The sequence below is a fragment of the Podarcis filfolensis genome (assembly GCF_964270895.1).
Source record: "Podarcis filfolensis genome assembly, chromosome: 5".
In the NCBI taxonomy this organism is placed as follows: Eukaryota; Metazoa; Chordata; class Lepidosauria; order Squamata; family Lacertidae; genus Podarcis; species Podarcis filfolensis.
Window position 1 is genome coordinate 97,589,376 of NC_139608.1, and position 115,526 is coordinate 97,704,901.

Here is a 115,526-nt window from a genome sequence, read left to right on the forward strand (position 1 = left end):
ATTTTGAAGTCAAAAATGTTGTCTTGGTCACATGCTCAAAGCTTAAGCAAAGAAACTCCAGGGAAGTATAGAGATCCTATTACCATAGCAATATAAAATAGGAAATCAACACACATCAGCTTCTTTAACTTGATTCAGAAGACAAATGAGAGGAAAGAGGAACTGCGGACCTGTGTTGTACAAAGGCCGTGCCAGGATGTGGCAGGAGCAATATGTTCATCAAGTTCCTAGCTTGGTCCTGGGACCACTCCTTGTTTAGGCTCATGCTGGAGTCACTTTGAATCATGGATCTGGGAGCGTTGTATCAGTGTAATTAAACTGTAGCAAAAGTATTATTATTTTTTGAAAAAAATATCTTATTCCGTATTCTGAGGAAAAACAAGAGGATTTTTTGTTTTGCTTATCAGTCATTTTCCTCTCACACCTCTAGGTCAGGCATGTCCAACCAGAAGTAGAGTGTGATGTATGATCCAATATTAAAACTGGCAGTGATCTACCACCCAAGGATGGGAGCAGGGTGGGCAGGCGATGCCAATCCTGCCTTCTCCCACTGCCTCCCTCCACCCCTGCGCAGGCAATGCTCTTGCTGGTCCTGATCCCGCCTTCCCTCGTCAGCATGGGAGCACCAATGACTCACACTTCCTCTTCCAGTTTACTGTACAATGTTTCCTCAGATAACTAGCAAAAATGTGCATGTTCCAGATAAGTGTGGAATTTGAAAATCTCGTTGCAGAGGAAGGTGTGCCATTCCCTTCATCAACATACCGCCCGGAAGTAAGAAAGAAATTTCCACAAACTAATGTGGAAAATGTTGCAAAATGCAATCCTGGCCCTCCTGAAGATCTGGATGGACGGTTCTTATAATGCAGGGGTCCCCAAACTACGGTCCGCAGGCCAAGTCCGGCCCGCCAGGCTCATAAATCCAGCCCGCCAGCCAAAACGCCCTGCCGGGTTTACCTCAGTGTGCGGGGACTGACTTAGCGGGCGGTGAGAACCTTCTGCTCATGAGTGAATGTGATGCCATTTCTTCTTTCATCGCGGCCTTTTCCACATTCTGCATAATCTAAATAGGATCATTTGTTTGTATAGTTAGGTTACTTCCTAAAGAGATAGAGAGAGAGGTTGCATTGGAAGTAAGCAAGGGCACCGCAGGGACTTGAACCCCGTCCTGGAAACCAGGAGTGCCAACCACCAGTGCCTTTTGCTCTCTTTTTTGGCAATGCAACAAGGTGAAAAGCAAAACCTGAGAGAACACTCTGAATACAGAATGTTCTCTCAGGGGGGAAAACCCTTAAATGTTATGAAGTTGCAGATAGAACACAATCAAGGATTTATCCCTTGCCAAGCAAGGGATATTCATCTAGATGTGTTTAAGTCACAGAGTGTCATTCATTTGCAGGACACAACAGAGAGACTGGTTCCAGTCTTCAAACGCTGCCTTTAAGCTCACCTTTTTCTTTGTCCCTCTGAAGTGTGAATTCATAGGTCTGGAAGTTCCTTCTGCTGGTCTGTGAAAAGCAATTGGGACTCATTAGTTTGTCCCCGGCCCTTTCCCGCCAATTCCAGAGAAATGTTTTTGGAACACAGCTGTTCTTACTGACCTGACTTCTGCAGGAAGAGCTGGCTTCACCTGAGTGTGGTGGGCTCTTGGACAGAACTGTGAAGAGATCAAGCGGGGGAAATGAAGAAGCCAGCACTAAAGGATTGTACTGAAAAAGATCACTGAATTGTGGAGTGTGAAGTTCACTTGCCGTTAAGTTTCCTGAAGGCTTGCAAAATTCTATTTCTTGCGTCACTGAGATGCACCTGGAAGAGACTAAGGTCTTCAGCAGCCCTCCCCTCCAGACACAGGAGCAAAAACAGCCGGTTACCTAAAGCAGCGAAGTCAATCTCACACTGCGGATGTTCACTTGATGTATCAAGAGTTCTGACACTGCCTCTTAAATCATTCTATTCCAAGAAACATGGGATGAGGAAGAGATTACCATAGACGGCTTTGATCTTCTAACACTTCCGGCCTCCCCTTCTTTGAAAGGTGGTCGCCCCAAAGGGGGCCTTTTGATTGGGATTTCACTCCAACTTCGCGCCAAATTCACTCTGGTACGGGCTTCCCCGCCTTTTGCTCTATCTGGACTGATCACAGAAGGGAAGTCCTCATTACTAATTACTAATGTTTATCTCCCCCCCCCCGAAGGCTCAGCGCCTGATCTTGATTGGAGATGGGAATCATTTGAAAATCACCTACTGTCATGTCATACTAAATGCCCTAACTCGTACTCCTTAATTGGGGGAGACTTTAATGCTCGTATTGCCACAAATTGGGACTTACTAACCAAGTCCAAATGGTGGACTCCCCCATGTTTGGACAATTTTGACTTGGAACATGCCAGAATTAGAACTTCAAAGGACAACAGAGTAAACAAAGCAGGAGTGACCCTTTACCAAATGGCCATTCGCCTGAATCTAGTATTTTTGAACGGCTCCTTCCCCCCCGATATACCGGGGGAGTTCACTCACCTGGGACTAACATCTAACAGTGTTATCGATTACCTCCTGATCTCCGCAAATCTGGCCGTTAATGTACTTTCCTTTCAAGTTGAAAACCAACATTTCAGTGATCACCTCCCAATAGTGACCACTCTGTCATTGTTCCGGTGCCAGAATGACAATAAACACTCAGTCCTTCTGGAAACCTCATCATCGATCAAAATAAGAGGGATCAAATGGTCGGAGGCTGTGGCCCAAAAATACCAGGTTTTCTTCCATAGGGAAATCAACGCCTACTTACCTCAAATAACTACTGACTTACAAGATTCCAATTCGGTTTTGAAACTTTTTAACCTTCTTATAACAAACCTTACCACTTTTGCTACATCACCTCCTCAAAAGGCGAAAGTGGCGCATTGCAGTGCTGGGGCCCCTTGGTTTAACACCTCTTGCAAACAAGCAAGATCCCTTCTTCGTTCCATCTATAATGAATACAAAAACTCTAATGCTCAGGCTCTACCATCTTCCTATTTACAAGCCAAAAGAGCATACAAACAGACTTTAAAGCTGGCCAAACGCGAGTGGTATCAAAAACGTTGGCGAGCCTTGATTGCGGCCTCGAGATCCCGCAGACCACAGGAATTTTGGGCTCTGATAAACAAAAGAGCAAGGAAGTACCCACTGACGATTATCCCTGCGCCCACATGGGAACAATTCTTGAGTAAATATTTCTCCTTGGCAGAGGAATCCAACTCATCCACGGAACTCCGAGCCGACCATCTACCTTTGTGGCCCTCCACTGACCCAGACCTGATAATGGACTTGATATTAGATCTGAAAACGGGCAAAGCCCCCGGGCCGGATCTAGTCCCTGCTGAGGCTATTGTTGCGCAACCGAGGTGGTGGGCTGAAATTCTGGCCAAAGTCTTTGATGCAATTAATTCTACGGGGCTTATCCCTAGGTCATGGAAGGAGGCCGTGATCGTGCCAGTCCATAAAAAGGGTCCCCCTGCTGACCCGGAGAACTATCGGAACATCAGCCTTTTGTCTATCATCGGGAAAATTTATGCAAAATTTTTGCTGTCCAAGCTGTCCCATTGGGCAAACGACTCAAATTTGATTGGCCATGAGCAAGCGGGTTTTAGGAACAATTACTCGACCTCTGACCATATGGTAATCATGTATCATCTTGCCAGAAAATATTCTGCCCCGAGTCGGGGGCGCCTATGTGTCGCTTTTATAGACCTAAAGGCTGCCTTCGACAGTATCCCAAGAAATTGCCTATGGAAGAAATTAGAGAGATGGGGCATAGATAGAAGGCTGTTATGGCTTATAACCCAATTACACCATGGGTCGTCGGCTAGAGTGAGACTCACACCGACGGGAAACCTATCCAACGAGGTCCCAATAAATAGAGGTGTGCGCCAAGGCTGCATTTTGGCCCCACTCCTCTTCAACCTGTTTATTAGCGATATGAAGCTCTTTCTGAACGAGTCTCAAGCCAACATTCATGCCCCCCGCCTAGCTGATTTTCGCTGCCCTTTGCTCCTATATGCCGACGATGCAGCGATCCTTTCCTACTCTAGAGTTGGTTTATGCAGAGCTCTAAAGATTTTTGCGGCTTATTGCAAACTTAACCATCTGACAATTAATCATGGGAAATCTAAAGTCCTGGTCTTTTCCAGGTCTCGGAAAACTTACAGCTGGAAGTTAGATGGAGTCCAATTAGAACAGGTTTTCAAATTTAAATACCTGGGAGTCTTTTTTCATTACAATCTAAGCTGGAAGCCACAGATACAGTATTTACTAAACAAAGGGAAAACAATACTTTATACTCTACTCCAATTTCTTGCGGCCGACGGAGCCTCTCACATCCCTTCTGCATTGAAGGTATACCACGCAAAAGTGGTTTCCACCCTCTGTTATGCTGCCCCGCTCTGGGCCCCAGGGTCCAATTTAACATCACTGGGGACATTGCAGAATCAGTTTCTCCGTCGCCTTCTGAAACTCCCCATGTGTGTGAGCAATGCAGCCATACGTCTGGAGTTAAGGATTGCATCATTGGAGACTGTCATCTGGAAGCGAGTCTTTGGCTATTGGCTGTCCAGCTGGCATAGGCTTCCCGACCATTACCTTTTTCAGTGCCTCTGGCGGGACGTCTTTGTCAATCCGTGGGTAGGAAAAATCCATGCCAAACTTCTGAGCATCGGAATTTCCCCAGCGGACTCCTTAAAGATGAACTTACGCTCAGCCAAAAGCCTTATTGAGCAAAGATTAGCGGACATTGAAAATCAACACAACCTCGCCAGGGGTGGGGGTGTCTGCTCCCCCAGGTATCACGGAATAACCCCACCACTTGGCCTTCCATCATACATGTCATCTCTTTCATCAGTACCACACCGACGTGCATTTATTCGTGCAAGGTTCAATGTCTTTCCATCAAACCTGCTGAACCACAGATTTTCCAATGGTTTGGTGTCTCCGCTATGCGTGTGTGACGGGGAAACTGTTGAATCTCTTTCACATATAATGTTCAACTGTCCCCTACATAGCATAGCCAGGGCTAAATTCCTGGGCCCTGCTTTACTGCGCTTGGTTGTCAGGCCTGTTGAGTCACACGCCGCACTGCTTTTGCAGGATACAGATCCTTCTGTAACTCTGCAGGTGGCGAGATTTCTGAATGCGGTTATCTCACACTCAAAAACCACCAAAAAAAAAACTGCCTCTTACTTGTCAATGGAGCAGATCTGCTTCTGGCACAGGTAGGTCTGTGAGGTCTGTAAAAAAAGAGCTGGAACAAAACAAGGCTGGCTGTCCCACCAAAAGGTGTACCTTATTGTGTGCTGATGGCACAGGAAATGGCGCAGTGGTGTCCCGACAAGAGAAGTCCCTCCTGCTGGAAGCACCGAGACAGACTGCATGGGCTTTTGAGTTCACAGCTCTTCTGAAAAAGTGATTGGATAACCAACATTGGTCATTACAAGCTCTTTGGAATACATAGTTTGCATATTTAATGTATTATTCAATTTAGAGCCTACCTTTTCTCCAATGGGCTCACGGTATTTGAATGGTCCCCCTCACTGCGACCTGAAAGAATCTTTGTACAAAGAGTTGCAAGCAGAACACAAGAGAGATTTTCTCTTTAGCCAAGCAAAAGGCTGCTACAATTACAATGGAGCATTTAGAGACCAGTGGCTAGTTATGAGTGCCTATAGCCTCCTCTGAGAATTCAGAGGAAGCAGCCAGCCCCCACCCGCCCACCATGCACCCCCACCCCCCCAGGGATCCTTCCAGCCCCCAGCCCCCAACCTCCACCCACCCCTGCCCCCCCCCAGGAAAGAAGCCAGCCTCCACCCTACCACACTGCCCCCATCACCACCCCCCAGGGAACAAATCAGCCCCCATCCGCCCACCCTGCACCCCCCTGGAAGGCAGCCCCCACCCAAACACCCCTGCCCCCCAGGGAAGAAGCCCCCCCAGGAAAGAAGCCAGCCCCCACCCAAACACCCCTGCCCCCCAGGGAAGAAGCCCCCCAGGAAAGAAGCCAGCCCCCACCCAAACACCCCTGCCCCCCAGGGAAGAAAAGAGCCCCAGGAAAGTAGCCAGCCCCCACCCAAACACCCCAGCCCCCCCCAGGAAAGAAAAGAGCCCCCCAGGAAAGAAGCCAGCCCCCACTCAACCACCCTGCCCCCAGGAAAGGAGCCCCCCAGGAAGGAAGAGAGACCCCACCCAACCACCCTGCACCCACCCCTGCCCCTCCCAGGAAAGAAGCCCCCCAGCGAAGAAGCCAGCCCCCACCCAAACACCACTGTCCCCCCAGGAAAGAAAAGAGCCCCCCATGAAAGAAGCCAGCCCCCACCCAAACACCCCTGCCCCCCAGGGAAGAAGCCCCCCAGGAAAGAAGCCAGCCCCCACCCAAACACCCCTGCCCCCCAGGAAAGAAAAGAGCCCCAGGAAAGAAGCCAGCCCCCACTCAAACACCCCTGCCCCCCAGGGAAGAAGCCCCCCAGGAAAGAAGCCAGCCCCCACCCAAACACTCCTGCCCCCCAGGAAAGAAAAGAGCCCCAGGAAAGAAGCCAGCCCCCACCCAAACACCCCTGCCCCCCCAGGAAAGAAAAGAGCCCCAGGAAAGAAGCCAGCCCCCACCCAAACACCCCTGCCCCCCCAGGAAAGAAAAGAGCCCCAGGAAAGAAGCCAGCCCCCACCCAAACACCCCTGCCCCCCAGGAAAGAAAAGAGCCCCCTAGGAAAGAAGAGAGACCCCAACCAACCACCCTGCACCCACCCCTGCCCCTCCCAGGAAAGAAGCCCCCCAGCGAAGAAGCCAGCCCCCACCCAAACACCACTGTCCCCCCAGGAAAGAAAAGAGCCCCAGGAAAGAAGCCAGCCCCCACCCAAACACCACTGTCTCCCCAGGAAAGAAGCCAGCCCCCACCCAAACACCACTGTCTCCCCAGGAAAGAAGCCAGCACCCACCCAAACACCACTGTCTCCCCAGGAAAGAAGCCAGCCCCCACCCAAACACCACTGTCTCCCCAGGAAAAAAAGCCAGCACCCACCCAAACACCCCTGCCCACCCGGAAAGAAGCAAGCCCCCCAGGAAAGAAGAGAGACCCCACCAAAACACCCTGCACCCACCCCTGCCCCCCAGGGAAGAAGCCAGCCCCCACCCAAACACCCCTGCCCCCCAGGGAAAGAAAAGAGCCCCCCAGGAAAGAAGAGAGACCCCAACCAACCACCCTGCACCCACCCCTGCCCCTCCCAGGAAAGAAGCCCCCCAGCGAAGAAGCCAGCCCCCACCCAAACACCACTGTCCCCCCAGGAAAGAAGCAAGCCCCCCAGGAAAGAAGCCAGCCCCCACCCAAACACCACTGTCTCCCCAGGAAAAAAAGCCAGCCCCCACCCAAACACCACTGTCTCCCCAGGAAAGAAGCCAGCCCCCACCCAAACACCACTGTCTCCCCAGGAAAAAAAGCCAGCACCCACCCAAACACCCCTGCCCACCCGGAAAGAAGCAAGCCCCCCAGGAAAGAAGAGAGACCCCACCAAAACACCCTGCACCCACCCCTGCCCCCCAGGGAAGAAGCCAGCACCCACCCAAACACCCCTGCCCCCCCAGGAAAGAAGAGAGCCCCCACCCCTGCCCCCCCAGGAAAGAAGCCCCCCAGGAAAGAAGAGAGCCCACCCCCAACCACCCTGCCCCCACCCCTGCCCCCCCCAGGGAAGGAGCCCCCATTTAAGAAGCCAGCCCCCCCAACCTTCCTGCCCCCCCCCCCGCTGCCTCCAGGTGGGAGATCACTGCCAGTTTTTATCTTGGATTGTGGATCACGCCCTACTTCTGGTTGGAGATGCCTGTTCTACTCCTTGGGAGCCACATTATACATTGAAGTTCTGCCCATTAGGAAAGGAGCTTATCTGTAGTCCCCAAAAAGCATCCCACGTTGGCTGCAACCTGAGCTAACATGAAATTAAATGGAACTATGTTGTCTTCTGCACCTCTGCTTTGCTCTTTATCACATGCGCAGCTTTCTTTCCCCCTGGATCCCCCTGGATCCCCCTGGACCCTTCTCACTTTCAAGTCGTACCTCTGTTAAAATCTCCCCAATCGTGGTTTTTCTAACTTTGGCAACAGAACCCCCTTCCTGTTCTTTTTACGAAATGGCTTCTCCAGTTGTCTTTTAAATGAAAAGCCTTCTATTTTCTATATTTATTCTTCATGCTGCTTGAAGCCAACTTCATATCCTTCAACCCTTGACTGGGCTTCTTTTTACATCCAAAGACTTGTTGGTTGAAAAGTAAAGAAACTTGATTTTGCCCCTGACATTATTTAATTTCTCTTAATTTTCCCTTGGCTTTTGTAGTCATCAGGTGTCTTTGTTTATCTTGATTCTCTTCATCTTGGTATCTTCATGTTGGTATTTTTATGTTTTCAGTTTAAATTTTGCTTTTGGGGCCTTTCTCAAAGTCTACCATCTGTCCACAATGTATTCTCCCTGTTTTATTAGGATTAATCATTTGATAGTCTTCTATTTTCTTTCAGTTTCCTTTAATTTAAAATGTTTTGCCTCTCCTAACACTTTTTCCGGAGTTACTGAAATAAGATATCTATCTATCTATCTGTCTATCTATCTATCTATCTGTCTATCTACAAGCAATACTTAAAATTGTCAACTATGAAAGTGCAAATTCGTTGTATCTTTTTAAAATTGTAAATAATATTTTTCCATGCCGTACAATTCCTTTGTTTTTTGAAAAGAAATCTAACCTAAGCTGGTTTGAGTTTCCACTTCTTCCCCCAGCCTCCCTCTCCTTCTCCAGTCAGCTCTGACCAGTGAAAGGGTTAAACCAGAACTGTAGCCAGGGACAGTCTCACTCACTAGAATCTGGCTCGCTCCTTCCACCACCTATTGCTCAGTAGGACACATAAAAAAGTCCCTTGGCGCATTAATACAGTGGATACAAATGTGTTTGTTTTCAACATGGGATCACCGCGCATGGGTGAGAAATTAGTACCGGCCCAACTCCCTAACAACAGGGTTGCTGGGATGCCAACTTGAATAAAATATAGGGTGGGGGGCAGTAAGCCCCACCCTACATAATCAATCACATGACATGGCACACCCCCCCATTTGAATGGCAATACCCATCAACTTTTGGGGGGAGTCCCAGCCCCCTCAAATATTTGGGGGGGCTTAAGAGGAGTTAGCTCCTAAACTGGGGTATATGTCATTCCTGGATCAGTGTCTTTGCTTGCTTGGCAATGTGTAGCACCTGCTGTGCCTTTGAATGGCATTTTGCCCATGTATCACACTGATGGGAGCATTAAAGATTTGGGTAGACACTGCAGTCTGAGTTTGAATTTTTCATTGAGTGGGAGCCAGGAAACTCTCCTCCACTGTGTGCTTTTCTGAAGGTTCTCCTGACCCTCCCATGGCCAGTTTTTTGGGGGGATCTATGCTCATCCCTTTCCCTATAACAAGATGTTCTGGTTCCTCCAATAATTTCTAGCCAGTTGTAATTGAAAGTGGCATCATGAACAAACATATCCTAGGTTATCCAACCCCCATTAAACATGAATGTGCTACACAAATGTGTAACCTGATAAAGTTTTTTGAAGTACACTCTTTACTACTGGTTTGAAGCAGGGGGGCCAACTTGAATAAAATATTGGGGGGCCATGTAAGTCCCACCCCTCATAATTGACAAGCCATGGCGAACACATACCATTTGAATAGCAATGTCCATCACCCTTAGAGGGGCATCCCCCTCAAATATTTTGTAGGCAAAAGGACCTCAGCCCCTAGGGGTTGTCTCTGAAAGTTTGGAGTGTCCTATGGTACATTTGTGAGGGACGCGGGTGGCGCTGTGGGTTAAACCACAGAGTCTAGGACTTGCTGATCAGAAGGTTGGCAGTTCGAATCCCCGCCACGGGCTGAGCTCCCATTGCTCGGTCCCTGCTCCTGCCAACCTAGCAGTTTGAAAGCACGTCAAAGTGCAAGTAGATAAATAGGTACCACTCTGGCGGGAAGGTAAACGGCGTTTCCGTGCACTGCTCTGGTTCGCCAGAAGCGGCTTAGTCATGCTGGCCACATGACCCGGAAGCTGTACGCCGGCTTCCTCGGCCAAGAAAGCGAGATGAGCGCCGCAACCCCAGAGTCAGGCATGACTGGACCTAATGGTCAGGGGTCCCTTTACCTTTACCTTTATGGTAATTTGTGGACTTGTGGAAGGAAATGTAAAATAATTATATGGACTATGAGCATCTAGTGAAATCTGATGGTGCAATTTTAATTCTCCTAGTTTCTACCTGTTACCCTTTTGAAATCATTCAGATCTTCTGAATGAAAAGCTGTATGTATCAAAAGTTGTTTTTGCTTTAAAAGCTGCAACTGACCGTTTTCTGCTTTTATTTTAGACAAATTATGAATGTAATCCATGTTTTGTAGGTGGCAACAGATGTTATTTATGAAACAGTTTCTTTTTTGGGTTTCCCAGTGCTTTTCTTCACTTAGGAACAGATGGAGTTTGATTTTCAAAATTACTATAATCTCGGAACAAAATGTCATTTTTATCCAGCAAGGCAATGACACAAGCAATGAAGACCCCATGTCATCTGGATCCTGAGGTGCAAGAATATTGCTTCTGTATAGGAGATTTTAACATGGTCATGGATTAGGCTGTTGTCAGAGCCAGAATTTTTCTATACCTTTATAAAATGCATGCAGGTATGGCACAATTTAGCATTGTTTCATGATAAACAGGTTTTTTTCTAGCAGGCTTGCTAAGGAACGAGTTTCTCAAATGCGTATCAGAGGAAGAACACAAGTTTTGCACCCCAAAGTCTCCTGGAGAGGAAAAGGGGAAACCTGGACATTCCAGAATCAAATCAGAAACCAGGGCGGCTTCTGTAATTCAGGGACTGTCCCTGGAAAATAGGGACACTTGGAGGGCATGCTGCTGCCATTCTGCCACAAGGATTATTGTGGGCATGTTTAGCAGAAGAGAACACTAGGGAAAAGAGAAACAACCCCTGGCGGCTAACTGTACAAAACCACTGTCAAGAAAGTGTGGGGATAATGTTGGCCACTATCTCCCCTTTTGTTGCAATATGCCCTTCGCGAAGTTAGGAACACTGAAGTCAGTTGGGTTTGCTTTTGAGCAGACATGGGCTGCCTGTCTTCTTGAATGCGACTACGATGCAGGTAGCGTTTGCACCATCAAGCCCAGGCCTGAGTCCATACACGAGCAAGTCTAAAACTGCAACACCAGAAGGATCTGGTTATGACTCAGACTACAGAGGCTTCTGAAGTTCATTGTTCATTCAGAAGACAGATTTGTGCAGTCCATAATGCTCAGCTGCGTTATGCAGTGTCACTTCCCCATTCAATTATACAGCCTGACCAGGCTACATGGCAGACTAACGTGCAAAAGTTATTTTCAATGAAACTCATAAGAAAACTCTTGCTGATCACAGTTGTTGCAGGAACCGCCCCCCCTCCAATCGTTCGGTTTGTACAAACACTACACACACACAACATACGCGACGTTTCTGTTATAAATTCATAGTAAATCAACCATACGTCGGATTTACACCAGTCCACTTTTATTTTACTCCATGAAGGAAGGACTATCAAAGGGGGGTGGTTTGATACAGGACAGCCATAATCCCTTAACCATACCAGCACATACACAGGAGCCCTACCCAGTTGGGATGACAACCTTGATGGTCCCAGACAGAAGACCATCAAGGTCACAAAGGACTTGCATATGGGAGTGGATTCAACATGGACTGGACAAAGGACAATGATCAGATCTTCCCTCTAGGGGCAGGAAACTGCCAGCTCCCCTTTGCCTCCTGGAAGTGACTCATGGGGAGGGGGAAAGGAGGAACTAGCCAGGTGACAAGACACTTAGACAAGACACTCCACAACTCCTCCCTCAACCCCTTTTTTGTGATGTGTCAATGATGTAGTTGTGATGTAGTTCTAGGGGTGCAGTTTGGGGGATTAGTAACTAATAAAAGTTGGGGTCTTCTTTTGTTCTGGGCTTCCATTTTGTTTCACCTGGTGGCAGGTGAGAGTCCTGTCGCGACAATCTTCAATAAAGACCAGGCCTACTGGCTGCTGTTTTGCTCTGGTATTCCTGGCTGGTGTTCTTGTTTTTTGTCCAAGGGAGCCCTCGGATTTCTCCGTTAACACAGTAAAACTGCATAACCTGCAAAGCCAACTGATTTGTTGATGTTTGCACAGTTCTAGAGTGGTGAGGATGACTTCAAATCTGCAAAACCAGTTTGGCACGTTCTTCACCTTTTATTTTTATTTTTTTAAGAAATATTTATTAAGATTTTACAAAGAAAAATATACAAAAACACATAATAATAAAAAAATAAAAAATAAAAAATAAAAAATAAGTAAAACATACAGAAAAAACAAGAAAAATTAAAAACAATTATTTTTCATAACTTAAAAACTCATTTGCTTGTTTCTTTGACTTCCTCACACCTCCCCTTCTTGTATTCCCATTTAAATAATCAAATCAGCAAATCCTTACCCTCTTTCATTTATCTTATCTCTATAACTTAACATTTTATAACTCAGTATTTTCATCCATTATCAACTCATTTTTGCATATTCTTATTAACTTCAATACCACTTATTTCCAATCCAACACCATTTTAGTTATTTTTTTTACCTATTTATACCCTTCTTCCATATTCTTAAAGCATTACACTGGAAACCACTTAATTTCTATCCAACATCATTCTAACATTCATTAATTTTGCAATATTTCTGTAGATAGTCTTTAAATTTCTTCCAATCTTCTTCCACCGTCTCTTCTCCCTGGTCCCGGATTCTGCCAGTCATTTCTGCCAGTCCCATATAGTCCATCATCTTCATCTGCCATTCTTCCAAAGTGGGTAAATCTTGTGTCTTCCAATACTTTGCAATAAGTATTCTTGCTGCTGTTGTAGCGTACATAAAAAAAGTTCTGTCCTTCTTTGGCACCAATTGGCCGACAATGCCCAGAAGGAAGGCCTCTGGTTTCTTCAGGAAGGTATATTTAAATACCTTTTTCATTTCATTATAAATCATTTCCCAGAAAGCCTTAATCCTTGGGCACGTCCACCAAAGGTGAAAGAATGTACCTTCAGTTTCTTTACATTTCCAACATTTATTATCGGGCAAGTGATATATTTTTGCAAGCTTGACTGGGGTCATGTACCACCTGTATATCATTTTCATAATATTCTCTCTTAAGGCATTACATGCCGTAAATTTCATACCGGTGGTCCACAACTGTTCCCAGTCAGCACACATAATGTTATGTCCAACATCTTGTGCCCATTTAATCATAGCAGATTTCACCGTTTCATCCTGAGTATTCCATTTCAACAGCAAGTTATACATCCTTGACAAAATCTTAGTTTTGGGTTCTAACAGTTCTGTTTCTAATTTTGATTTTTCCACCTGGAAGCCAATTTTCTTGTCCAAATTATATGCCTCCATTATCTGATAGTAATGAAGCCAATCTCGCACTTTGTTTTTTAGTTTCTCAAAACTCTGCAATTTTAGTCTATCTCCCTCTTGTTCCAAAATTTCCCAATATTTCGGCCATTTGGCCTCCATATTGAGCTTTTTCTGAGCTTTTGCTTCCATTGGTGACAGCCACCTTGGTGTTTTATTTTCCAATAAATCCTTATATCTTGCCCAAACATTGAACAAAGCTTTCCTGACAATATGGTTCTTAAATGCTTTATGTGCTTTAACCTTGTCGTACCACAAATATGCATGCCACCCGAAAACATTGTTAAAACCTTCTAAATCCAAAATGACTGTGTTCTCAAGAAGTAGCCAGTCTTTCAGCCAGCAAAATGCTGCTGATTCATAGTAAAGTTTAAAGTCTGGCAGGGCAAATCTACCCCTTTCCTTTGCATCAGTCAATATCTTAAATTTTATTCTAGGCTTCTTGCCCTGCCAGACAAATCTAGAGATATCTTTCTGCCACTTCTTGAAAGTTCTTCACCTTTTAAACTGGGGAGAGTGGAGTTCCCTTTTACTCTTAACAATTGGACAATCAGCATAAGTTTGTTTGCAAATGATTTTGGCTATATGCAAACAGCAGACTGGGAAAGTGCTTTTTAAAAAAGGCACTTTCAGAAAAATAAATCTGTACTGCACCTCTACTCCCCTCAAAATGTTTCCTTTGTATCATTTATTAAATCTCAGCATGGCTTTTTGGAGTGAGCTTCTTATTTTCTGACTTAGAACAAGGAAAAGCTGCACCTGAAGTAATCTGCCCTGAGTTAGAGACCACCAATTGAAACCAAAGTTTTTCTGCTGTCCTGTTGTGATAGCTGATGAAAATAGTGTGAGTAGTAACCTTTTCAATGTAAATAGAATGTGCCTTCTAGTGGCAGCTCTGCATTACCTTTTCCATTCCTCTTTATGTCCCTTGATTCCCTGCAGAGACAAAGCTATAATCTTTACATTCTCTATTTAGATGGAAGGTGGTGCTGGATGCAACTCCAGGTTCCTAAATCAAACTAAACCAGCACTTTTGAGGGATGATGAAAACTCCTGGCCTGTGAAGACGCTCTGGAAGATGGGTTTGCCTTTGGCATGCGTCGCCATACGCCATACCAAACCTCACAGTAGGATTCAGTACTGTTAGATGAATCATCTCTGAAGTATATCATTTAATCACACACACACACACACAAAAGTGCATCCAGATTCGCAAAAATTTGCATGGACTATATTAAAGCTCTCAGTATTGTGGGGGGAGGTTCAAGGAAAAACAACAACAAAGGCAAAATGTTATTTGGTATAGTCAAATGTAAAGCAACAGTATTTGATTTCCAAAACTGCAGTGGTTTTCCCAACTCAAAAATAACTATGCATGTCAACACAATATGACGCATATCGCCTCGTTAACTATTTGTATGTTAGCATGAGATTTAATTTTATCTACTCCTGTAATTTTTTTATATTTATTGTAACCAGCTTCTGTTTATATTATGTTATTCCAGTGTATGTCGGTGTTGCACCGTAAACAGTGCCTGATAAAAAAATTTAAAATTTATGAACCAAACATTATAGTTTCAAGAAACTGAATCTTTAGCTATTCATTACCTGTGACAACCTTTGCAGAAGATTTTTGCCATATAGTAACCATGAATGTTTCATCTCAGTGCAACTACAGGTGAAACTCGGAAAATTACAGTATCGTGGAAAAGTTCATTTATTTCAGTAATTCAACTTAAAAGGTGAAACTAATATATGAGATGGACTCATGACATGCAAAGCGAGGTATATCAAGCCTTTATTTGTTTTAATTGTGATGATCATGGCGTACGGCTAGAAAAATCTAGATTTCAAAAAGAAATTTTGAATAATGATGTTAAAATTCTATCTAAAATGTATAAATTATTACTTGAGTGGCATACAAAGGATGAAGAGGTTAAAGTGGCAATGATTCAGTGGGCCAAAGATTTTGGTTATAATATTCAATTTGATGATTGGATAAGATTGTGGAAAGAAGGAATGAAATTTACTGCATGTACTACAATAAAAGAAAATGTTATGAAAATGCTATATAGATGGTATGTAACAACAGTAAAACTTGGAAAGATGTATAAAGTTAGTAATAAATGTTGGAAATGTCAGGAGAAAGAAGGAACATTTTATCATATGTGGTGGGAATGTAAAAAAAATGAAAGGTTTCTGGGAAATGATCTACAATGAATTGAAAAAAATATTGGACCTCTGAGAAATAGAAGCATGCATATGTACTCAGTACTTGGTTTGGGCCCCTTTTGCATCAATTACTGCCTCAATGCGGCGTGGCATGGATGCTATCAGCCTGTGGCACTGCTGAGGTGTTATGGAAGAGTGTAGCCGTCTACCAGGAGATTTTGGAACACTTCATGCTTCCTTCTGTAGACGAGCTTTATGGGGATGCTGACTTCATTTTCCAGCAGGACTTTGGCACCTGCCCACACTGCCAAAAGTACCAAAACCTGGTTCAATGCCCATGGGATTACTGTGCTTGATTGGCCAGCAGACTTGCCTGACCTGAACCCCATAGAGAATCAGTGGGGCATTGCCAAGAGAAAGATGAGAGACATGAGACCGAACAATGCAGAAGAGCTGAAGGCTGCTATTGAAGCATCCTGGTCTTCCATAACACCTGCATGGTTTTCATCAGCTGTACGCCATAAACATCACAATTATAACAAATAAAGGCTAGACGTATTTCGCTTTGCATGTCATGAGTCTATCTCATATATTAGTTTCACCTTTTAAGTTGAATAACTGAAATAAAAGAACTATGGATGGAGGCTCACAACATTATACAGGAGGCAGCAACAAAAACCATCCCAATGAAAAGGAAATGCAAGAAAGCAAAGTGTCTGTCCAACGAGACCTTACAAATAGCGGGGGAGAGAAGGCAAGCAAAATGCGAGGGAGATAGTGAAAGATACAGGAAATTGAATGCAGATTTCCAAAAAATAGCAAGGAGAGACAAGAAGGCCTTCTTAAACGAGCAATGCAAAGAAATAGAGGAAAACAACAGAATGGGAAGAACCAGAGATCTGTTCAAGAAAGAAAGATAGTTCCAGAAAGATATCTTCTTCTGCTTCATTGACTAGGCAAAAGCCTTTGACTGTGTCGACCACAGCAAACTATGGCAAGTTCTTAAAGAAATGGGAGTGCCTGATCACTTCATGCCTCCTGAGAAATTTCTATGAGGGACAAGAAGCTACAATTAGAACTGTATATGGAACAACTGATTGGTTCAAAATTGGGAAAGGAGTATGACAAGGCTGTATATTGTCTCCCTGCTTATTTAACTTATATGCAGAATTCATCATGCGAAAGGCTGGGCTGGATGAATCCCTAGCCGGAATGAAGATTGCCAGAAGAAATATCAACAACCTCAGATATGCAGATGACACAACCTTGATGGAAGAAAGTGAGGAGGAATTAAAGAACCTTTTAAAGAGGGTAAAAGAGGAAAACGCAAAATATGGTCTGAAGCTCAACATCAAAAAAACTAAGATCATAGCCACTGGGCCCATCACCTCCTGGCAAATAGAAGGGGAAGAAATGGAGGCAGTGAGAGATTTCACTTTCTGGGGCTCCATGATCACTGCAGATGGTGACAGCAGCCATGAAAATAAAAGACGCCTGCCTCTTGGGAGAAAAGCGATGACAAACCTAGACAGCATCTTAAAAAGCAGAGACATCACCTTGCCAACAAAGGTCCGTATAGTTAAAGCTATGGTTTTTCCAGTAGTGATGTATGGAAGTGAGAGCTGGACCATAAAGAAGGCTGATCACCGAAGAATTGATGCTTTTGAATTCTGGTGCTGGAGGAGACTCTTGAGAGTCTGATGGACTGCAAGAAGATCAAACCTCTCCATTCTTAAGGAAATCAGCCCTGAGTGCTCACTGGAAGGACAGAGACTGAAGCTGAGGCTCCAAGACTTTGGCCACCTCATGAGAAGAGAAAACTCCCTGGAAAAGACCCTGATGTTGGGAAAGATGGAGGGCACAAGGAGAAGGGGACGACAGAGGACGAGATGGTGGGACAGTGTTCTCAAAGCTACAAACATGAGCCTGACCAAACTGCGGGAGGCAGTGGAAGACAGAAGTGCCTGGCGTGCTCTGGTCCAGGGGGTCACGACTAAAAGACTAAACAACAACACTGAAATAAATGAACTTTTCCACGATATTCTAATTTTCCGAGTTTCACCTGTATACCTCAGTGAAGATCATATAGCCATCAGTTAAATATCATTGGGTGATGCATAACTTCATTCCTATTACCTTGCAACCAGAAAATCCATGAAGTTAGTTAGAATGCTATCTTATCTCTGCTTATATCTGACTTTAATGTGAGTTTTGTTTGTTATGCAGGGAGGGGGTCACCAATTTTGGTATTTTCCCATTATTTCTCCCTTCTCCTCCCAGCTTAAGCAGGCCTTGGATACAGCAGTAATTCTCCTTATGTATCTCTCACAGTGTAACTATAGGATTGCTCCGTCCATTTAACTAAAGTTTTAAAAGTAATGTTTTAACAGATTCATTGATTTTGGGAGATGCTTTCAGATGAGAGTTTATTGCTGAATCGGTTCTGCTCACGGGCAAAACTATTTCTGTAGATTCTACGCATCATCATCAAAATGTCAGCCCAAATGTCCTTTACATTTTCATGTACCACGAGAAACCTGGTAAGTGAAATATATCCCTTTTCAACACCAGAGTGAATAGGAGTAGTCCTCGAAAGAAGCGCGGAACTTCAGGGAGAAAGAAGAGCGGCGGCGTCTGGCGGCGGAGCAGTGCTGCGGCAGGACGGAGAGCCGAGGCGCGCGGCTGCGGAGGAACACTCCGCCCCCTCGCAGGTGGGCGGGGCAAGGGCGGGCGAGCGAGCGAGCCGGAAGCGGAAGTGGTGTGGCGGCCGCGCTTTCTGCTTGCGCGCGCGCGCCCGCCCGGCTTCCCGCCTTCCTCTCCGCCCGCGGCGCCATCAGGTAACAGCCCCGCAGCGAACGCTGCTAGTGGGGCGGCGGGGGGAGCGGGGCGGCTTCCCCGGGAAATGGCCCGGGATAGCGCAGCGGGCCCTTCCCCCCCCCCCAGGCGCGCGGCGGGGCGGGCGGAAGTCCGCTCCCGAGGCAGCCGTTAGGCGCGCGCGGCTGACAGCTCCTTCCGGCTTCGCTGGGGCGGGAGGCGGAGGAGGAGGCGGCGCCGCGCGGGTTCCTAGACCGGCCTGCCGCTCTAGGGCGCGCGGCCGGCTCCCTCTCCAGTTTCCGCCGCCGAGGGAGCCTCGAGGCAGCCGCCGCGTCGCGGGAGGAAGGTGAGGGGCGGCGGGGGCGAGGCGAGGGAGGAGAGAGGGAACGCGGCATGTTCGTTGGTTCGTTTGTTTGCTTTTGCTCCCCGCAGAAAAGCAGCCCTGTTGTTTCTGTGCGTGGAATTTGCATGCCGAGTCTTCATCCCTAGATCTCAGGAGGGTTCGCATCATGAAATAAGAGCACAAGAACACACGGCGGAGCAAAAGCAAAGCCGCAACCCACAGGCACCTTGAAGAGCCGCAGGATGTTAACAGGCCAGACGCCCCGGGGAGCAGGACGGGGGTTTTCTGCCTGGCTCCTCAGGGGAGAGCACAGTCCCCGAGGCCTCTGGAAAAGAGGCAGGGAGCGCCTCCCCCGCTGACGGAGGGTTTGAACCCTGGCCTCTCCCAGGCCTCAAGGCAAACACTCTGGCCACCATCCTCATCATTATTCATATTCTTTATTACATTTCTATACCCCCTTTTGTCTGAGAATCACAGGGCTGTTTACCATATTAAAAAACAACGATACATATTAACAAACAAAACAATGACCCAGCCATCACCACACACACACACACACACACACACACACAGGGTTTTAAAGGCCATAGCTTGTTTAATTAGCCAAAGGAGAGGAGAAGAATTAGTCTGGGGGAAGAGGAATGTTTTTGCCTGGCACCTATGGCACACCGGCTCTGATTTTGGGGCTTGGATTGCCACCTCCTGTTTTTCTGGTGTTGCCTATGTTCTATCAGCAGCAGCCTAAGCACAAAAGCACAGAGAAAGTTCAAGGTGGTGAAGCTTTTCTTTTTTTCTTTGGCATGGAGTTGGGTGGCAAGTAAAACATTTCTTCCTGCTGAACTCTTCTGAGTGTTATGGTCCTGTTTAAAATACAGGGGCACAGCCTGTTTTTAAATCTTGACAACAGTGAATCCTTGCAGCTTGCCATAGTCCTACCTTGATATTTGTTTTTATTTACCACCTACAGCACATTCCTCCTGTGAAGATGTGTGTGTATACTGCATAAGAGCTGCTTAATTTGTGTGGTGCCTGGGTTTCAAAGGTATGTGTGAGTGGTTGGTCACGGGGGCCAGATTTGGAACAAATGTGAACTTTTAATGCCCTTTTTAAAGAAGTGGTTAAAATTAGGTAGAGTGACTGCTTTTTGTCAGTCCTAGGCAGGGCAAGAGTTTGATTTCTAAAAGAAAAGAGAGTTGTCAGTAAACACTTCAGCTGCTTAATGTCTGTAAGTTAGGCAGCTCTTAGAGACACCAGGAGCAGGGGCCAGTTAAGAGAGAGAAAATGGGACTCATAGATGGGCTCCAGCTAGCTGGCCAGTCAACTCTCAAGCTTCAGAATTATTCCTTATTATCCTAAATGTGGTGAGGGCAGTTACTTAGTAGTGTGGGAAATATAGTTTATGCATGTTTAGAAATACTGTTGTATTGATTTCTTCATCTGATCAGATTGGAGGCCTGATGTTGGGAAAGAGGTTCTGGGTCAGATTAAGCCTTCATATGCACCACAATGGTTGAAAAGCTAGAGTGTTTGGTTTGCATCTAAGAGATGTGAGCTCATGTCTGTTTTCAGACATGATTATACAGTGTTGCATTGGGCAAGTGGCTTTCTCTCAGTTTTCTGTTTATACCAACCTATCTTACAGGGCTTTTGTTGGGAAAACAGACTATGAATAACAACCCTTGCTACTATCCCAGAAGCTAGAAGATGCTCTCCTCTTTGCCGCCACTGCATTATGACATCATCAACCATATATAGGAGCTGCTGCTTGCTTTCTTTGAAACATAGCTTCATCTTCCAGCATTCTGAAAGCATTAGGAGATAGATCAGGAACTTCTGGTTTGTGGTGGTACAAGTGGGAAGCTTATAATGATTATGTACTATAAGTAAACATGAATTGATGGTGCTTGAATGTTTTGACAAGTGGGAGGCACAGGCTCACTTCTCATATCATTCCAAGTTATATGCCTCTATCCTACTGAGGCAGACCAGTCTTGCCCCCCACCCACCCACCCAAGTTTCTCCGTTTGGCCCCCCAGACCACTTTGGGCATACTTTCCAGCTGTACACCTGACATCACACAGGCAAAGCCCCTTTGCTCAGCTTCCAGAGCACCCAACAACCAGCTGCTTGCCAGGAACACCTGACAAGTGTCTGTGCAAAACAGGATTAAACTTATCAGCTGATGCAAAGGAAGGGCGATCCTGCTTGGCCCAGGTATGTAAGAGAGCTCCCTGCAGAAAACCTGCCTCGTTTGGCTGTGCCTTCAAAGCAGAGATGTGATACATATGTGCCCTGAAATGTAAGAGGTTGCACCCTATGATATTTCTACGCTGAACTTAGATATGTGCAAGGTAGGTGCAGTGACAGTTCACAACACCACTTGATAATGCATTCTTCGTTGACTTGCTATGCTAAGGTAGTAGCCGTTTTGCTGTCTTATCAGCACAGTCTGTTTCTTTGGGGCTTAATCAGGCTCAAGAATTTACTCAAGTTACTTCCCAGTACCTGAGTAAATTTAAATTTCCAAAGCAAGGAATAATTGCTACCAACAGTTATTACTGTTGTGAATGGTCACTGTACACACTTGCATATTGCATTTTGCATCTCATGCTCGTCTCGTGCTACTGTTAACATTGGGTGATAAGCAGCTATGAATTGCTGCTTGTGCAACTGACTTATTGCACAGTTTAGATTTCCTTGTCTACCCAAAAATCTTTTACAGAGGATCAAGGGACACTCTGGAGCAGATGGTATCACAGGGGACTTTGAGGGACGGCAGGTGAAGGGGACATTCTGTTGCATCCACCTGCCTATTATTGAATGTTGCCTATTCTTTCCCCCCATGCATCTTTTTCAGTCAACTGACACACTAAATGCTTCAGCTGACTAATTCTTGATTGTTAGTCTGCTGTTAGAGAAACCAGGAAAAGGCCCCCAAAAAAGTAGACAGCTATAGGCTTTTGCTGACTTAAAGCACATTTCATGAGCCTAATTTCATAAAGGCCTAATTTGAATGATTGTTTGAGGCATCTCAAACAGTTGGCTGTTCAAGACCTTTATGTAGCTGAAGAAGTGGGTGTTTAATTCCACCAAAGTTTATGCCATGATAAGGTGCCACAAAACTTGGGGTTGTAATTAACACAGTGCTAAAGAGATAGTATTGTCAGCAGAAGTATTTCTTCTTGCCTGATGGATCTCCTCTCTCTTCCCCCTGCATGCTGCTATGGGGATTTTCCTGATCCTCCAGAGCATCTTTGGGAAGTATTTCCTTAGTATCTGATAAGCAGGGAAGATAAAAGTAAATATGTTGTAGGTGTTAATAATTCAGTCCATAAAAATAATGGAAAATATTCCTGAATGATACTAAACATTATTATTCTATATGGGATGAAAGTGGGATGACTCCTTTCTAGTGTTGAACTAGATCCGTGATGGCTAACCAAGAAGAGTCCAAGAAGTAAATTCTAATTTGTGAAAAGTACCATGTAAGCATAAAATTGAGTACATATACAGTAGCTACCTTCTCCCAATGACTTGCTGTGCATTTGCTTCAAATATGCTGAACCAGGGGACAAGTGGGAGTATAAATCTAATGCATTCATAGCTGGACCACTACGTGTCTCCAAGTGTGCCACAAACATCCCTTTTCCAAACCCAAAATACTATGTAAAGGAGGAAGTAGTATTTCCACAATGTGATGTTCTCATATACCATCAAAAGTACCAAGTGATTGAAACTGTAAATTTGTTTTAATTCTATATTGAAACTCTTAATGAACTATTTCTGTGGGAAATGTTGGTGCCTGTGTAGGTTCAACAGATAAGGAAACAGACAGGCAACTGGAGAACACCTTGAGATACATAAAACTACATTCTTTTATTGATGAAATGGTTTACATTTGTCAGAATCTGATTACTCTTTTTGTGACTTACTTAATTTTAACACTAAGGCATTACATAATGAACCATTTAGTGCATTTTAGTTTTTTTTAAAATCCATCACAAGTCACGGAATTATTACGTAGTGTCTGGTAATGCAGGTTGCTTGCCACCTATTTAAAACCACTAGATGTGAAGCATGGCTGATTACTCTTTTGTTTTATTTGTTCTAATACAGTAGTTCTGTACAATGGCTAAGAGAGTAGCAGAAAAGGAGCTGACTGACAGGAACTGGGATCAAGAAGAAGAAACTGAAGAGGTAAGGAAGGTTAGATGCTTTTATTAGAAATAAAATTGAAATAGTTGCTAGAATCAATAGGAAGATCATGGAAAACTGAATGATTGCATTTTATTACTATGTTGGCACTGTATCGCAAGCTAAACATAAAAACAACAGATTACACCAGGTAAGCGGATTCTCCCTTGTAACTTTCATAGATCTATGGGCAACAATTAATTGCAATCACATTCATATAGCTAGTATCGGGGCTGGCTCATTCACGAGGCGAGTGATCCACAGGCTGCAATGGCTGCAGCACACCTCATGGAGGCTGGATCTGCTGCCTTCTTGGCAGCTCCCCCACCCCCACCCTGCAGTGCTATCTCTACAGCAATGTCTCAACAGATAGGAGGCACTGCTTTTCTCCTCTCAACCCTAGGGAGGAAATGGCAGGAGCTGCCTTCTGGGGTCACCATCTCCCCCTTTACATCCTTTGATTCCCACTTCAGCTCTCAAGTAAGGTTGATTTGTTCCTGATGTAGATCTGCATTCACTCCTTCTTCTCTGGTGGGGAGGGGCACTATTTCACGGTTTGCCTCAGGTGCCAAAATGTATTGGGCAGGCCCTGGATGGTTTTGTCAGTTACATGCAACGGATGTGTTTTGCCTAAGAGTTGCAGTGTCAAGATTACATTTTGTGTAGTGAAAATCAAGGCTGTTATTCTAGTCCTTTGTCAAATGAGTTCAACAGGAAAAAAGCTTAGAGGTCCTGGGGTGTTTGTGGTGCTAGGCTTTTCAGTAATGGCCCATCTCAGAGCATCATTAAACCTTTTCACATCTTTGCAAATGGAATGCACTTCCTGAAATCATTCAAAATGCCAATAACCAGAGCTGTTTCTAGTCTTCCTTAGCAGCTACTACCTACATTTCCATAATTCTGTTTTATTGAATTGGAAAACTTGCAATCATCTCGAAGGCCATAAGTGAAACCTAATGCCATTAAAATTAGTTCAGATTTTTTCCTTTGACCTTAACTGTACATGAGTTGTGTCATATGTTGTATCAGCAACCTAATAACTTCATGAATGTATTCATCTTTGGCTTCTTGTTTCCGGTGCTCCAGGAATGGAGTTTCTCCCAACACTGTGTGAGAGAGACAGATGGAGATAATCAGATAATGATGGGGGAATTTCATTATCTGTTTTCCACTTTGGCTGGAAGAGGGACCAAGCTCTCACCCGCAGTTTGCCTGGCGGTCTGGCACTTGCTTCCCCATGGAATGCAAGGGCAGGCAAAGGCACTGGGTGCATGGAGTACTCTGGCTGCCACGAACCCCTCCCATTCCATTCCTAGTTATCCTGTTAATTGGGCTTTAATTGGAGCAAACTACAGGCCAGAGACGATGAGATAAGAAACTGAAAACAACCCAGGTACAAAGATGTAAAAGGTTTGGACTGAGAGCGGAGGCAAAGGGCCTTCTCGGTAGTAGTGCGTGCCCTGTGGAACTCCCTCCCAGCTGCCCAGAGTGGCTGGGGAAACCCAGCCAAATGGGTGGGGTATAAATAAATTATTATTATTATTATTATTATTATTATTATTATTATTATTATTAGATACCCTAAATCAGTTAGGATCCAATTTGGCATGTTCTGACATACTTAATGTGTCAATTTTACTTAGTTTTACTTATTTCACAAGTTTTCCTAATATCCCATAGTAGTTGCAATGAAAAATTTCATTAAGAAAAAAAAGCATTGAAGCACACAATATATTTTAAATGCTATATTCAAACAGAAACCTGTTAAGTATATTGACATAATTTTTTATGTTATAAAAGGGTAATTATTTGACTTGCTATTGACGCAACTTTGGGAATGTTTCTTGATAAAGCAGGGTTTACAGAGTCTAAATATTTTTGTAGCAGTCAAGTGATAAACCCTTTATCGACAAAAGATTCACAAGTAGTTTTTGTAAAATGCTATTATTAAAACTGAATATACAATGTCTATTTGTTTATTATAAAATGTTGAGCCTTATAGTGTTAAAAGTGAACGTGTATTTTGAAATTAGGGTTTTGTAATACAAGGGAATCAAGAGGCAATTTTCTGTGTGCAAGTGGAACCTTGTTTGTTCTAAGAATATAATATTCCTTGCAGGTGGGAACGTTCTCAGTGGCCAGTGAAGAGGTTTTAAAGAACAGAGCAATTAAGAAGGCAAAGCGTAGAAATGTGGGGTTTGAGGTACATAAATGCACTAATTTTATAATAAATGTCTGATTCTTGGTCCAACCATTTGTATTGCCAAAAATGCACAGGTAATTGTTTCTTATGTGGAAAGTACTGTAAATAATGATGCACAAATTCAGCCAAGTATTGGAATGACTGAAGGTTGTTTTGACGAAATATAACATTTCCTGTTTGAAGTGAACTGCATCTAGGAAATTCATATTGTGTGAAAGGGCCCCAAAGGAGAGCAGAATGTTGAAAACAGTTGGAGGAAGACAAGAGTGATAGAATACTACTCCTATTTATTTCACCACTCTTTCTAGGAGCCAGACAGAGAGATAAATCTTCTGTCCTCTGCGCAGCAACCCAGTTGCCATGCCACATTTCTAAAGTGAAAGTAGCCATTGCTTGCTCGGATTTTGCATCCCTGTTCTTGATGGTAGCTGTAGTGTGTAAAAATAATAATCTGTTAAATGTTTTTGATTCTGTCCCTGTCACATCCCACTGCCCAAATACATTCACAGTCTGTTTGAAAATAGGTTTGCTTTTAGTATCATTATTTTAAACTTCTTGCTAATTTGAAATCTTTCTCTTTCTCAGTCATATTCTTCTAAACAGATCTCCAGGGATTTGTTCAATTTTTTTGAAAAACCAGAAGCAAAACCAATGTTCTTGGAGTTGCAGATGTTTGCAGTTTTCAGTTTGTCTGTTAAAAGCGATTTTATTCCTGGTGAATTCCATACTGATTGCATTCACATGACACAACAAGCCAAACTGTGACTTACCAGGATCTCACAAATGTACAGGCTCCCAGAAAGGAGCCCGCAGCCACGTTGTTCCTCCATGGACTTTTTACTGCCACACTGAGCTAAGCCAGAGTTTGGCTTAGTTTGTCATGTGAACCAGGACTCATGATTAAGGTCTCGCCTTGCAGGCGAAGCCAAGCCTTTGTTTGTTCATGTGTGTGTTACTGTTGATTGCTCTCTATATTGAAGGGTGGGGGCAGCCCTTCAGCTGGCTCAGGAGTGAGTGATTACTCTGAGCGCTCAGGTTTTGTCCACATGGGTTGGGTTTTCTTTAATCAGAAGATACCATTTGTCTTGTGATAGTGAATCTAATTTCACAATGGCTCAACATATATTGGCTGGTCCACAAATACATGTACACTTCATTGATACCCATGGGTTAAAGGCAAGTCAAATGTCTGAACCATCTTCATGGAAAATATACTTAATGTTTGGTGATAAGAACATTCCATACTTAGTTTCCAGTGATGTCTGGAATGATACATTTCATCATTTGATGAATGTGTGTGTGAGAATCAGACAGGGACCAAATATAATACGTCCTGTAGAATATTTACCTTGAATAGGGAAGCAAAGATTTTGTATGGGTGGACATTAACATAATCATACTGAGGGAACTTTGTGGGGATACAGTTAAAAAGTGAGATAACTGTTTTACATCTCTTTCAGGCTGAGAGTGGTGGAGCTTTTAAAGGTTTTAAAGGTTTCGTTTTGCCGTCTGGAGGTGGAGGATTTTCTGGCTTTGGCAATGGCACCGGAACAAAGCCTTTAGGGGGGCTGTCCAATGGCGGCGGCAGCATTGCAAATAGCTCATCGTTCACCAATTTAAAGACAGCTGCTGAAACAACTACTACATTTAGTAAGTTCACCAGTAAAAGTTTCTCATCAGACGATACTTGTAAAAATGTTTTTAATGATATTAAGGGAGTTGAAAGGTTTGTGTAAGTATGTGTCACATCCAGCCCTCATATCAACAAGCATATAGATGGAGGTGATGATCCACTTGGCATTGTGTGCTTCAAAAAGCTGTTGGGCAAAAAAAAAAAAAAAATCACATATCCATGCATGGTTAAAATGGTTAAATATGACCCAAACATTCTGGATGTTCAGTATATAAATCACTTACATAAGCTGATTATTTACCTATTGTTCATTTATCACATCTTTAAAGTTGCACTATTTCCCCCCACATTCCCCCCCCCAAGAGATCTGCACATATATGAACATACCAATTACTACATATTTTTGTTTCTGTCCCCAAGGCTATTTAGGTTGTGTTAGAAAGTAGTTAAGTGTTCATAGGCATCTATATCTGGATATATTGTATATATTTTATTATACACACATATACTCATTATTTATATTTTACCATTATTAAGTTAAATTATAATATATTATTGTAATAGCACATTATAGTATGGAGCATATAAATTTTTCTTGTTATATGTTGCCTAGGAGCATGTAAGGATTTATAGTGTCATTCATTTTTTCATTTCAATAAGTTATGAAGAGGGCTGGTCTGTCCTATCCTGAATACATTGCTCATTTAGACCATTTGTGCAGTGTCCAAGTTCCTTATGAGCCAGTCTTCCACCTTTGGTATCTCTTGACTTTTTCCATGCTTGCTCTGCTATCATAGTGCTGCAATAAATGAATTATAATTTCTTCGTCTTCTTGAACAACTACTTCCTTCACATATAAAATCTATACATTTATATCAAATGACCCATTAAAAGTACTAAGTTGGGCAAAATATTTTAATTTCACCTATTTGCTCTTGGAGCCTGAACTGACTCTGGCTGGTTGGCAATGAGACCTTGGGGTCATAGTGGATACATTAACAAATATATTGACCCCAATATCATGACGGAACAGAGCTCTGGTTCCCAGTCTCACAATGGTACAGCTATCCATACAGATAGAAAGATAGATAGAGATAGATATATAGATATATACCGGTATGTAGATATATTTCAAAAATTGGCATTACCTGGAACAAATCAGTAGAACAAATTCAGTAAATAGAATGGGGGGATGCATTCTAGAAATGGGTTCAGGTCAGGTTTATGTATGCATACAGCATTGTAAAGAAAGTTCATAAAATGCTCTTCTTTCTAATAGGTTCTGTGGTGTCCCGTGGTTCAGTGAATAATACTGTAACTGAGAAAAAGCCTGTAAGTGTGGAAGCAAATGGTGAGAGCCAGCAGCCATTGTCCTCTGGATTCACTGAGAACAAAGCATGCAGCCCTGATGCTTATCATAAACAGTTAGCCGCTCTAAATTGTTCGGTGCGTGACTGGATAGTAAAACATGTAAATGCCAATCCACTCTGTGACCTGTCGCCGATTTTCCGAGACTATGAGAAATATTTAGCTGAGATAGAGCAACGCGGAATGAGTAGTGACAGCGGTTCTGAAAGTGACAGTAACAAGACGGTTGGAACTCAGCCTGGGTCTGCATTTGGGAGTCCGAATCTTCAGCAGAGTTCAACGTTTTTCTTCAATAACAACAAATCAGAGAATGCACCAGGAAAGAAAACAGAAATGGAAAAGAAAACGGAACCAAAACTAGGGTCTATGTCAACTGTCTCCTTTACTTTTAGCAAGAGCGTAGACAACTCTGGTCTGAATTCTGGTGCATTACCTAGTTTCTCATTCTCTCCTGGAAGTGCAAGTTTATTTGGAAAAGATACAAGCCAAGGCAAGGTTGTTTCTTCATTTTCCAGCAAAGCACTAGATATTCAGACAGAAAGTGGTGGCGGTGAAGATAAAGGTAAACATTTATTGTTTTAGAAGTTGAGAAATGGGATTCAGTCCCATGTTTCATTGAAATCTGGTGAGCTTCCTGCTGATGTGCAGAATTGGACCCCCTAGAAATCTGTTTCTCATGCCAGAGGACTCTAGGATAGGGTGTCACTGAGGATTACAAATAATAGCTGGCTGCCCAGGCCAGCGAAAACTTATGGACCCCTGCAGGAATGCCTTTTAGTATTGGGTGACTTTGAATAGAATTTGGTGCTTTACTAGCAATCTGCGCTGCTTTTTTCTACTTTGAAACTTCCATAACAAATGTTTGTAGGTGAAATTATTGAAAGCCCTGCTTTGGTTCCCCTTCCATTTAAATAACCTTAACTATAGATTGGGTTAAGCAGGGGTTGGGGGATAGGAAAAGGGTAAGAGCACCTCCACTGCCCTGTCACATGATGATGATGGTAATTTTAATTAAAAAAATTAAAAATTAAATAAATAATTGATAATAATAATTGATAATAATTATTATTTATACCCCGCCCATCTGGCTGGATTTCCCAAGCCACTCTGTGTGGCTTCCTACAGAATATTAAAAATACAATAATAAAAAAATCAGACATTAAAAACTTCCCTAAACAGGCTGCCTTCAGATGTCTTCTAAAAGTCAGATAGTTGTTTAACCCAGGGTTGGTGTGTTATTTATTACAAAGAATCTCTCTCTCTCTCTAAATATATATATATAAACCTTTTTGTTATTTACTTTATGGCAATTAGGAAAAAATAAAATAAGCTTTTACAGTTACAGTTCAAGTAGATAATTTTAATCAAGAGTGTTCTTTATGAAATGTAGAAAGCTTATAAGCCATATTTTAATGTTCAAGGCTTATAAATGTAAGAGTTGAAGTAGAAGTTGAGTGTGAAATGCAGCAGTGTTAGTGCTAATCAGCACAGCTTAAAATATATTCTAATATCCAGGGGTTGGCAAGGAAGGTTTACCTCCCCTGAGCCAGTTCACTCCAGCGGAGGTCCCTCCGTGGGCCAGATTGTGTGAGCACGTGCGCCCACAATTTCCGGCGTCTGCGCATGCACAGACGCGATTTCCGGTGCCGCGGAAGCAAGTCCCTGCACCGGTTTAGTGCAGTGCGCAGGGACTCGCCGAGCAGGTGGCTCGGTTCAGGGGCAGCTCGTGGGCCAGTTAAACGACCCTTGTGGGCCGCTTGTGGCCGATGGGCCTTAGGTTGCCGACCCCTGCTAATATCTGTAACTTCTTTCTCTCTAGCACATTGTTTGAAGATTGTTTAGAAATATATTTTATACTGATGACCCTACCTTTTTAGACATACTGTGATCTTGCTCACATGCAACCAGAAGCTGAGCTGTGGTTTGGCTTAGTGTTATGGCCGAACCTTGAGCTCATGGTTTGTTTTCCCCAAACAAGCAATGGTGAGTGGTAAGCCACAAACAAACCTTGGTTTCAGGTCACAGCTGTCTGGGGCAAGGCCAGCCATGAGCCCAGGTTTGGATGCAATGCCAAGCCAAGCCATGGTTTAGCTGCTGGTAGTGGAGCAACGAAGGAAAAGTAAAGCAGTTGTGAGTTGCTTCTTGTCAAGCCATAGTTTGGCTTACTATGCCATGTGAACCAGGTAACTGTATCTGATATCTAATATCCCCATGTTTTTTTCAAACATCAAAAGACTTTTATGTACTGCAATGTCTTTTCTTGTATATACGTAACACTTACCTGAAATTATTCTTCCTACAGGGGGTGATGAAGAAGATGAGGAGCCACCAAAAGCAGTAGTGAATGAAATAAAGGAAGATGATGCCTTCTACTCGAAGAAGTGAGTTGTGTTCTTTGATACTATTACCACGATCATGCTCAGAGTTCAGTATGCTTTTTTCCCTAATTTTGTGTCTGTGAGTGAAAGTCTTTAGCAGTTTATAGTGCATTACAACTACAAAGTAAAGGAAATTTCTTTTGCCGAAGCTATTTTGTATCTCTTTATACTACTGGAGTTCAAACTTTGATAATTCCAGGGGGTACAAGTTACAGGTTGCCTCTATTTTGGCACGGAGTGACTCAAAGAACTGCTTAGCCTTTGTCTCATCCAAAGACCCACAGTCTTTTTGTCAGCAGCTGATTTTAAAACACTTTAAAGTTTAAAGGCAGTTTTATGTGCAGCTGGGGGGGGGCTGCTGTTTCTCAGAGTAAATCTGAGGCCCCCTTGAGCTCTTGGTTCTTTAAACCATCTTGGCCATTATTTTCAGTATACTCTGGAAGATTCTAACAAATAGTTTTATCATGTTCCAAAGACTTATTTTCTGGAAGGACTATTTATATAACTGTTAGTCTGGCTAGTTCCAGCCTGAGTTTAAATGTATTATTTGTTTCTATGCTGGTGTTTGCCACATACAAGCTATTTGGAGGCTTTTATTCACCTTTCACATTCATGCACATTCTGTAAAATGAATCTTGTCTATGTTTCTTTTTTTCAGGTGCAAAGTTTTTTACAAGAAAGATAATGAATTTAAAGAAAAAGGTATAGGAACACTACACTTAAAACATGCAGGAAATCAGAAGATTCAGCTATTAGTACGGGCAGATACCAACTTAGGTACGTTATTATTATTATTAGTTCAGTAAACTTCCAAGCCACTGCTAAGTCAAAGGCTTCTGGCTTCTTTCAAATAATTAAGGTATTTATGATGGTCCTTTTTTGCTCTCATGCCTACAGCTGTGTAGAATTTTACACATAAGTAAACAACAGGCACATCTAGCAGTGGCTGTGATTTGTGTCCCAAGTTGGATGTATGCAGTTGCTAGCACATAGTTGATGCAAACCAGCACTGACAGCCATTACTGCAAGTTTGGCTTATCAACCATGTAGTGTTTGGCCACTGGATCTCAGGAATTCGTTTTTCTTTTTTAATTGCTAAGTATTAACACAATGAGATCTTGCCCATTTTTAGGAATACAGTGGTGCCTCGCAAGACGAAAAGAATCCGTTCCGCAAGTCTCTTCGTCTTGCGGTTTTTTCGTCTTGCGAAGCAAGCCCATTAGCGGATTAGCGCTATTAGCGGCTTAGCGGGCTTAGCGGATCAGCTGATAAGCAGCTTAGCGGCTTGGGAAAAAGGGAGGGGAAAGGAAAAAAAACCCCGCAGGAACTCGCAAGACATTTTCGTCTTGCGAAGCAAGCCCATAGGAAATTTGTTTTGCGAAGCACCTCCAAAACGGAAAACCCTTTCGTCTAGCGGGTTTTCCGTCTTGCGAGGCATTCGTCTTGCGGGGCACCACTGTAGTAGCTAATGTGATGAGGAAATGAGTTGAGGAAAGAATGGAGGCTTGTAAGTCAGTAACAGAGCACAAGCTTTTCCCAGATAAAAACATCTCTTGTAGCAAGGAGCTGTGGCTGAGACCTTGAGAGAACCACTGCCAGGTGGAACAGCCTGTGGTTGGCTAGGTGGATCAGTAACACCTGATTTTCTCATACCTCAGGTCACCATACCACTACCTAAACATTCATATTTTGTATTTATTTTGCTCTTTTCCCAACTTCCACTCTGTTGCAGGCAACATATTGCTGAACATTTTGGTGCCTCCTAAGATGCCATGCTCCAGAACAGGGAAGAACAACGTGCTCATTGTCTGTGTTCCAAATCCACCCATTGATGAGAAGAATGCTACCGTCCCTGTTCCTATATTGATAAGAGTGAAAACAAGTCAGGATGCAGATGAGTTGCACAAAATTTTACTGGAGAAGAAGGAGGTCTAAAATCTGGGCTGTTGAAAATTACAGACGAAACTTGCCAAACTGCTGCTCCTCATTTCCCCTCTCTTGACTCTGCTAGTAACTTTTTAAACCACTTCTGACATTCTAAGGACTGTTTAGGAACTCTGAAGAGCTTTGGTGAGGGAAAGAAACTAAGATGGCCAATAAAAGCTTTTAACTTGACACAAGAGTCAATTCTTCCTCCCTTCTAATTTGAATATCTAATGCATGAACCATATTTGAAGAAAACTTGCATATCAAAAAATAAACATTTTTATTATACAGAATAAAACTGATTTATACTCAAATGGTGTAAAATACTACACCGGAAATTGTGTAGGAAGAATTTTGTGTGGGTGGAAAGAAATTTGACAAACTTCGTTATCTTGCATCCAAGTTTGAATTGAAATCCTCTCCTAATTGTGAGATCACAGTTCAGATTGTGTTGAAGGAACAAATGTTTTAAACTGAACAGTACAGTTTTTGTGTTTTAGTAACAGCTGTTAAAAATCAGTACCCTGATTTTTAAGGCCAAAGTTGCAGGTTGTTATTTTCTCATTCCCCTAGAGAAACAACTGAGGGAAAAGGTAGCATGGCTATATTTTTTTCAATCCAATCCTGCCTCTTGGATTTTATCAAACCTGGAGCATCTTGTGTTGAGATATTTAATGGACTTTCTTCCATTGTACTCTTGCCAAAGCCTTATCTTCAGGCTTGAAAATTCTGTACAGTCCCCTTTAATGTCAAGGGGCTTGTGCAAGAGAGCTGTGAATTGTGCCCACACTATTTTGGGTGTGCGCTAGTGTGCATTTAACGGGATCAGCAGTCAGACCGTGAATACCCTGCTATTTAAATAGTTGTCTTACTAATGTAGCAGTAGCTAGTAAAGCCACACATAACCAGTCCACAAATATTGGTTATCAGGTTCCGAAACATCTGAATCTATTTAAAGTTCTAGTCGTACCTTAAAACTGGAAGGGAGCTGGGATGCTGTGGAAGCAGGACCCGTATTGATTATGAATTGGTGCCTTTTTTGCATCAAGTTTTAAGTGTTGGACTTCCTAAAAAGTAAGTGTGAGAGTATTTCAAGAGTTCAGCACCCCACACTGAAATATCTTGGGGTACAGTGTCCAGCAAGGAGTAATCTGACCCAATCCCCATTAAAATAAATTGGAGTTACCATTTATGTTAGTGAGGTTTGGGCTAATGAGCTTCACACTAGATTGTTCTCTTTAGCATTCAAGATGGCGAACAATCAGAAATGCTAACTTGCATGTTAATATTATAAATGGGAACATGCATATGGAGTCCAGTCTTACTGTTAGAGGCTCAGGTTGAATGGCCAAGAGCTTCAGTAATATTGTCTGCTCTTGTCTTTGAGAAATAGTGTCTTAAAAATCCTCAGTGAGCTTTGTTTACTCCCCTGTGTCTGGGCAAACAGCCTGCTCTTTTTCTAGAAAGCAGATAGCCTGTTCCCACACCCTCCTCTAACATAATTTTAACATTGAGAGACTGTTAATATTACAGGTATGCTGTGTATTTTGCACTTGTCTGATTCCTAAAGTGCAACTGTGTATATGTAACAATTTTTCAGTTACCGAGTAGAATAAGAAATAGCATTTCATTGACATGCAGTTTGTTCTCATAATTTTTTTGCTATGTCTTACGTGATGCTGCTTCTGTAAGAAATCCAGAGTGCGCATGTTGCTTTTCAATGTTAAAAGCAGCATGAAAGAATAATCGTAATGTCCATTAAATGTTTGCAAGAGCTGGTCAAAAGGCGTTGCTTGAAAGTGGTTGTGTTATGGAAAGTGGTCAGTTACTTCTTTCTTAGAGCAAGCATAAAATGGGATTATTTCACGCTGCTGCTGAGGAAGGCATTCCAGAAATGCACTGGAATTTCCTGCACCTCTTGGAACGTATGTCTGCTGCATAAAAATGTGAAGATCCCTGCTGTGGGTGCACCTTGGCCATCCTGTGTGGGTTGTGACATGATGTAGCGAAAGCTTCCCAGGCACTGCCCTTCACACACGCTCTTGGGGAAAGCTCCATCAGCCTTCTGCAACCTGTCCACTGCCAGATGCTTAGACTGCAGCCCCATCTAGTAGGTTTTGGATGGAGCTCCTATGAACTGTAGTCCAAACCTGGAGGGCACCAGGCTGGCGAAGGCAGTCATAGATACACAGAACAAATGCATAAACCAGCAGACTTGAAATCCTAAATGTAAGTGTTGACTTTGTGATTGGCCCATCGCTTTCAGTAATAAAATTTTTTACAAGAATAACAATCTGAATTACTAAGTGGATCAAAATTGGCTTGCTAAGAAAGAAGGAGAATGTGCATAGACTTTGTTTTGTAGGTTTCTGATGTTGATCATGTTGGCTTGCTCCTGCTGTGAAAGGTAAGATCTCATTTTTGTGTGTTGGTTTTACTCTCAGAGTAAGTTTAAAAGGCTGTATAAAACTGGACGATCATTTTTCTTTTGCACAAAATTGTAGCTTTAATTATATTTAAAAATCTTAATCAAGTCTATTGATACTTGCTGCATAACAATAAGGCAGTGTCTTAATTTGCAGTCTGATCACTTGTCGCCTTGTAGACACAGTGTTTGTAGTCTGACTATATTGCTGTAGGATTTAAGTGACTGTTGTTCGCCTGTTGCCTGTTTGCAAGATTGCCAACCAAACTTGCAAAATCATTTTTACATTTTGACAGAAGTAGAGAGTCTAAAGAAGTCCATCTACTGATTTATTAGATACTGCTGCTTTGCACGTGCAGAGTTTTCTCTTGGAATGACAGGATTAAAGGCCTAGCTGCCACTGAGCTGGTCACTGGTGTCTGACCTGCATCTCTTCAGACTGCAGACAGGGGTTCTCTTGATTGGATTCACATTGGCTAGAATGGTTGTAGCCTAGCCTTCTCCCTGACATTCAGGATTCTGTGCGGAAGGAATTATTTTGTAGGAAAGAGTGTTTTGTTACATGAGCCCCGTCTGCCACTCAGTCCGGATGCAGGCTTGCCACTCAAGGGAGAACTAGGGCAAACCTCAACTTGTTTGGGGAGTGTGCTGTTTCTCTATTTTTTTAATTCATCAAAAGGTTTGTCATCAAAACCCTGTATAGAAGGGGTGTGGAGAATATTTGGCTACTTTTGCTCTGTTCTCAATCTGCTACAAGTAGTTTGCAAACTGAAAATATGTCGCTACATATAAGGAGCAATAAGTACTGTATTGCATCTTGCTTTAACTCCCTTTGCAACATAATGTAATTTGACAACTGTTCTGTCTAATGCCTTAAGTTATTTTTAGCAGAAGTTGCTAAACTGTATACCACAAATGTAAACATTTGATAAATTTCACAGTGCATGGAAACCATGTATAAAAGCTTAATTAACAGCTATCTGAACAATCGACATGAACCTTTCTTTCCATTTGACTGTCAACATTTTTGTTTGTTCCCCATCTCATAGGACGCCATCTGAAAGGCTAAACAAGAATTGGGACTTGCCTTTTATCATTTTTCACATGTCCATTTGCTAGCTGTAGTTCTTTCTAAGGAAATGTATAAAAATCCATGGAAATGTGAATAAACAAATAGGATGTGTGAACTCCGATCTGTACATGTTTGCATTCTACCTCCTGGGCTTGGTGGCGAAGATGGTCAGGGTCAGTGCAGCCAGGTAAAGATGAAATGGTCAGGGGTGATAACTTGGTCGTAGAGCACAGTAGGATCCACATTCGGTCCATTGCCCCTCCAGTTCAGGAAAGACGGCTGACTAGCAGAGCCCTCTGTCTTTGGCCTTGGAGAAAAGCTGAATAGCCAATGTGGGGATATGGTCAGTCGTGGTCAAAGGCAGCTTCATATGTTAAGCGTCTTAATGACCTAACATTTGATCAGTGGAGCTCACACTGCTGTGAGGGGAGGTGCCATTTGGTCTGCCGCCCGTGGCCTGGACCCGCTTACTCTGGAGGTGAATTGAAGTAGCCTGTGGGAATTGCAGTGAAGCGACTGGGTGTCCTTGGGAGAGTCCACTTTGGGGCACTTGGTTTAAGTTCTAGGTTTCTTCCTTTGCAGAAGATGCTGCAGAAAGATCAGGAATGTTATTGCCTTGACAGTGAGGAGGGTAGTGAAGACTTACCAAAGTATTTCATCTTACAAGACCGTTTTGAAGCAAATGTAGTTCCTTGACTTCTTTTGCGGGGGGGGGGGGGGTAGTATTGCTGGAGTATGAAGCAAGATTTTTAGTAATAGATGGATTCAATTATTTAATAGATCTTATACTAATGGTGCTGAGAATTGCTAAATTACCATGTCTAGCCACAGCATGCACTGGTGATTTCTTGCATTGTGGTATTGCAAAGCTCACACAATGCACTACAGTTTTGCTTTAATTTAAAGAAAAAATGGTTTCTGAGGCTCTGGAGAAGTTTGAAAAGAGTATAGATAATCTATTTGTCATCTAGTGATTTGCAGGGGTCAGGCAGGGACACAACTCACTGTCATTAGAAGCAAAAGAAGTGCAAGTTGGAAAAACCCACTGCCATTTAACTTAATTTTATATATTTCAGAATATAGCATTCTAAAGTGATGTTTCTACCATATACTTGTCTAATATCGATGCATACATATGACAACTTGAATTTCATGTTGCAGGAGGTGAAGACCCACAAGCATGCTGTCCTAGGGATAATGCACTCTAGCCAGAACTAAGCCAGCCTTTGCCAGCCCAGTGCCTCATCAGCTCCAACCAGCATGCCTAATGGTCAGGGGTGATAGGGGTGTTGTATTCAAAATAATAAAGGGCCTGAGGTTGGGCATAGCCTTAAATTGTGGGAAGTGTTTGTGTTTGAGAAACAACCAATTGGGACCAATCAGATACAGTTGAACCTTGGGTTACGTACCATCCTTAATAATGCTTCGGGTAATGAGCTCTGCTGACCTGGAAGTAGTACCTCGGGTTGCGAACTTTGCCCCGGGATGCAAGCGGAAGTCGTGCACCAGCAGCACGGCAGCAGCGGAAGGCCCCATTAGCAACAGTGTACCTCAGGTTAAGAATGGTTTCAGCTTAAGAACGGACCTCCGGAATGAATTAAGTTTGTAACTGGAGGTACCACTGTATTGAATTAAGTTGAATTGTTTTTTACCCTTGTTGTATATGACATTTTAGCTTTCCTCTCATTTGTTGGGACTTCAACGCTACCTTGGCAGACCAAAAAGGCGTGGTGTGACTAGTTACCTGATTCTTTTCAATGCCAAATACTCATGCTTTTTTAAAAAAAAACAACCTTCCAATTTTGATAGATTTGCCAGGTTGATGCAGCTGCCCAAGAAATGCAAAGGCCAAAACTTGCAGTTGCAGAGCTAGTTGTGCAATTTTTTGGCTCCAGGGTTTTTGCTACTTTGGATGTAGTAATAAAATTTACTGCTTTGCTATTCCAGCATGATCAAGATGTTGAATGTCCACAGTTCAGTTTTTATTATCGCAGTCAGCATCATGGTAGAATCCATCACAGAACAACATAGAATCCATGGCCCATATTGTAGGCATGGACTTCTGAATAATTTCTCACAAATCAGCATACACACACACTTAGCATAATGTTTTTAAGAATAATTTATTGGCAGTCACTGTTCATCATAGGCGTATGTAATATTTGTTTTTTCCTCGTGTACAAAAGTGTTCCTGTTGCATTTTCCTTGCTTAGTGGGCTCAGCTACATAGCTGTAAAAAAAAATATAGCACAAAGCTGACTGAGGCAGAAACCATGCAACATGTATATCTGATCATACATAAAGTATGTGAAGCAGGAGGACCACAGTGGTCGTTTCAGTCTCTTTATCTTGGCCTCTCACTGTAATTACAATTAGTGTACAAAATACTATTTAAAGAGTAGGAGTATAGGCAGTTTATTCCACTGTACACTTTCAGTTGCTGTTGCCTTAAGTGTAATAAATTCAATGGTGAATGAGCACTGACTACGGGCAGCTAATTTCTTGGGCAGATTCTAAACCACTGTGGTCAAAAAAGTTGCATCGTATTTCATCTCAATGGGATAATGTGCACTTTTGGGCCCAAGAAAGCACTATAATTGTTTGATCTACATAGAATTGTGTGGGCAATACTAGAGAGAAACTGGTTCCTATGACTTTGATGGTGATATGATGAGACAAACATTCCTAATACCCATTCCGGATGGCATTCCATTGATAAAACAGGTCAAGGCTTGGTTCCCATCTGATTCTGTGTGGACTCATTTAAAAGTCACAAACAGGGTCTCAAGCTCCCGTCATCTTTGACCACTGGTAATGCTGGCTGGGGCTGACGAGTCCAGCAACCTCTTTGGCGTGGGGCACAATTGTTCCCACCTTTGCTCTACTGAGTCACAGGGCCTCATGGCCCTCTCTGGGGCAGTGTCCAAAATCAACACTCATTCCAGAAATGTAATTGGATGGTGCAATCTAATACAGGAGCAAGTCCCACGATGCACCGTGGTGCTTTGTAGTGCGTGTGTGTATAGAGCTGCAGCCTGAAAGAAAAAGCAGGATCCAACAGCAACAGATTAACATCCTAAGAAAGTTCTTAAGATCTCTCTACCTAGACTAATAGGGTTTAGAATGTTAAATTGTGGTTTCTGGAACCGACTGCAGGAGGTATTGGTTTTGTGCTGTCATGGTTTTCATATTGATGTTTATTGTAGCTATTTGAATTGCATTTTGCTTGGGATTTGACTTATTGTGAACTGTTCTGGGAGTCAATTTCTCCATAGAAATTTAGGTTTTAAAAAATAAGCAAGAAATTGGCAAATGATGTTCAAGTTCAATGTACTGAAAGGTATTTCCATGTTGACTAGCAGCTTGAATATATCTTTGCATAAAAGAACAGTTCTTAGCTTTCTGTTAGATGCTAGAATCAACATTTGCCCTGCTTCAGGTGTATAAATGAAGGTCATCTGTTCATATTTAAGAAAGGAAAGGAATGCACTGTTTGTAGTTAAGGTAAATCCTGTCCATCACCCCTGATGGGAGGGAAGGCTGGCCGCATGGAGCAGGGATCCTAAGGCAGTCAAGAGAGATGCACAAAACTAGGTTTATGGCCAAAGGCTGCTTTCAAAAAGTAACCATTGGGAAGGCTACTGTGTGCTTCCCATGTGATAGCAATCAAGAATGCTTGTTCCTCAGTTATCACCCTAAGGATTATTAAGAGCATTCACAGTGTCTGTGCAGTGAAGTACCTCTTTGATGCTAGGAGGCCATCCTATATGAATTAAATTACCTGCCATTGAGTCCAATACAGGATATTCTAATACAGTGGAAAGAATTAACATTTAAAAAGCTCCAACCCCCATGTGATCAAGAAACTGATCCCACAAGTGGGCTATAAAGGTAAGAGTAGGTTTAGTTCTGCATTGTTAGTCACCAGGAAGCCACCTCAGGCCAAAGTGTACCGCTTTTCCTAAATGGCTTTCACAAACACCTCAGCGGTAGTTACAGATAGGTAGCCGTGTTGGTCTGCCATAGTCAAAACAAAACAAAAAATTTCCTTCCAGTGGTATATCTGATCATACATCAGTGGTAGAAAGCGAAGCCCTAGTGCTGGGGGAACTGAGTCAATGGAGGGCAGTACTTCTACCGCCTAACACTCTGCAGCCTAGCTCTTACTGCTCTCTGGTCTCTGTTGAAATGACTCTAGTGTGCCTTATAATCAACAAATCCACAGAATCCACAGACACTATTCCTGTCTATTGGATATTTTGCTCATATGCATTTCTGGCATCTCATTATGACCTGAATTCATTTCTCTTACTGAGAAATCTGAGTGCAAGAGTTTCTTCTGCCTACGCACTAGCTGCTGAAGGTAGCAAGTGAGCTTATCTGGAGTGCTTAAATTTACATAGATGCTCTAAAGAGACTGCCCTCTTACTCATAGGAGGGTAAAGTTGCAGTTTGGGTGGACGGACAGGAAAACCATTTGGTGTTCCAGCGTACAAAGTACTGAACACGCCTGGGTGAATAAGGCCCTGTGGTAACTGAATAGTTCATTTAAGGTATTTAACATTAACCATAAAAATTGATCTAGCACTTAGAAAAAGCAGACCACACCGTCTGAAGGCAGCAGTAGGGGGGGGGGGGAGCTGAAACATTGAGATGTAAATTACGAAGTGGTTTGGCTGATGTTTGGTAGCAAATAAAAATTAAGGCTGTGTCTAACTAGACAGACTTGCCTCTGGTACAAATGTGGTTTGTGTCAGTATATACAGCAGGGGCAGGGAACCTGTTCCCTTCAAGGCATTTCTGTAGCCTGACAAACTGAAGCAATCAATTTTCAGCTGCATCTGTTGACGTAGAAACACTCAGGTAATCAGCAAGTAACAGAACAAATCTTTATCAGAGTCGCTGCAGTTCTGAGGTTCTTAAAACTACGTTGGGCAGGGCTGTGCAAAGATCTGGTCAAAAGCACCCAGGAAGGCTCTGCCAACCCCCTTTGGATGGCTTGAAAAGGGGATTAGAAAAATTAGTGGAGATGATGACTGTTAATGGCTATTAGCCACAAAGGTGATATTCTGCCTCCAGGGTAGGAAGCAAAATGCTTCTGAAGACCAGTTGCTGGAAACAGCAGGAGAGATGCTCTTGTGCTCCAGTCCTGCTCCAGTATAGGACTGGCCATTGTGAGAACAGGATGCTGATCTAAATGGGGCACTGGCCTGATGTGGTTTTGCTGTCAGGTATTTTATGTAGCTGCTAAGTTGCTTTGAGATATTGTTCTAGAAAGTGACAAATAAATGCAATAAATAATTGATTAGCATACAACCAGTCATGACAGATTTTTTTACTTCCTTTTGAATCCGAAACCCTTACGTAGTGTGAGTGTAGTATGAGGAGACCCTGACGGACGTTCTGCCTGGCCCTGCTCTAAAGATGATGGAAGCCAGTACAAGGAAACAGGTGTAGCCTCCAGCCCATGACCATTGCCTATAAAGGAACAGGGGTAGAGCAATGACTTGTCAAAGCTGCCTCAACACTTCTCCAAACATGAGCATTAAGTGGCTGAGCCCACAAAACACTTCTCAAGAGAGTGCAGCATAAATTTAGGGTGGAGAGGATTCTTTGTGTCATTAAAGTCCTTCAAACCCAGCTATGTACAGATGCACATTATGTTCACATATAATCACAGAGCTATTTGGAATTTAGATTTTACATATAGAGCTGGATTTTAAAAGGCACAGAATAGGCTGGCAACAGCCCAACATTTACACCTAAAAACAACCCCTGCAAGAGGTGGTTGCATAGTAGCCTCACTGCTGCATGAACCTGACATACAGAAAGGCCTCCGGATCAGCCCCAGAAGCCCCAGGCATTTCAGTAGAAATATGTGGGCATGGGAGCATCTTTACATTTCTATGTATCCAGCTCTTTATGCCACTTTAGGGGGACTAAAACAGGCCTCACCAGCACAATGTGGTCTAGCCTTTACTTTCTGAGGTAAAGCATGACAAAACCCCGCTCTAAGCAGAAACTGACATTAACCTGCAAAACTTGGAAAATTTAACCATGCCTCTAGGAGTGAGATGATCTCTTCCCCTTTTAATCTTTTGGCGATTTGAATTTCAAAGGTGCATATAATAAGAACTGTAGGTAGCCACTTTGCTGAAGAATTACATGTACAATGCCAGCCTGAAAGAGATATGGATTATATCCATCTCTGATCAGTTTAATGAGGAACAGTAAAAAAATAAATGAACAATTAAGACTTCAGTTGCATTTTTTTCCAAGAATGCTCAGTCCAAAGAATCCCTCCCCCCTTTTGATGTGTTCAGTGGGACTTGCATTAAAGTGACCAGGCTGCCTCTGAATTACATTATCTTAAGGCTACAATCTGATGCACACTAACCTAGGATTAAGCCCTGCTGAACACAGGGGGCTCACCTGAAAGGAAACATGCATATAGGACTGCACTGTCAGTTTGGAAATGAATGTGGACCTATTCTTTTACCCTCATTAACTGCATTCTTGATTTGGCAGGGGTTTTAAAGTATTCCCATTTCATATTCTCACCTCTTCCACATAACATGTCATTTCACAGACTGATGACCTAGGACGAGGGGCAGGGAAATTCAAAACTTGAGTCGCAGCAGGAAAAGTAGTACGAAAAGTGACAGAGGCCATTTTTGGCAGCAGCACCTTGTTTGCTGTAACGTGCAAGTGTACTTTGTTCCAGCATGGTGGACGTTCCAGGTTTTTGTGTGTGTTTTTTAAAAAAATCCACAGTGGTTGTAAGTTTCTTTTATAGCAATTTTTGTCACTTGTTTGCAACTGCTGTTTTAAGGAAGCACCAGTTTTAAGAGCTAAGATATACAATCAGCAGCCCCACACAATTTGTTTCTTGACTATACCACTTCAGACAGTCGGCAGAGAACTTCGTGTCTTAATGTCTCCAATAAAACCCTGCCACGTACAGAGTAGTTCAGAAGGCGGCTAACTTCTGCCCCCGACACATTGACTTTTTGTGTGTGCAGGAAAGGCTTTGGTCATTCCTGTTCCCCTTAACACGTCAGAACATCCCAACAGCCCTTGTTTCACCTGCAGTAACTCAGTCCATGACCAGGTGCAGCATGCAAGGCTGCAGGCGAAGTGACTCAGTGCAGGAATGAGAGTGAGGGAAGCAAAGGCTTCAGCAGGAAGAGGGATTCCACAACAAATATTCAGTTACAACTGCAGGGGGAACAATCAATGATATCAAGAGATAGTTGCATTTGATAGGCTGAACTACTTAATGCCATAGGTAAAGTTCACGACAAAAAGTAGTCGTGGAAGGAAGAAAAATAGTAGTCCAAGGTTTGTGTTCCATGGTATTAATCTCCGTACAGAGAGCAAAATCCCACGAATCTGAGTGGCACTTGCTTGTTTACATTCCTGACTGCTCTCTGCCAGAGGAATACTCTATATTTGTTGCATTTGCTTTAGAATGGAAATGGAACTAATTTTTTTAAATAAAGAGAAATACACCCATCCCTGCACAACACACACACACATTTTTTCTTCCCACCTTTTATAGCTGCCAATCAGACTTGTTAATCTTTTAGAGATAATGCATTATTTTAAAAGGTAGGGCAGTGACGAAGGACAGTTAATGAGATTTACAATTAAAGGTGCCGTTTCAAGAACTGGAGTTTGAGCAAGCTGAATTTCAGGATGAAGGCAGTCATACTGTTATTCCAAAGAACACTTTCAGATGATTTTTCACTTATGGGGGAGAGCCAGGCTCATTCCCAGCACCACAACTGGGATGATGATCACACATAGCAGGAAATGGCACACTGGAACAGTCACCCTGCTTATCCTTCCCAATGTGAGTTATTCAGGCTGTCCATCATTTTAAAAAAGAAAAGAAAAGAAATTAGCAGACATGGGCGTGGTCATATTGCTCCACAAACACTTCAAATGCAAAACCTATTTGGGGATTGAGAAATGGGGGTGGGTGGGAGAGAGGATATTTATAACAAGACAGGCACCAACCAACAGATGCTCTTCATGGGCAGATCTTTTAAATTCAAGTTTAAGAACCTTTTTAAAGAACTCACCTCAGAACAGTACCTATGTTTGTAGAGCAGCGAAACTTTTGCTATAAGCAAATAGGTAAGTGTCTTATGCATCCTCTGCTACAACTGCAACATACTTGGTTCTGCAATCAGCACCCCACAAATACCAACTCTCTGCCCTTGCCAGGATTTCCTTTTTCTTTCTTTTTACAAAATGTCACAGTAGTGTTCTAGAGAATTTTAAATAATTAGGCTTCTGTATACCAAAGCACAGCGAATCACAGAATTAGCAGAACCAAGATCCAGGAAAACGAGTTTCATTATATAGCACTAATGAAAAGTTTGATGTATAAAAGATTTCTAGTAGCCCACTTCAATTAGTTTTAATTTCCAATGGTGTGGTAACTGGCTGAGGTCTGCTGCGTTTTTTGGTACTAAAGTCTTTGTGTTTCCTGCTTCTCCTATGCAGACATTCTATGCTACTAGAGACAGGTTTGCTCCTAGAAGTAATAGCCATAATGAAACCAAATCACATTTAGCACATTTCTTCAAAGTGTTGAGCTCACTCTTTCAAGCCTTTTTGGCTGTACTTTTCGCTGATCTTTGGTAGGTGAAGATGTCATTGCGGAATCAGTTTTTGCTACGTGAGCCTTAAAACTGTATCACTCATGGGAAGCGTAAAGACCAAGACTTCAAGTTCCATTTGGTCTGCTCCATCTAAGTCCCTAACTTCCCTTTGCTCTTATACTATTCTGCTACCCTATCAACTTTAAAACACTTACACAAAGTTGTTTTATGATGCAACAAAGGAGTGTTCTCAACCATCTCTCAGAAGTTCATTGAAGTTCATTGGTACATCAGTATGAAATCCTATGGACATTTCTCTCGAAATATATAAAGGTTAATACATTCTGTACAGGTTGGTTGGTTTTCAGTTATGAAGTAAACACTGTAACAAATGGTTCATAAAGCATAGTTTTAAACACAGCCCCAACTTTTGTGTTGTTGGGGGTTCTTTTTGTTCTTTATTTCCCCCTTTGTCTTCTTTATTGGTCAAGTTATTTCTGCCAGTCATAACTATAAAGAGATGTAGTCTTTTTTCGTTGTTGTTTTTTAAGGGAGTATATAGTATGTATAGCAGAGGGAGGGAGGAAGAGGCACTTTTTGAATGGCTGGCTGGTAATTCCCAAAACATCCCTTTTTTCAGTGTTATGTTAAGTTTCTGACGCTAGGTGGCGCTGCTGTGACAGAAGAGCACTGTCGTTGTTTTTAGGCACTTGGCTGCATGGCTTCCAAGGCAGTGCCCAGCTCTCTGCTATGTCATCAGAATCGGTTTCTGCCGCACCTCCAGAATATCTAAGCAAACAAGAAAGATGACAGGATCGTGGTGAGGATTTCGGGCCACAGTTCTTTGGCTATAATATCTCAATGAGTAAAGATGCTTGGGCCTCATTCGCAGAGATCTTGAAATCGTTGGGGTGCTTCCACATACCGTATTTTTCGCTCCATAAGACACACTTTTTTCTTCCTAAAAAGTAAGGGGAAATGTCTGTGTGTCTTATGGAGCGAATGTGTGGTCCCTGGAGCCGAATTGCCCAGGGGCAAAAAGCAGATCATGCTGCTTCTTTTTTTTGAAAAAGGGAAGTGGGTGCTGAAACAAAGCCACTGGTTGTTTGCCAATCGGGGAGAGATATAAGGGACGCTAGAGATAAAGGAGGCTGCCTGGGTGAGGGGAGGTAAAGACAGCAAACTTGCAAAGCGGGGAAACAGGAAGACTAAAGCAATAAAGACAGAAATTAGAAGAAAAGGAGGAGCAAAAAACTGCTCCAGCTAAGGAAAAGACACTAAGGCAAACAAGAGGGAAGGGAGTGTTGAAAGGAAACAGCTGATCGGTGGGATCGGAAGAGAGATAAGGGACGCTAGGGATAAAGGAGGCTGCCTGGGAGGGGGGAGGTAAAAGCCCATGGATCCTCAGGATTTTTGCGTTGGGTCACCCCAAATTCACCATCAGATCACATACCACAGCATGAACCACAAAAATCATACATCCACTGTTTCGTTCAGAATATATTTCTTTTCTTGTTTTCCTCCTCTAAAAACTAGTTGCATTTTATGGTCAGGTGTGTCTTATGGAGCGAAAAATAGAAGTAAGCTAGAACCCTCACATTTTAAACCACATGTACTCAACATTGGCTTAGTGTTTAAAAAAAAACAACTAGGAGGGGAACATTATTTCCTTTTGGCTGAAATTGGGGGGTAGACAAAACATACCCCGAAATGGTTAAAGTGCTTCCACACTGTCACAAAAGCTGAAATTTGAAACGCACACACAAACATTCAAAGACACCCTGACTACCAAGGGCGGTGAGTCTAATGGGGGAAATGTACCTTTCTTTCTTGAAATGAAGGTGCTGCTGCTGCAGCTAAAACCTTGTAAACACAGCCATCCAAAGCACAATGGCTATTGGCAGAGGTTGAAAATGGGGTATTGCTTTGAACTATCAAGACAAGAGACATTGTGAGTTGGATGCTGGCTGTGGGCTGGATCCGGCCCTGCTGTGCTGCTTGCACAATGAGACTTCTCTCCCCTGCACAACTTCAGATTCTGCTCGGAAGGGTTGGATGATCCTCCAAAGACCGAAGCAGGTTTTGAGGTTTGTGCAGGAGAGAGAGGAAAAGGAACCTCTATTGCAAGAGTGGAACTCTTACTGCATTGGATGCAACCCTAAATTAATTGCACTGAAGTGCAATGGAATTTGAATTATAACTAATTTTTCACACTGATTTCAACAGGATCGAAGTGCAACTAGCTCAGTACGGATCCAATGCCAATGTCCCCAATTCCATGAATGTGGGTTAACACTGCTGTGACAAGCTGTAGCACAGGCTCTCCTATGTGGTCCCAGGGCTGCTTAAACTCTCCTTGAGGTGCCGGAAGGAACAGAAGAAGAAGCTCACTTCATTGCTTAATAGATAATGGCTGAATTCTCTTCACCACTTGCCAGACAGATCAGCAGCAGCTCCAATTGTTTGGGGTGTCTTCACACTAGTACATTATTGAAAACTTACCCAGCTGTGCTCCCTTTTAGAGTTAATTCACGCTTTTGAGATAACTGTCACTTGGACAGAAGGGGCACACTCCACTGGGAATGTCTCCTGCACAAGCACCCATATGCAGAATGGGAGACTTTCCTCCATACCTGCCACTCATTTCAGCAAGGCACGTGCAGGAGAAGCTGCTGGTGAGCATCAGGGTTGTCCCGTTCTGAAATGTGGATGAGGCTTTTCTCACCTGTTAAGATCCGATGCAATGGCAATGTGACGTAGGTTAGATGTGCATAGAGAAGGAAGTTTTCATCTGTTCTGTTTAGCTTCAGCCATGAGCCCACCAGAGATCTTCCCGTTCCAGACAAAGACCGCGAGCGTAGGTTTGTTGCGTTGTGCAGATCTGCCAAGACACAACAAGGCTGCAGGAAGTAAGCAAAACATTACTGCCCCCAAGACCATTGTCCAGCAAACAGACTACAAGGTCCTTCAAGGGCAGCACCCCATGTGCCAAGACTGCCTTGGGAAGCTCACAAGGCAAGGGATGAATATCACAGCCCTGCACCCAGCAATCACAGGCATCCTGCCCTCTGAACAGGAGAGGCTCCATTCAGCAGCTAAGAGCTGTGTGTGTTTTCTATACAAATCAGCCCATTATTCAACTCAATACTACCTTCTCTGACTTGGAAACCCTTGAAGTTCCCTGCTCAGTTCCCTGTGATTTGGTTGCTGGGGGCATCATGAGCAGAATGTAGAACCTTTTCTGAGTTAAATGCATGTCCTTTATCACTGATTTATTTACAATGCCATCATCAGGAATGAAGGATGGCAAATGTCTTTCTAAGCAAGTCCATCTTCCTCTAGATCCTAAGCCAGTTAGTCAAAAGTCCTTCCCACTACACAGAATAGCTTGTTCTGCATCACCTTAGACCTGACCTACAAACGCACCAGAAAATGAGTTGATAGAATTCTGCAATGGTAAGTTGTACCAACTCATTTTGCATTTTGGAGGTGGGGAGCCATTTCTGAAGGTTCCCTCACTTAAAAAGCTCCCTGCAAGTAAGTAGAAAACTAGCAACACCTGGGAGAAAAGGTTCTAGTCCCCCCCCCCCCCGTGCTAGCTTTCCACTTGCAAAGAGATTTTTAAGTAAAGGAACATTCAAAAACGCAATTTCCACCGCCTTCAATATGAAACGGTAATGTCACCTCGTTATCCTGCATGTGATCTGCAACCTCAGGCAGATTTATTGTCCAGTCCTGCTAATCTCACAAGATAACCTCCCACCACAATGTAGTGTTTTCCACAGTTGTGAATACCACAATCGGATCCAACTAGGAGGTTCCATGGGTCAAAGTGATGATAATAAGCAAATACATCTAAGTTTAGTTTGCAAAGGCATGAACTCTAGTTCTCACTGGGACTACCACCTTAGTTCATCTTTTCTCATTTTTGTGTGTCACAATCCAAGCCTGATTTAGTGACATCAGTGTACACCAGCAGCAAGCATCCCTTAAGCCCAGCCATGCCTCAAGATCACTCTTCTCTCACCTCCACTATCATCATCCCTAAAGAACTCTTCGCTGTCATTGGCAGAATGGGATTTCTTCATTTCAGCAATTCGATTCCGCGGCACTTTCCTTTTGAGGGATGGGGAGAAGAAAGAAGGGCGGTTGTTGCGTTCCGGAGTTGGAGGTGTGCTGAATGAAGTGACCTGAAAGAAGAAAATCAGAAGTAAATTGGGAAGGAAGGTTATGAGATAATATTGACTGCTCTATGTTTTGATTGATATTGTATTTTATTTTGAACCTCATTCAATGGTTAGCTGCTCTGCTCTGAATTCATCAGACTGAATTGCAGTCTGGTGGAATAAAAACTGTTTCCTGAACACTGTTTTGAAAATGCATTCTTCTGGCTACTGAACAAACCACCATTTATGTACAGTGACCATTTAGGGACAGCTGACCTTTTAATGCAAAATATCCAGTATTTTAATACAGTGATTGCCAACTGGCATTATAGAAGACATACCTGGACTTCAAAGGCAATTTTACTTAGATCCTCTAACTTTAACAGAGAAGGAGATATTTAAAGGTTTTCTGACAGTTTCACTTTAGAGTCAAACTGGTTTCCAAAGCTGCAAGATGAATTCTTTCTACTGTTTTGGTTTTTATTTGACGCAGACATCCTGCCCAACAGAGGGAGATTTGAACAGCAAAGATACACTTCTGGCTCCTCAACAAACGGAGTTCTCCAGAGTCCAAGATTGGAGAACTTAACTCACTCTCTCATGTAGAGGTGAACCTGGGTTTGAATCTTCCTCTGTCCCATAGGGAGACGTGTCACCAGTTGAAACGCGACTCACGGCCATTTCCGCGTGTCCTTTTCCTTGTGGCCCTTTCATTCGCACAAATTCCATATTATTGTATTTGTAAAAGCCAAAGGACATCCTTTGTGCCATTTTTGCTGCAACGCTTACCTAGAATGAACAGTAAAAATGTAAGACTGGTTATGGGATTCCCAGCCCAGGGAAGGTTGATGCCTGCCTTGTTGTCATTCAGGTGCCAGGCTGAGGCATGTTGTTATCTCAGGGGTTAATAATAATTTAGATCTGTGGAAAAGCCAGATTCGTTTCTGTGGAACTGGCACTTCTAAAACTGTCCCTTAATGTCCATTCCATGCTTTTAAGAACTTCACCTTTTAGTGTGGCAGCTCCTCTTCTCTGGAACTTCCTGCCTATTAATATTTGGCAAGGACAATCTTACTCTTATTGACACCTGCTAAAGAGAGTTCTGTTTACCTAAACAAGTATTTTTATTATCTACATTTGCCTAAAAATTTTTTTGATCTATATTTTGATCATTTTATTGTGTCTGCTGTTTCTAAAGTCTGCATTTACTATTGTTTTACATTTGTGAAGCCCTTTCCACTAGTTTAGGCCAGTATACCTACTGCAGCCTTCTATGGGCAGAGATGCCCTTTTCAGTCTTATCCATGCTCTGGCCATGTTCAGTTTCAATAACTGTAACTGAATGTGGGCGAACCCTTGAAAACATTTGGAAACTTCAGCTGGCTCAGAATGCAGCAACCAGGTTGTGGACCAGGACTTGCATATCTGAGCATATTTTGTCTGCACTAGAAAATCTTAACTGGCTTCTACTTATGTCTTGGATACAATTTGAAGTGCTGATTTTAGCTACCAAACTCTTAAAAAAGGAAAAGGAAAAGTGGCAGCACTGTATCTAAAGAACTTCCTTCTTTCATACAAAGCTGTTTGTTTATTAAAGGTCGTCTTTGGTGATCTTGCTCCAGGAGCTTCCACCTTCAGATATTAGGTGGGTGACAACTGGTGTGAGGTCCTTATCTGTGGCAGCCTATGGAATTCTCCAGGCAGTCTGGTTTGTTTATACACAACCATTTAGGCACATGGCTAAAAACAGAGGATAATCTAGAAAGTTCTTGAAATGCACAGAACATTTTTGCATGAAGCTGGTACAACAGTCTGCATTTGGACTGAGAGTTTTCTACACCCAAACACCTTTCACATCTCCAAGAGAACTCAAGTGGATTTTGCTTCTCCTAGTAACAGTTTATGGCTCCTTAAGAAAGTCTGGCTTTACCTTCAAAGAGTCAGAGGCTTAGGAGTAAACTGGGAGTGAACCCTCCCTGCTCCCTGACCACATAAGCACTTTTCTCCCAGTGAGCTGTAGCAATGCAGCACGACAAGGTAAAGTGAGGAAGGGACCAGGGTAGACTTATCCCTCATGTTGTTGTAGAAAACAGGCACCCCACTTCCCAATAGTCACTTTAGGCATAAATGAGGCAAATGCAGGAATATCTAGTGCAGTCCCCTGTGAGGTATCAACCTAGCTAGGCAGGTGACCATCACCAAAAGGGCTCTCACCCCATTGTCTTTTTTTAAAATGCTTTTTTGAATTCAAAAAAAGCACACATTCAGAAAAAGAAAAATACATATTCCCACATGCTTAGTTTCTTTCCTTATACACAATTCCTATAATGGCTTCCCATCACCCCATCGCGGATCCTAAATGCTTTAATCATGTGTCACACTTTTCATTATCAGTCCAAATCAATCTCCATTACTATATTTTCCCATAGTTTTCCATATTTCTGCAGGGCTCTCACCCTATTGTCATAGACCTTCTTGAGGGCTTCGTAGCGGATCGATCCCTGGAAGATGACTCCTTGGAAGGTGTTGCTTTTGTCACTGGCCACCAGCTCCACACAGACCATCTCACCTTCTCCTACAGTCATATCGCTGAACACCTAAATGAACATCCAAAAAACTTACACTTAGTAGAAGGAGGAAAAAACAGTAGCTCTAGATAACTAAAACTTCATTTGCTCCCGCCTATTTTACATAGATTGCAAAATACAAACGTCCTTTCAAGGCACACGATGCAGGACTTTGTTTCAGAAAAGCAAATTCCAAATGATTGGCCTGGAAGCACTAAAACCTGTAGCAGTTAAAATGTATCCTATTTTATTTTTTTGAGCAAGAAGGGCAGTAGGGGGAAGAGCATTAAACATGAAATTGCCCAAAATGCTCACAAAGCATAACTTAATACAATATAATGCCGGGGGGTGGTGGTAGAGAAATTGAGGCTTGTGTGACTGAACAGAAAGGGAACCAATTTTCATTTATCTCCCCTTCCCCACTGAAGACACCTCTGCTCTTCCTAAATGGGGCATGGGGTGGGGGAAATCATCAGAAAGTGCTTCCCTCCCAATTCTGCTGACATACGGTCTACTGTCCACTGAGGAACACAACACAATCATGGTGAGGCTGCAGTCCTCTCTCTGGACCCCTGGGAGGTACAGGGAGGGAGAGAGAGACCACACACCAGGTCTCCCATCACCACCTTGTCATCAGCTGAGCCAAAAGGTGGTATATGGGGGCCTTCTTATTACCCCCAAAGACCCCCAAGTCCAGGGGAAATTTAAGAGCTGACTTGAATCTCTCCCTTTCATTTCTAATGGGAGAGAAATAGCGAAGAAGAAGAAGAAGAAGAAGAAGAAGAAGAAGAAGAAGAAGAAGAAGAAGAAGAAGAAGAAGGAGGAGGAGGAGGAGGAGGAGGAGGAGGAGGGAGGGGGAGGAGGAGGAGGGGGAGGAGGAGGAGGGGGAGGAGGAGGAGGAGGAGGAGGAGGAGGAGGAGGAGGAGGAGGAGAAGAAGAAGAAGAAGAAGAAGAAGAAGAAGAAGAAGAAGAAGAAGAAGAAGAAGAAGGGCAGAAGAGTACAAAGGTGCTTCTGCTCTGCCAGCAAGAGCAGGTTGGGGGGCTGGATATGGTGGATTAACAATCTCCAGTTTTGCCCTGGGCCAACCTTCAGAGTGTCTAAGGAAAAGGACAATCTCTAAGCCTTTGGCAATATCTGATAAAGGTAAAGAGACGACTCTGGGGTTGTGGCGCTCATCTCGCTTTATTGGCCAAGGGAGCCGGCGTACAGCTTCCAGGTCATGTGGCCAGAAGGACTAAGCCGCTTCTGGCGAACCAGAGCAGCATACGGAAATGCCGTTTACCTTCCCGTCGGAGCAGTACCTATTTATCTACTTGCATTTTGACGTGCTTTCGAGCTGCTAGGTGGGCAGGAACTGGGGCTGAACAACGGGAGCTCACCTCGTTGCAAGGATTCGAACCGCCAACCTTCTGATTGGCAAGCCCTAGGCTCTGTGGTTTATTTGATAAAATACTGCAAAATTTTGACATGCAGTTTATTTAACCAGGTTAAACAGTTACTGAGCTTTTCCAAGTCTTTCCTTTGGGCTTTGAACTTGCTTTACAGTATTTTGCATATGTCTGTCTGCAAGTGAGTAACACATGTAGGTAAGGTTCCTCTATGTTTACAGGTCCTCTGTACCAACAGAGAAGCCAAGAGCTGGCCTAGGCTCAGAGGGGAGACCGTCAGGAGCCCCACATAATCTGCTCCAAGCTTTCTAAGGAAAAGGAATACAAGTAGAGGAAACAAACTCAGATGTGTCCAGATGTTCCCATGCAGTGCAGTTACGTTACGTAAACACAACACTGTTGGCTGGAGCTACCACAACTATTTGAAATTAAAGACAAGCACAAGAAATGGCATCTGTTCTTGTGAGTGACCTACCTCTTCAAAGTTGTCAATCATAAAAAATATGTTTGGATAGCTGATCTTCGATTCCTCCCCTTTGCTATCCATAGGGTGCTTGCTTGGAGATGCAAAGACTTGCTGGAAGAAACCATTTGGAAGATGTTATTAGCTTGCTGCGCGGATATTGGCATGTACATGAAGGGAAAGGGGCTGAGATCAAGGCTGTCCCTTCAAGTTTCTCACGATGAACTGCACTTCTCACCTGGGATTTCTTTTTATGAATGTGGATATCCCCTCCATCTGAACGAGTACACACCGCACAAGTCACTATGTAATCCAGCTGAAACAACACCAAGGACGTTGGAAAAGAAGCATTAATGGTTGTACACAACCAAAGCAGAATGACAGCCTTAACAGCTTTTTCATTAAGCCTTCCTCCCCGGCGTCAGCAACTACAGGAGAAAATGTGACCTTTCAGTTTCCATTTCCTCTCTGATTCATAAATACTCTGGTCTGCTTTTTAAAGGCAAGTTCCTTCCCCAGTCAATGTCTAACTGCTCTGCAGATACCCTCCTCCCAGGACACACACAGCCTAGTTCAAAAACAGCACTTTTATCAAACGAGGATCATGCAACCAGAGATTTCAAATCAACATACAATTCATCACCTCTGCAGGTCCTCATCAGGTGCACAATTTCTACTTTGCCCCTTGTTTCCACAAGTCTTCCTCCTCTTCTCGCTGACGTTCCCTCATTCAGTCCCTTCTTACAACCCCCTTCCCCCAACATTCCTTGATCTGCAGCCTTTCCCAACCACTGTCTGCTCTTGTTCTGAGCTCCCTGTTTCCTCTTTCCTCTACTCCTCCTTTGCCAGACCTTTCTGCTTACCTTGACCCTTCCTAAGATCAGAGCAGGTCAGCCAAGGGCAGGAGTGCCAGCTTGGCCCCCAATCATGGGCGCCCGGGATCGTGGGTGCAATGCAGCATGCATGGCCCTGGCACTTAAATTTGTGGGCGCTCAGTCCCTTCATGAAGAATTTTGTGGGTGCTCAGGTCCCAGGGAGTTGGCACCTCTGGCCAGTGGCAGCCAGAGACACTTCTACCTGCAGAGGTTTCACCATCACAACTTTAATATCCCTACTCTGTGACAATAAATATAGCAGGCCAGAGAACAAAGGCCAACAGAAAGAGGAGGACTTCTCCAAGGGCAAAACCAGCCTGAAAGGGGAACAGAAAGCTACATCTGCACATCTGAAACCTGGGGGGAGGGGGGCCAGAGGGATTTTATTTTTTAAAAGTGCAGACACCATCTTCAAAATTTTGTACAGTGGTACCTCGGGTTAAGTACTTAATTCGTTCTGGAGGTCCGTTCTTAACCTGAAACTGTTCTTAACCTGAGGTACCACTTTAGCTAATGGGGCCTCCTGCTGCTCCCACACAATTTCTGTTCTCATCCTGAAGCAAAGTTCTTAACCCGAGGTACTATTTCTGGGTTAGAGGAGTCTGTAACCTGAAGTGTATGTAACCTGAAGCGTATGTAACCCGAGGTACCACTGTAGTTGAGAAGTTACCTGCTTTTTGATGATACGTTTGAATTCTGTCACACACTCAATATACAGAAGGGTAAAATAGCTTTTTTTACTTGTGTCGTTTTTCATGTCTTCTTTTTAATTGTCTATTGTAGCAGTACACCAGAATCAAAACAGCCTCAATAGCAAGGAGGTGAACCATTAACTTTTAGCTCCCCCAAATGAAAATTGATCACCAGAGAAGGGTTCCTGCTTTTTCAGTTGACTGATCTAACAATTAAATATTGTTGGGCTAAAAAAAAGGGAACACAGCACATGACAAACGTTCTAGAATGACCCAACATCTATTTGAATCCAATCTTTCCTTAAACAGTGCTCAAGTCAGCTAAAACTACAGATTAAAACTAAATGTAAATCAATAATATAACAGCTTTAAAAACTGAATCATTTCTCTCTCTCTCTCTCTCTTTTTTTTAAGTTCAAGATTCCAAATTTTGAGCAAGAAAACTCCCAGGCTGCACATGATGTCTAGCATCTTCAAGGAGTAATAAAACTGCAGAGAAGTCTAGACTGTCAATTAAGTGGAAACAAAGATCCGTCTCTGTGCTCCAACATACTGTGCAACAGCTAAGGCAGGAGCTGCTAACCTGACACAATAGGAGACAATTATCTTCTAGATCAGAAATGACAGGTGCCAGCTCAACCTAGAACCGTGTATATTCCAACATAGTAATCTCACCAGCAATTGTTTTCATCTATAGCTGATATAATTCAGAATGGTTGTCCACTGGTGCACAGCCAATGTATGATTACAGTAAAATGCACAGACATATATTTTGCATTGATATGCATTAAAAACAGAATCTGTGTGGTTTGAGGTCAGGGTCTTCCAGAAATGAAAATATTAAATCAAGGTTTAAAACCAACAATGGCTTAGCATTATGTAGGAACACAACCAGCGTGGAAAGAAGAGTCCAAGGTGGCCCAATTAACCAGGGTTAAACAAGAACGTTAAGATTCGGAAAATCCAGTCTTCAACAATCGTGCTTAGGTTTGTGTGGCCACCTTATCTCCAAACACCAAGCTACAAAGACACAACCAAAGAACACATGGAAAACAGAACAAACTATGGGGGCAAAAGTCATGGCTCATCAGTGAGACAACTCATGATTTGCTAAACAAACCTTGTTTTAAGACCAATGATGGCTTAGCATTACATAGGAACATATCCAGAGTGACTAGGGCTGATCACATGGACCTTTCCCACAGTTTGGACAATCCCAGGATGAAGAGAGTCCCATGTGATCACGCCTGCCAATGCCATTGCAGTCATTTATACACTTTATTACTGCTAGGGAATGAACCCACAAGTAAGTAGTTTCCATCTTCCTAGCATATGTATTATTTAGAACCAGGGCAGAGAACCCGTGACTGCCCAGATGTTGCTGGACCCCTACCAAACCTGAGAATCAGTCTTAAAGGCTGAGAATGATGAGGGATGAAGTCCAGCACTGGAAAAGCCAGAAGTTCACCACCCCTGATTTAAGAGGATACCTGAACACTTTCTTTTTGGTGGTTTGGACAGTTACTAGACACTTACAATGCTAAGAAAAAATCGACAAGGCATTAGCAAAAGCTACATACAGAAGGGCACACACAGAATGGAGTAAAGCTAGACCTCTGAGGTTTATGTGATGGGTGTGGGTTAGTGATTGTGGATATGAGAAGAGCAGAGCCCAGACACATGAACTGGCTCGGCAGAGGAATGATTATGTCACGAAATCCAAGAGACTGGTTCTTGTGCCTCTACCTGCCATGCTACTGAATAATGGAAGGTAAGTGGCACAGTCAGCTTCTGGATCCTCTCCCTTTACCCTTAACTATTTGAGAAGCACTGAAGTTGGGCTCCCCACCCCCTCCCCTGAGAAAATCAAGTTGCCACCTCTGAATGCAAATTCTGGGACAGAGCTGATTTTTTCCCCCAAACTTAAGGAACATTCCTGTATTGCAGGGGCCTGGACAAGATGACCTTCAGGGTACTGTTCTTTCCAACCCTACTATTCAATATTTCTATTATCACCCCAAGAAGGCACTTTAAGAAGTTCTCTCTTTTCCCTTGTTGTGCCTGCTGGACAGCTTCCATTACATTATCCTATCTGCACTAAGGAGAAGGACGATGCTTCTTCAAACTAATCCCCAAAATACTGGTCTTGCCTTGCAGCCAGCTAGGAAACAAAGCTGCATCTGGAAATGGCAGGCACCACTGGCCTTTGACTGACTCCTTAGACGCCTTCCTCCAGCTTGGAGCAACAAGCAACACAGGTCCCCATCAATTCACAAGCGACACATAAGCCCCAGCACTCCATGAAGAGCTCATATATGGATGACCACCTTGGATGCAGCCTTATACTATTTAACTCAATATTGTCAACACTGACTGGCAGTGGCTCTCCAGTGTCTCAGACTGGAGACATTCCCACCCCTATCTGGAGATGCCAGGAACTGAGCCTTTTGCATGCAAAGGAAATGTTCTACAGCCTTTGCCCTTGACCAGGCAGCCCGGCTGTCAAAACGCAGGCAATTTTGGACAGATGAAAATCCTATATCCGTATGAAGCAAAGGGTACAGAGCCAATGAAACGGCCTCCCCATCACAACCACACACAGAGAAAATATCTGTGTTCCATAAAGGGAAGGGGCTTCCTATATTAATAAATCAACGCCTGGAGAAACAGAAAGGTTAGGCTACCTTTTGCAGGATAAGGTTCAAGCAGACACTTTCCTCCCAGTCGATATCTGGATCTCCCAGGCCAGGCAGCTTTTTAGAATCCCTGCGGTACACTTCCACTTCAACCTGCTGAGGGGGAAAAACCAAAAGGTGTCTTTAAGTAACGGGGAAACTCATATTTGAGTGGCTACAAATTTATTAAAAGCAAAGGTAGCCCCTGCCCACAGGCTCACAGTCAAGAAACATAAGCAAAGGAGAAGGGCAGGGAGATTATTCAAAGCAGTGGTCATTCAAGGTTGTAACTTCCAAAAATTGGGTTTGAACCTCAGATTATCACAAGTCTTTTGCAATTCTTTTCTGAGACTGAGAGGAACAGTGATAAGAAGCAGTGGTGCCACCACTACTCTAATTCAAAGTAACCATTATGACCTCCAAATACTTCTCCCTTTGGACTTTAACTCAACCTGCTCCCAAACTCTCTCCTCCCCCCTTTTAAAGTTTAATATGAGAGGTGTTATAGCTCAAGGCTGCCTAGAAGTTCCACTCATTTCGCAGCTTATGCACAGTAAACCCAAAGAATTGCAATAAATAAGCTGTTTTTGCAATTCCAGAATGCAGCACCAGATATTTCTGAACAGGAGGCTATGGAGATTATTGAACAGACTGGGAGGAGTTGGACCCCTATATCAATTGTATGTGCAATAGTTGAGTTAGCACTTCTTTTTTTCAGTTTCAGGAAGAATTGCACCTATAGCCAAAAGTAAGATTCTGTTCTGTTTGCTGTTGCCAATTCCTTCTTTCCCAATCGTCCCAGGACACAGATCGAAATCTCGCCCAACTCTTGCATGAAAATCAGGGTGGCATCCAGCTGAGAATAAAAATTGTCTTTAATGTCTTCATCGGCATCCAGTGTTGGTGCATAAGCGCTTAGAATAGTAGCCTGTTGGTTTTGGGTGAGTTTTATTCAAAGGTTTGAAAGTCGCTCATTAATGCCAGTAGGGACTTCTGACAAGAGCTTCACAAGATCATTTTTGATAGCAAAGCCTACTTCATGTATTCAATGTTCTTGTTCATGTAGACCTTTCCAAAAGAATCTGTAGCCTCCTTTTTCTTCCTTCAGTTGTCCCTCTTCTGCTCTTCGAGTTTCTTGAAGCGCTGCAATATTAATGTTAGAATGTCTCTTGTGATGATGGCAGTTCAACGCTCATTGTCTGTGTTATCCAACAAAGTCCGTATATTCCATGTTCCAAATTTCAATTGTCTTTTGTGATCGCTGAGTGGTGACCCCATTGGGCGCAGTTATCCAGTCAGGGAAAAAGGGAGGCAGACTATGTTTCAGACGCCTTTTCTAGCCCTTGCCCCGATTCAGGGTGAGCAGAGTGGATCCTAAATAGGACTGCTAAGTCATGGATACAGTTGCCGAGCTACTCAACTGCCTCATTCCTTGAGTCAGAACGACTGAATCTGTATCCACCGCCCATGGGCCGGTTCATGACTAGGGGCTTCCAGATTTCACACTGGGAGGAGGACAACAGGAGAAGACAGGATAATGCTTCTGAGAAGGCTGCTGGATGAGTGGACCATAGAAGGACCACATGAGGAGGACAGACAGTGTGTGACTTTCAAGGAGACACAAGATTTCTACACCAGAGAGGTCAGGCACAAAGCAGCCCTTAGTGAAGCCAAGATCCAGAGAGAGCCCAAGGCAGTGTGTGCTGAGAGTCAGTTCAGAGGCAAAGACTGAAGGAAGAGGAAAGGGAGAGGAGACAGGGAGGCAACTAGGTCAGAGGGACTAGCCACATGAATGTTGAAATTTCACCTCACTGCAGAGAATGGGCACTGTTGCCGAGGAAGGTGACTAGCCAGACATCAGGAGGGTGACAGAGAACAGCAACATGGGGATGCAAAGGACAGCAGAGGGTAAAAAAGCAGCAGGATAGAGATGTGGGGGGGTTGAGGAGCAGGGGAGGAGGAGGAGGCAGCATTGGTGGGCTGTGTCAAAGGGAGGAAGGCCATGTTTCAGCAAGGAAAAGTAATTGAAAGGATCAAGGGAACAGACTATGGAGGATGACCACTTTCTCCATAAGGGCACAGCAGCCGTTGGGGATGCTCAAGGATTTGTCCAGTCCACAATTTCAAGTGAAGTGACTTGATTTGCACATCCCAGACTAATCTTCTTTGGTTTTTGCACTTCTCAAAGTTGACAAAAACACAGTTCCCAGTTCAGAGAAATAATTTAAAAACAAAAACAAAATGCATACAAAAAGGCAGTGTGGTTTTATTCATATAGCACTGATAATTATTTTATTATATTTTACATAAACACAACTCAGGGTTGTGTCTGATTAAGTAGTTTATAAAATTATTCTAAATCAATAACATTATTTTGTGGACAACTTATGCGAAAATAGGAATGTTTGCACAGTTTGTTTTTTGCAGGCGCAGCGTGGAGTATGAGAAGGGGAAGAGGAGCTGGGCAGAGAGAGGGGCAGAAGAAGGTGCCACTTGCCAAGGGAAAGAAATATGCTTTCCATGTTAACAAGACATCTTTGTTTGGGGTTGAATGCAGCATCCCAGCAGTGTCTACACCGTAAGCACACGCAGAGCTCTTACTGCTCATCTTATTGCAGAGCCTGACACCAGGCCGCAGTCAGGAAAAGAGGGGCTTCCAAGAACACAGAAGGTGGTCATCCTTGGTCTATATATCTAGGTGCTCTCACCACACAGGTTCAGGGCACTGACTGTTCCACTGTGTTGAAGACCCAAGATCAGCCACGGTAGGAGAAGCAAAGAGAGCCAAAGGAGGTTCTCCTTCCTCCCCACTGTCTTGCCACCTCCAAACACTGTGATTTCTCATTTTCTCCAACTTAGACCACAAATTGATGGCATATCAAGCTGCCACTTTCTCCTCTCTCGTTGAAAACAAAATTGCCACAGCTACCTATGCCACAATGAGCCAACACAAGCATGCACAGATCCACATTTCTGCCATGACAGGAAGCAATCATTCTGCAGGAAATGGAAAATTTTGCATCCTCCTCCTCCTCCTCACACAACCACCTCTGCACTGGTGAGAAGATTTACTCTATACAGTGCTTCCAGCTTTCAGGTCGCATTTTATGTCAAATCAATATACATTATCATATAAACATCTGGTTGCACTTTGGCTTAAACGAGACTCATAAAAAGGAAGAGACATTTCATCAACCTGTAATCTATCACTAAATCAAGCTTTTAACCTATCAGAAGGAAAGAATACGCTGCTAGAAGTGGTGTTAGTGATACCTAAGTAAAGGAGGGAATGACTCATGTATATTTCCCCGATTCTCTTCCGCTCCAGCCTTCCCCATTTCCTGCTTCGCTCGATAGCTCTTCACTCCATCTCTCCCACTCCCTGGCTTGCCTTATTTCCCCCAGCACATTGATGCTGCCACAGCAGCTGCCACCTACTCAATTCTTCACCTGGGCAGATGAGTTGGAGATACTGAAGGATGCCTAGAAGAGCCATTTTATTTCCTCTCCTGCAGTTCTAAGAGAAACAGAGTAGTCCAGATTTAGGATAACAAATATCCTAGAAAGAGAGGAATGCATAGCCCTGTGCAATAGTTCTTCAAACATTTTTTTCTACCTTCTGTTGCTTAGAGGTGCATGCTGAGGAATTCCTGTGCACCTCACACAGGGTCTAGGTAAAGGTAAAGGGGCCCCTGACCATTAGGTCCAGTCGTGACCGACTTTGGGATTGCGGTGCTCATCTCACTTTATTGGCCGAGGGAGCCGGCGTACAGCTTCCGGGTCATGTGGCCAGCATGACTAAGCAACTTCTGGCGAACCAGAGCAGCGCACGGAAAGGCCGTTTACCTTCCTGCCAGAGCGGTACCTATTTATCTACTTGCACTTTGACGTGCTTTCGAACTGCTAGGTTGGCAGGAGCAGGGACCGTTGCGGGGATTCGAACCACCGGCCTTCTGATCGGCAAGTCCTAGGCTCTGTGGTTTAACCCACAGTGCCACCCGCGTCCCTCACACAGGGTCTAGTGCCACATAAATCGAGCATGTGCCCTGACCCAACCAGGATTCTCTGGTAGCTGCATATGGCAGGGGAAAGGTGCCAGGACTGGGCAGGCTCTTTGTCAGAGAAAAAGCTTCTCATGAATGCTTCTCATGAATGCAGCCCACCTCAAGAAGCTTCTGAGGAACTCCAAGAGCTCTCCAGAACACATTTTGAAATCCACTGTGGTATAGCCTTGACTCTGAGCAAATTCTCAGGTACCAGGAAGTTTCAAATATAGTTGTACCTTGGAAGTCGAACGGAATCCGTTCCAGAAGTCCATTCAACTTCCAAAACATTTGGAAACCAAATTGCAGCTAGCAAGCTCCTGCAGCCAATCAGAAGCCGCGAAAGCCCCGTCAGACATTTGGCTTCCAAAAACAGTTCGCAAACCAGAACAGTCACTTCCAGGTTTGCGGCATCTGGGAGCCAAAACATTCAAGAACTAAGCTGTTCGAAAACCAAGGTACGAGTATTCACAAGTACATAAATATACACAGAAACAATTCCTGTCTCACAGAGACAGTTCTTCACGTTGCGTCAATGTGTTTTGATACAGCATATGTGTGATTTGCTGCTCTCTCACAAATGGAACGGTGTTCTCTATGAGAATAAATGTGAGCAAAGCCCTGAAGTCTCTATTGCAGCCCTTAAGTCTAGGGCTGGGAAATACGAAGCCCAGGGATGGACTGTGGTCCTCCCAGTCTCTCTAGTTAGCCCTTGAGACTCTCCCAAGACCAGGCCCCTCTCGCCTTGCTCTGGTTTTGCCTGGCTGGAATGTATCCCTGAACTGCAATAATGGCTCTTGTTTGCCTGGAGGGAGAAGAGAGAGAGAGAGTAGGAACATTGGACTATTCACAGTTGAATGTGCCCTGTTGCATCTGTTGCCCATAGCCTGACCCACTTCTGCCCCTGCCCATCACTGCCATCCATCCCCCAGAAGATTGCCTGTGAGGGAACGCAAGTCTCTGGCTGAGAAATGTTTGCTACCCATGAGCTATACCATACAATCACTTTTGAAAAGCAACAACAACATCAGGTTACAATCTTTACATTTCATAATGTCGAATCTAGAAACAAAATGCATTTGTCTTCTGACTTCCAAGTGGATTTTTTGTTCATCACAAAATAGCTCCAAATCAGGTCGATTTAAGGGTACTTGTGGCCAGCTTCACAAACTTTATATTCAGGGAAATGTATGTTTCATTTCCACTGGAATTTTATAACATGAGCTAATACCTACCACATGATCGCATGCACAGGCTGTCATACAAATGGCCTCCGGGTTCTAAGTGCTATAATGTGGCAAAGCACCCCAGAACACATAATTGTAGTATTCTTTCCCATTTCATTGCCTAAGATCATGATGGCCAAATATTTCATGTAAAAATATATTTAATTTTTATAAGCCAGCACATCCCAAGAGTCTATCCAAGCTTTACGGCGTCTCTCGACACACAGCATTGCTCAGAATGCAGGCAATGCCAAAACACAAATTGCACTTAATCTGAAGGAAAATGTGCCTCTTGGGTGTAAGATTCCATTACACAACTTACCTTCTTCCCATCTGTATTGTCTCCACCAACGTATGACAGTTTCCTTCGGACATAGAAGAGCATGTCATCTTGCCGGGGGGCCCATTTCTCCATAAAGTAAGTGGAAAACATCCAAGTCCAGAATACAATGCGGTCATCTTTGAAACAACCTTTTAGAAAAGAGATCCATATTGGTTGGTTGGTTTGATTTATTCCTTGTCTGCCCTTCGCCCTAAGGTCCCAGGGCAGGCTACAACATTAAAACACAAGACAGTAGGCCCGCAACTTACATGCATTTAACTTGTGTGCCTTCAGCTTTACATATGTGGTAAATAAAAAACAACAAGAAGTGGAAAGGAGGTGGGTTTCCAGGAAAAATGACTTTGGCAATCCCAACCACCACTGAACCCAATGGGTTTTGACTAAAAACAATTTGGGCTTTAGGCACGATCCCTGGAATGTAACCACAGCATAAGTTGCAGCATTACTGTATTAAAAACCAACAGCTTACAATCACAATCAAGATGACAATTAAGAACCACCGAACCCACATTGCAGTGGTTTTTAAAACACCAAATGCCTGAACTTGTAATGCTGGCCAATTTTTCCCATTTGTTTCCTAGCAGGATCCTACCCGGTTAAGTCCCACCTTTTATTATGTGGCAGCCACGCAAACCTCATATATAACGCAACTTCCTTTGAGAGTGGAGGTTTGAAACAAATGTCTCCCTTGCCAACCGGCCCCAGGTGAGCTGCAGCTCCAGTTGGCTCTCCCCAACCCCAGGGAGTGAGAGAAGGAGAGAAAACTGGCCAAGAGGACAAAGTATTGAACTGCACTTTGCGCTGGGCCTTTAGGAGGGAATCTCAGCGGCAAAAAGGAACAGCAATGACATTTAGGAACCCATTTTTACAGCAGTGTTCCTGCTTGCCCCAGCAATAATTTAGATTCATGATCAACCATTATTAGTCGTTGTCATTAATACGAGGCAATCGTTTTCAGCTTATAGGCAACTTGAGCAAGGCATCTTCCTTGCTTTGCCCGCCCTCAGCTTCAGCTGCCATAAGCATGCTGATTTCAGAGGAGGGGAAGTGGAAAGGAGAAGCATAGCTGCTTCCTCACACTGAGATGACGGGAGATGTTTCCCCCAGGACAGGGTGTTTTCAGACTGTTGGCTTATTGAGGTCCCGTTGTGTTTGCAACAGTGACCATCACACAGCTCCAGCACTACCAGAAGGAAGACTTCATCCTGAAAAAATGTACAGTATTTCTGTTTGCTCAGATATCATAAGGGGGGAGAGAACAGAAAAGTCAAGCATCATTAGAAAGGCACCTTGTGCAGATCATGTGAAGCAGAGCTTTTATCACTATTTACTACAGGCTATTGCTGAGACTTGTCAGCTGGTGACGGAGGCTTGCAGCTCCCTGCCAAGAGAGTCTTGGCAAGACCCCACATAAAAAGCAAATCATTTAATTACCACTCCTGCATTAGCCTGCATGAAATATGCTACTATCTTGAAAAGGTCCCCTCTTAATTACCCTACAGGGACCCAAAACGGCATGGGGGAGAGGAAGGGAAGCTGCACACCCAGTCCCTGCTGCCAACTGAAGCACTTTTAGCAGAAATAAAAACAAGATCATTTGTAGGGTGAATGAGGACAATCTCGTGAGCAAAAACAACTCACCGATTTTGAAAGAGCAGGAGTCACTTTGCCTCTACTCCTGGGCAAAGGCACAGCCATAAAACTCAAGTGACAAAGCTCTTCCTTCAGGCTGAATATCTGAAAGCTGTTTCCTAGCGGGGGATGTGAAAACCTACATACCAGTTCTCTGTATGCAGATCTTTTCTTTCAGGGAAGACCACTTTAATTAAGCAATCTTTAATTATCCAAAAATTTAAAAGATTCAGCATTTATAATGCAATTTTATATAGTGCTGCTTCTGAGTGCTCAAAGTTCTTCCTGTACATCTTTTAAAGAATCTTTTCCACACCCCTGCAATGTTAAGTCACCATTATCCCTAATAGTAATAATAAATTTTATTTATACCCTGCCCTCCCTGGCCAGAGCCAGGCTCAGGGCAGCTAACACCAATAAAATCACAGTAAAAACATAATAGGGGGAAAAAGAAGGGGGGGAAACCAATTTAAAATGCAGGTTAAAATGCAATTTAAAATGCAGCCTCATTTTAAAAGTAGACGATAGATCAAGACCATAAGGGGAGGGAAATATAAGGGTCAGACTGAGTCCAAACCAAAGGCCAGGCGGAACAGCTCTGTCTTGCAGGCCCTGCAGAAAGATGTCAAGTCCTGCAGGGCCCTTGTCTCTTGTGAAGAGCGTTCCACCAAGTCGGGGCCAGTACTGAAAAGGCCCTGGCCCTAGTTGAGACCAATCTAACCACCTTGCGACCTGGGACCTCCAAAATGTTGTCATTTGTGGACCAAAAGATCCTGCATGGGGCATACCAGGAGAGGCGGTCCCGTAGGTACGTGGGTTCTAGGCCGCATAGGGCTTTAAAGGTCAAAACCAGCACCTTAAACCTGACCCTGTACTCCACCGGGAGCCAGTGCAGTTGGTAAAGCACTGGCTGAATGTGATCCCACAGCGAGGACCCACAGACGGCGAGCCAAGTCAGATGACATCACATATTTAAGGCAGAAGAGGTGAGATCTGAAATGGGAACTTCTTAACTGATAACCACTATGCTGTACTAACTCAATAAAGAGAAGCTGCCAAAAGAGGCTAACTATAAAATATAAACATACAGCAGCTTGTCATAAAATAAAACCTGCCTCCCTCAAAAAACAATCTCATGGTGCTTCAGTTGGCTGAATAAGAACCTGACCTTTCTCAAATGTCTTATATAAGTAGATCATGGCACTGCAGCTCACTATAGTTGCATCGGTGGGGTGGGGTGGGGGACACCTGAGCATAGACCAGGGACATCCAGGTTCAAATCTCCACTCAGCCACAAGGTTCACTGGGTGACCTTGACCAGACCCTTGAGGAACACTTGAGGGAGTTGGGCATGTTCAGCCTGGAAAAGAGGAGACTGAGGTGACATATGAGAGCCTTCTTCAAATATCTCAAGGGCTGTCACATGGAAGATGGAGCAGGCTTGTTTTCTCCTGCTCTGGAGGGAAGGACTTGAACCAACAGATTCAAGCTACAATAAAGGAGGTTCCAACTAAACATCAGGAAGAATGTTCTGACGGTAAGAGCTGCTCAACAGTGGAATGGATTCTCTTGGGAGGCTGTGAACTCTCCTTCCATTGAGGTTTTTAAGCAGAGGTTAGATGGCCGTCTGTCATGGATTCTTCAGTTGAGATACTTGCATTGCAGGTTTGGACAAGATGACCCTCACAGTCCCCTCCAACTCTACAATTCTATGATTCTATATCAACTTCACATCTTTACTGAGACTGCTTGAAATCAATTTTCTGGATTTAAAATTGCAGGACACCTGAAATGGAAAAATTCTGCTGCGATGAATACAGCCAACCTACACATGCTCTGAACTGGCCTATTATGTCCCTAAAGCTAATGCGAATGTACAAAATAATTGCTTGTCATGGTTCATGGAGAATCACAGCAATGCCCTGAAGTGGTTAAACTGAGAGTTCAACTGAGATGCTAAAGCCCAAGTAATAATTGCTACAGATTCTTTCCATGCCCAATTTTAACATATTTCCTTCCTCCTTTAAAATGCAGAAACAATCTGTATAAATAAAGCATCTATTCTGAAGCATCTCTCCCTGATACATTTTTATTAGGACTGAATAAAATGGCTTTGTTCAGCTGATCTAGACTTAGTGAGTGGTATTCATCTAAGTTTTACTCATATTACCTACTGAAATTGAGGGACCTAGCATTAATTTCTGTGTAAAACTTAGTTGAAAAAATCCAGTAGGTTGCAGGTTTTAAAAAAAGTGTTCAGGTGCTGAGATTTCTGTACTGCAGGGGGTTAGACTAGATGACCATCAAGGTCCCTTTCAACTCAAGAATTCTATAATTCTTCTGGTAACCTAAATATAAGTATGTTTTGCAATCTATTCTCCATTTCTGTAATATTCTTAAAGGTTTGTGGTGCTAATGTCAGGACTCAAGTCTGCAGCAAATCCTGAACTTGGTACCTGAGAAAAATCAAGGACGAATTCAGTCTGTGTAGCATAAAACCGATTACAGTCAATGGCAGGAACTAAAGCCACACCATCAGCGACAGGTCAGAATGCATCCGCCAACACGTCCCCAACTTCTGTAAATGTCCAGATTTGGCTTGTTTGCTGGGCAAAGGAATAAGGAACTCTGCTGTTGCGACGGTTTGTACTTGCTCAGACCGCCTTCATTTTGCTGTGTATCTGCCTTGCCTCACCCCCAAGCTTGCTAGAAGAAGGATCTGCCACATAGCTTTTCCATCAACTGATTTATAAGCCTTTTATTTTACCTTCTCCTTCATTAATTCCAAACCCAACTGCTCGCTAGTTCTGAGATGGCTCATTGCCATCATATTCAATATTGCTATTAATATCACAAGCAGTGTATCCTTCCCACAGTAGAGAAAGCACACACAGGTTAGAAAAGGCACCCTTCATTAAGCGTAGCAAATTTACAACAAAAATAAATTACAAGGCAGCAGCCTTTGGGCCAACCTGTACTGTTTTACTTACTCATGATCAATCTTGTAGCACATATAACCCATTTCTGGTCATCTTCTTCTTGAGCCCTTGCAAACAGCAGAATCATTTTGTGCATGATATTGAACTCATGAGACTCTGTTAGTGTAATATGAAATGCATTTATCTGTGTCCTTGGCAGAGCTGTTGCTAGTCCAGGTAGACAATACTTACCTAGATGGATAACACACTACAGTATAAGGCAGCTTCATTCCTTTCCTCCTGACATCCTTCTCCCAAGCAGAGAGAGTGAAGTTTATGAGCTGCCCTGCAGATACAAAGGTACTTGCATTCCAAGCTGTTTCCAACAGCACCACCCTGAAGCTTCTGGGAAGATCAGAAACAAGGCATGGAAACAGCCACCTCTCCTGCCTTGCGTCCCTTGCATTTGACACTCAGATATGCTGACTCTACAGGCTCTATGCTCAATGGGGGAGTATCTGCTTTGCATGCAGAAGGTCCCAGGTTCAATTCCTGGCATCTCCAGGTAGGACTGGAAGAAATTCTTGCCTGAAACCCCAGGGAGCAACTTCTGAGCCACATGGATCAGTGGTCTCATTCAGTACAAGGCAGCTTTCTGTTCCTCTGAACATGCAGTTAATCATAGCTAAGAGACCTTAAGACATATCTTCTGAGCATATTCCTTGCCCACTTGGAAAGCCATCTGAACTAGTGATATGTCTTAGCAGTAAATAATCTAACTACGCATTCGATGAAAATGTATTTTTTCTGCATCTATTACTAATCACTTTGAGTACAGTGGTACCTCGGGTTACATACGCTTCAGGTTACATACGCTTCAGGTTACAGACTCCGCTAACCCAGAAATAGTACCTCGGGTTAAGAACTTTGCTTCAGGTTGAGAACAGAAAACGTGCTTCGGCGGCACAGCAGCAGCAGGAGGCCCCATTAGCTAAAGTGGTGCTTCAGGTTAAGAACAGTTTCAGGTTAAGAACAGACCTCCAGAACGAAGTAAGTACTTAACCCGAGGTACCACTGTACTGGGTGATCCCAAAGTTGTAGTATTATGAGGGGAAAATATATTGCCCCACAACACTGATTGCTCTGCTGGTCTCCCCTCCCCCCCCAAAAAAAACTCTAAATGCTACTAGATAGTATTGTACTGGAAGCACAAGTGATTCTGACAAAGGACGCAAAGGATAATAAGGCTGTAAGCCACATAGAGTTCAGTACAGTTTACTTTCTTGTGATGGCACTTTGGGTAGCAAGACTGCATCCCTGGATCACCTCAGTTCTGATTTCTGGTTTTGCAGATTCTTCATGACATCAGAATTTGCATCACATACATTTATTTCTACATTCAGACACACCATTCCCTGAAGCACACCAACTGCCCCAAACTGATGAGGATGAGTCAAAGACACGGGCATGTGGATCCCATCACTCACTGCCCCCAATTAAGCCTGTAGTGAACCTGGCTCTGCTGCCCATCACAGCCTGCAGTATTTTTCCGTGCATAATATGCCTCCATGTAGAAGACAACCCCCATGTTTTTTAACCCAAAATTAAGAAATTAAGTTGTTTAGCTATTTTTGGGGGGTGAGGGAGGTCACTTCCGCCAATTGCTCACCTGCCTGCCCGCCACTGCCGATCGCTTGCCACAGCCACTGCCAATTGCACACCTCACCACAGCCACCAATCGCCTGTCCGCTTGCCACCACCAACAGCCCACCCACCTACTTGCCGCAGCCGCCAATCGCCTGCCCAATTGCTACAGCCACAGCCAATCGCCAGCAGGCCTTGCTGCAGCCACCAATCACCCACCCAATCACCGCTGCCAATCTCCTGCTTGCTGCTGCCATTAATCGCACGTTCCCCCCTCTGCATTCACCATCCGTGTACAAGACGACACACAATTTTTGCCTAATTTTTTTTTTTTTTTTTAGCAAAAAGCACCTTCTTATACGTGGAAAAATACTGTCATTTAGAGAAATTGTAGCTTACTCCAACTGTGGCTGGTTCAGAGAAACGAGGATCAAATCATGATTTCGGATGAAAAACTCTCCTGAGACTCACCACTGATAGTTCTAATAATGCTGAACTGTGACTATTGCGTCTCAGCCAGTGTCAGATAAACTTTTCTATGATTGAGAGTTTGGCAAATTCTGTGGAGTATTTTAGAGACAGAAGGTACATGAAGGAGCAAGCCACCTACTCACAACTGTCTTCTGTGTATAGAAACAGATATTTATTTCCATATAATCACCTCTAGATAAACACTGCTGTTATTGTATTCTGTGCTAATGAGTGGCTTGGCTGAGGTACTGTGCAATGTTATCAGTGTCTGTGTACTGTATGATACTTCTCCCTACAGATCTGAAGGCCTGAGGACATAGCTTCTGACAATTCTTCTTATCCAGGTGCATTTATCAGTTCAGGGTGACGGAGGTTTCTGGCCTCGTTTAATATGATGAAAAGGTTGTGGATTTAACTTCCACATGCTACTTGGCTAATGTTCATAATGTCACAATACATCAGAAAAGTGCATCCTAGTAAATGCAGCCACCGCACGGATAAAGGAGTTTGCTACAAGCACTGACTTATCCATCCTTACTTTGTACAAATTCTTACACTGTGAGGTTGTTCCCTGTTTGTGAAATGCTGTCCCCAAGGAGGTTCGCCTGGCGCCCTCATTATACGCCTTTAGGCGCCAGGCAAAAGCGTTCTTCTTTAACCAGGCCTTTGGCTAAGCAACATCCAGTGCCCTTTTAAAATGTGGGGTTTGGGGGGTGTCGTATTGGATTGTAGTTGTTTTTGTTTTTATTATGTATTTTGTGTTTTTATATTGTGATTTTATGTTGTAACCACCCTGAGACCTGCAGGTATAGGGCGGTACACAAATTTAATAAACAAAATAAATAAATAAAAATTAAAAGGTTTATTATCCAGTTATTTCCTCTCCACATGTATTATCTTGTTGTAATCTTTACAACAACCCCGAAGTTCAGTATTGGTTATCCCTACATTATTTGTGTGTCTCTGCATGTACTGGGGATAAATCTAGAGGAGAAATCAATTTTGCTTCAGGTTTTAATGTGAACCCACCCAATTTACATTTCCTGAACCCATCTGTGACTGAAGCATAGCTATCCTTTGGAATTTGCACTTCTCTGTATTTTGTAATGCCAACAAAAGTGTGTACAAAGATGTGTATATAAGTGCAGTTACTGTGCAAAAACCCATTACAGTGGTACCTCGGGTTACAGACGCTTCAGGTTACATACGCTTCAGGTTACAGACTCTGCTAACCCAGAAATATTACCTCGGGTTAAGAACTTTGCTTCAGGATGAGAACAGAAATCACACAGCAGCAGTGCAGCGACAGCAGGAGGCCCCATTAGCTAAAGTGGTGCTTCAGGTTAAGAACAGTTTCAGGTTAAGTACAGACCTCCGGAACGAATTAAGTACGTAACCAGAGGTACCACTAGTCAAAACAAAAAAAAAAAATTTCTTTCCAGTAGCAACCAGAGGTACCACTGTATACTAGAGACAGTGGCTTGTAAAAATACTGTACTGTATTAGCCAATTGTGTTTTTAAAATGTGTATTTTAGGAGAAATGTGCATACACTTTATGCAGAAATGAGAGTGAAGTGCACTCAACACTGCAAAAATGAGAAACTGGGAAAAACCAAAGGCAACACATTCTTCCCTCTCTAGCTGAGCCGAGGCTCTCCAAAGGCGTCCTGGAGAATTCAGGGCAGAGGTGAGATTTGAACTCCACTCATTCTTGATTTGTAACACGGTCTCTAAACTACAACACTGCTTCAGCTCTCTCTCATATACCACAAAAGAATCTCCCCTTCCCAGCCAGGGTCTCAAGCAGCTGTATATTGGTTTTTAAGACAAATATTACACTAAACCTCAATCACTATGAACAAGAAACAGAAGCACAGTAAGAGGGGAAACAGTACTTTTCTGCTTGTACACAATGGAAATTGCCAAACTGATTTTCAATAAAGGAAAAAGATTGCCAACATTCTATTCCATTATTCCAATACAATTTAAAGTGTTTCCAGTCTCTTTCGAAGTTATTAACACTCCACAGAGTGTTACGTTAAAGAATTCTGATAACTTGTAAAGTAATGAGCATTGAGCCCCAAACAACCTTTTGAAAAATCTCATTGGTTTCCTAGCACTGGCAACAGAAGTCAGTGTGGGAAGTTATTTTGGGCACTGCTACAAACTGCTCTTTATTCTACTCACCGTTACCTCCAGAACTGACTGGATGTTACATGCATGTTGTAGGATGACCAGTACAGGTTCTCCAGAGAAACGCGAAGGGAAGAAAATGTGTTGGCTCTCTAGAATACGGCTTCGTTAACAGCACAATACTTATGTAACACATTTCACACATTTGGAATGTTTTGCTTATGTTGTCTGAATAGCTGATCAGAACAAGAGTTTGTAAATGTGTTGGTTGTGGTGTCTTATGTGCAACAGCTTTTGCATTCATTTCCATTAATTTATTCTCTCTACACTCATATTGTGCTATTCATGTATCGATCTTATACAAACACAATGTCCAAACAGCTGACCCAGTACAATCTGTGCTGGCCAAACTCCTCTCCATCTGTAGCATGCAGACCCACAGGGCCCTATGTCTTGGATAATAACAGCTGGAAAGGCCCATAAACCTTCTATAACATCTTGGCCTCTGAGCCAGTGGATTATGAATGGCTTGCGTCAGCTGAAGACAGAGTTGTTGTGGCCAGTGGTTGCAGAGGCTTTGAAGTTTGCAGCCTGTGTGTACTTTATTAATACTATTCTACTTAACTAATACCTACCGTATTTTTCGCTCCATAGGGCGCACCGGACCATAGGGCGCACCTAGTTTTTAGGGGGAGAAATAAAGGGAAAAAAAATATTCCCCCCCCCAGCCCCAAAGAGCAAAGAAGCCAAGACAGTGAGCGGGATCCATCCTGCTGGCTGTCTTGGCTTCCTCTTTAGCCGCGCGCAACCTCTCCAGCCAGGAGAGGCTGTGCGCGGCTTTGGCAGAAGCCAAGAGAGAGAGCGGGATGGATCCCGCTCGCTGTCTTGGCTTCGTTTTTAGCCATGGGGCTGGGGCGGGGGAAGCTTCCCCCGACCCCAGCCCCCTAAACGGGTCCGGGAGTGGGGGTGAGGTTGCTCGCAACTCCCGCCGCGCTCAGAAGGCTTGCGGATAGCTGCCTGAAGCCTGGAGAGCGAGAGGGGTCGGTGCGCACTGACCCCTCTCACTCTCCAGGCTTCAGTGAAAGCCTGCATTCGCTCCATAGGACGCACACACATTTCCCCTTCCTATTTGGAGGGGGAAAGTGCGTCCTATAGAGCGAAAAATACGGTAATTGGTAGTTTCTTACCCATCTCAAGCATCCTGAGCCAGTGTATATAAAACAAGTTTAATACAGCCATAGAGCTTCTGTGGCCAGTTTACATGTTTTCCTCGGAAGGTGGTGGACTCTCCTCCCTTAAAAGAATGTTTCAGAGAGAGATGCTTCAGCATAGCAGCTTTGTTTATGCAGATGGTCCAGTATAAAGGAGGCAGGAGATGTGCTAAAAATGGGCAGATGCAGGCATGGAAGAACTCAGTAGCAATTTTTACTTGGGCTTTAGTATCTCTGTTGAACTCCCAGTTTAACCTCTTCAGGGCATTGCTGTGATTCTCCATGAACCATGGCAAGCAATTATTTGTACATTCACATTAGCTTCAAGGATGTAATAGACCAGTTAAGTGAACTGTAGCGTAAGAGAGCAGACCAACAGATATGTAGGTTAGGCAAGGCAGTTAAACGCCACTCATCTCATATAAAATCCTCCAAAATTTCACACTTGAAAACAGAGATACTCTTGTGTAATTGTGGTATTCATTTTCTCACACCAATCTGAACACACATATTCCCCTGAACATTTACAAATTGTGGAATTCTCTTCCCTGCCTGCTCTACGCTATGAACATCCATTGTACAGAATCTGCGAGACTATGCACATGGGCACTATGTACCAAGCCCTTCATGTTGTTGGCATCCATCTGCCTCAAGAGACAATGGAGTGGGCCTCTAAGGGTGAGATCAAACTGCTACATTAGCAACATCCATGGTGCACAAGCCTGGGCCATGTGTCTGGAGGTCCTGGGCTGCCGAGCCACCAATATCCCCCTGATGTGGTCCAAAGGAAAGCAGAGCAATATGCTAGGCACCAGCTTGGCTGCAGGAGCTGCCGGAGGAAGCTGTACAAGACACCATCCAACCATCTTAGGTACTACACTCTGAATTTGTGTAGGGTTTACTCCTTAGCTTTTTCTTCTCCCAAAGATATCCCTCAAGGCACTGGAGGTTTAGGACCAAAGTTTTCCTTCTCCTAGATGGGCTACCTTCTCAGGTAGATGAGCCCCACCTGCCCCTCACTGCGCTCTACAGCATGTTCAGTAACCGCCTTCTTGACCACTGGACTCATTACTGGTCATGTCCACTAAATCCGCTGCAGCCTGTCTTTGCACGCAGGGGAAATCTACCAAGGCTCACCTGGTTTAGCTGGCCAGTCACATGCTGATAGCTTCTAGAAGCCACAGGTAAGAGCTGTATCAGTCCAGCAACTGTTTATATGGGAAAGGTGCATGCCAGCCCTAGGCACGCTTACTTGCAAGTATCCCACTGCAAGTTCATTCCATGAGGTTTCCTTTCAAAGTGACAGGGCTTCAGACTTGCTTCTTCCCCATTTACTTCAATGGTGCTTGAAAAGGAATGAGTCGGGCACTGTAAAACAGTTCTAAGATTTAGGAGGAGGAGCTTGGAAGCTAGAGGAGGATACCGAGTGAGAAGACGGAGCCTGGCAGGGTGTGATTGGGACACACAAACCACACAGCACCTTGAGGGTGGAGCGTGTCAATAGCAAATATTCTTGTGAGGTAAAAATAGCTTGTTCTCTCCATTTTAGCTACCTGCATTGAGACCTTCCTTCTTCCCCTGGAGACACTGAGACCAGAGAGTCTAGCCCAGGGGTCAGCAAACTTTTTCAGCCATGGGCCGGTCCACTGTCCCTCAGACCACGTGGTGGACTGGACTATATGGGGGGGGGGATGAATGAATTCCTATGCCCCACAAATAACCCAGAGATGCATTTTAAATAAAAGGACACATTCTACTCATGTAAAAACACGCTGATTCCCGGACCGGCTGCGGGCCGGATTGAGAAGGCGACTGGGCCGCATCCAGCCCCCGGGCCTTAGGTTGCCTATCCCTGGTCTAGACTGTTCAGTGTTTTAGCCATTCCATTCTGTTTCCCTCCCACCTGACTTTCCTTCCCTCCCAAACAATTAGTTACTCACAAACAAATGGTTTTTTTTGGGGGGGGGGGTTGAGAACTCCAGTGAGAAAACATTGGCACAGCACTAGGTGAAACCCACGCTTACCAGAAGCTGTATGCATGCAGCACTCTGGTATTATCCTTATTCAGCTAAACATATTAAGAAACGCCCAGCCCCAGATTTCTTGCACACATCAAAAGTGTTTGTAGGCTCAAGGGTTTGGAATGAACTTCTAAACCTCAAATTGCTAAACCCTTTAGCATTTACAGGAAAAAAGCATAAAAGATTATAATGAAAATATTAGATGAAGCAATCCACTATTACTGAGTTTATTTTTGATCCTCTTATTGACACACAGGATGAGCTGAAAGAACTCACTAATCTTGGGAAATATTACAAACCAGTCGCATTACCCCACTAATATTTAGCAGTGGACCAGGCTGCCTCAGAAGGTTGTGGACTCTCCACTGGAGGTTTTCAAGCAGAGGCTGTCATCTTGAGATTCCTGCAGTGCAGGGGGCTGGACTAAATGACCATCGGGGTCCCTTCCAACACTACAATTCTATGGCTCTATGATTCCACATTGTCTCTTTTTCTCCAAATTTCCTTTGCCACAGTAACATCATCATTGGCTATGTAGACACCATTTGCTACATGATCCCCAGTTGGCCAAGTGTATCTGTTAGTGATCCAGAAAGAAAGAAAACCAGCAAGAAGAAGTGGGAGTGTCAATGAAGCAACACCAGGAAAACAGCAGCAAACCTTTTGGGGAAAAGTTGAATATTCTCATAATTAAATGTTATGGGGAAGAGTTGCTTTAGCCTCCTCCCTCCCTCTCCCCCAGGTCAGAGAGAGAACCATTTCTAGCCTGAAAATCAAACCAGGATATTCTACCCAGCCCAAAGATGCTGCTCAAAGTAACACATTAAATAAATCTGAGACAAATTTGTAAATGTGAGTTTAAAATGCACACGTGCATTCGTAGGAGAACAGTAATTCAAGAAATGCCTCACTGTCTCATTAAACAGCAGCCCTTAAGAACACAAATAGGCCTGTGGCTGTCTTTCAATTCGGAAGAGGCTCCCACACCGCATGTTTTCACTCGGCTGCCAGATCCCAATGCCCTTTAAATGGACTGACCTGCTCTATTTCTTCACTGCTTCACATGCCAACCCAATTTCTGCCCGTCTGCAGTGTATGAGTCACTGGCAAACACACTCCTACACCTCACGCCAAACTCGTTACTCATACAATGAAGAAGCTGCCAGGCAGAAAAGTGGGACAATGGAGTCAAAGACTGTGGATCCAACTGCTGCAGAGGAGGAATCAAACTCTGAATTTCTGACCGCTACACATGGGCTGAAGTGATCTATGCTTCTCTGAGTGCCTTGCTGAGATACATGCTCAGCAGGAATAATAACAGCAAAATGCCAAACAAAGAATTAAAACCAAAGCCATGTATACATTTACCATACATACACACATACCTAGATCTGCTATTGTGTCTATATGCACAGACATGCGAACTCATACACGATATGTATGTTCTTGGAAAGGACTAAGTTTAGGAACAAGCAATAACCGCTCTCAGAATCTTGACTGGGGACAGCTCCATGCTACAGGCAGGTACTTACTACAAATAGGTTGCTTGCTCTGCTGCACAGACCAATATAAGGTTGCCAGACGTCCTCCTTTCCCGGGGACAGTCCCCGGATTTACAAATCAGTCCCCTGACAAAATCCTATCATTCCTACTGAAGTTGAAAAGTGTCCCCGGATTCATTGAAAAAAATCTGGTAACCTTAGACCAATATCCCTGTGTTTGCTCCACAAAGTTAGCAATGACCCCGTTGTTGTTGTAATTGTAGCATTTATTTACAGGAAGTAAAAACCTGGCAACATACCATGGGTTAGAAGCGACAACATTAGCTCTTGTGTTTTTAAACGCCACTATGGAAACACACACAGAGGGCAGAAAACGTTAATGGTTCATGCTACACAGGCCAACCCAGCCCTGCATTGCCTAGACCAGCATTGTCCAACAGGTCGATCGGGATCGACTTGTAGATCATGTGATTGCTTCTTGTCAATTTCTGTCGATTGATCTCTCTCCCCAAACAGCCCTTTCTCTGAGGAGCCAGCACACAGGGCTTCTCTCTCTCTCTCGGTTAGGTTAACTCGAAAGGAAGGGGTAGGTTGGATCCAGGGGAAAGGGCTTCTACAGGCTTCATCCAGTTCTTAAGGTGGTGCTTGAAGGCTGTCAACTCTGCAGTTGAGTTTACCCAGTTTCTGTTTCGAACTATGGGGGAAGCCGCTGTGGTTGACATGCGTCCCTGACTCACTTGAAAAACAGCAAGAGTCCTGGGGTACTTTAAAGACTTAACACATTTTTATGGCATGAGCTTTTGTGAACAACAATCCATGCATCATGTTCTGATTGTGCAGGACCCTGTCCTCAATGCTATTTCCTTATGTTATTACAAGTATACAAAGTATTTATTTTTTAAAATATATTGATTTATAATGAACTTTACAGGTTCTATGGAACCGACTAACATTTGTTATTATTTTTATCATAAGCTCAGCCAAATATAATAAGTTGAAGAATGACAATGGGAGAGAGTGGTAGATCACTGCCAGTTTTTTATATTGGATGGTAGATCTCAGGCTACTTGCAGTTGGACCTGCCTGGCCCTGACCATACCCTGAGTGTCAAGCATGCATCCCAGACAAGGAATGCACACGGCAGAGAGTTAACCCTTTACTGTCAAAGATAACACATTCATATATATATATATATATATATATATATATATATATATATACACACAAACAATATATATACACTTTATATACCAAACATGCAGCTGCAAGGAAACCCATTTCTTGCCAGCCAATTTCACCGGATCACCCTGGTTTTCTGAGAGAGGGAGAGAAACTTCTATCTACTTTCTCCACACCACACATCATTTTATGTGCCTCTGTCTTGTCCTCCTGTGCTCCTTTTTTCCTAAACTAAAAAGCCCTAGATATTCTACTCTTTCTTCAAGAGAGAATGTGCTTCAGTCCCCTTTCCCCTTTGTGCATGTTTTCCAGCTGCACCTCCTTTTTCAAAGGGAGTAATGGGAACTGCAAGTGGTTCAAATTTCTAACATGATAGGCAGGTGGATCAGGTTACAAGTAATCACAGCTGTATCCTGCCCTTTCTCCAAGGAATTATGGGCTGTGCATATAGGGTGAACCCTCTCCCCAACTGAGTTGGCGGGGGGAGAGAGAGAACAAACCTCACTCAAGTGTCCTTCACGGCTGAGCAGATATTTGAATCCAGGCCTGCTCCTGTCCAAGTCTGCCCACCCTCCAGTATAGACCACAGGCACCTGGCTCCCAGAACCCTCCTTTCCCTTTGTCCTCTGTGAAGAGAGATGCTGAGGCAACTCCCCTCCAGCATCTCCTTTAGTATCTCAAGATACTAACTGACAAGGCTTAAAATAAGAAAATCCAGGGCAGCCTTAGGGCATAGTGAGAGATGTGCAAGAAATCCGCAGCACAGAATTCACATTTCAAGAACGGGCCAAGAAACCTAGTCGGCATTTTAAGCAGCACAAGCTCTCCTGAAAGAGTGCAGACTCTTTCATCAGGCATAGGAGGCAACCATATGCAAAACACATGGTAATACATTAGCTTTAGACATCTTAGCTTTGGGGAATCTGGTCTAAGCCATGTCTGCTGTGCTAATTCTACAGCAGGAGGGACACCTGTTGCCCTCTAGTGGTTGGAGGACTGCAACTCCCATCAGCTTCCACCACCATGACCAATGGTGACCAACAATGGGAGCTGTTGCACAACAATATCGGCTGCCCCAGCCTCGTTGTACACCTTCAAACTTGCTTTTGGCCATTGCAGTTGGTGTCCACTTCATGTCTATAGAACTGTGTCTCAACTTGTGGTTCTCAGACTGAGAAAGCCTTCGCAGTATTAGCCGAGGTTGCTTTATCTGAAGGTCCGTAGTGCTGCAGCAACAGGTAAACCACTACCACCGATCTGCTTCTGCAGTGCAGCACAGGAGCGACAGCCATGTTTACGCTCTGTTTATACACTGCTGCAATGAAGCCCAGCATGAGCTGCCTGCAACCTAGAGCACTGCCCAGAATCCTTTGCAACATGCAGAGGTTCTTCAGCAGATAAAGGTTCATTTATAATCCACAGATTTAAGGGGAGGGCGTGAATAGGAGCCAACTCTTAGGGGCCAAGGTCTCTTTAGCTCCCCAATAAAACATTTGAGGGGGCTGGGTCCCTCAAAGTTGAGGGACATTACCATTCAGATGGTGTGTATGCACTACATCTTGAGATTGATTATGCAGGGTGGGGCTTACCTGCCCCCCATATTTTTTTCAAGTTGGCACCCATGGGGGGGGGGGGAGTAAGTTTCAGGAGCTGCTCTCACCCCAAATACATTTACAACTTTCCCCCTTTCAACCTCCCATCTAAGGTAAGTGGTGAAAGAAAAAGGGGAAAGATAGGAAGTCACTCATCTAGGCATCTTTCTTTTACTTTCTACATGCTTCCTGGAAACAGTTTAATTTTACCCACCAATTAAATGCTATACAACATTCTTTAAAATGCCAACCTTAAAATGTCCACAATCCATTGAACCTGCTCCATAAGCAAGATAAAGTAAAGTTGAACTATTTATTTGTTCCCAATGTAATCTAAAATACTGTACTGGTCTGGTCTGCAAGGCGCACTAAGCCAAAACTTGGCCTAATGATCAGTTATGATTAAATGGGCACAAGACGTAGGTCACAACATTATGATGGAAGATTGGGTTAAATTATGGAAAACTGACTTAAAATTTACAGATTGTTCCCTATTGAAGGAGAATTACATGAAGATGATGTACAGATGGTACACAACACCAGTGCAGTTAGGGAAAATGTACAAAACTAGTTCAAATAGATGTTGGAAGTGTAAGGAAAAGGAGGGAACATTTTATCATATGTGGTGGGATTGTAAAGTAATTTTAAAAATTTGGGAAATGATATACAATGAATTGAAGAAAATGTTCCATTTTACATTTGTTTAAAAACCCGAGGCATTTTTGTTGGGGATTGTAGGGAAAGACCTGCCAAAAAAGTTGAAAAACATCTTCATGTATGCGACAACGGCCGCGAGAGTTCTGGTAGCACAAGGATGGAAGACTGAAGAAACTCCAACTAAAGAATCATGGCAAGAAAAATTGATGGACTATGCAGAACTGGCAAAACTGACACATAAACTACAAAATAAGGATAACTGTGAGTTTAAGGATGAATGGGAACCTTTCACAAAGTATTTGAAGATGCAACAAAGCGAACTGGACTCCTTGGCAGGTTTTGAATAAACATTCACAATTTTTTTACTGATAATAATAAGCTAAACAGTTGGGGGATCTATACAACTCTGTAACATGCAGAAAATAGCATTATTGGAGAAACCAAAGACTGGAACTGAGGGAAGTCGGGGGGTGGGGTGGGGTGGGGGGATGGGTTTTATGGTGGGAGGAAAAATGGGGGGGGGAAATAAGGATATGATTTTGGAAAATATGTTTTGTTATAATTTTGAATAAAAATTATTTTAAAAAAAACTTGGTGTGAGCTCCCAGACACATTGCCCCTCCCTGGTACCTTTCACTGCTGCAATGCACTGAGCGAAGCCAAGGCTTGGTTCAGTGATGTTGTCCAATGTGGTTAAGCCGGGGGCAAAACTAGGCTTTATTTCCCATGGGTGAAAGACCCAGTTTGGCACACCCAAGTGCATTTGCGCGCGCACACACAGGCTGGGACCCTCAATGATGCGCCTCTGGAGGCTTCACCTGGGGCAAAAATCCTGGCTAGCCCCTCCTCCACCATATCTAGGGCTCTGGGTCAAGCTCTCTCTTCTCACTAACCATAAGCTGATCTTGGCAATAGCCTGTGGTTAGTGAGGAGAGAGAGAGCTTAACCTTGATTCCTGGTTCAGAGAAGTTGCTCAGCTAAATCTTGCTTAGTTTAGTACACCAGAACACCTCTTACTTCCTTGCTTTCCCTCTCAAAGCAATTAAGAATATTTCCAATTAAAGGGCATCCAGCATGTTGAATCTCTTTCTCAACCAGAAGCCTTTGTACTCCTAATTACAGGTTTGCTCAAAATCTTTGGTTATAAAATTAAAATGCTGAGATACAAAGAGAATCATTTAAAGGGACGCCTAAGGCAGATTCTGCATTGCAGGGAGCTTTAATAACAGCTTAGAAACCATCTGATGAACAAAGAAGGAAAATCATTGCCCTTGCCTATTTTATTTATACAATTCGTATCCCACTTTTCTATAAACAATTATATCCACAGCATCTTACAAGACCCAAATAATGTTAAAATAATCACTAAATTTAGTACATGCAATTACAAAGGAAAAAGCAATAAAAAGCAGCAGCAGACTAACACAAAATGGCTATAGATTAAAAGCTTGCTTTAATTGGGAGAGTTTTTAAAGCTCAGCTCAAAACAAGAAGAGCAGGAGTCCAACACATCTTCTCGGGAAAGGAACTGCAGAATGATGGGGCCACTGCCCAAAGGCTCTGTAGCTGCCTGTGGTCTCCCTGAGGGTGCCAAAGAGCAGGGCCTCTGAAACTAAGCTTAGAAATCAGTCAGCTTCATGTGTGGAAAGAGGACTCAGGAGTTGTCCTAGCTGTGGATCATTCAGGGATTTTAAAAGGTTAGCATAACTTTGAAAGCACTTTAAACTGAGCCTGGAAAAGGACTGCCAACCACTATGAGCTAGCATCGGATGAACTACTGAATATTCTTTGATCTCCAGCTCCACTCAGAGACATTTTGCAACAGCAGCAATTTCCAAAGCATCTTTAAAAGGCGACTGCAAGGGCAAGGAACCTCTGGTTCTTGATCAAACCTTGGCCCAAGAGGTTGTTGGGGGAAGTCACACCCACCTGCCATACACCTGACTTCATACACAACATCATATATGACATCAGGTGTGTGGCAGCGCAGGCCAGGCCAGGCCTTCACAGGAACTGTTGGAGGCATATAGTGGGCTCCGATTTCTTCTTCGCAAGGGGGTACACTCCCAACCGTCCCTTGGCTGATGAGGAAGAGGAGAGTGTCTTGTTCAAGGATGGGGAAATAATTTCCATTCACTAGAAACTGCTTCTCCCTCTTAGCACACCTATAGAGAATCCACAGTAATCCAATGTGAATGGATCTGGCGCGAGAATTATCATGGCCAGTTCTGATTTGTCTCACTAGCTGAAGCTAGTGTTTCCCCCCAATATCATCATCTGAATAGCCAGACCTTTGGGCGGGAGGCGGGAGGTCTATGCACTTAATTAGTTCCTGCTGCCATTTGGACTGTATCCATGATAAAAATATAAGGCATTGTTTGTTTTGTTTTAGGTTTTATATTGTGGTTTTGGCTTTTAATATATTCATGTAGGGTTTGGATGTAAACATAAGAAAGAAAGAAAGAGAAAGCAGGGGGGAACCACTGGATCTACAAGCTGTATTTTGGATCCTAAACTGCTTGACTGGGGTGGGGGGTGGGGAGAAAGATTGTCATTCCAGTTAGAACAGACAATATCTAGTTTGATCATAATTATTTTACAAAAATGACTTTAAAAACCATTCTACACTACCTTGGCCTGAGGCAATACAACCCAGACACAAGGGAAAACTAGGCCAGAACTGAAAGTGAGAAAGGTGGCAGTAATCCCTTCTTCCATAATCTAAAATTCTACACACTTCCAGCAGAGGTCACGTCAACCCTCCAGAACTATTTTTCTCCAGTTATAGCTCACATCTTTTTGTTTTAGACAGCTGTTTGCCAGATGGGGCATGATAGCCATTTAAATACATACAATAAAAATGATAAGAAAATAAAAATATAAAAAGAGCCCTGCTGGGCTGGACCGAAGCTCCCTCTAGCTCAGGATGCCCCTTTCCCACAGTGACCCACCAAATGCCTCTGGGAAGGGCAGAAGGGGGCCTGTTGCTCTTCCCCCTGGCAAGTGAAATTGAGTGGCATATCATCCCTGGAAGCTGCATACAGCCACCATCAAACACAGCTAATAGTCAATGACAGACTTGTCTAATGAATTTCCCTTTAAAGCCATCAAACCTAGTCATCTTCTTAAGCAGTCTTTCTCAACCTGTGGGTCCCCAGATGATGCTGAACTACAACTCCCATCACCCCTAGCTAGCAAGGCCAGAGCTCAGGAATGATGGGAGTTGTAGTCCAACAACATCTGGGGACCCACAGGTTGAGAACTGCTGTTTGCGGCATAGAAATTCATAAACTGAGGCTATTCCTTTTGTCTGTCCTGAACTTCCTGCCAAGCTGGCTAATCAGATGACCATGAATTCCAGTATTCTGAAGGAGAAAACCCTCTGTGTCATAGAATCATAGTCATAGGTCTACACTGTCTGTCTTGAGATGCGGTGATCAGAACTCTCTCTTCTTCAAACTGTTTCCAGTTCTCTTTAATTGCCACTGCCTGCTCATCATCATCATCATCATCACTTTTAATCTGTATACCGTCTTTCTATCTTACAATACCCAAGAACAGAAGCTGAAGAAACAAAGAATGTACACCTTATAATAATCTAATGCAATACAAAAATGTCATAATAAAACGTAACTTTAAAATAAGCAACCTACATCAAATAAAATAACATTCAACAATCATTAGAATAGTATGAAATAATATTACATATCAGCATATAAAAATTAAAACAGAAACCCACTCTAAATAATTTCTAAACTACAATCAATAAAACAACGCCAAGCCACAGTGCATAAAATAATACAATACAAATTGAGAAGCAGAGACTGGCGGGTGGAGCAAGGCAGGTGGAAGGAGGCCTTGCCTGATGAAGTCTCTTCCCTCACAGTTCTTCCTCCAGGCACAGCTCCCTTATGAGGACTCCCAGGGCCGTGTGTGTGTGTGTGTGTGTGTGTGTGTGTGTGTGTGTGAAAATCCCCATTATTTCAACGCCTTCCAGCATCTGCTCCATTCTCAAATGAGCACTTTACACAAATCTCAGTAGATTACCAAGAGGCTCAACTGTCAAAACGAATTGCTAGAATCTAATAGTTAGATGACATTGAGATGCGGGTGGCGCTGTGGGTTAAACCACAGAGCCTAGGACTTGCAGATCAGAAGGTCGGCGGTTCAAATCCCCGCGACGGGGTGAGCTCCCATTGCTCGGTCCCTGCTTCTGCCAACCTAGCAGTTTGAAAGCACGTCAAAGTGCAAGTAGATAAATACGGTAGCTACCGCTCCGGCGGGAAGGTAAACGGTGTTTCCATGCGCTGCTCTGGTTCGCCAGGAGCGGCTTAGTCGTGCTGGCCACATGACCCGGAAGCTGTACGCCGGCTCCCTCGGCCAATAAAGCGAGATGAGCGCCACAACCCCAGAGTTGGCCCCGACTGGACCTAATGGTCAGGGGTCCCTTTACCTTTACCTAATTGTTAGATGAACAAGAGAGGATAGGAGTAATCTAAAAACATATTCATAGATCTTGCAGAGCAAGCAGTTACAGACACACCAGAAATAGGCTTCACCTTCTACCTCATAATAGGCCAATAGTAAAATCAAAAGGATTTATACTGATCTTCAACTGAAACTAACCCTATGTATGTTGAGTTAATTTAATATTTGCATTCTGCTTTTCCAGTGACAAATGTTGAGCTCAGAGTGGCTCAGAGTAATCATAATAGTATTTTTTTAAAAATACAAAGCAAACAGCAGCAACAAACTCGTCAAAACAATTAATACAATTGAATAAAGTCATAGTAACTCATTGAACAGATACTTCTTGATCACACAGAATCTTATTCCAGAACAACAAAAAATGGATTAGCTGTACGTACAACTGCCACTTCTCTCCTTCCTTGACTTATGCCCTTCCCAATCTAAAATCTAGACTGGGAACTCCTGAGCAAAAGGGGCTGTTGTTTTGCTTTGTAAACACCATGTTTTCAAAATGCCAAGTTAATTTTTGTCAGATGCAGAGAACGTGTTAGGGCTCCTGCTTGGGTTCCATTGGCAATGGTCCCCTCTGGCAAAAGTGTGGCAGAGCAGAAAGCATGACACAGAATGCCCCCCCCCCTTGCCATAGTGGTCACTGTCAGTGACACTTTTGCACAAAAAGAGGATATGTCATACCAAGATGGTTGAGTTTCTGTTGTTCTGATCGGGAAAATGTCTAGTTTCTATTCGGGAAAATTAATTTTAGACTTTTCTTAGCAATGCGTTTTAATACTCACTTCCTGTTTTAACAAACTGCATGCGCATTGAAAGGGGAAGGGGAACCATCTCCGATGGTGGCTAAGAAGCAGACCAGCAAACAGGGTTTAGGAAGATGAAAGCATCTAAAAGCTAGCCAGTAGACAAAGCATTGCAGCATAGAGAGTTATGGATACGTACAGAGCTGAAGCAATCACCTTGACAAAATTGCAGCCACTCTAGATCACTTTTCTCTGTCAAATCATGAAAGCCATTATTGTCTCTGCCATGCCATGCCCTGACAGGGCAAGTGCCTTGGGAATACTTGTTAGTTTAAAGAGGCGAGGATGGTGGCACTAGAAATTCATTGCTCAAAGGCCAGCAGAAGAACCCTGTTGCAAAAGGTAAGTGGCAACAGAAAAGAACCAGAGTGACCCAGATACCCTCTTGCCCGCAGATTGGGCATACCAGTCAAGTTTTTAAGATGCATTTTGGCTGTATATATAATAGGTGCAAAAGCATAAATATTGAGGAAATATAAAATTAGTGTGTTAAATACCTTCAATATCTTAAGACATTTAAGACATTGCTTACACTGTTTGAAATTTTCAAGAGCATAAAAGTATTTCAGCAAAAAAAATTCCAGGCAAAGCTTTGAATTGTATTCATTATTTTGTGACATTTAAGCTACATGAAGTGTATTTTACTGATTCAGCCCCCAATTAATCATTACAGTTCAAAAACTTTTCACTATTGGGAAAACATTTCAAGATATTTACACAGCACACAAAATTAACATGGTTCACTTCACCAACTTTATTATTTAGGTACTGTATGTGTTTATTTATTGAAATACTCAGTGCTTTTCTTGGGGGGGGGAGGTGCCAGTCCTGCATATCCTTGAGTATCCCCAGAAAAAAATGCACTGGAAATATTTATAAACTGCACTTTTATAGGATATATCAAGGTGGTCAATTTAGGTCAATGATTTTTTTCTGGAAAACTCACACCATTGTTTACCAGCTCTATGAATCTGTGCTTCACATAACCTTAAGACACCACAAAAGTGGTTAATCTTAAGTATGGGTAGTGAAAGCAAACCAACTTCCAACTGCAGTTAATGAAGGTGGCTCATTTCTACAAACCATAGTTTAGATTAACCACAATTCAGAGTTCAGGTGCCACACTAAACCACAGCACATCGTAACGGAAGCAGGTGCTTTCCATCCCATCTTCACGGCTATTGCTGGAGGAGAACTGGTGAATGGGGAGCAGGGGAGCCCAGGCACTGCTAGCGTAGTTCTTAACAGTACTAACCCATGGTTTCATATTCCATCTGAATACTGCTGCTGTGTTGAAACATATTCTTACAAAGCATCTAGAAGAACATGTTTATGACCGATCTTGCACATTTCAGTTGCTGGCTCCGTTATTGATCTTCAGAGCTGTTGAGCACCCAAAGCTGTCATGCCCTTCAACTGGATTTGCAAATGCTCTGCAGTCCCCTTAAATCAATTCCTCTAAAGCGGACCTGCCTGCTGGGGTTTGGCAGCAGCCCAATGGAGGCTTACTAATTCTGAAACAAGGTACCCCTGGAAGCCCCACTCAGCACTTTCCCATCACTAATAATAGAAGTGAGATCTAAATAATGATCATTTAAATTCTGGAGTTCCTCCAAATGCAGCCCAGGGAGTTCTACCACAGAACTGACTGCATTTTTTAAAAAAGTACTGAACTGCAGCCAAAGTTATATGTGGGCTTTTCTTTGGACCTCTGGCATCTTGCATTAATAGAAGAGAAAACACATTCTACTGCCAGGAAGAGATCTGAGTCCCCACACAAAAAATGGCACCGTCATGAATGCCTGCATTAACGGCAGCACAACAAAACAGAAGCAGAGCGCATGCTTAGAACCCCTGGCATCCTTAGTTAAAGGATACTATGGAAGAGCGGGGGGGGGGGACAGGCTCTGACTGAGACTTTGGACTACCATGGGCAATGGGGCAGATCAAAGGTCTGGCTGTGTCAGGTAGTTTCATATTTTTTTTAAAAAGCCTGTTCGCTATTTAAACAATTGTAAACTCTGAAAGCAACATATGAAGAGCTATAGGGTTACGTCTCACTGAGATGTGTTGGCCTTCTGAATAGTTCACCCCAAATTTTAGCTCTTGTTTTCCTTAAGGGGAATTAACACAAGCAGAAGAAGCAAACCACAAGTTCTCCTTACTAATAAAATGGGAGTTAAATACTAAGAACAGATTGCTCACCCCTCTGTGACTTCCTGTATACAACTGACAGTAATTAAACACACGCACACCAATCTGAAAAATAAGAGCTACACTTCCAAGTGAATGGCAGCTGAATATTCATCCATAAGGAATTTAAAGAGGTATGTTGTTGTTGTTAAGCTCAGCGTGCAGGGTTTGCTTCCTCTAAGTGCAGATTATGTAGGGGGTGGGGATCTGAAGGTGGTGTCCTAAAGGCTTATCATACTGAAAGCAAGGGGTGTGATATCCAACTAAGTCATACTGCATGACTAACACTGGATATCACTCAAATCTTATGGTAGGAAGGGTCCTTTTCTATAGGTGCCAGAGGATATGAGAGAGAGAGAGAGACTGAGAGAGAGAGAGAGACTAATTGTGCATATTTCTAAGCTACGCTTTAAATCAAAGACAAGAATGCAGAGCCTGACACTACTGGCTGATGCTATCGAGGAAAAATACAACAGAGAAAGAACCGATACTAGGATACAGCCAGTTAGAGCTCTGAGCAACAGCAGGATGCGCATGTTAAGGGCAACACCTCAATGTGCAGCCAAGACCTGTGGTGACATCATCCAGTCTGCTGAGCAAGGGGAGTGAGTTAAAATCATGTCCTTCTGTCAGAACTCTGGAACAAGGCATAGGATGCCTTTATGCCACAATTCTGCCACCAGGGGAATTGACAAGCAAGCAGAAACCTTTATTAACTTCCTGCTCACATTCCTTTTTCTTTTTCAGCAAGCTGCAAGACTAAGAAACAAAGCAGACAAGACAATCCTCTTCCCGGGCTGCCAGCCACCAATTAACCTAGATCACCCCTCCCTGCCCTTGTACAGTTTCAGAAATCCAAACACTGTTTCAGTAAATGCAACAGTAGTGTTGTTTTTCAACGGTTATCAAAAATATATTTGACACACAAATTAATAGGTCCAACAATCAAATAGAGAATTTTAGTGACCTGCTTTTTCATCAATTAAAGCCTATTACATTTACATAAATGCGCATGTTACCAAAGTCTGACTGTGGATGTTGAAGAAAGTGCACGGTAGCTTTTGCTTACAAAACTGTAGCTACACATTGATAGAAAGAGCTGCCAGCTTTAACATTTTATTTTTTTATTCCTCATTACAGTAATAAAAGAGATTTAAATATCACCATCCATTTGTCCCACGTGTTTTCTGGATTCAGCCATTACAAGTTTGACATAGGAACAGACTACATTGAAGAGCTCCCATATCAATTCCATATACCAAGAGTATACCAGGCTCACACTTACGTAACTCAAAGGACACCATTCATACATGAGAGAGGCATCAGCAGACAAAGGGGTGAGTAGGAAGTGTGCAGAATACCACAAACTGCAGAAAAAACCTGGGGGGTGGAACTGCCCCATAAGTAACTTAAAAGTACAGAATGTTCAGTGGCTCAGATGGGGGGTGCCAATTGAAATAGGGGGGCAGAGACACATTATGAAGAAAGCACCAATGTCAGGAAAGGTCACTTCCTGATTCACAGTGTAAAGCAATTTTTATATGTCCGCTGGAACAGAAAATGATTCAAGAAATCCTGTATTTTAATATAGGAACAATTGGGCAACTGCAAATCCACCCTCCCAAAGCCCAAAAGGCAGCAGCAAAGACAAGACTACTCTAATTCAGTTCTTCTTTAGCAGGAGAAGTTTAAAAATGTAAGTGCCAATGCAAATTTTCACAGCAAAGACAGTCCATTATCCCCCAAACTGCAGGTTAGGAAAGAGTGTCTTATGAAAGCCCTGCTGTGCAGCTCATACACTGGTCAGGCTCCAAAAAACAAGCTTCCAGTGTTGTCCAGAGATACTGGGCCCCATCACAGGTTGAGAGATGGGCTACAGCTATGCATTGTTTTTATCCTCAGATTGCAGGTCGGTCTGAGAAAATAATGCACAACAAGCCTGCAATACCTCTATTGCAAGTGGCAGGGAGGCTATGCTCAAAATCCACTGTTAAATGCACACCAGAAGTAGGGTGACTTAGTTTGTCTCCTCTCGCCTCCCCTCAGCCAAATCCATTGGCTCGGCTGCAAAGTGAACTATTGAACTATTAAAATATTCCAGATGACAAACACTTGGAATTAGGGATTCCTGCCTTTGGAGCTAACTTTTGTGTTATCTACATCCTTTTGCCACAGGCTCAGCAGAGCCAACTAGGCAGCTGCTGAGCGTACAGAACTCAAGAGAGGAGCAGGACTCTCCATTGAGGGAAAGGGTGTTTTATACAGATTAGTTTTGGCTATATCGTATAAATTTCTGATAATCTTTTACTTTTATCTGTTTTGAAGTAATTCATACATTAGAACTGTTGTTTACGTATAATTGAAATAGGTAGTCCATAGAGCAGATTAGTGGTTATGTTGAAGAGAGATTCCAAAAGTTACAACATTATAATTCCCTATTTGGCTACCTGTATGATATATACAGTATCAACAAAAAAAATAATCTACTGAAGATGTACTTAATGCCTGTGAGAATTTGGAAAAACCACTACTGCAAAAATATTGATGCTGAAGATCTGTGCTGTGAACTTATAACAATAGTTCAAAGACTTCCAAAGTCTATGCAGCTACAAGGAGAACTTCTCTTCATACTACAATAAAAACTCCTGGATAATGTGCCTAATGTTTCTGTTGCTCTAAGGATCATTCTCACACTTCTTCCCATGTCAGTGGCAAGTGGGGAACGCAATTTCTCAAAGCTCAAACTTATAAAAACTTACATACGCTCAACAATGTTGCAGAAGAAACTAGTTGTTGGCTTGGCAGCCATATCCACTCAACATGCCCAAGCATCAGGGCTCGACTTGAAATAATTGGTTGGGAAATTTGCAAAGGAAAAGGAATGGAAAGTGAGATATGGGTCTTCTTTTGCATTTCAGAAAGATAATTAAAGGTTGTTGTATTATATATTCTTGCAATTTAAAATAAATTTAGCAATTTCAAGTTTTGTAGTTTTCATTTTTTTCTACATCTGTTTTTGAAAACTGAATTTAGCAATGGGGGGGGGGGTTTGCAGGTGCAAGTTGTTAACCTTGCCTAGGGCTCAAAACAGCCCTACATGTCATCGATACTGCAACATTTTGTTGAAGGGCCCACTTGTTGAGAAGGAAAGAATGGAATTGACCCTCACTGAGGGAGGGAGGCCTTTCTAAGGAAAACAATTATCTGAATTAGGCAGGACTGAGGTTGTATGTGTGCCCAAAATAAGCTGCCACTCACAAGGACCCAACCTCATGTGGAAGGATGATGTGGCAAACAAGGAAGTATATGTCAATTCCAGACACAAAACATTATTACTCAGATAGATTGTTATTCCTTAAAGAGCTGTTATTCCTTAAAGAGCCAGTGCTTCTGATTTTTCTGCAACTGAACCTTGCAAGGTTCAAGCCTGTTTACCAACTACAACCCTTGGAAATCCTCCCCATTGGCCCACAGGCATGAATTCTGGCTACAAGGACCAGTCAATACTGACAGACACCACCTCAACTTATTCTAGGGCTCAGCCCTAGCAAGGAAATTGTGTTCTGAGTGAAAGCAAGCCGCCCACCCAGAGTGTTCTGCACAAACTCACACACAAAAAACAGCCCACAACTTTCTTGATGAAGTTAAGGTTAAGTAACAGTGTCTCACGCAAAAGGATAAATCCTTTACAAATCTGGCATGAATTATGCAAAGCATGAATTACGTATTACCATTTCTACTGGAGAAGTATCTAATGGAGATAATCACAGATTACTATGCTAGGTGTGACACAGATGACAAAGAAATAGGTGGGTGGCCAATTCTAGCTGGCCAAGAAGAAAAAAGAAGGCACACATTTGCACATGCTTATATATATAGATAGACAGAAATAAAGGATTGCAACAATTGAAACAGAAGGGCCCTCCATCCGCAAATAGTGGTGAAGACTGTGCCCAGGGAGACTTGCACACCTGCTCAGCCTGCTGCCCAGGTGCCAACTGCTGATGGAAAACTTCTGGGCTTCTCCTGCTCTCCCTCCTTGAGCTTTTTTAGCCTTAAAGCTGACTTGGGCTTGGCAGCCACTCACCAAGGAAAAACAACGTATTCTCGCTCTCTTTTCCAAAGACAGTCTCTATTCTTCGCTGTCTCTTGTAAAACCCCATCCTGTATTGCCATTTGGAGAGGCACAAGGGTGCTTTCTTAAGAGGTCACTGTGTTCTGATGCATCCTAGAGAACTCTCTAAGACCAGGCCCTTTCCCTGGGCCTTCAGAAGCAATATTTCCAGGCGGGTGAGTGCATGGAAACTGCACCTCAAACTCTAATGCGCAGTAGCATGCTGCTTTGCTGCTGCTTCTTTTCCACCCTTGCCATCCTGAGTCAGGAGTCATCAAAGTTAGTCACCAGGTCAGCAGAGACACCTTCTCATCCTTCTGGATGGCTACACCTGCTGGGTTCAAAGGCCAGCACAAGGATGCCCTCCCCACCCTAGACCTTGAGGGGGAGAGAGAGAGAGAGAGAGAGAGAGAGAGAGAGAGAGAGAGAGAGAGAGTCTCTACTGTACACTTTCTCTATTTCCATTGCTGGGATTTTAATCCAACATTATCCAAAACACATTTGTAATTTGTTGTAAGATAATAGGGGAATTCCATGAACATGTCAATCTACTGTCCCATTTTTCATTTTCACATATAGTTACCAAGTTCTATATCATTCTAAATTTCCAAAGTTCAGTATCTGGCAAAAGTTTCTCAAAATGGTATATTCTACACGTGAATAAAACAACCAGAAGCATGATAAGCAAAGCATTACTCAGAATTTCTCTAATTTCCCCCCCTAAGTACATTTTAAAAATCTCTCAAGAAAACAGAGTCTAGGTTAATTGCCCTTTATTGTATTGATAGTTTTGGTTTCTCATTTGGAGAAATGACAATAAATTTTCCGTTAGGAACAAAATTAGATGAACTTAGGACACTAAAATGTATGATGGTTTAGTGTGTTACATTAGTTACAAAAACACATGCCCCCCCCAACAAATGAAAAGAAAAAAACTACATAATTTAACTTCATTCTATTCTTTGAGATTCTTAGATATATTAATTGAAATGTGCTTTTCATATGTTTCTTGGGACCCATGTAACACAACATTGGTGCAACTTATATAGCATAAATGTGTTGTCTTGTGCACCTTCAATAATCATAGTGAAACAAAAGCTGCATGTTCAGAGGCAGCAATAAATATCCCTCTAAACTAGAGACAGGGAACCTGAGGCCATCCAGATGTTGCCAGATTCTGTCAGCCAAAGTTGGCACGATCCACACTTGGGCATGGGGGGAGGGCAACCCAACAACAGACTGGAGACAAAGAGCCGTAGCTGGCCAGCGTGAGTGGGGGTCACCCAGTTGATCCCTGGTCTGATCCAGCAAGACTTTTCTGACACACGCACCAAAGCACAGGGCTTGGCATGTATACTGCAATAGGTACTGGACTGGCACTGACTCACACTTTTGTCTAAATCTGGCACATTTGCCAAAAACATCAACCACTCTTGCAGCAGGCAAAACAGATTAAAGGAAGAGGACGAGGCAGGCACTCCGCGTGGTTTTTCTATTAGGGATAGCAGATCAAGGTATCTGCTGCCTCTGCCTCAGGAGCCCCTGCTCTTTGGTGTCTGGATAGAAGAGGGAAGCCAGTTTGTACCTCACTGCATCCCACATTGTCAAGGGTCATCCAATAATTTTCCATGGAAATTACAAAGATGCACAGCAAGCCCCATTTTTAGGTGCATGTTTTTTTGCCCTTTTCATAACCAGCAAAAAAAGAATAGGGTCACACTACTTTTATTCTGAAGGGAACAGAGCCTGGTGAGTCACTGAACCAGCACCATATTCCCAGTCTAGATCGGGCCCCTGCTAATGGCACTTTCAGGGCCCGCCAGCCGCTTTTCCTAAAAAATAAAAGTAACCGCGTATGCATGTTTGTTTTTGAACTCTGACATGCAGTTTGGCCACAAATTAGGCAAAGTAATTAGCCCTATGCAAATATGCTTAATCTCTGTGCAGGATTTCTCCCTTTCTGTTTTAAAAGCAGAACACAAATTGCCCTGCTTATGTGAGATGATGCTATATGGACATCTGATATTTTAACAGACTTTTCCACTGTTACAATGACCCCACTTATATGTGATGTCACAGACTGAGGATCAGATCTCCTGATGTAATAAAAATAAACAGCTCCAGTAGGCAGGAGCATGCAGTTTATTGCTGAAATAGCTGGAAATGGAGATACAACATGACTCTTTATGTGTTAACATAAAGAGAAAATGAAAACTTGGCTAGATTTATTTACAGTACTACATTAAAAACATAAGACTGAACATATAGAAAAATAGATATATTGTACATGGAACAAAGATGTAAATAGCGGGCAACATTCCTGAAGTGAAAGGGACTGGTCAAAACTGATGACTGGCCTATACTTAAGATACAGCTTCATTATTTTACCTTGTGACTGCAAACATTTTACAGATGTGGTCACATGCAAGTTCATACATATTTGCACTGGAAAAACTGCAAGAGCAAAAATGAATACATAACCTAAGTCACTTTGACAGAGAACAGTATTATATTCAGAATCCCAAGCTACCCACATTGCCTTCCTTGGCAGTTATTTCACAATAGGCTTCTAAAGAGATGGATTGGGCTGTATAGATTTTCTCAAGCTTACTGTTTTCTAAAGAAGTGCCTAGTATGAACAACAAGCATAGAGAATCTTTAGCCTCTATTTGCACGGACCCAAAGGTAGCTCACTTAGACCCTGACAGACACTATGAAGTCACTCAGAGCAGGGAGGGTCTGATTCAGATGGAGATGGAGGTCGGAAGAAAAGCTAAACAAAAGAGCCTCAAACCATCTAATAAGCTTGTGATTTCGCACACATCCAACAACAACATATGACTCAGTCCGACAATAACCAGAGAACTGCTGCATTATCAAACACTGGGAGAGAATTCAGGTGCTGTGTAAGAACTGCTGGTCAGTCCAAGACATCTTGGCACTACGGTGGCACATCAGACACAAGGTAGTGGCAGCACACAAAAGAGAAACAGAGAGGGCAGAATGCAACTTTAATAACAACAACAACAACAACAACAACAACAATAATAATAATTTATTTATACCCCAGCCACTCTGGGCGGCTCCCAACAGAATATTAAAAATAGAATCAAGCATTAAAAACTTCTCTAAACAGGGCTGCCTTCAGGTGTCTTCTAAAAGTCGGGTGGTTGTTTATTTCCTTGACATCTGATGGGAGAGCATTCCACAGGGCAGGTGCCACTACCGAGAAGGCCTTCTGCCTGGTTACCTTTAGCCTCACTTCTCGCAGGGAGGGAACCGCCAGAAGACCCTCGGAGCTGGACCTCAGTGTCCGGGCAGAACGATGGGGGTGGAGACGCTCCTTCAGGTGTACTAGGCCAAGGCTGTTTAGGGCTTTAAAGGTCAGCACCAACACTGAATTGTGCTTGGAAACGTACTGGGAGCCAATGTAGGTCTTTCAGGACCGGTGTTATGAGGTCTCGGCAGCCACTCCCAGTCACTTAAACTTGGCTAGGGGCTGGCCATTTCTGAATGCCTAATTTGTTGCAATAAAGCAGCTACAATGGCAGTACAACCAAAAGGCAACGTTACAGAAAACGTCATCACATACAGCTCCCAAGTTAAAACAGTACAACGCATCATCAGAGATCTACAACCTCTCCTGGACAATGACAGTTCTCTTTCTCAAGCTCTGGGAGGAAGACCTTTCATTGCCTACAGACAGCCACCCAATCTTAAACAACTCCTAACCCACAATAATACTACAACCAGACGTAACACGGACACTGGCACCAGAGCCTGCAATAAACCCAGATGCCAACTTTGCTGCCACATACACCCGGACAACACCATTACTGGCCCCAACAACATCACACATACCATCTCGGGACTATTTAATTGCTCATCGTCTAACATTGTATATGCCATCAAATGCCAACAGTGTCCTTCAGCTCTCTATATTGGACAAACAGGCCAAACCTTACGCCAAAGAATAAACGGACATAAATCGCCAAAGAATAAACGGACATAAATCGGACATCAAGAATCACAAGACAGAGAAACCAGTAGGAGAACACTTCAATCTCCCAGGACATTCTATACAAGATCTCAAAGTAGCTGTATTACTACAAAGGAATTTCAGAAATAGACTGGAAAGAGAAGCTGCTGAATTGCAACTCATTACCAAACTTAAAACCATGGAGAGACCTGGTCTGAACAAAGACATTGGATTCTTATCTCATTATACATGACAAAACCATTTTTCACCTTCTCACCCCTTGCTTTTTCCTGTAAGACCTATTGCAGTCATTAAGAGTCGTCAACAGGCTCATCACAGCTATCTGCCAATCACCCATTCCCACCACCCTTCTGAGTAATACCCCTCCCCACCTTCTCACTATATAGAAGGATCTGGCAACTTCTGTTTCAGTGTATCTGAAGAAGTGTGCATGCACACGAAAGCTCATACCAAGAACTAACTTAGTTGGTCTTTAAGGTGCTACTGGAAGGAAAAAAAAAATTGTTTTCATTACAGAAAAGTCACTCACTTGATTCAAATAAAAGTTCATTGCAGAAACATCCACCATAAATTGCTTTTCCACACTTTCAACCTTCAGGGAACACTTTCCACACCAACTATTCTACTGAGGAACCCACATGCCTGTGCCCCAGAGCCCTTGAACGCTATGGAGGATTTTAGAAAGTGCCCTAGGGTGTCGACTTCTTTCACGTGGGGCTGTTGGACCTCATCTTGACCTTCTGTGAACCTTGAGAGCCCCATAGAACTGATGTTTTCACTGGGAAAGGGAAACCCTGCTGTGCCCCCAAATAAATTTTAGGATTGGGGGGGGAGGGAGGACAAAATAACTCAGCTGTTCTACAGGAATGTATTCCTAGGAGTGTAAGCAAGGCAAACCTGTTAGAAGTTTTGACCAACATCTTCAAAGGATATTAGAAGCAACAGAAAACAGATTACTTTTAAAGCTCTTAACCTATTTACACAGAGATTAGGCCAGATCCTATCCAGACATAGACCTCAGAACACACAGCAGGTGTTGGATCAACACAGGAAGCAGTCAAGGTCCAATTTCTTTTGGGGGGAGCGGGATGTGGGGAGAGAAAAAGATACTCTTGTTTGCATGGCTTTCTAGATACAGAAGTACACAGCCAGCTTTATTCTCTCAGCATAAAGCTTCAGTTTTGTTTTCCAGTTTGTTTTCTCCCAGAGCAATAAAATCAATGCTGCTTTATCAAATTCCCTCACAGATGGCTATGGACTGTTTCCATGTGATGTGAGATCTCAGCTGTTAGGCAGAGTCCGCACATGCAAAATGCTCCTGTGGCTCCTGTTCTGACAATAGGATCCATGCACCATAAATTACAGCCATGAGTCAGAGATAAGAGAGACAATGAAGAAAAGGCTCTATGCTGGCTATCTGAGCAAGTGTGTAAGTAAAAGAGGTGGGGAAAGACGGAGAACCAAGCCATGTGGATTTCAATTAAACTATGATGCTGCAGTGCTTTCCAGTGAGCCCCCAGAAATGCACACTCTCCATCCCTTTCCTGCTATCTAGCTGTCTTCTCCCACCATCTATCTCAGACTAGTAAATAGCCCAACAAAAACGTTTAATAGCTCAGACAGGCATATCTCTGCTAGCCTTTCATGATGCAAACACAGACTGAAGGGAAAACAGAACCCAGACTCTCTTACCGCTTCAAAGGCCTCTCTGTGGGGAGACAGTTCTCTTTTGCCACAAGCAGTTGGAGTAGTGGCCACTTACAACAGTCTCCTGATCAATTTAACAACCGGAAGATAAGACAAACTTTGTCAAATCTAGACAAGCAACCTCAAGATAGTCATGTACTGCTCCATTGCGGTTTTTGGCATTGTTAAGGGAGCAACAGGCATCAACTATACATTGAAGCAATATACAGAAACCCCAAACATGTGGATTTTGGGGCCTAGTAACCATATTTTGACAGGCAGAGTGTTTCTAAGAACTGCTTAGCATGCTGTTTCTCATACCTCAAGATTGCCTACATAAGAGCATGTGATGTGGGCTAGCTAACAGAATAAGACATGCTTGCCACTGTTATATTCACAGATCACCAGCAGACACAAATTCCCACCCTGCTTTCAGCATCTGCTTATCAACTTAGCAGGAATCCCTGAAGTGAACATGAGGGGAGGGGCAGTTTGTCATGAAACTATCTCCTAAAATTACCTTTTTCTTGTTTAGGTAAATAAAAATCTTTTTGGGGGGGGGAGTACAAGGAGTCTTGTATTCTCTTGTGGGGTTTATATGCTCCTGGGCCCACCTCTGGCATATTTTAACCCTTGAAACATATGAAGGAGGGACAGGAACCAATGCGTCCTTGAGCAAGTGCAGAGTACATTTCCTTCCCCACTAAATATTGACAAAGAGCTCAATCTTATCAGGAATCTGGCGGAAGGATTTGCAGATCACAGGAGCCTGTTTCCAAACAGACCTGGGAACTGGCATGTCTTCTTCTTAGAAATTAAGTAGGCCTCTTTTGCATCTGGTTCACACTCTAAAAGATACGGATCTATAAAGTACCCAAAAACTGGGCTGCCACTGTTATAACAAGAAAGAGAGAGCAATGTCTTGGTTCTGTGCCTTTGACAGCAGCCTCGTCCGCTCAGAGAAACGCAACATATGAACCCCCCCTCCTCCCTTTATCTCCATGGCACGAAGAAGGGTCCGCTGCCAGGTTTCTGTGGCTACCGGGTTGCCTTTGGCCCTGTTGGTCTGTCTCTTCCAGTCTGAAAAGGGGGCAAAGGCCAGCCAAAGCTACGCGCTGCGTTGATTCTGTTTCAGCAGCAGCAGCAGCACCACGCCGCGCTACGGAGGCGCATCGGGGCAGAGAGCTGCCCTGGCGGGGGTGTCGGCCCTCCTCTTCCTCCCCGGGAAGCCCCCCCCCCGGCCACTCACTCACCCAGCCCGCTGATCTCCTGGCGGATGTTGACGCGGTTCCTCTCCTCCACTATCGCCCGGAGCATCTGCTGGAGAGATCGGTCCAAGTCGCCTCCGTCCTCCTCGTCTTCTCTCGGCCCAGCCTGGCCGAAGGGCTTGAAGGATGCCATGCCGACGCCCCCCAAGATGCGCTCATCGCAGTCTGCCGGCGAAGGGGGAGCCGCGGCAGGACTTCCCCCTTCCTTCCTTTCGCCTCCTCTCTTTCGATGGCGGGGAGGAATCTCCTTTAAAATCTATATATATGTCTTTTTCCTGCCTTCCGCGGAGAAGAATCGAGGGCGATGCGCCGGGCGCGCGAGTCTCCGGCTAAGGGCTGCCTTTGTCAGGGGCTGAGCCGGGGGCCCCGCGGGAAGGAAAGAGGCGCGCTCGGCTTCTCTTCCATGGCCCGAAAGCAGCGAGATGGTCCCAGAACCAAGTCCGGGCTGCTGCTCCGCGGCGCGCTGCCCCAGGCAAAGTCCGGCGCCGTCCAAGCTGGGAGGCGCTTCCGCTCCGCGATCAGCTGAGAGGCTGCGGCGCCCGGCGCCCCACCAGCACTTCCTGCAACACGCGGCCAGGGCGGCCCAGAGAGGAGGAGGAGGAGACGCCAATGGGCGCGCCCACAAGGCGGCGGGGGGGGGGGTCGAGCGGCTGAAGTCATCGCGACACGAGGAGGGAGGGAGGGAGAGAGACAGACAGCGGAGACCCACCCGGAGAGACACGGAGGGGGACCCGGCCTGGCCTCCCGGCGCCCTCCCCCCCTTTGCTCGCGCGATTTTTTCCTTTATCGATAAGAGATACCTTAGAAAACAAAAAGAAAGTCCCTGCTTGATTTATAAGATGATCATGGGATATCCGGAAAGTATAAAACAATGCAGCTACGTGAGAACCTGGATCGTGCCCTGAATATTATACTGATGGTCCTTGACTCTTCCCTCTGCACTCGCCACACCCCGACCAAAAGGGCTCCTCCACACTCCCATGCGCCCTCCTGGTCTGGCACATCCTAAGAACAGGTTTTCACAGGGAAAGCGTCCGCCCACCCCCGCCTTTGTGTTCTATGAATGCCACTAGCTCCTGGGCCAGACGTGTATAGAGTAGTTCTAGTGCTCTGTGCATCTGCATAAGGACATAAGACGAGCCAGCTGCCTCAGCCCCCTGGCCCTTCTGGTCCAGCATCACAGCAGCCACCCAGAGTTGCCGGGGAAACCCAGCCAGATTGGGGGGCAGGTATAAATAATAAAATTATTATCATGATCATCGTTATTCTTATAGCCAAGCAGATGCCTGTGGGGGAAACCAGCAAGCAGGACTCCAGCGCAAGACAAGGCACCCCTCCTGTGGTTTCCAGCAACTGGCATTCGGAAGCATTTGCTGCCTCGGGCTGTGGAAGGCAGAGCATAACCCCCGTGGCCTTCAATAGACTTCTCCCCCCACAAATTTTCTCATCCTCTTTTAAAGTCATCCAAGTTGGTAGCCATCACTGCCTCCTCGTGGGAGTGAGTCCCACAGTCCGTGCACTAACTACCCAACCTCAAGTTGATATATTATTTTTAATGGGTTGCACATTTCCGGAAGATGCATAGGCTCAGGCTTTGGCGTGTCTCCAAGGGAGACTCTCAAATAGCTACCCGGATCATCATGCTGGGAGATAGAAAGAGTGCTCCCCTTACAAAATATAAAAATCAGGATGAACTGGTGCTTCCATGACTGGGGCGTGGGGGAAGCGTGATGATTTTCACTATTGCAATGGTTCATTTGTCACAATTTAACAAAACCAGGTGATGTTTCACAAAATCTGTATGATCCCAATCAGAAGCTACCACACACACAAACCGGGATATAATAATATATAATAATTTATTATTTATACCCCACCCATCTGGCAGAGTTTCCCCAGCCACTCTGGGCGGCTCCCAATTGAGTGTTAAATACAATACAGCATTAAATATTAAAAACTTCCCTAAACAGGGCTGCCTTCAGATGTCTTTAAAAAATAGGATAGCTGCTTATTTCCTTGACATCTGATGGGAGGGCGTTCCACAGGGCGGGCAATGAGGGAACCGCCAGAAGGCCCTCGGTGCTGGATCTCAGTGTCCTGGCTGAATGATGGGGATGGAGACGCTCCTTCAGGTATACAAGACCGAGGCTGTTTAGGGCTTTAAAGGTCAGCACCAACACTTTGAATTGTGCTCGGAAACATACTGGGAGCCAATGCAGATCTCTCAGAACTGGTGTTATATGGTCCCAGCAGCCACTCCCAGTCACCAGTCTAGCTGCCGCATTCTGGATTAATTGCAGTTTCCAAGTCACCTTCAAAGGTAGCCCCACATAGAGCGCATTGCAGTAGTCCAAGCGGGAGATAACTAGAGCATGCAACACTCTGGCGAGACAGTCTGCGGGCAAGGAGGGTCTCAGCCTGCATACCAGATGGAGCTGGTAAGCAGCTGCCCTGGACACAGAATTAACCTGCGCCTCCATGGACAGCTGTGAGTCCAAAACGACTCCCCGGTGGTGCACCTGGTCCTTCAGGGGCACGGTTACCCCATTCAGGACCAGGAAGTCCCCCACACCTGCTCCCCCTGTTCCCCCCAAAACAGTACTTCTGTCTTGTCAGGATTCAACCTCAATCTGTTAGCCGCCATCCATCCTCCAGCCACCCACAGGACATTCACTGCCTTCACTGGTTCTGATTTAAAGGCGAGGTAGAGCTGGGTGTCATCTGCATACTGATGAACACCCAGCCCAAACCCCCTGATTATCTCTCCCAGTGGCTTCATATAGATATTAAAAAGCATGGGGGAGAGGACGGAACCCTGAGGCACCCCACAAGTGAGAGCCCAAGGGTCTGAACACTCATCCCCCAACACCACTTTCTGGACAGGGCCCAGGAGAAAGGAGCGGAACCACTGTATAACAGTGCCCCCAGCTACCAGCCCCTCTAGACGGTCCAGAAGGATGTTTTGGTTGATGGTGTCAAAGGCCGCTGAGAGATCCAGCAGAACTAGGAAACAGCTCTCACCTTTGTCCCTAGCCTGCCGGGAATCATCGACCAGTGTGACCAAGGCAGTTTCAGTCCCATCATTCTTGTGGTTTCTTGTATGGGAAGGAGACTCTTCTATTATTTTAGAACAATGAGCCAGTGAATCAGATTAAATAAGAAACATGGCATGTATGGGCAGAAGAGTATACTATATTTAAAATGAAAACATATAATTTGTAAACAGAATTTGTCATTCTAACAACAAAAAGTAGGGATTGGAAAGCCGGGTATATAATTAAAGAAATTATTTACAAAAATTAGGAAGGATCCAAATCTCTATGAACTATCAGTTTTGAATACATGTAATTTCAAATGTCATATCCTAAACTGGCCTGTTTTGGCATAGGCATTCTATGATGTTTGGAGTTCCTTAACAATTTGAAACTTTGCTGGAAACTTTCCAAGACTGAAGGCACGTGACCTTTTCATCCGTTATAATTTCACTAACCCAGTTTGATACAATTATTTATTTTCTCCCCTGGAAAATCTCTGAAAGTAATTGCAAATAAGAAATATGGATGAAACAATCTGTTTCCCATTAAAGTCAATGGGGAAATTCCCATTGATTATAATGGAACTGGCTAACTTACACCCAATGAGCTTGTCTAGCAAACAATGGGGAAGATGTTTCCCAGCCTTTTACCTCATCCCCACCATTCTTTAGAAGCGAATGTCAGACTTACGTATGCCAAAGCACACCTAGTGCATCTGGCTACTTTATTGTGGGAAATGAAAAGAAGAAATTAATTTCCTGTCTGGAACTGCTAATATTTCTGTGCAGAATATTGGAGTCTAATAATTGTATATAGCGGTTTAGAATGCCCAAGCACTTCATGTCCACTTTTTGGAGCAGCTCTGGGGAATGTCAGCATTGCTCTGCAGCAGAGGTGGCCCCGTCAAAACCCCGTAACTGAGTTCATGGAAGAGGGGTAAGAAGATCATAAGCAGGGAATTCCGGGTTCACAACTCCCATTGCTTTGCCAAGGCACTACAGGGGCTCTGTAGGTGGGGGGGACACATCTTTGAAGTTAAATGTTACGAATATTATGCCTGAATGTATCCTTTCAACTTGACAGCCCAGGGAAGTTAACTAGCTTTAAAAATAATATAAAATCGACTCCTTTGCCAGTTTTCTCCATTCCAAAGCTATTTTCCCCTTGAAAGGGACTCCAGGAAGCAGAGGTGACAATTGCTGAGCTGATTGTTGGCCAAGGAAAGCCTAATCCCCTCACCAGACTTGCCTCAGGCTACAGACATGCAAAGGAAGTTCTATTGTACTTTGGATGGTGGGATTTCAGAGGTCTTTGCCTATGCTAACCTTATACCTGGGTCTTGCCCTGACATGTCTGCTTATGCTAATCTTGTACCAAGGACTTGTCTAGACATGTTTGCCAAGGTTAAACTAGTGTAACCCCTGTCTACCCCTCCCCTTTTGTGACATGTCAGTGATGTAGCAATGATGTAGCAGTGATGCTGTATGAACTGTATTCTGGGATATGGTGGGAAAGTTTTAAAAGTCTTTGTCACCCCATCCTCGGCGTTCAAAATTCCTCTTTGAACCTGTTGCACCATAAACTTTGGTCTACAGCTATTTGCTCCAGTTGGTGGCTGGACTCCTTCCTTTATTCCTCAGGGACCCGCGGGCTCTGCCCGACGAGCTGGGTGACTGAGCAGCCTCACACCTAGATTTTTCCGTAACAGGCCCATAGCAGACTTAATGCTTTGCATGCATAAGGTTGTAGCGTCAGTCATCTGGCATCCTTGATCAAATGATCTTGGGTTGTGGGTTAGGAAAGGCATCTGCCTGAGACCTTAGACAGCTGGTACTGGTCAGAAAAGACAATAATGAGCTCAGTAGACCAAGGGATCGAGAAGCTTTAGTCTTCTCTGTGGATCCTTCTATGGTCTTTGCTGGGTGGAAAAGTCTAGAGAAAGGGGTGTTGAGTGAGCAACAGATAGAAAAACCCAAGCTTAGGAATCCTGCAGTTCCCACCAGAAAATGTTTCTCCCAAATACAACCATTCAGGAGACAGAAGGTCCTCCTTTGCCTTCTACATTACCAACAAGCAAACTCTGAATTCCGCCAAACCTTCCACAGATCACATATATTTTTCTGGTGCCACCTTAACTGAAAGAGCCAGAAGAGGCAGGCAGCATGGATGAGGAGCAGCATTTAATTAGGGAAGAGAATGCAAACCACAGCAGTGCTCCTGGTAGCCTGGCAACAGCGAATTGGGTTTGGATGTTTCTTTTTGGATTCACCCAAGACTGGGAAAATTAGAATCCATTGACTGAGGGCAACATCAAATGGACAAGCGGCTTCAACTCACAATAAAGTCTAGGGTGGACAAGCCCCTGGATTGTCCCTCATCCTTGACTTGGGGATGGAAGAGATCCTTCCCGAGCCATTTACAGTGGCACCTCTGGTTAAGAACTCAATTTGTTCTGGAGGTCTGTTCTTAACCTGAAACTGTTCTTAACCTGAGGTACCACTTTGGCTAATGGGGCCTCGTGCTGCCGCTGTGCGATTTCTGTTCTCATCCTGAAGTAAAGTTCTTAACCTGAAATACTACTTCTGGGTTAGCAGAGTCTGTGACCTGAAGTGTTTGTAACCCCAAGGTACCACTGTACCACTGTACCTTAACCCAAGAATGTGGCTGAGGCACCTGCCCATTAAAGACCTTTCAGCAGGTATCTTGGCTTCTTAATCCTACCCTGTGCAAACCCTTCTGTATAATTTCTGTGAAAGAGTAAACACACAACCATATTTATCAGTTCTTCACAATTCCTTTGCGTCCCTAGTCACCAAAAAGCATTCTGAGCAGCCTGTACCCTACCAGGATGTTCTTTTGCCTTAGGTCTATTTCTGCCATGATGCAAATCTGGGTTTGCTGTAGAAGCACATTCCGTGTGACCACAGCCAGTTCTGAGAAGGGTACATACAGGATATACCCACTGGCCACATCCACATGTTACATTTTTAGAAATACCCTTAAAGCATCTCAGGTGTGCATGTAACAAATGTCCTGTGTGAAGGGGCACATACAACCATCTGTACCTCTGGGCTTCCAAAATGGGGAGGGAGTGGGAAAGCGGCTTTCAACAAATGGTAGAATTGTAGAGCTGGAAGAGACCCCCAAAGGTCACCCAGTCCAACCCTCAGCAATGCATCCCTGCATCTAAAGCATCCCTGACAGATGGCCATCCAAGCTCTGTTTTAAAACCTCCAAAGAAGGAGAGTCCACCACCTCCCGAGGGAGACTATTCCACTGTCGAACAGCTCTTACTTTCAGATAGTTTCCCCTGATGTTTAGCCAGAATCTCATTTCTTATAAATTGAAGCCATGGGTTTGAGTCCTACCCTCCAGAGCAGGAGAAAACTACGGTAGCTTGCCCCATCTTCCATGTGACAGCCCTTTAGATATTTGAAGATGGCTATCGTATCCTGTCTCAGTCTCCTCTTTTGCAGGCTAAACATATGCAGCCAGCTCCTTCAACCATTCCTCATAAGGCTTGGTTTCTTGGTTTCAGAAAAATGGCAAATATGGTACAGATGCCTCCAGACACCAGTCTTATCAAGGAACCATTTTTCCATAGCTGAAATTCAGTCATATCTGTTTTAAGTAATTGTAGAGAAATTAACACTGTGATGGCTTAGAAGCAAGGAAGTGAATTATTCAATAGGGTGGCACAGAATGCTGTTGAATATTAATAAGGGCTGCAAGAGAGTGAACAGAAGGATGGCTCTCTGAATTGCCAGCCTTTAGGAGTTAAGGTACAGTGAAATCTGTTCATGGAGGCACTTGTTCAATTTTGATCTCTTTATAGAATAAGGTTGCCAAGGAATTAGTTGGCTCCTAAAGAAAAGAGATCTCCAAGATGGAAGGGACTGCGTGGAGCTCAGTGGAGCCATTGCTGCAAGTACTGGGACATTTCAGAATGATTACTTAATGGCAACTGAGACAGTTTTGTGAACTCTACAGGAGGGATGGCAAACCTTGGTATTTGCAGGGGTCACTCTATTCTCCAGCAAACCAGAAGCCAAATTAATCTGTCCCCTTACAAAAGAATACTAGAACATATGAGTCCTGTGCCCACATAGATGTGATGGGAGCATCTACAAGGGACGAAGAGGTTAATTTTTACATCTAAAGGAGAAGCAAACCACTGCATTGTTTGTTTGTTTGTTCATACATACATACATACATACCCCACCCATCTGGCCGGGCCTCCCCAGCCACTCTGGGCAGCTCCCAACAGAACATAATAAAACATCAAACATTAAAAACTTCCCTAAGTTTTTGATGCTCTGTGGCTTCAGGCACTTTTCTTCCAACCCTCCTTAATTCTCCTTAAGCCCAGGCTCAGATCTTGCTGTGATACAAGAACTTCTTATTCTGGAGTATCAGCACTAACCGGTTGCTGTGGCATGAGAGACAGAATCACACAATTATACTTCTATGGTATCATGATTAGTTGAATAGGACGCACTAAGACCATATCTGAAGATGTAACAAAACAAAGGGATGAATTATTTTGCTATTTTGGAAAACCCTTTCATTTAGCATTCTCATAACAAATCCTTGATTTTTAAACAACCTACACCCCAGGAGCACTGCTGGAGACACCATGGGGCAAACACATGAATTTGGTAAACTCCAAAAGTGAGAATGAAGCCCAAAGAACATGAATTATAAATCAAGTTTCTATAGTGCCCTTTATCCTGAATTCCAAACAACCCATTTCAACTTCAAGTGGAATCTTCCAGTGCTTTGGTGAAGCAAGTAAATTCTGCAAAATCTCATCATTTGCTGCTGTGCAAGTGAGTGATCACTTGTAACACAATCACACAGGCCCAGTATGTACCACAAGGAAAGCCTTGTGGGCGTGTGGCTAAGGAGATTTAAACAGCAGCATCACACATTGTCAGGGACTGGGCAGAGGAGGGGGAGGAATGGCAGCCTGAATCTGCCAGAGAAGAGGGAGAAAGTATAGATTTACAACAGTGGTTTGCGGAAGGTCATTGCACAGAGGCTGCAGAGGGGAGAAGCTGGGAGATATTGGGAGAGGAGCAGCAGGAAGAAGAAGCACCAGGAGAGAGACAGCTGACAGACTCAGTGTCTTTAGAAAGCATTCCAGATCCCCCTCTCCTAGAACCCGGCGGGCATTGAAAGTAGGAGAACAGAAAGCTCAGAGGCAGAAGGCACAGATCAGCCAACACAGGGATGGCGTATAATACGAGAGACGGAGGTACTGGGAGAGCAACGCCATTACCACAAGAGAGGCACTTTTCAAAGCCTCTCTCTGTGAATAGTGAATAAAGACTTGGTAAGAACTCTTCTTGTTTCTAATTATTGGCTGCCCACTGTGGGAGGGATCAGATTCCCCGAAGCCTGACACACATGCAGTCACACATACCCCTTAAAAGAAGAGCTTCAATAACTCTTTTAAAATAGCCTCAAAGGTATAAGGTGCTACTGTATATTTAAAAAAAACAACTCAATTCATAGAAGTCTCTGAGAAAACAGACCCTCCAAGAGTCCCTATTTTCCACAGACAGTCCCAGATTTGCAGCAGTCATTCCAGTTTTTGATCTGATCCCAGAATGTCCTGCTTTTCCTTAGAGCATCCCTATTTTCATCAAATAAGTATTGGCGGGCATGGAGTTATGTGACCCCCCAAGCCATGAAGTTAAGAACTACACAACCTTTAGAAGACATCTGAAGGCAGCCCTGTATAGGGAAGTTTTAAAAAAAAAAGTTTTATTATGTTTTTATATATATTGGAAGCCATGCAGAGTGGCTGGGGCAACCCAGTCAGATGGGCAGCGGTATAAATAATAAAATTATTATTATTATTATTATTATTATCATCATCATCATCATCGTTGCTGTTGTTGTGTTGTAGTTGTTGAACAGGACGCCCCTATTTTCATCGGAGAAATGTTGGAGGGTATGAGAAAAAAGCAGCAGGGGGTTCCAAGAGTCACCAGTTCCATCCTAGTCTCTTGGCACTGATGCCATCCAGTTGCATACTATGCTACTCACTGGAACTTTTCCTCTGACATCTCCAAAGTCCAAGAAAAAGCCATTCAGTGCCACAGATGAATGAAGAAGTGGGTTGCCAAGGAGAAGGTAGGAAGGGGACTTGGCTTAGCATGTTCCAGGACCCATGGCTTCTGCAGTTATCTGGAGGTTTCTTGCCACGTGGCACCTGTGTAAATTGTGAGAAGCTGATCTTCATTAGGGATGCTTTTGGAATTTGCCATGACTGGGCCAGATTTTGATATTTCCACCATACCAGAAACATTTATTGAAATGGAATTCAAAATGTCAGAATCTGTTCCAGATAGGCATTTCTAGAATTTGCAAGCTGGGTGATAGGCCATTCCTGGTCCCGTTTCTCTCTTTTGCTGCAAATTTCTTTGGTATCTCTTGTTGGAGAAAGTGTTATTAAGAGTGATTTTATGTGTGAAGAGTTACTTTTCGGATTTAATTATCACCTCTGCCCCTACAGGTGAAAATTGCTGATCCATAAAACCATTCATAGGCACTGAGGAACATAACTGGCCAAACTCAGAAGAAAACACAGCATGGCCATTGTAATGTTACAGTATTGCAAATAGGTACTCTGTTCAGTTCACCTATATGTAAGGAAATGGTTTAAACACATCTTAAACTTACATTCCTGCCATCCTTCTACAGGCACTGACATAAAATGGGGACAGATCAATTATTTACAGTAAATTGAGTGTTAGGCTCTGTTAAAATATGCTCTAGAAACAGTTTATTTCTTCTTAAAATGAAGTTTTGAACAACTGATCCATCATCCTGCCACACCAGGGGTATATTAAATGCTGACTGAAAGTTTGCACTTTGAACCAGGAGCATTCTAGCAAAACTGGAGGGGAGGGGACCTTTACCTCGGAAACCTGATGCTGTTTCCCTGCTGCAAGACACCCTAAGGGAGTGCAGTTGGAAGAAGATACTGAATATTAGTTAGAGGTGTAATATTGCTGGTGTAATGAGATGTGAAAGGCCCGAGATGTTCCACTACTAAGATTCCAATTAGATAAAACAGGAATGAAATTGGTTAGTACTTATAAGCAGATTCAATAAGTCATTTGAATTTTTCTAAAAGCCAGAGCAAGTAATTGTTTCAATCATCTGCCCCTCAGACTCAAATGAACAACAACCTAGATTTTCAAGGCTTTAAAACTAATTATCAAAGTTTGCCCAAATCGACTATTGTGTTAGCATTCGCATTTGTATTTTGGTTTCTGAATTTCTGGTAAGCAACCAATCAGCAGAGTTGGATATTACTGCAGATGCTTCTTACTGCTAATTTGTGCTTCTTATCATGTCCAAAGGGAAACCTCATAGGGTGGCCATCAATCAGTCTCCATCTCTTAGCATACCTCACAGTCGTATCATGAGAATATAAGGTGGTAACACCCTGGCCGTGAGCTGTGATTCTTGGAAGAACTGTAGGAACACCAATATAATGAAGGAATGATTCTAAAGTGTTCATGAAGACAGACTTTGGTGGATTAAGCAGACAAGATCAATAGTGGATCCAAAGGTCAAGAACGCGATTTCTTCCCATGCTGTAGATGGAAGTGAGGGGCAGGTGGGGCGCATCCACCTGGAAGGCAGCCCATCTAAGAGAAGGAAAACTGACCCTCAATCTCCACTGCCTTGGGGATGTCTTTGAGAGAAGAAAAGGCTAAAGAATGTACCCTACACAACTCTGGAGCGGAGTCCCTAAAACATCTGGATGGTGCCTTGTACACCTCACAGGGTTGCCATATGTCCTCTTTTTCTTTTTTTATAATATTTTTTATTAATTTTTAGCATACAAAAATTTTAAAGACATACCACACAAATTATTATACATATACCCTTGTTTGGACTTCCTTCATCATCTCTGATAGCCTTCCGTTTTGATTATTTCTCCTGCAATTCTTAACTTAATATTGCCTTTACATTTTCTAGCAAATCATTTCTCCCTTTCCATTTTTACAATATTTCTTAAATTACTCCTCACAGAACTTCTTGTAGTCCTACAAATGTAATCTGATCATCTGATTATCACAAATAGTTTTCAGATACTCAGTAAATTTAGTCCAGCCTTCGGTAAACCTCTGGTTCCGCCGGTCTCGGCTCCTTCCTGTTAGCTTATCTAATTCTGCGTAGTCCATCAATTTCATCCTCCATTCTTCTAATGTTGGTAGTTCTTCTTGCTTCCATTTTTGGGCCGCCATATGTCCTCTTTTTCATGGGTATGTAAAATGAGAGTCGTCATAGCGATCCGAAGTTAAAAGCAGAAGTCGGCAAATGCGTCCTCTTTTTTGCTTCTCAGAACATGGCAACCCTGAAGCTCAAGAACACTAACTAGAGCAGGACTCAAAACTAAGTCCAGATTTGTACAAACTTTTCAAGTCCTCACTCCTGAAATGTATCATATGAATATCAGTTTCACTGATAAATTCAAAGCTCTTTCTCATAATCATTAATTCAGTGGAAGCTTGATTCACAAAGATTAGAGGCAGCCATAATAACATCTTTTGGCAATGAATTCCATATGCTAATTTTGCTGCGCAAAGACTTGTATCAGTTGCATATGGATTCCTGTGGATTTCACTAGAGGGCACCACTGACTTGCAATTTTCATTCAACGTAGCACTTCTCTCTTGCTAATGCCAAAATCAGAACAAAGAGCACTTCTCTTCCCTAAAACCAGCTGCTCCTGAATATTTCCGAAGCCAGGAGAAATACTTGTTGACGCTGTAAGCAAGAATATAAGCGCATTCTTGAGGTAAAAGAACAACTCTAATGTCAGAGGAAGCAGCAACTGGAAACACATCAAATAATCTCCTCGTCTTTGATATGAAATAATCACTTCCCACAAATGCCATTTTCTTTATCCCCCCCCCCCCCGCCGCCGCCGCCGCCACTCCCACACTTGTTTTAATCTTGGAATGGGTTTTCTTCCTTCTCCTCCCCCACTACATTCTTTTTGGGACATAAAAACCCAAGAGAAATGGGGATACAGAATAGTAGGAGGTACTGTGGATTAGAAGACTGCACCTCAATATATGAACTCATTGTTTTGTGTATAAGAAAGGACATTTCATACCTATGCTATAATATATGGGGCAAGGGAGCTCCTGCCTCTTCATAAACGCAGGTGACTAAGCGAACAACCTGGCCATTCATCAGAGAGAGGAGGGCAGGGAAGGATCCATAAAGAGGCTCAGGAAACCAATATAATTCAGTTTACAGCTATTTTTCATAGAGGAACTGGCTACAGTTAACTGTGGCACATGAATGCCATGGGATTTAATAAAGCTCATTATGGCATCAACAAATCTCATCATCACATTAAGAGGCTGAATATAATTTACAGCATATTTGCAGGAATGCAATTAAAAACTTGCATAAAGTGCTTGTAAAATATAATTAAACCAAAGAACTAATTCCAGCAGTCTTTAGCCAGGCATACAATATATCAATAATTATTACTCTGCTTATTAGGATGAAAAACAGGAAAAAACACTCACATCAAAAATATTAAATTGGACAATAACCAACACAAAAAAATCAGGTTTAATTTCGAAAATCCAGTTTTTAGAACTGAGTGAGAAAGCTTGCATGTGAAATGTAAAAGGGCCAATCTCTCATGTGTGATGTGATGTGGTACAGATCATGGAAACGTTGGTCCTGATTATTATGCAAACTGTCCCTAAATTGTCCATTGTGGTGTTAATTGGTTGGTCCATATCACCTTGCAGCTGGAGGAGGGGGAGAGGGCAGAGGGTGAAGAAAGAGCTCTGAGTGGAGGGGGGCTATTTTCACATCTTCTGGATCACCTGAGAACCTCAAAAAAACCCCTGCTGCACCTGGAACTGTGTGTGGCGAGTACAGCTGAATGGGACACTGACGTGAGCAGCCCTAGGAAGGACCACCCACCTTGGGACTGTGCATAAAAAGCAAGTCCAGAGGAGAGCTGAGAGTTTGTTTGGCCCCCAGGTGAGAACCCAGAGGGGGTGTCAGAAGGAAGCTTTATATATAACTGTATTTTTGTAATATTTTGTTTAAGTTGTCTGCTACTTCAGTTTTCTGTACACTGCTTAGAGATCTTTTCAATGTATGAAGTGTCATAGAAATTATAATAGTATGGAGAACCATGTACATTTGCAGACTGGTATGTGTTGTGTGTTTCCCCATTCACATACCTATCACACAAAACTCTAATGTATACCCACAATACTTATACAGGCCACTCTCATAAAACACACACTATTTACATGTGTCACCTAACAACTGAACAACACTTTCATAGTACTGGCCCAGCCTCTCCTATCCCCAGGACTTATGTGCTGAAGACTCTTTCACTACTGAGGGGTTGAAATGTGCATAAACATCCCAGAACACCTCGGATGCTGAGCCAGTGGATGGAAAGTCACCTTTCAACCGGCCAGTCATTCACCTATAATGACCATAGTCACTGGCCTCCTCGGTTCCTCCACACCTTTCTTCTGACAAAGTTGCCTTATTTTGGCAGGGTGTTGTCTAAATCACCAGTTTTGAATAAATCTGTATATGCTGTGATACTTCATTTGTCTTTCTACAACCATAGTTACTAAGTGTCCAAAAAGATCCAAAATCAAGATGTGAATTTGTCTGTGTGTGTATAGCATGTATAGCACAAACCAATTAAGCTAAATTTGATGATCAAATATTAAAATGGGGCCAAGGAATAGTGACTATGCATAAAGCCCCCCAGTTATTCTAGTGAACTTTGTACATCTTGACTGCCTAACCATAATGCCCCTTATGCTTCAGGCGGCTTTCCAGAACACCTTCCTCATGCTAACTATTCAAATCCCACCGTTTCATAAGCCTCCAGTACCTCATTGTCTTGAACGGGCTGGATGCAGAGGAGTGGGGGGAGGCACCAGCTGGGGAACCCCCAGGGAAGAAGGCTCAGAGCCAGGGGATTGGTGGTGGGACAACAATGAGTGGTCAGAGGGAGAAGAGGGAGAAGACTGGGAGGAGGAGGTGTCAGAAGCTGAAGGGGCAGCAAGGTTTAGGGAGCAGGAAGAGACTCAAACACAGAAGCAGAGGGTGGTCAAGAGGCAGAGATGAGGCAGGCTGCTGAGGAAGCCAGAGAGCCTCCGCCTCCTGCTGCAATCTGCTCCCCTCCTAGAACATGCAAAGAAATGAAGAGGGCAGACCAAAGAGAGATACGACGAAGGAGCCTTAGGCTGCTGGGGAAGGAACCAGGGGAGGAGTCTTAGGGAGCAGTGGGAAGGCGGGGGCCTTCAGTCACTCCTCGCAACTGCCACATTGGGGCAAGACCTACTGGGAAGAGTTGCTGGGATCAGTGTCTTGGGGCAGGGATTGTTGGTACTACAGTACAGTGGTACCGCCGATTGCGGACGGGATCTGTTCCGGAGGTCCGGTCAGATCCCGAGGTTTCCTCAACCTGAGGACCGCTTCTGCACATGCGAGCGTGGCGAAACCCAGTAAAATACTTCCGGGTTTGCCGCAAGCGCATCCCAAAGTTTACGTAACCAGACAGTTACGTAAATGGAGGTATGACTGTATATGAAACAGTAAAAGGTAAATGACCCCTGGATGGTTAAGTCCAGTCAAAGGCGACTATGGGGTTGTGGCGCTCATCTCGCTTCAGGCCAAGGGAGCCGGCGTTTGTCCACAGACAGCTTTCTAGGTCATGTGGCCAGCATGACTACTGGTTCGCGGAAGACTGTGATGTGTGCCAGAGCACACGGAAATGCCATTTACCTTCCTACCGCAGCAGTACCTATTTATCTACTTGCACTGGTGTGCTTTCAAACTGCTAGGTTGGCAGGAGCTGGGACAGAGCAACAGGAGCTCACCTGGTCGTGGGGATTCGAACCACCAACCTTCCCATTGGCAAACCCAAGAGGCTCAGTGGTTTAGACCATAGTGCCATCTGTGGGTTAGTAATCTAACAGCAATGGGAAAGGAATCTTAAAGCAGTCCATGTACTGTCACCAAATTGCAATCTGGAAACCAGGTGTGTTATTTTACCCCACATCAGCAACAAGTTCCTTCCCCAACTCTTGCCATTCCCCTAAATTGCTGTGTAGAGGACAGGAATGGCTGGGAGAAGCCACACCTGCTATCATCCAGGCACATTTGGAGATTTCAAGATACACATCCAGCTTTTTGAGAGGAAAACTCTTTTGCTTAAAATCACAGGCTGATATTCTGAAACTCATTAGGTGAAGATTATCCTGGCATGGACATAAGTGGTGGGGAAGCTTGATCTCAACAGTGGTTTGTCTGAGTGTGAGAAAATATCTTTAGAATGCAAAGTAAGAAATAATGCAGGGGTCTTTCTCCCCCACCCTCTTGCTTAACTGGTAGAACTAGACTTGTGGAGGACAAGTTTTTAAAAAGGAAATAAAAATGTGAAGGACTCAGCCTCCTGGAATGTCTGTATAAATACTGTGTGTTCTCTCACATTAAGAGAAGCTGTTCCTTTCATGAGAGTGTATGATATATGCATCCAATAAAGGCAGAGAACCTGCCAAAGGAGCAAGTCTTGTGGGACATGAACAATGACAGCTGTATTGTGTCAGACTGCAAAGTAAATGTGATTTGTGCTAGATAATGTACTTGAAAGTCACCAGATCCCCCCCCCCCCCGCTTATCTTCCAGGTTTATCGCTAGAGGATGCAAAGCCTTGCTTTCCAGAGTACAACACATTTCTGAGAAACTGCTGTAAACTGATGCCAACCAAGAGGACAGGTTGGTATCAAAAACTGAATCTGAACTGCCCTGTTCTCAAACTATTAATAGAGATTGCCAAATAGTTCAGAACATGATTATTGGCATTCCAGTTTCATGTATGCCCAGGACTGTTTTTCTGATTAAACACTAACCACAAATTCTAATAATAGGGGTATTTATTCGGCATACAGTTGCCTTTCTTTTTAAAAAACAAACCTGTTCATTTATCTTTTACAGATATTATACAGAACAATAACCTTCAACAAACTCTCCTGCCATACCCACACACCCATGGAAGAACAAATTCATACAAGAATTATAGGAAAAACTATAGTTTTAAAGTCAAACCAAGAGATGTTTTATTTAACATCTCTACTAAGAGATGTGGGGTGTGGGTGGCGCTGTGGGTTAAACCACAGAGCCTAGGGCTTGCCGATCAGAAGGTCGGCAGTTTGAATCCTCGTGACGGGATGAGCTCCCGTTGCTCGGTCCCTACTCCTGCCAACCTAGCAGTTCCAAAGAACGGGATCTGTTCTGGAGCCCCATTTGCATCCAGAAGTGAACGCAACACGGGTGCACGGGTTGCGATTCACCGCTTCTGCGCATGCAAGTGACGTCATTTTGACCGTCGGTGCATGCACGAGCAGCGAAACCCTGATGTAATGTGCTCCGTTACTTCCAGGTCGCCGCAGCGCGCAACCCGGAAATACTTATCCCGAAGCTACTTCAACCCAAGGTATGACTGTATAGGTACCGCTCTGGCAGGAAGATAAACGGCGTTTTCGCACGCTGCTCTGGTTCGCCAGAAGTGGCTTAGTCATGCTGGCCACATGACCCGGAAGCTGTACTCCGGCTCCCTTGGCCAGTAAAGCGAGATGAGCGCCGCAACCCCAGAGTCGTTTGTGACTGGACTTAACTGTCAGGGGTCCTTTACCTTTATACTAAGAGATGTGACATCTCTACTAAGAGATGTTAAATAAAAGTATCTGTCCATAATTTGCCATGAGTCACCAGTGGTCAATAGCGTATGTAATAAAGTCAAGCCCACATGTCTCTTTGTTCTTCACTTATGTAGTTTCCCAGTCAGTTTATCCCTTAGCGCC

The 115,526-nt window shown here is 43.6% G+C and overlaps 2 protein-coding genes and 1 long non-coding RNA gene across 24 annotated transcripts in view; 1 reads left to right on the top strand and 2 right to left on the bottom strand.

The window, feature by feature from the left end:
• The window catches only part of LOC310763665, a 4,337-nt gene extending 2,399 nt beyond the window's left edge, over window positions 1-1,938 (bottom strand). Inside the window, exons 1-4 of one of the 2 annotated variants that reach the window (XR_014548750.1) lie at window positions 1,602-1,938; window positions 1,451-1,508; window positions 958-1,063; window positions 1-318 (exon numbers count right to left, since the gene is read on the bottom strand). The exon at window positions 1-318 is cut by the window's left edge and continues 1,427 nt beyond it. This is a non-coding gene — a long non-coding RNA (uncharacterized lncRNA). The remainder of the gene's footprint in view (window positions 319-957; window positions 1,064-1,450; window positions 1,509-1,601) is intronic. The other variant, XR_014548749.1, reaches the window with a different exon arrangement.
• Window positions 1,939-18,388: 16,450 nt separating this feature from the next.
• Window positions 18,389-36,155, top strand: NUP50 (nucleoporin 50). 20 transcript variants are annotated; one of them, XM_083615842.1, is made up of 10 exons: window positions 18,393-18,519; window positions 19,807-19,881; window positions 20,482-20,675; window positions 22,956-23,036; window positions 25,153-25,236; window positions 26,697-26,886; window positions 28,149-28,799; window positions 30,540-30,618; window positions 31,274-31,392; window positions 32,348-36,155. In XM_083615842.1, the coding sequence occupies exons 4-10, from the start codon at window positions 22,968-22,970 to the stop codon at window positions 32,548-32,550; spliced, it is 1,395 nt and encodes a 464-aa protein (XP_083471968.1). In that variant the 5' UTR covers window positions 18,393-18,519; window positions 19,807-19,881; window positions 20,482-20,675; window positions 22,956-22,967; the 3' UTR covers window positions 32,551-36,155. The 20 variants fall into 20 exon arrangements, with proteins under 20 accessions (XP_083471959.1, XP_083471968.1, XP_083471956.1 ...); XM_083615830.1 differs by having other exon boundaries at window positions 18,397-18,519; window positions 20,482-21,053; XM_083615837.1 differs by having other exon boundaries at window positions 18,397-18,519; window positions 20,482-20,691; window positions 22,956-23,045.
• An 8,740-nt stretch (window positions 36,156-44,895) lies between these two features.
• Window positions 44,896-99,171, bottom strand: KIAA0930. Of its 2 annotated transcripts, XM_083615869.1 has the most exons (10): window positions 98,582-99,171; window positions 63,069-63,217; window positions 57,487-57,594; window positions 53,474-53,551; window positions 53,248-53,349; window positions 51,273-51,413; window positions 49,411-49,605; window positions 48,678-48,840; window positions 47,376-47,531; window positions 44,896-45,439 (listed from the first exon to the last, which is right to left on the bottom strand). In XM_083615869.1, the coding sequence occupies exons 1-10, from the start codon at window positions 98,727-98,729 to the stop codon at window positions 45,399-45,401; spliced, it is 1,281 nt and encodes a 426-aa protein (XP_083471995.1). In that variant the 5' UTR covers window positions 98,730-99,171; the 3' UTR covers window positions 44,896-45,398. The 2 variants fall into 2 exon arrangements, with proteins under 2 accessions (XP_083471995.1, XP_083471996.1); XM_083615870.1 differs by lacking the exon at window positions 49,411-49,605 and having other exon boundaries at window positions 98,582-99,100.
• Window positions 99,172-115,526: the final 16,355 nt, after the last annotated feature.

Bases quoted from the DNA above. Each gene is read 5' to 3' on its own strand.
- NUP50 (XM_083615837.1), top strand. From the start codon at position 22,968: ATGGCTAAGAGAGTAGCAGAAAAGGAGCTGACTGACAGGAACTGGGAT. The intron at 23,046-25,152 runs GTTAGATGCTTT...TATTCCTTGCAG, and splicing joins AAACTGAAGAGGTAAGGAAG to GTGGGAACGTTCTCAGTGGC. The intron at 30,619-31,273 runs GTGAGTTGTGTT...TCTTTTTTTCAG, and splicing joins GATGCCTTCTACTCGAAGAA to GTGCAAAGTTTTTTACAAGA.
- KIAA0930 (XM_083615869.1), bottom strand. From the start codon at position 98,729: ATGGCATCCTTCAAGCCCTTCGGCCAGGCTGGGCCGAGAGAAGACGAG. The intron at 53,350-53,473 runs GTGAGAAGTGCA...GGTTTCTTCCAG, and splicing joins TTCATAAAAAGAAATCCCAG to CAAGTCTTTGCATCTCCAAG. The intron at 45,440-47,375 runs GTGAGAAAAGCC...TTGTTTGCTTAG, and splicing joins ATTGCATCGGATCTTAACAG to ATATTCTGGAGGTGCGGCAG.